Here is a 144,179-nt window from a genome sequence, read left to right as displayed (position 1 = left end):
GACACTCGGGTTCATTTCGGAAAAGGAAGGGACCCTGCTTGGCAATGCAATTGGGACAATGAGCAACAAAGGTTCATGCTAAGTTGCTGTAATTTTGCGAGGCAAATGGAACAATTTGAAAAGCTGAGGTCTGCCATACAGTTCTGAAACTTTACGTCCTTTTAGTCCTCCTTGTTGGTTGATTGAAGGTATGAAGCCGTCGATCGAGGAGGTGGCGACAGTCACTCATTGTCGGCCGTCGCTGTTGCAGAAGCTGGATGTTGGCGCGCCTTCTTCTCGACACGGTCACCAGGCGAAACGGGCTCTTGATGTGCGCCAGCTAATGCTTCCCGTCCGCGACACCATGTCAGAAACTATCATCGCGAGTCGAGCGCAATTACATGCTGCCAAACCCCGAAAGCGCGGCAACTCGCGGGAGCGTCACACAACACACCTGCTCCACTCGCTACTCCAGCCAGACTCCCAGAGCTCTGCCCGCGCTCCACGCGGCAGAGTTAACACTACCAAAGATCCTACACACTTTGAGTCTTCACACGACCTATCGATGTAATCGTTCGATAGCAGTTTTCCCTAGGCAATACCCAGCGTAGAAATACAAATAATATTTACGAAAAAACCAATTATACATCGACATAAGTGCATAAATATATATATCCAAACAGTAAAGCAATTACAATATATAAAGAGACAGAAATGTCATATCTTGAGGTAACAAAACAAGGTAAAAAATAATAGTACAATAGATGGAAATAGGAGGATATGTATTTCCGGCGTTACACCTTGTCCTATATTAGACAAATCTTCCTCCTCATAGAGGCCTTCAGTGTACTGTTTCTACCCATCCGTCGTCGCCTCTGCATTTAACAGTGGAATTGCCGTTGCACTCTTAATGTTACCACCGTTGCTTTTAATTTCACCGTAGGTTGCGTTGACTTTTCAACATGCTGAGTCAGTCCTTCCGACAATCCTTTCTTTTTCGATTTCTTCACATTTCTCATGCAGCCATTTCGCCTTAGGTTAAGTGTACTTTTTATTTGTTTCATTCCTCAGCGACTTGTATATCTATATTCCTGAATTTCCCTGAATTTTTTGTACTTCCTTCTTTCATCGATCAACAAAATATTTAGTCTATTATCCATGGTTTCTTCACAGTTACCTTCCTTGTACCTGTGTTTTTCCTTCCAACTCTTATTACTGCTCTTTTTAGAGATTTCCAATCCTCTTCAACTGTACTGGCTACTGAACTATTCCTTATCGCAATTTCTATAGCCTTAGAGAACTTCAAACGTATCTCTTCATTCCTTAGTACTTCCATAGCCCACATCTTTTTGTACTCTCTCTTCCTGACTAATCGCTTGAACTTCAGCCTACTTTTCATCACTACTGCAATGTGATCTGAGTCCTTACAGTCCAGTATCTGATTTTGGAATCTCTGTCTGACCATCTTCCCGTATCTGCTGGCCTTTCCCTAGTATATCTCCTCCTCCTGTGATTCTTGAACAAGGTATTCGCTATTACTTGCTGAAATTTGTTGCAGAACTCAGTTAGTCTTTCTCCTGTTTCATTCCTAGTACCAAGCCCCTGTTCTCCATTAACACTTCCTTCTGCTTCTTCCCTTCCAACCGCCTTCCAGTCCCCCATGATCATTAGATTTTCATTTCCCATTCAATATCAACATGCACATTCTCTATCTCTTCATCTTCAGCTTGTGACATTGGCATGTATATCTGAACTAATGTTGTCAGTGTTGATTTGCTGTCGATTCTGATGAGAACAACAATATCACGAAACTGTTCACAGTAACACATAAGGCGGTGCGTTGCGTTGCTGCTGCGCATAAAGTTCCACTCACCTTGTGCTGAACCTCTTCTCACACCCACGCCACCTTGAAGTTTCAGAAATGCATTTCTCAGCCGGAAAAGGTTATAGAAAAAAGAACTGTACACGCCGTAACTACAGGTCGCACTAAAATTTGTTTTGTCGGTGGAAGGTTAATAATAGTTAAATGAAAGTACTGATGTGCGAATAATTTCACTCTATTACGGTACGCTTGCATACACCATTTACTACCAAGCCTTGATGAACTTGTGGATAATAGGCCAAGACGAATACATGCATGCATCAGTGCTAGAGGACGTGCTACTGGCTATTAGAGTTACCGGTGTGTACAGCAATCTGGACCACCACCTCTGAAGGTCTCGCTGTGTGGTGATACAATATGCATTGTGTGGTTTTCATGAGCAATAAAAAGGGCGGAAATGATGTTTATGTTGAACTCTATTCCAATTTTCTGTGCAGGTTCCGGAACTCTCGGAATTCCGGAACTCTCGGAACAGAGGTGAGATAAAACTTTTTTGATGTGTGTATGTTTTCCGTGAAGTAAACGAGGGAATTGTGAGCGAGATGAGTTCTGCCAGCTTTTATTATCGTCTCAAAACTTTTTTTTTTTTCGGTGTCGAGAAATTTGCTGGACAGCAAATGGCTCGCCCCTCAAGACTTGCAAGACGTAATTTTTGTGACGGCTAATACGCGTGGACAGTGAGTTTGGGTACTAACATTTTTTTTATAAATTACTGTTTAACCGCAGGTAACATGGCGTGACACAGCTAGTCCTAACATAGCACAATTCTGACTAAATGTTTTCTGTCATATTGGTCAGTTATTTTAATTCCTTCACGGGTGCTGCACTCTCAGGTCCCTTCCCAAAATACAAAAAACTGAAGCAGATTTCACAGCCAATAGAGGCATTCAGGATGTCTGTGCACGAGTGAGAATGTAGGATTTCCCACGTCAGTAGGTATACGGCGGCTGACCTCCATGTCGATGTTGCGGGCGGTTTTTACGTGGCCTGTAATTTTCTTCCCGCAGTTGCGCAAAACGTTCACTTCATACGTGCTTGTAGGTAAGAGTGTAAATTACGTAGGAGCGGTTTGTAGATGAGTAATGCTACTGCAATACTGCAAGTTCCCTTTTTGTGGTGCCACTGGGTGAGGTGTTGCAAAAATATAGACACTCGACTTGTATTGCGAAGGATAGCTCGGCTATGGAGATCTGTTTTTCTCAAGTTCACTTGGAAATATCCCGACCGGTATCCTGATACATCTTTTTCACAATATGTGTTTTGATTCTGTCCTTCCGCAAAATAAAACCGGTATGGTGCAATGTCTAAATGACGTGAAAGAGAAAACTTCACATTGACAAACATTTCTCCTAGAAGCTAATAGAAACTGGTAGTTTCCATACACACATCATTCAGTAGCCTTTCTAACCTTTTTCAGTTTTAGATCTCGATGCCTTTAGATGCGTTCTTGACGCGGATAACGTGTAGTAGAGTAATATTCGATCTGAAAGTGGTAAAAAAAGAAAAAGGAGGTTCTAATGTGTAAATATATTAATTGATCAAATGACAGAAAATTTCTCTACGTTTTTCTAGGTAAGACATTTCGAATTAAAGTTTACTAGCGCAGCCAAAATAAAATTTCGCAGCCCAATGATAAAGTAGATCATCGTGCGGTAATTTCTAGTATTCGAACTACAATACAATCCATTGAATACCGGTGGTGCACAGTGACCGTTGAATATTTATTGCAGATCTATATTTCGACTGTAACATAGACGCTGTCAGTGGTAAAATACAGAAACAGGAAGAACCAATAATAACAGGTCCTTTCCTTTATGGTTATTTCATACACTCTTGCCCTATGTAGGCACGTGGGGGGGGACTGGCAGTAGCACAAATATCCCGCTCTTTAGCCAGTAGAACTTAACACTAACTTTGATGCTAAAACCAAAAAGCAAGGAGACATATGTACCATGAATTTAAAATGATTGAAAAGGTGACATGATTGGGATCAATATTAATAACATAAAGCTGTCTTCATGAATTGTTTAAACACGGTGATAGAAATGTAGACAGACAGCACAGTTAAAACAATTGAAAAACAATTGAACAATAAACATCTGAAAAACACTGGAAATCACTCGACAGGACGGAAGATATACTGACCATTAAAAATGTAACACCACGCACTTTCATTAAAACTGAAAAAGGATCTGCCCTGGGACGATGGTCTGTAAATGACAAGAAGGATGAGTATGGAGTGAGACAGTGGAGTGGTGATGATGAGAACGCGAACTGGGAAGAGGTGAAGACAAGACAGGGATGACTGTGGGGGCAAGTAGAGAGGGGCAACTAGTATTGGGAGCTGTAAATTGCAGAGTAAAAGATAACGGGGGTCGGCAGGAAGGCGAAAAGGATGAGGTGTGGTAGGCGGTGAGGAGGAGGAAGAAGCCTTGGGGGTGCGGGGAATAGGGTAGGATGGATTTAGAGTTGATAGGACAGGTATATGTCGGTGCAGAGTTCGCGGTCTGGGAGAGGGAGACGGTTGAAATTTCTTTGGGAGGGGATGTGAAGTGTGTGCAGGAGAATGGTTGGTGTGATATGCAAAGTTGAGGGGACACAATAAGGCTGGTGGAGTTGAGTTTATGGATGATGTAGGCTGCTCGGAGGTGTTCAGTGTGAGAGAGGAGAGGTGGGAATTTTATCAAGGATCCCTGGGGGAGAAGGTAAGTGGATGCGGAAAGCATGGCGGGGGTCTTGACATTCGAGAATCTGCAGGGACTTACAGAACTAAGGAGGGCCAGAGACGCATTCAACATTTTCAAAACAAAGGATGGGGTGCGTAAGGAGTTTTTCAGTGGGAAAGACAGCGGAGAGGTGTAGTCCCCATGTTCTGCCGTTTAGGAGTGTTACTAGCTGTAGCCCAATAAGTGTAGTCGAAGGGTAGCGTTTCTAATTAGCAATCAAAACGTCCCCTCTCCTATATTCGAACCCCACTACAACTAAAATTTCGAATAAAAATCATCATTGGCGGCCGATGGCTTCGGGTATGATAAGTCATCCTCATTCTGACAACGGCCTTGTCAAAGAGGGCGAAGGAGCGGACAGAGGTACACATAATGTGTATCAATAGGACATATGGCCTGCAAATGAAAAAGTAACGTGATGATCTCACCATTGGCAAAATTTCCGGAATAGTCTCCCATTCGGATCTCTGGGAGGAGGCTGCGAAGAGAGAGGTGATCGTGAGAAAGAGACTGGGTAACCAACGGGGGGTCAACCTTCTACGAGTCGGGACGTGGATTGTCATAGGCCTGAAGGTGGTAGGGAAGACAGAAAATCTGAAAAGGGGAATGCTAAGGCTCAATCTAGATATAGTGTTGGTCACTGAACTGAAAACGAAAGAAGACAACGATTTCTGGTCAGATGAGTGCAGGTAACATCAACAGCAGCTGAACATGGTATAATTGTATTACGATTCGTTATGAATAGGAAGGCAGGGTAGAGAGTGTGTGAAGCGTAGCGCCTTACATCACGCCTTTTGAGATCGAACATAATAGAGCGTGAGTCACGCGAAGGACAGGTGGCGTCAGATGCTCCAGTGTATGTAGTTTCTATGCGACCTGGCAGAGGTCACTAGATGACGGACGCTGTTTGAGCTGCAGTCAAAATACTATAATTTTTATTTGCATTCTGTTCGTTTAATTTTCGAACTGTTTATTAGTTGATACTATAATTGCGCTTATTTGCAAGAGGGAATGAAGGTGTGAATGCCAAATAATGTTTTATATAAAGTTTTTATACCATACGTTGAAGTAGCTTGTCTGTTGAGGAATGTTCGAGAACGACCTGTGTGTTATTCTTACCAAGGAATTTGTTATAAACTGTTTCGTCAGTTTATGGTACTGGGGAAACGAGATTATGGTTTCAGTAAAGTTGTTTTGTAAGCGGGAACTAATTTTAAATCTGTGAGTTTCCAAAAATTGTTTTTGTTGATTTTCTGTTCCGATTCAGTGACAAATTTTGATTGGTTCTGTAGATCCGCGGGATTGAGCTGGTTTGCTGCTGCGTTCCGATTGGCTGTGATGTTTCTGCGCCAATCAGAACTTACCAATTCGAGCGTATTTTGGGAACCACAAACTTCTTGTGTGTAGAGAGATGAATAGAGTCGGGACTTGGATCTCACAGAGATCAGACTTACTGATAGGCGTTCCAAAGAATAATATGAATATTGTGAGATTTTGGTATCAAAAATGTTTGAAAAGTGCCGTAAAGCACGGGGAGAGTTCGATTTAATGCACGGTGTGGAATTCAGAACTTTTGGTGACATTTTAAATGACTAAATTCCGCGCGGCGTATTGTTAATTCAAAAAAAAAAAATGTTTCAAATGGCTCTGAGCACTATGGGACTTAACTTCTGAGGTCATCAGTCCCCTAGAACTTAGAACAACTTAAACCTAACTAACCTAAGGACATCACACACATCCATGCCCGAGGCAGGATTCGAACCTGCGACCGTAGCGGTCAAGCGGTTGCAGACTGAAGCGCCTAGAACCGCACGGCCACATCGGACGGCCCGTGGCTTTGTCCGCGATATATTTAACATAATTCACATGTATTTACAGACATATTTCTGTTGTATCTTTAGTGAATTGCGCTGTGCAGTTTCATTTTGACGCAGCTCAATGTTTATGACCTCATATCTTCTGAACCCGTACAATGATATAATTGTGCAGGTACATCCAGTGGTATATCTGCCTACTGTACTTGAAATGTGTTGTGAATAGATATAGTAGTACAGAAGTGACAAATTAGAACGCCGTGCCTGGTGAGGCAATTTTTCATGCTTCTCGTTGTTTACGATGTCATATCTCCCGAACTATATGCCGTCCAATGATAATCGTTTCTAGGTACATTCAACGATGTATGTGTATACTGTCTGCGAAATGTATTGTGAATAGACTTAGTAGTAATGAAGTAATAAACTGAAACTTCGTGCTTCATGTGACAGTTTTACTGCACGAACAGCGAAAATGTGGGAAGCGATAAACTTTCTTCCTTTCATCACTTTGTGGGGAAATCAGCGAGAAAATGTTTCATAAAGACTTGGTATTGTGTATAAAGTGTTTGCTCTCTTTTTAAATACTGGATGAATGAAGTTTGAGTATTTGTTCGTCGTAGGCTACACTCCTTTTTAGTGCAGCAAGCATATCTAACGACTCGTATAACATCAAGTAGGCCCCATATATTGTACATTGTTGCTGCTATATCGGACATGAATCCATTAACTTCAGCCTGTTTCTATAAATTTCTTCTGGGACCCAAAAAGACCACATCTGATACGACAACTCACCCTTATCCAGTGAGACACAGAGGCGAATTTACCTGTCTGCTTTATTCGATACGGCTATACGTGTAATTTGATATGAGGTTGAAATAATATGTACTCTCGATGTTGAGCAGTTTTCATTGAGATATTTTTATGGATTTTGCTTCATTTCACATCTGGAAATCATAATTTGTCATAGACATAACGTTTGTGTCCCGTTTAGCTGGCTAAAATGATTTCATGTAGAGTGTGCTACATCACTATAACTTTTCTTTCTGTCCATTGCAGCTGTTGCATTAGTGCATGGCTATATGTTCTGCACTTCTAACTGTAAGCAGCTGCTAAGTTCTTATATTTTCGCTATCTGGCGCAGATGCTATTCAGCAAGGCTAATGTAGACACTGGTAGGCCTAATATCCCCAACACTGTTGTAGAGGTCTCTATGATGGATGCTGAAGCTCGCAGCAATATGTCAGGATGCAGTACAGTCACGTGCCAGATGTGGCTATAGTGGTGTGGTGACAGGTATTGTACGATGATCCAGCATGGAAATGTTACTAGTTGAGTAAGTCTTTCATGCCTTAGCAACTACAGTGATGTGCACTGAAACTGTGGAAGCGGTCAATGGGCTGTGTGATGTAGGCCACCATGGTTGAGGAAGCGTGCAGACATCGCAACAGTCTAGAGTAGGGCATAGCTAGGCGTGTACCTAAATGTGGTGGCAGTTCTGGTGGGGTGCTGCGGTCAGCTTGGCAGCACAGGCATTGATGCAAGGCGGTGGCAGCTGTCAGCGTTGGACAGTGTAAAGGGGCCACGGTCGCTGGTCTGCTTCTGCATTTTGGCAGTAGGCACACCGTGATAACTGGGTCAAACTGCGGCCTCGAACATGACGGATGACAAAGACCTGTGCCTGCACTGGACCATGGCAGGAACAGCGTATACCTGCCCAGCCCTACCAGCAGCGACATCGTTCCCGCTCACGAGGTGGTAGCTGGTCAGCTAGATGGGCCACACTCGAACCCACAGCCCACCAGGAAAGCAGCTCCAGCAGATGGAAGTCACCCAGCAGGTGGCTCGATGGTGCCAAATCGTCAGCATTCAGATTCAGCTCGGCAGCAGCTTGCAGCTGCTAATGGCAATAGCTGAAGTGATGCCATCAGACAACTGTTATTCGAGCAATATTGAGGATATTCACCACATTTGTCATTCATGTGATTATTGACACAACATATTTCGGGACAACATTATCCCATTTTCAAGGGCTAAAAACAAGGAAACCAGATAAAACAGTCCTCCTTTTATCGACAGACATATAAGGATTCCAGACGTCCTCGGTTATAACATACCTTTAAAAAAATTTTATGCCATAAGGTCTCGTCACAACTTAAAAACAAGCTGCACACGTGCATTGTCAACTCAGTTCATAAAACATCCCGAGGTACAACTTTAAACTGAAAGCCGCTGCCATCACCTACCAACGATGATATTTACTTAAAGCCTAATGCTCAAATCGACCATACTACTGTGTGTCCTAAAATCTTTGAAAAATGCCTGTCTGGTCCTAGTCCATTCTAACTTGAAACTACCTCTACGCTGCAATCTGAACGGAAATAGCATGCGAAAATCCTATGTCACTAGGTAACATATGTTGGTGGCTGATTCCTAAGCAGTTGATTACTGAAATGTGCCCAAAAATGCACTTTAGACACATCCGGCCTCTCATTTAAAACACCGACGCTGTCCTATTTCAAGGCATAATAATTCTCTACCTCTTCGAAATTTGTCAGCAGTCACCCATTTTCTGCAATGCGCAACAGCCTCGTGCTTTCCGTTATATCCCCTAAAGAATCCTGCTCATTCCTGAGATGCTTTGCTACAACTGATGAGTCGTTCTCTCTACTATTAAGCTCTTTAGATCTAATTTTAAAGTTCTGTCCCGTCTGCTCGGCAAATCTAGCTTCACAGTCCAGACATTTTATTTCATGCAGTCCAGATTTCTTCATCGAGTTCAAAACTGTGTCGATCTTATGCCTCAGCTCTGACCTGATTTGTTGTCCGTTTTGAAAGCGATTCTAATCCCTAATTTATGTGAGAAGGTCTCCCAATACGGCATGATTTTGTATTTGCTGGATTTTTATCATTTTGCTGGATACCAGGCGTAATTGCTACACCCAACCGATCTATGAAACCCGTCTCAAAACCATTTTCTACCGCTATTTGTCTAAGGGTTATCATTTCTTCATTCTTTTTTTCTTATCTTCATGTTGCTCATGTTGTACTGTAAAAGTACATACAGGGGTCCGAAGAAGAAATAAATAGTTGGTGCGTGACTTCAATAAGAAGCATAAGGGCATAGTTTTTACAGTACAGCATGAGCTACGAGGAGTCTTAAATTTTCTGGACCTAACGATCGAAAATAAGAATAACGAGCTCAAGATAGGAATTTTTGAGAAACCCACGTTCACAGTGGCGGTTATTGATAAGTCCGCATGCCAGTCCCCTCCCCCCACTCTCGGAAGACCCATCGTCTGTATCTCTTGCGCAATTAAGCAAATGCAGCAAATATCCTCAAAGTATATACGTCCGCCTACGTGTGGTACTTATTTGGACGACCTGAGTGCATAATGTATCTGGCTTGTGGCCTGAGCGTGAGTTTCTGTATCATTGCCATTGACATGTGAGCCACTGTGTCTAATAGTAACTTGTGTTCTTACCGTTAACCACGCCAACTAATCAACACCCGACCTCTGTTTACGTCATTGGGAACATCGTCGGGTCGATTCAGAGTATCCTTGCCGTTGACACGTGATAGCTTGTGTCTAACAATAAGTTGTTTTCTTTACCGTTTATCACGCCAACTAAGCAACACCGCACCGCTGCATACATCTTTGGAAACACCGTCCGGTGGATCAGGTGTTACTGATGGTGATTTACTACCATTTATTACACTCTTTTCCACTCTGATTTTTAGTCCTACACGCTTGTTCGAGGTGCCCAACTACTTCGTACCTATTACGACTGTGACATTGTTGCTGAATGTGACCCGTGCGGCCATATCTAAATCACCTTATGTCTGTAAGAAATAGAATGCATTTATCCCATTTTCCCGTCGCCTTATATACATCTCTTAAAACCGTTGCTACCCTGATGGTGGCGGTCAGATTGTTTGGAATTTCCATTTGCACTCTCCTAGGCAAGTCAGTTGAGCCCCCACAGAAAAACTTCCTATGTACTATGCTTCGCTTACTCAAGAATAAAGGAGTTTGACCCACTATCTTCTGTCAACTGATAGGTCTGAGCAGTTCGTATCGTATGCCATCCCGAAAACTTTCCACAGATTCGTTCGGCCTGTGGGACAGTGCACAGAGCTGCTCCCGGAAAAGTCTGGTACCATTCTGCTTCTATAGCGCTACAAGAGCCTTTCCTATGGTTGCTGAAATGTCTACTCATTCTTCAGATCCTCGTGATACGACGTTGCAGATACCACTTCTGATACCAGAATGCTCTTAGGAAGAATTCCGCTAACAGCTGATAAAATGTTGTCTATTAACACACAACCGGTCTCGCGGCCTCAAGACGCATCTTCAGGTGCAACCCACATGGTAAAAGGCAAAGTACAGTGTCACCAAATTTTGTAGATATTAAAATTAATATTGTCTAAAATATACTCACAACGATAAAAAATAATAGGCACATCCGTTGCTCCTAATAAAAATTTGCTGTTCAGTGAATATACTTTTTACTATGACGAGTGAAAGGCAACAAAGAAGTGCTCCATTCTTTAAAATCTGCCTCCAACTAAAAAGAAAAAAAGAAAAGAAAAATCTTTTATAGTCAGTGGACGCTAAAAGCCAGATTTTGGAAATATTAAAACAAGTAGCAATTTTTAGATATAAAAACGAAAATGCACAGTTTCTGCTGAATAACCAGTTAGAAGCGCCATAGTATTCTGGCTGATTGTCTATATGATTAGGTACTGGTATGTAATAGAATTCTATATTACTCTCCCTTGTAAAGGTAGCGACCAAGTGCTCCTAGTCATGAGCATGTGACGTCACATTATCCACATGGATAGCTTCCCTTCCGCCAGCCAGCTGGCGGGCCGCTTTCATTTTCCCCGGCCCCGAGTTGCGCTGCCATCACACTGGTAAGTCACTGCCCCCTGATACATCCCACTTAGCCAGTTGTGTGGCGCCGCGACTAATCATGTTAGCAGTGATAATTTTTTAACACTTATCAGGCCACTTTTAAAATCTTTCAGCATCCGCTCACTATAAAATATTTTTTTTCTTTCTTTGTAGATGTTGTCAAACCTTAAAGAATGGAGCGCATCTTAATTACCTGTCGCTCGCCATTGTAGTGACAGTATTCAATGAACAATAAATTTTGACTACGAGTGATGTACTATACCTACGTATATAGCTATGATCTTTTGACCTTTTAAGTGTATTTTAGACATTAATATCCACAAAATGTGGTGGCACTGTACTTTGCTTTTTACCATGTAGAGTGCACCTGATGATGCGGTTTATGCTGCGAAACCGGTTGTGTTTTGATAAACAACAATTGTACCATCTGTTAGGGGAATTCTCCCTAAAATCATGCCTTTAAACAGTGGCGGATGCCCGAAAAACAAAATATTTATGGTACCATAATGTACAAGCTGGGTGGTATGACCTCTACAGTCACAGGTGAAGCTGTCTTCGATACGTCAGGATGCAATGCAATTCAACTCACAGAGTGTGGCTGCAGTGGTACAGTGGGAAGAGTTGGACAGTGACAGGTCAAGGAAACATTTGAAACATTTCTAGTAGAATCTTTTATTCGCTAGCATTTACAGTGATTGAGGCGCAGCTAGTGAGGCAGTCTTCAACCAACATGATGTAGGCGGCCATGGTCAGCAAATTGTCTAGGCGTCAGCAACAGGCCAGCATGAAGATGGCGCAGGGTATGTATTAACGACCAGTAGCAGCTATACGCAGGGCGCTGCTGTGAGCACGGCAGCAGAGGTGTTGGTGCAAGGTAGTGTCTGCTACCAGTGGTGGACAGTGGAAGTGGCCACAACTGCTGACCTGCTTCTGCAGCCCAGCGGGAAGCACAGTGGGGCAGGAGGGGTGAAATTGCACCCTCCAGCACAGCTTATTATGATGGCGTGTGCCTGCACTGGGTGATGAACAGAGAGAGTGTATACCTGCTCATGATGACAAAGAGCTACAGTGTGCCCGCTCAGCCAGTGGTGGCAGGGCAATTAGATGGACCAGGTTCGAACACATGACCAACTAGGAAGGCAGCCATTAACGAATGGTAGCCAGCCAGCAGGTGGCCCGATGGTGTGAGGGGCCTAGTCCATAGCATACAGACAGCTCAGTTTGCAGCATGCACCTTAATGGGAGCAAAACCCAACAGACTGTGAGGGAACGTGGACGTCTTCTCGTGAATAGTGACTAATATCAATTGCGTAACCGAGCGTAATGAACCAAACTGAGGCTGAGAGTCTAAATTAGTTGATAAGGATAGTAGCTGGAATGGCTTGTGTTTCTCAGCTGACAGAATTTCTGCTGGGTGCAATCATTGCGAAATCAGTACATCTTTTGCCATGGTTTTCCTGTCGTGTCAGCTCCTAGAGATGCCCTTTTGGCGCTGTAATGTGTCACAGTTCTGAATCTTAGAAGCACTGGGTGGGATCTTCTGCAATGCAAGCATAATGAATACATCTTCTTGCATGCTGAATGCGTGTTCTTGTGCACTAGTTACTGCGCTGACTTCCAATATCCTCTTTACCTAGTCATTCTACACAGGGATCATGCACTTTTCTGTGCAGAAAAGGGACGCAGTACTACGGAGAATTGTATCAAACACAACAGCGAAACTCAGCTCTCATCACTAACGACTTATCATCAAGGTATATCTCGTCTATATAAGGCACCTCCCTATGGTATCGGTAAATGGGGACAGACAACAATCCAAATTTGACATTTGCTTTGGCTCTTCAATGTGCACGAAATTTTCACATAAGCAGAGACTGGTAGGAGTGAAAGATTCTCTTCATAGTTTTGATGTTGGTTAATTTTTTTATAGAAGTGTTCAAAATGCTGAAGAATGATATGTGGAAAAACCGTATACTAGTGTCTAAGTTGAAAAATATAAATGTTCGAAAAAACGTAATTTTGTGCGACGTGACTTTGGGCACATCTTTATTGCGGGGAATGTATATTGTCAGAAAACGTACAGATTCAGAACTGAATTATGTTCCTGCGTGGAATTTTACTGTGTTAAAAAGTTTAGTAAGAACGAACACGCTAATGCATAATGCTAGGTCTGTTTTGAAAACAAGCCAACAAGCTATTAACAATTCGGGTACTATGTCACCTCCGTCAGAAATATCAGTCCAGCCTATTAGACGCCAGGCAAATACAATAGATGTAATAGTAAATTGGAGTCTGGAGTCACGAAATAGGCTATGACGGATCGTTTGGTAGTGTAATGCTCTCAGGAAGATATTTTTACTAGATGCCAAAGAGACAGTCAAGCAGGAGACCGAAGGAAGATTAAGATTTAAAGTCTCATCGATGAGGTCATTATGCGTGGAAAACAAGCTCCGATGGTAGAGGACAGGGAAGGAGATAGGCAGTGTTCTTTTCTACAGCTACATCCATACTCCTCATGCCATGTCTTGGTGTGTACCACGGTCACTGCCTCTTTACCTTCTCAAATCGAGAAAGGTTCGTGGGAAGAATTGTTGCTATTAAGTCTGGCATGACCTCGAATCTCTAATTTTTCCTTCATAGACCTTACGCGAGATGTGTTGTTGTGTCACTGCTGAGAGTCGTAAGCTTCATTTTCTCAGGAGTTTCGGCAGAGGTTTACAATTTCGTTTTTGCTATGTGTAGTCGGAGTCAACCCAAACAAATACCCCTCATCACGTCTTCCACAAAACGTCAAGTGTGGACAAAAATATCGGTAGCAGTTGCAGTGCTGAGAACTTCCGTGACGCTTTCGCGCTTTCTAAATGAACCTGTAATTAAACATGCTGTTTTTTTGGATATTCTCTATCTCCTCTCCCAATCCAAAGTAGTATGGATCCCAGGATGACAAGCAATATTCAGGTATTGCTCGAACGACGGTTTGTAAGCTAATTCCTTTGTGGGCGGATCCACATTTCCTTACCATTCTCCCAATAAATCCCAGTCTGGTAGCTGGCTTTCATGCCATTAGATTTATGTGGTCCTTGTACTTTAAATCGCTCTGTTCTCATACTTCCAGATATTTTATGGAAGTAACTGGCTATTACCCTCGAACCGTGGTCTACGGGTAGCGTCTATGACTAGTAATCGAAACGTTATCTGTCCTTGGTTAGAACATAGCACTTGCTTAAATTTTGAATAAAAATCATCAGCGATGGTGGCCGAAGACTTTCGGTATAAGAAGTCACACTCATTCCGCCAACGGCTTTGTCAAACATGCGGAGGAGCGGACAAAATCTCAGGTCACTGCCTATAAAGGCGAAGGAATCATCAATGATCAACGGCATGAGGATGAAGAGGAAAATGGATACTACTGCTTTAAAGACACATAATGTCTATACAGAGGACGAGTGATTTGTAATTGAAAAAGTGTTATGATGATCACTCCATTGGCAAAATATTCAGCAATATTCCCTCATTTGTATCTCCTTGAGGGGACTGCCAACGGGACTGCAAAGGAAAGAATTACTTTCCACGAGCAGTTGCGTGGAATGTCAGAAGTTTGAACTCGGTAGGAAAGCTAGAAAATCTGAAAAGGGGAAATGCTAACGCAGAATCTAAATTCAGTGTTGGTCAGTAACGTGAAATGGAAAGAAGACAAGAGTTTCAGGTCAGGTGAGTACAAGGCAATATAACAGCAGCAGGAAAAAGTATAACTGGAGTAGGTTTCGTTATGAATAGGAAGGTAGAGCAGAGAGTGAGTTACTGTGAACAGTTAACTGATAGGGTTGTTCTAATCAAAATCTCATCAACAGTTCAGGTATACATTCCGACATCGCAAGCAGCAGATAAAGAGATAGAGAAAGTATATGAGGATGCTGAACGGGTAATTCAGTGAGTAAACGGAATATACGCTTGGTAGAAGGAATGAAAGAGGAGGAAGACTAACTGAATTCTGCAATAAATTACAGCTAATAAAAGCGAATGCTCTGTTCAAGAATCGCAGGAGGAGGAGGTAAACTTGGGAAAGGCCAATAGATACGGGAAGGATTGTAGCCGGCCGGAGTGGCCGAGCGGTTCTAGGCGCTACAGTCTGGAACCGCGCGACCGCTGTGGTCGCAGGTTCGAATCCTGCCTCGGGCATGGGTGTTTGTGATGTCCTTAGGTTAGTTAGGTTTAAGTAGTTCTAAGTTCTAGGGAACTGATGGCCTCAGAAGTTAAGTCCCATAGTGCTCAGGGCGATTTGAACCATTTTGAACCACGCGTGTTCCATCATGAACATACCTGGTGTTCTTGCCGGGTATGGAAGTAGCTAAACATCGCTCTGACTGTTCAGGACACCCGTGGCATGTGTAGACGAGTGTTGACTTATAGCAAAATGGTACCATGACACTGCTGAATCAGAGGTAACATATAATGCTGAAGGGAGTCCGTGACGTACAGTCCTGTCGTCCGAATTCCTTCAATCACTACCAGACTAGCCATACCCGATGACTCCCCAAACCATGATGCCAGAAGTAATATTGCTGTGCTCTTTATAACCTTGGTAGGACAAGACCTATCCTCAGGTCGCCAACATACTGGACGATGGTGGTCATCTCGTGTAGTGCAGAACCGAGATTCATAGCTGAACACAGTGAGGCGCCGTTAACCAGCAGTCCATGTTTTCCAGTCACAGCATAACTCCAAATGTTCCCATTTGTGTTGTGGTATTAACAGCAGCTGATGCACGGGAAGGTAAATACCTTGTCCAGCTGCCATTAGTGTCCAAAAAATGGTGTGGAGCGACACAGAATACTTCAGGGAGCTCATTACTTGCTCCCGGATGGCAAGCCCGGAAATGGTTGCTCCCTTGCACTGGTCAGAGATCTTCGCCGAGAACCTTGATGAGTACACCTGTCCTCACATTCTCATATAGTCAACTATACTGTGTCACTGTGACATCCGAATGCTCCACAAACGTGAATATTGAACGGTTCGAGCAGGTGGCCAAAAGGAGACCCGCTTCAGCCTATGGCAGGTGCTTTACACACGTTCGTGTCATCTCTGTGTTCTTCACAGCGACCACTCAACACGAGACGTTGTTCACGCCCCTTATATGACCTACCATTATTGTTAACAACGCTTAACACGTACTACACTAATGCAGTCTTTTGGCTTTCTGCCTGTCAAAGAGAACTGCAATACTAATACCCGCCGACCTTGTGTAGGTGTACGACGTTACATTGACAGCCGACCATATCTTCTGGGTGGATCACTTTCTACGTCAGGTTGAGTAATTTCGCTACAGAGCGTCGAATTTATAGGGACAGACGCTTGCGTTTAGGTCATTCCTTCGTAGGCTAATGTGAGTTATTTTGGTGACGTTGCGCTTAACGGACTGTACAGTGTTACGACATGCGGCTACGCGGTCGATGCCGCCTCATGTACTGAAGGCGGTCACGCACACTGCTAGGATCTTCGACGATGGTAATGGAACAGTCAGTCAGGATACACGTTTATTGCCAAAGGTTCCCTCTCAACAGGCTTTGGACTCTATAATTTAGACTACCATTAGGCTGTTGGTTGATGGTTGCATAGGTGCGTTCTTATCCTCAAATTTTTCCTCAAGATGACCTCTGCAATCCCATCCCGGGTGGTCGGTATTATTTTGTTTCACTCCATAGGAAGCTTTAAATCAATTCTCTTTTTATCTCCAGCTAACTACTTAGATCTGAAGATAATGCAAAGAGATCGAAACTTTTCTTGTCATTAAAAATTTGTGACTGAATAATAAATAATAATTGTTCTAAGTATCGATATAGTTGCTGATTCTTTCGCGGTGAATGTGTCGGCTGTAGCCATAGAAACTGTGGTGACAAGTCATGGGTATCTCCTAGCATGGCGTGAGACCTCTTTTGCCCAGCGTAGTGCAGTCCTCGACGTGACATGAAGTCAAGTAGGAGGTCCCCTGCGGAAAGGTTGAGCCACGCTGCATCGATAGCTCTCCATAACGGCGAAAGTGTAGCCGCACTGTCGTACTGAGCTTTTTCAGGCATTGTTCCTTGTCTGTTAACACTGACAACCGTACAGAAACGCTGCTGTTCTCGGTTGTTAAGCGAACGCCGTCGGCCACTGCGTTGTCCGTAGTGAGAAGCAATGACCGAAATTTGGTATTCTCGACATACTCTTGACACTGTGAATCTCAGAATATTAAATTCCCTAAAGTTCCCGAAATGGAATGTCCATGTGTCCAGCTCCTACTACCATCCCGCGTTAAAAGTTGGTTAATTTTTGTCGTGCAGCTATAATCATATCGGAAACCTTTTCACACGAATCACCTGAGTACAAATGACAGATCCACCAATGTGTACATTCTGTACATAGTACTACCATCATCTGTGTATGTACATATCGCTATTCAATAAAAAGCTGGTGTAGTCATTATTACATAAAAATAATTTTTATTCTACTCGTATAGTTCCGTAGCACCAAATTGAGGGGCAAATCTTAATGGTAATGGAACACGTCGGTACATGAAATCACTACAGAAAAGTAATAATAGACAAAATGAGATGTTTATGAGTGCTAAAAAGACAGCAAGCTAGAATTTTTTATAAACAGAATCAACAATTAGCACAGGGCCGGCCACTGTGGCCTAGCGGTTCTAGGCGCGTCAGTCTGGACCTGCGCGACCGCTACGGTCGCAGGTTCGAATCCTGCCTCGAGCATGGATGTGTGTGATGTCCTTAGGTTAGTTAGGTTTAAGTAGTTCTAGGTTCTAGGGGAGTGATGACCTCAGATGTTAAGTCCCATAGTGCTCAGAGCCAATTAGCACAGGAATGAGCTTAATTTTTCAGGGAACTCCTTGGCAGAATAGAAGGAGTGACTCATGAAGAGACTCCTCAGTTTAGATTTGAACGCGATGGATTATTGCTAAGATATTTTAATTATTGTTGCAGGTGTCAGAATACCCATACTAATGAACAGGTGTCGACAAGAGGTTCGCAAAGTTACACCACTTATCAATCACTTGAACCGCTCGTTTCTACGGCAAAAACACCGTTTGAAAGAGGGAAGGGTTTACGCAAAATATGTAATACCATATGTCATAAGCAAATGAAAATAAGCAAAGTAGACTATTTTTCGTGTCGAGCTATCACTTACTTCAGTTACTATTCTAAAAGTAAAAATGGCAGCATTTTAATTCTTTGAACAAGACCCTGAACATGGGCTTTCCACGACAGTTTGCTGTCTGTCTGAACGCTTATAAATCTAAACTGTTCAGTCTCACTAATCATATGCCCTTCGCGGGCAATTAGAACACCACGTTTGGTTGAATTGTGTGCTACTAACTGTAAAAACTGAATCTTATATTGATTTAGCATTAGTTTATTTTAGACAAGCCCTGAACGTATGTCTTGAAATGTACTATTTGTAGGAGTGCCAACGTTGCACACAATATCCTTTGCTACCGAGGTAGTGTCATCAGCAAACATAAATATTTTAGAATCAGCCGTATTCCATAATGGTCCAACTTCTGGAGCAATATTTTGAGGCCAACACAATTATACACCTGAGTTAAACAAAAGAAGATGTTTAATCCACCTATCACCTCGCAGAGAAAAGAGAATATGGCATTTTCAGTTGCTAAACCAATTCTAAAACCAAACTGTACATATGAGAGCAAACTGTGTGAAATGAAATGATCTATGATCTTATACAAAAGGCCTTTTCAGTAACTTTAGCAAGCACTGATGACATAAAAGTAGGTCTAATATTATCTACATTACCCCTTTCTCCGTTTTCATAAAGTGACTTTACTACTGAGTACTTTAATCGTTCAGAAAACTGACCATTCCTGAAGGAAAAATTACAAATATGGCTAAATACAGGGCTAACATGTGCAGTACAGCACTTTAGTGTTCTGCTAGATAGTTCATCATATCCATAATAGTTCTTAGTCTTCAGTTATTTAGTTTTTGACTCGATCTTCCCGTTGTCAGTATCACTGAGGAATATTTCAGACATCAATCTAGGAAAGCCGTTTTCCACTGACTTCTTGTAGACACTAAGTTTTCATTTAATTCACCATATATGTTCAGAACGTGATTGTTAAATGCTGCACATATCAATAATTAAGCAAAATACTGATAGCTGACTATGAACTTGTGGTTTTTTTCCTACATGGAGAGTGTTTTCTGGACCTATGTGTAAACTTTAAGAAAATATTCCTTTCGAGTACCTAATTTGAAGGTACGGTATCTGGCAGTGTCAACAATTTAGCAAAAATATATAAGACATGTCTGCAAGGAAGAGCTTAACATAGTTCGGCCACAGCCTGACAGACACAGAATAGTTCCAACATATAAGTGCGTGCTAAAGTAACAGAGGCATAGCGCCTACGCAAAAGGCATCATCACGGCTTCCCATCATATTTGATCATGGCAATGGCACGCATAGTGCAGAAAGGATTTTGAAATTTTATCAAAGTGAGAAAATCGTTATTTTTTCAGTTCTGAGTGATGAAATAATATGAATGTTAGGAAAACAGATGTAGACAAACAGCAATAAAACATGCAATGAACTTCCGGAAATTGGCGTTCTTAGAAAAACCTGCGACTGTGGAAGCTTTTTTGTGAACGTTCAGTCACAACTCATTTGAAAATACAGCATTTACTCCATTAATTCATGAATATTTCAACATTAAATTATGGACGTGTTAATTGATTTAGCAAAACAGAATGTAGAAGTGATTATCCATCTCAAGCTTGAAAGATAATATCTCTTGTGAAAATCCGCAGGTACTCGAAGATTGTTTAGAAAAGACGTAACGTTAGACAGAGGGTGAAAGCAATGCGGATAGGTAAATGAAAGGGAAAGCTACTGCATTAAGAGACGGTGTTTGGTGATTAGCTGATGTTACGGCAGCGGAAGTAGTCCCTCGCCGCAGGGGAGAACTCTGCTTCTAGAGGACGCGGAAGTAGTCCCTCGCCGCAGGGGAGAACACTGCTTCTAGAGGACTTACAGTGAATGGGATTTTGCTGTTCTGTGAAATACTTCAGATAGGTGCTGCGCAGGACATCAGGAGTTGTCGCTGGAGAGGTATCTCAATACAGATGTTGCTTCTTAAAGCTTCCACGCAACTACCATGAAGGTGACGAATTCCTGAATCAAGTACATGGAAACCTTAAAATATTTTGCCTAAATTACTTTTGCGTTTAAGATTTAGTTATTAAATAACATGAAATCACCCTGTTATCGATCTTGTGAAGTACAATTGTCGCTTTATTGACACAAGTACTGAATGCTAGCGAAAGAATATGACAAGTTCATTTCATATTTCTAGATTTACAGAATGCATCTGACGCCTTCTGACAAGCAGATTTTAAGCAAACTGAGTGACTGCGGAGTATCGTCTTCTGAGTGGACTCGTGATTTCCTGTCAGAAAGGTCACAGTTCCTAATAGCTGGGATTTAGCAATAAGTGTGTTACAGGCCACCTGCAGTTCTTCACTCATAAAACGATTTAGCAGACAATCTACGATATTACATCTGCACTGTAAGCCAATAACATATTGTTTTGTATAAGGAAGTGTGTTGAGATTCAAAATGTAGTACACTACTTACCATTAAAATTGCTACACCAAGAAGAAATACAGATGATAAACGGGTATTCATTGGACAAATATATTATATTAGAACTGACATGTGATTACATTTTGACACATTTTGGGTACATAGGTCCTGAGAAATCAGTACCCAGAACAACCACCTCTGGCCGTAATAACGGCCTTGATGCGCCTGGGCATTGAGTAAAACAGAGCTTGGATGGCGTGAACAGTTACAGTTGCCCATGCAGCTTCAACACGATACCACAGTTCATCAAGAGTAGTGACTGGCATATTGTGACGAGCCAGTTGCGCGGCCACCCTTGACAAGACGTTTTCAATTGGTGAGAGATCTTGAGAATGTGCTGGCCAGGGCAGCAACCGAACATTTTCTGTATCCAGAAAGGCCCGTGTAGGACCTGCAACATGCGGTCGTGCATTATCCTGCTGAAATGTAGGGTGTCGCAGGGATCGAGTGAAGGGTAGAGCCACGGGTCGTAACACATGTGAAATGTAGCGTCCACTGTCCTAAGTGCCGTCAGTGCGAACAAGAGGTGACCATGACGTGTAACCAATGGCAGCCCATACCATCACGCCGGGTGATACGACAGTATGGCTATGACGAATACACGCTTCCAATGTGCGTTCACCGCGATGTCACCAAACACGGATGTGACCATCATGATGCTGGAAACGAAACCTGGATTTATCCGAAAAAATGACGTTTTGCCATTCGTGCACCTAGATTTGTCGTTGAGTACACCATGGCAGGCGCTCCTGTCTGTGATGCAGCGTCAAGGGTAACCGCAGCCATGGTCTACGAGCTGATAGTCCATGCTGCTGCAAACGTCGTCGAACTGTTCATGTGGATGGTTGTTGTCTTCCAAATGTCCCCATCTCTTGACTCAGGGATCGAGACGTGGCTGCACGATCCGTTACAGCTATGTGATACGAGGCCGTTGGGATCCAGCAGGGCGTTCCGTATTACCCTCCTGAACGCACCGATTCCATATTCTCCTAACAGTGATTGGATCTCGACCAACGCGAGCAGCAGTGTCGCGATACGATTTAGCGCAATCGCGACAGGCTACAACCCGACCTTTATCAAAGTCGGAAGCGTGATGGTACGCATTTTTCTTCCTTACACGAGGCATCACAACACGTTTCACCAGGCAACGCCGGTCAACTGTTGTTTGTGAATGAGAAATCGGTTGGAAACAACCTCATGTCAGCACGTTGTAGGTGTCGCCACCGGCGCCAACCTTGTGTGAATGCTCTGGAAAGCTAATCTTTTGCGTATCATAACATCTTCTTCCTGTCGGTTAAATTTCGCGTCTGTAACACGTTATCTTCGTGGTGTAGCAATTTTAATGGCTAGTAGTGTACGTAGTAAACAAAAACATTAAGTGTGTGTTAATGGAGCTTATGGTATTAATGCTGTGTTTCTGTAATAAGATGGCAATATGAGTTGCTAGCTGTCTGAATAAAATATGAAGTCAGTCGTTCTTCCTAAATCGATAAAAGCATTATCCTCGAAAGACAGGATTCTATTCCCGATTCCCTGTCAGGCACACATTTTTGACCTTCCAGTAACTGTTGCAGAGTGCCAGACAGATGCTATAGCTAGCGTCTAGCAGTCTGCAATGTAGGTCGCTGCTGTTCATGATACACAGTCCAGGGAAAATCGTGAAGCATGCTGTCCATCCCTTTTGCCTTATTTAATCTTAAGTCTTCCGAAGTTCTTTTAAGTTCCGATTCTAATACTGGATCCCCTATCTCTTAACTGTCGACTCCTGTTTCTTCTTCTATCACATCATCAGACAATTCCTCCCCTCATAGACGCTTTCAACGTATTGTTTCCACCTATCAGATCTCTCCTATGCATTTAACACTAGAACTGCACTCTTAGTGATTTCACCCTTGCTTTTATTTTCCGCGAAGGTCCTTTTGACTTTTGTATATGCTCAGTCAGTCCTTCCGACAATAATTTCGTTTTAGAGTTCTTCACATTTTCCTGCAGCCATTTCGCCTTAGCTTCCCTGCATTTCCATTTATTTCATTCCTAACCGACATTTATTTTTGTATTTCTCAATTTCCCTGAACATTTTTGTACTTCTTTCTTTCAGTGATCAGCTGAAGCATTACTCATGGTTCTTTGACAGTTACTTTCCTTGTACCTGTGCGTGTCTTTCCAACTTCTGTGATTGTAGTTTTTAGATGTGTGCATTCCTCTTCAACTGAACTTCCTGCTAAGCTATTCATTATCGTACTATCTATAGCGTCATAGAACTTCAAGAACCAGGACCAGGCAAACCTAGTGTACTGTCTAACTGGAACCGTAGAGCGATGCGGAGGCTAGTTGTAAAAAATTGCAGGAAGTCAGCTGAAGGAATCACCAAAGTGCTACCAGAAGGTCAGCGAGCACAATAACTGTGCGTAAGAACTTAAAAAGAATGTGGTAGAATGGTCGAGCAGCTCTTTACAAGCCACACATTTTTGTAGCCAATGCTAACCTAGGCACGACTTGAAATATATACAACGACGCCACCGTACAGTGAATGACTGTAAACGAATGATTTGGAATGATGAAACACGATTTACCCTATGCGAATCCGAAAGCAGCGATTGGGTTTATTGAATGCCTATAGAATGTCACCTGCCACAATGTGTTGTGCCTGTAGTGAAATACGGATGAGGCGGTGTTACGGAATGGGGGTTATTGTGCTTAAGGAAAAGCTACACGAGGCAGGATATGAACACATTTTATAGTGTTGTGTACTCCGTACAATAGAGGAACAGCTAGGAGACGGTGATTGTATCAGCATGGCGATATAACATGTCATAAACTGGCAACCGTGAGGCAGACAATTTGTGGACAATAACATTCCTTAAATGGACTGTCAGGCCCAGTGTTCCGACCTGAACCCAATATGACTTTGCTTGGGACCCCAGCGCTCAGCATCTCTATCTTCTCTGGTTTCAGCAGTGGAGGACGAATGAGGTGTCATTCCTCCACAAACATTCAGACATCTCAACAGTATGCAAGCCGTTGTAAAGGCGTAGGGTTGGCATACCCACGTTAATATCCACATAAGTGGACTGGCATGCCCAGAGTCCCTACTAGAACCCTATGAAACGCTTCTGGTAGACCTTCGACTTCACTCGACATCACTATCTTCTCTGATTTCGACTCTGGAAGAAGATTGGGCAACCATTGTTCCGCAGACATTCAGACATCTCAAAAAGAAAGTGTCCTCAACCGTGTTCAAGAATCTGTAAAGGTGTAGGGTGGATACATGCCATATCAATGCCCAATTAAAGATGTCCACGTGATTTTAATCAGACAGTGTATGTTGGATTAAGTTACATAAGTGACGCTACTTCAAAACTTAAAATAAGGTTTTAATTGCCATTTTAAAGGGAACTCCAACCCCTGCTTATGCCTGACGCAGAATTTCCTGCTTTATTCTTCTTTTCACAGTCCATTCACTTCACCCTGTTGCTGTGATACAAGTGTATACTCACGTTCTGAGGACGTCAAGATTTAATTCGAGTCCACGCTTCTCGGCGTCAACTTAGCCTTGATTTCTTAAATCATTAAAGCCATGCTTCTTGGGATGTTACGATGCAGGCAAGTTTAGAATTTAACGCAGGACAGTGACGTAGTCTCGCGATCAGGAACTTGACGTCACTGGCTCTTTTTTCGTTACCAGCCAAATACTTGGCACGAAACGTTTTTGCGCATTCGTGTCAGTAAGAATGCAGTGCTTCGTCTCCAGTGATCTTATTATTCATTGCCTTTCCAAAAACTCTCAATGGTGAATGCAGAAGGAGAACATGATCTGTAGATCTCTTATTTGTGGGCGGATGCATTGGAACAACGTACCTGGATGTAGTTAATGGTCTACACGTAGAGCTAATCGCGTGTATATTTCAGATTCAGATGCAGGGGAGTCATCCGTGTTCATGAGAAGGTTTTCCAACGCGTTTAGAATTTTAAAGCTTAGAAATTTATTTATATTTGTAATTTACATCCAATGGGCTGCAGTTAAATTCTCTCTAATTTGGATAGGGGCTTGCTTGAGGAAAACGAGAGCATTCGGATGGTTTGGCGAAAGGTTGAAGCTTAACGATCCGTCGACATGGATGGCATTAGAGAGGTGGACAATGGCGCATGAGAAAACCAGCCCTTACATTGTTAACAGTCCACGTATTTGCTAATTTAAGCTATACCAATATGGCTGAACTGGACTTCAAGTCAGCTTATGACGTATAAGCAATTCCTCGCTTCACCGGCCCACACAACCGGAAAATTGTGAGAGGAGCTCGACATTTCGAATCCTGGTGGTGCGAAAAAGTTTCATTGCAGGTATTGGACCGCCAACGGAAGAAGAGGCGGTGACGTCAACTTCCTGATCGCGAGACTCGTCGCTGTCCTGGGCTCAATTCCTAACCTCTCCACACTGTAATATCCAGCAGGAGGCACGTGATATTCATAATGGTGATTTGTCTTCCGCATAAACCTATGATTCTGCCTTCCATTTAGATACATCTCGGCAAGCTACTGTACAGTACATGTTGGGAGGAGTGCATTATGTAAATATTAGCGATTCTCTACACTGTTCCTTTCGTGTGTGGAGAAAGGGAAGAATGATTATACAGATACTTCGCTAGCGGTCTAATTTCTCATTAGACTTTTCCCATGATTCCTAAATGAGATACACGATGCAGCCACCAGAGGTGTCCCACAGTTTTTGTCCCATACCGGCTCTGTAAATTTACTCCACAAAGTTTTGTAGGAACAGAATCACATAACTTTTCGTTACCTGCCCAGTACTTGGCATGAAACTTTTTTGCACATTTTAGTCAGTAAGGATGCAATGCTTCGTCTCCAGTGATCTCATTATTCATTGCCTTTTCAAAAACTCTAAATTGTGAATGCAGAAGGAGAACATGATCTGTAGATCTCTTATTAGTGGGCGGATGCAATGGAACAACACACCAAAAATTCGTAGAAGTATCGGCTATGTATTTACACTGCCTGACAAAAAATGTAAAGACCTAGAAGAAGAGTAGGAAACGAAATGAAAGATCACGGATTATGAGGGTATCACACATTATTTAAATGGTAACAAAACTGAGTCACATTTACAAAGTAACTGACAGAAAGAGTCCACTTACCAGTTGCCAGTTTTATGTCGCACCCCCGCTGGCCTGGTTGCAAGCACTAATCCAGTTGGGATGGGTGCATTCTCTCCTGACGGGAGTTGTCCAACTACTGCTGTAACTGATCCTTGATATCCCTGATACTGGCACTTGGCTGGAGACGATGCCCGACCTGGTCCCACACATGCTCTATCAGGGAGGAATCGGCGGATGTTGCAGCCCACGGGAGTACCTCAGCATCACGTACAGTTCATAGGGACAATTCCCATGTGTGGACGAATATTGCCCTGTTGAACAATGGCACACTACTGGTCATTAAAATTGCTACACCACGAAGATGACGTGCTACAGACGCGAAATTTAACCGACAGGAAGAAGATGCTGTGATATGCAAATGATTGGCTTTTCAGAGAATTCACATAAGGTTGGCGCCGGTGGCGACACTTACAACGTGCTGACATGAGGAAAGTTTCCAACCGATTTCTCACACACAAACAGCAGTTGACCGGCGTTGCCTGGTGAAACGTTGTTGTGATGCGTCATGTAAGGAGGAGAATTGCGTACCATCACGTTTCCGACTTTGATAAAGGTCGAATTGTAGCTTATCGCGATTGCGGTTTATCGTATGCTGCTCGCGTTGGCCCAGATCCAATGACTGTTAGCAGAATATGGAATCGGTGGGTTCAGGAGGGCAACACGGAACGCCGCGCTTTATTCCAACTGCCTCATATCACTAGCAGTCGAGATGACAGGCATCTTATCCGCAAGGCTATAACTGATGGTGCAGCCACGTCTCGATACCTAAGTCAACAGATGGGGACGTTTGCAAGACAACAACCACCTGCACGAACAGTTCGACGACGTTTGCAGCAGCATGGACTATCAGCTCGGAGACCATGGCTGCGGTTACCCTTGACGCTGCATCACAGACAGGAGCGCCTGCGATGGTGCACTCAACGACGAACCAGAATGCACGAATGACAAAACATCATTTTTTCGAATCAATCCAGGTTCTGTTTACAGCATCATGATGGTCGCATCCGTGTTTGGCGACACTGCGGTGAACGCACATTCCAAGCGTGTATTCGTCATCGCCATATTGGCATATTACCCCGCGTGATGGTAATGGGTGCCATTTGTTACACATCTCGGTCACCTCTTGTTCGCACTGACGGCACTTTGAACGGTGGACGTTACATTTCAGATGTGTTACGACCCTTGGCTCTACCCTTCATTCGATCCCTGCGAAACCCTACATTTCAGCAGGATAATGCACGACCGCATGTTGCAGGTCCTGTAAGGGGCTTTCTGGATACAGAAAATGTTCGACTGCTGCCCTGGCCAGCACATTCACCAGATCTCTCACCAATTAAAAACGTCTGGTCAATGGTGGCCGAGCAACTGGCTCGTCTCAATACGCCAGTCACTACTCTTGATGAACTGTGATACCCTATTGAACCCGCATGGGCAGCTGTACCTGTTCGACTCAATGCCCTGTCGTATCAAGGCCGTTATTACGGCCAGAGGAGGTTGTTCTGGGTACTGATTTCTCAGGATCTATGCACCCAAATTCGTGAAAATGTAATCACATGTCAGTTCTAGTATAATATATTTGTCCAATGAATGCCCGTTTATCATCTGCATTTCTTCTTGGTGTAGCAATTTTAATGGCCAGTAGTGTACTAAGAACAGTCGCATGAGGATACAGAATGCCCGTTACGTGCCGTTGGGGCGTAGAATTCCCTCTGTCACTGTCCCTCCAATGACTACCAGCCATGACATGATGTCTTACCTGAGGTCTCCCCGCACCATCATGGCAGGACTAACACCATTGTACCTCTCCAAAATAACATCAGAATGGGAGATCTCCCCCAGATTGCTTCCATCCTCGCTGACGATGGTCATAAGGGGTAGTACACTATGTGACACCATCTGCTTCCCGGTCACGACAGCACTCCAAACAAAGCCTATGCAAGGAACTGTAATTCTCTGGTTCGGCTGTTGCTAGTTTCCCACTAAAGGTGCAGAATGACGAACAACATTGAAGGAAGCCAATTTTATTTTATTTTATTTATTTAGTTTGGATGGTAAAGGCAGATATGGAGGTACCACGATGCGTTTGGTGCACAATACGACGTTCCTCACTTGTCGTGTCAGAAGTGGTCAGTCGGAATCTTGACGAGTATTCCTGCCCTTACGTTCTCATACAGTCGAATATCGGACCACTGCCACACCTTAATATCCCACTTATCTGGATATTGCATAATACAACAAGCTGGCTGAATGAAGACACACAATGATCCTCCTTTGGCACTCTGTCAGCTGCTGATAACATTGTCTCAAACGGGTACGCAGCATCTCTGTGTCCTTCATAGTAATCACTCAACATGACGCTGGTGGCGCCCTTTATAGTTCTACCAGGCCTGGTAACAACAACACGAACAACAAATGCATCCTGCTGGCTCTTCCATCCGTCTCAGAAAGTTGCAAACCTAATCATGTACGTATACACCGAAGATTTGAACGCGTACGAAGTTACATAAACATCAGGCATTAGCGTGGTATCTGGGTGTTTCACTTTTATTGTAAGGAACTGTATTGCTTCAGCTGTATGTTTCAATTTGCTGTTCACGTCATATAGCCTATGTACTACCTATTTCAAGACAATATTGTCTCATATTTAGGTACCAGATGGGTATGCTTCATAACTAGCGTATGTCATAGAGTGGACGTTTGATCCTGACCAGCCTTGTGACGACGTTTCCACAATGGTAACCATGAAACGTTTCTGACATGTAAGTTGTGTGGACCAGGCAACACTTTCTTTCTCATTTTAAGGTTGCCATGACATCGATAAGGGAGATCCGCTGTTCGCGCAAGAGAGGCATGGCGTGTTGGCTCTGTTTATCAGAGAAATGCAGTGCCTCAAATCTGTTCGAGGACATTTCCCAGAAATTACTTCTGTGAAGCAGCTCATGATTTGGGTATCTGGTGATCGCTTGATACTAAGTTTCTCTGCCGACTGCGTCTGCAGTAGAAGGAACCGACAAACCGTGCGAAGAGCTTGCGACAACCCGAGCCCATTCTGCTCCTCGCCAATGACTCATTTGACAAAGGTCGATAACTGCAAATGCAGTTCTCAAACAGCAGTCAAATCCACCGTTAAGGTACTACAACGCTGACAATCTCTCGTCGTAATTACGACGTAACGGACACGTGAACCTAGTTCTTTCAAAGACAAAAATATGTAAAGATATTACAAGCACTCTGCATTGTCAAAACGCGTTTATCACAGTCACTGACTCAGTGAAGTTACGCATTTGAAGCGAGATGCAAAATAGCATACAATTGGAAAGTTTGTACCAGACAGCAGCAAGAAAAGAATTGTAAACGAAGTACTACACTCTGTGTCTCAACAACCGTACTATGCTGTGTCATTTCGAAATATACTTTGCTCCGTTCTAAATAGGGGAAGAACAAAGCACAATGTTAATGTACAATGGGCTACATTTGTAGGTCTGTAAGGCGAAATAACTGCGCCGGGTCGGATCTCTACCAAAGCTATTACATATGCCATAAACTAATAAATATATGTTTAATGCCAATACAAATGGTGTAATGATTTTTAACATAAAGTGTAAGAAAACTATTGTTAATGGAAAAATAAAAGAAGCTGTATACTTTTTACAATGTGAACCTGATACCAACGCAACATGCTAATGGTAACGTAACGTTAAAACGAACTGGTAGAAACCATTCATGTTTGACAGTCGATCACTTTGGATGCTGAATGCATGGAGCCTTACTCGGTACAATTTTTATACGCTGTCGTGCCGAGACATATATGCATATTACTCCCCCCCCCCCCCCCCCAAAAAAAAATTGGAAGTTTGAATCGGTTATTAAATTATTGAAGACTTAATAGCCACATTGGTAACATGAAGTACAAAGGTCAATAGGTGTTATATAAGCGCTGTACTAAGCCAAGTGTACAGTTTGTATTGTGCAACAGTGTTCCTGAGGGGTTAAAATAGTTGTAGGTAAAATTACTTTATAAAAGATAGAAAGAGATAATGTGAACAATTACAAGCTGATTTTGTTTAATTATAGAGTTTTGAAAGATCTTTTGAAGGCCATTTATGAAAGGGAAGTGACACATCATAATGGAAACAATTTATTGTTGGCCAAATACTATCGCTTCAGGAAAGTAACATCAACCAAAAATTAAATTCTCTGAGCGAGCCAGTAGCCGGAATAAATAAGAACTAGAAGACAGGAGACGTCTTGTATCGTGTAAGGCTTTCTGACCGGGTAAATGTTGCTAAGGTTATCAGGTGTTACTTCGGGTGGTGTAGGAAAAACTTCGCAGTGCTTCGGTGCAGGATCTGTTCGTCGTCTTCAATAGAAAGTTTTGACTGTAGGTGGAATATTCAAGAACGTCGCTAATTGTCGTACGGAAGTAGTTAGTGCAAAAGAGCTGACTGACAGTTCTTAACGTCAGAAAAGGTGCTCATTGACAGTTCTTAACGTCAGCAGTCGGATACCAGCGCACTTTATTGAAACGTGATAAGAATATGATGTCAAATGGGCAGTTATTTGTGACACTGTATGTTGTAACTTAGATCAGCGCGACATTCAAAATTCAAGGTGTATTTCTTACGACATGCTGAGACTTACCCATTATCATTCCCATGTATCATTTCCAATAAAACATATTCCAAACGCATTGCGAATCTACTTACAAAACAGAGGTAGATTTACTTCATTGAAATTAGTCATCCGACAAAATTCTATTAACATATTTAATTTTCGTTAATTAGAGACATTATATATGCCCCTTTAATACTTTTTTCCATTGAGCAGCTTAGGTATTGTTTCTGCTTCCGTGGGTAATTTGGTGGGCTATTTCCAATTCCGTACGCTTGTTTGCATCATCCTAATCACTGTTGCTTCTCGTGTGGCCTTCATACATATCGCGTACGTCATCACAGCCTACCTGCCCTAACCTTGACTTCCTCGGCGTTCAATCGCAAAAAGAGCCTCTTTAAATCTGTCATGATCTTTAACATTTCCTTAACATGCACTGACATTATGAAATATGGTATGCACGCAGCTGATTTTCTTTTGCTTTCACTAGTGCCTGTTTCGAGCGAAACTGTGCTTTATCACTCTGCACGGAGATGCATGATAACAACACAGAGTTTCATTGTTCTTCTAGATAAACTGCTTAAAGAGGTTTTTTTAGTTACTTTTGCATCATAATTCGTATTGGAAGTCCCATCAGAAAATCTAATGCTACCACGAAGCTGGGCAACATCATAAGGAAACTTTAACAATAATCAAATACGCATTTAGGCATTAACATGATCCTATGTTTCATCAATATTCTAAGTGAGAGGATATAAGAAACAATGGATGAACACTCTTTTTAGTGACTAACAGGTGACTGCCTTTAGGTGGAATGTATGATTATGAATAATATCTTGTTGCAAGTAAACAATAAATACTAGCTCCAACTGAAGTGATAAACATTTCACATAATAGTAATGTTGATGTCAATATACGTTAAACAAGTTAAAGCTGGTGTCTTTCACCATCGTATCTAATTTTTTATGTCTAACATTTGATGCGCTATCGCCAAAAGGTTATTACAGGTAACATTTGGCAGAATGATAAAGGAAAATTTTTGTTCGCAGTGTATGAGACACTAATACATCACTTTTAGTTGGTGAAAAAGCAGCGACTGGAACTAAAACAGTATAATTTCCGTTGTTGGTGTTATAAATCGTTTTATTTGTGGTATCTGAAAGTGAGATGGACTTCTAGAAAAACGACGACGAAAATATAATAGAAAATAGAAGAAGCAGTAACATCTTCAACTCCTGTAGTCCTTCCGTCCTCCGTTGCGAGAAATAATACGGTTTGTTGAGGATTTTAATTTTGGGCTGTCTAATTACTGAATGAAACACAATTTTCGTGGACTGTGCGTTTCGCCTTTATTCTTTGCAAGGCATCTTCAGTGGCCTGGAATATGTACACATTTTTGTTTATATCTTTTAGTTCTCATTTTGGGACGATGTGTATGCAGACAATAAATAGCTCTGGCAGTTGGATTTTCTATAATGTAGTAATAATGTGAAGTTCTACTTACAGGCCTGTGGATGTTGTTCTACATGTGATATTTTTGTTCCATTTTCGGTGGTGTTCTTCTTCTTATAATTGCTGTTTGAAATTTAATTTTTCGGACTTCACAGTATTAGGAACCGAACACTTGTTTTGACGCTATGTTCTGTTGCCACCTGTCTATTGTTGCTGCCAAAGATCGAATGCTATTGCCAAATATTGACTGTAATTGTGTGAAATTCATGATCAGTTTGCGTGCACACACACACACACACACACACACACACACACACACACACACACACACACACACAAAGCTAACAGATATAATAACATTACACTCAATAGTTGGCAGTAACATTCGATCTTCGGCAATAAAAATCGACAGTCGGCAGAGCCAAGCAGCCATACTACCATCAATGCAATTTTTCAGTTCCTAGTGCTGTGAAGCCTGAAAAACATAATTTCAGATAGCAGTTACAAGAAGAAGAACACCTGCAAGTAGAAATTTACATTATTACTACATCATAGGAAAGCCAACCGCCAGAATTGTTGATAGCCTTTATATACATAGTCTCAAAATTTAAACTAAATAGCATAAACAAAAATATGTACGAATTCCAAGCCACTGAAGATACCTTGCAAAGAATAAAGCCGAAACGCAAATGGCTCAAAAATTGAGTTTCACTCAGTTGTAATTAGACGACACAAAAATAAAAGCTACTAACATAGCGTAATATACAAGAAGCAGTATGTGATGTGAAATGCACGTAGCCACGAAGCTGTCTTAAGATGGAAAGGTTTTCTTTTAATGAAGTTACTAAATCTCCTAATGCGAGTATAAAACATTCTCTTGCTTGGCAGTATAATATACGTAGTGGTTCAGATGACATGAGTTCAATGGCTCTTACTTTCTATAACTTCAGGTAAAGAACAGTCCTCACAAAATTACTTCGATACGAATGACTGAAAACTGAATCCACTAGACAGAAATTCCCAACAGTAATCATAATAACGCAATTTCCCATACACCATCCGCAACCGGAACTTCGAAGCGTAATTTCGTTCCAAAACGTGACCTAGGTAATCTATGGTCCAAAGATTCGCGGAACCAACTGAATGTTTAAACTATCGGTAGCCTGTAGCCCAGAAGAGTATTTACGTTTATTACGTAGAATTAGTAGATTTCTACCTCAACACCAGCGTCAAATCTTTCAGGTATAGTTATGATATGACGTCTCCCAGATGCGTGATTAAACTTGGGTTTACGTTATAAGCACCATTTCCTATAGTTTGCAAAACGAGTTATTTAATCAATGGAACTATTTGGTTCCAGACCTTCTCATTCTCAAACATCTATAATGTATGTATCCAGAGTGAAGTGAGAAATGAAAACTTGTATTAACTCTAGGTTTTGAACCCGGGTCTGCTACTCACGCAAAACCAATGTGACAGCGTGGGGTAGTGGTTAGCGCATCTGCTTACTGAACAGGAGGCTAGGATTCAAACTTTGCTCTTGGTACAAATTTTTATTCATATTACAAATTTTAATTCGTCGCGTAAGCCTGCATGTGAGTTTTTTATGACGATATGAAGTGGTTCATTCCTGCACATTGATAGAAACCGGCCTGCTGTACTTTCTGGATCCGATACAGTGATGTGAGAAAACATTATGACCATGTCCTCATTAGTGGGACTCAGGTCGCAGTGACAAGTTACAATTATCTGAACCGGAAGTAAAAAATATCCACGCAATTCTTCCGTTAGTTACTTTTATTTTCTCAGTGAAACGTAAGTAAATTAAATAATCTGAAATAGTATATAGGTATATTCAACTAGGGCGTTAGGACGTCGGAGAAAACCGTGCTGTCACGGATTAAGAACAAGTTACGAGCAGTGATTGAATAAGATATACAGGGTGTCACCTAACGTTACCGCTGGTTATATTTCGTAAACCATGTCAAATACTGACGAACCGATTCCACAGACCGAACGTGAGGAGAGGGGCTAGTGTAATTGTTTAATACAAACCATACAAAAATGCACGGAAATATGTTTTTTAACACAAACCTACGTTTTTTTAAATGGAACCACGTTAGTTTTGTTAACACATCTGAACATATAAACAAATACGTAATCAGTGCCGTTTTTTGCATTTTAAAATGTTAATTACATCCGGAGATATTGTAACCTAAAGTTGACGCTTGAAACCTCCGACGTTCAGTTGCGTGTTGTAACAAACACGGGCCACGGTCGGCGGGCAGCATCTGCAGGAACATGTTTACGATGACGACCGTGTTCACGAGTGTGGCTGTAGTGCACTGTTATGGTTTGGTCTAGCTGTCGCAGTGTCCGCATGTAGCGCTTGCTGCTGTTGTTATTCTGCATTCGTCTCCGCACGCAGACCAACTGTAGTACACCGTGTTACCAGACGTCTGTGATAGTGTAGTGTTGTAGGAACTGTGACCATGGTGTATTCGAACTCTGAAAAGGCGGAGATGATATTCATCTATGGCGAGTGTCGACGAAATGCAGCTGAAGCCTGCAGGGTGTATGCAGAACGGTACCCGGACAGAGAGCAGCCAACGTGCCACACATTGCAAAACATCTACCGCCAATTGTATGCAACAGGTATGATCGTAGCTCGCAAACGGGTCCGTAAAAGGCCCGTCACAGGAGAAGCGGGTGTAGTTGGTGTGTTAGCTGCTGTTGCCATGAACCCACACATTAGTACACGGGACATTGCAAGAGCCGGTGGACTAAGTAGTGTTATGCACATACTGCATCGTCACCGCTTTCACCCGTTTCATGTGTCGCTACATCAGCAATTACATGGTGATGACTTTAGTCATCGAGTGCAAATCTCTCAATGGGCATCAACAGAGAATGCGTTGCAGTTCTACCTGTTTACCGATGAAGCGGGTTTCACAAACCACGGGGCAGTGAATCTACGGAACATGCATTACTGGTCCGTGGACAATCCTCGCTGGCTAAGACAGGTAGAGCGAGAGCGACCGTGGACTGTAAATGTATGGTGCGGAATCATTGGCGATCATCTCATTGGTCCTCACTTCATTGCAGGGGCCCAAACAGCTGCAACATACATCGCGTTTCTACAGAATGATCTGCCAACGTTGCTCGAAAATGTCCCACTGGAAACGCGTCGACGTATGTGGTATCAGCATGATGGTGCACCTGCACATTCCGCAATTAACACTAGGCTGACCCTTGACAGGATGTTCGACGGGCGTTTCATAGGACGTGGAGGACGCATAAATTGGCCAGCCCGTTCTCCTGATCTTACACCTCTGGACTTCTTTCTGTGGGGTACGTTAAAGGAGAATGTGTACCGTCATGTGCCTACAACCCCAGAGGATATGAAACAACGTATTGTGGCAGCCTGCGGCGACATTACACCAGATGTACTGCGGCGTGTACGACATTCATTACGCCAGAGATTGCAATTGTGCAGCAAATGATGGCCACCACATTTGAACATCTATTCGCCTGACATGTCGGGACACACTCTATTCCACTCTGTAATTGAAAACGGAAACCACGTGTGTACGTGTACCTCACCCCTCATGGTAATGTACATGTGAGTCAGTGAAAAAGACCAATAAAAATGTGTTAGCATGTGGACGTAATGTGCTGTTCCAGTCTCTTCTGTACCTAATGTCCATCACCGTTCCCTTTGGATCCCTACGTAATTCGGTGCTCTCCGATACACACGATCGAACAGCGGAGGAGTGGTACTCAAGCGTCAACTTTAGGTTACAATATCTCCGGATGTAATTAACATTTTACAATGCAACAAACGGCACTGATTACGTATTTTTTTATATGTTCAGATTTGCTAACAAAACTCACGGGGCTCCATTTAAAAAAACGTAGGTTTGTGTTAAAAAACATACTTCCGTGCATTTTTTATGGTTTGTATTAACCAATTACACTAGCCCCTCTCCTCACGTTCTGTCTGTGGAATCGATTCGTCAGTATTTGATGTGGTTTACGAAATATATCCAGCGGTAATGTTAGGTGACTCACCCTGTATATATATATTTGAGCTGAGCTGTTCTTGTTATGATTGTTGAGACTAGACATGCGTCACGGACTGTCAGTCGTGAGTTGTCAGATAGTGGGGCAGTATGAAAATGGGAGGCAATGTCGCCTCGTATTATATATAACTGCAGTTGTGTCCTATCTGCATGTACGTCCATGGAGTGATATAATAAGCGAATTACAGAAGAGAAAAATCCATATCAGAAATTATTTCAAGTTGTTTCCCAAACGAGCCTTTTAGAAAAAGAAATCTGCAACAAGGAAGTGAAGTCCATATCTACATCTACATCTACATCTACAGCCATACTCCGCAAGCCACCTGACGGTGTGTGGCGGAGGGTACCTTGAGTACCTCTATCGGTTCGCCCTTTTATTCCAGTCTCGTATTGTTCGTGGAAAGAAGGATTGTCGGTATGCTTCTGTGTGGGCTCTAATTTCTCTGATTTTATCCTCATGGTCTCTTCTCGACATATACGTAGGAGGGAGCAATATACTGCTTGACTCCTCGGTGGAAATATGTTCTCGAAACTTCAACAAAAGCCCGTACTTAGCTACTGAGCGTCTCTCTTGCAGAGTCTTCCACTGGAGTTTATCTATCATCTCCGTAACGCTTTCACGATTACTAAATGATCCTGTAACGAAGCACGCTGCTCTCCGTTGGATCTTCTCTATCTCTTCTATCAACCCTATCTGGTACGGATCCCACACTGCTGAGCAGTATTCAAGCAAAGGGCGAACAAGCGTACTGTAACCTACTTCCTTTGCTTTCGGATTGCATTTCCTTAGGATTCTTCCAACGAATCTCAGTGTGGCATCTGCTTTACCAACGATCAACTTTATATGATCATTCCATTTTAAATCACTCCTAATGCGTACTCCCAGATAATTTATGGAATTATCTTCTGGTAAACCTTCCGGGATGTAAGGTCGTGGTCCATGAAACTCTTCAGCTCCTAACGTTTCGTCCAGAGCTGCGCTGGGCATCTTCAGAGAGGTGTTTCTCCTCCGGTGAGTCTTGCCGACTGACGGGTCGGACTTCTGAGAGCGACTTATGTATCGTGGAAAGGGCTAAGTACGGGCTTTTGTTGAAGTTTCTACGATACATAAGTCGCTCTCAGACGTCCGACCCGTCAGTCGGCAAGACTCACCGGAGGAGAAATACCCCTCTGAAGATGTCCAACGCAGCTCTGGACGAAACGTTAGGAGCTGAAGAGTTTCATGGACCACGACCTTACATCCCGGAAGGTTTACCAGAAGATATGTCATCCGGTCGTGAAAGCTTTCATACTACAATTTATGGAATTAACCGCTTCCAGTTGCTGACCTGCTATTTTGTAGCTAAATGATAAGGGATCTATCTTTCTATGTATTCGCAGCACAGTACACTTGTCTACATTGAGATTCAATTGCCATTCCCTACACCATGCGTCAATTCGCTGCAGATCCTCCTGCATTTCAGTACAATTTTCCATTGTTACAACCTCTCGATACACCACAGCATCATCCGCAAAAAGCCTCAGTGAACTTCCGATGTTATCCACAAGGTCATTTATGTATATTGTGAATAGCAACGGTCCTACGACACTCTCCTGCGGCACACCTGAAATCACTCTTACGTCGGAGGACTTCTCTCCATTGAGAATGACATGCTGCGTTCTGTCATCTAGGAAGTCCTCAATCCAATCACACAATTGGTCTGATAGTCCATATGCTCCTACTTTGTTCATTAAACGACTGTGGGGAACTGTATCGAACGCCTTGCGGAAGTCGAAAAACACGGCATCTACCTGTGAACCCGTGTCTATGGCCCTCTGAGTCTCGTGGACGAATAGCGCGAGCTGGGTTTCACACGACCGTCTTTTTCGATACTCATGCTGCTTCCTACAGAGTAGATTTCTAGTCTCCAGAAAAGTCATTATACTCGAACATAATACGTGTTCCAAATTTCTACAACTGATCGACGTTAGAGATATAGGTCTAGGTCACTCCACGGCGACCGAACTTCTACACAGGATCCGATGAACAATTCATACGTCATCGCCTCTTAAACAAAATAAATTACAAGGTACTGTCATAACTGATTAGCAAAACTATAACGATAGAGAACAGTTCTGTATAAAAACAATACTCTGTAGGAAGCTGATTTAATGCTGCGATTGGGAACTAAATGATGGAATTTAAGAGCTGGATCCACAGGTACCACAACTAATAAATATAGACGCATACTCTCATCTATATTATTAAATAACATTTCTTTACTACTCATTTTTATTACTTAATCACATTTTAATTAGATCCTGCAACAACACCTCGAACGCAGTACAGCACGATTCGGCTCGGCACAGATTCCGCAAGCCTTGGTACGTTTACGGAGGTGTGTGGCACCGGATGTCTGCGCAGGGCCACGCAACTGCCGTGAATTACGAGCTTGTGGTTTGCGGGCGTGGAGCTGGCGCCAGATGGCGTTCTAGCTGTATTCCACCGTGTTCAGACCAGGTAAATCTGGTGGCCAAGACATTAGCTTGAGTGAACTACCAAACTCCTCAGACCGTTCTAGGATGATTCTGGCCTTGTGGCAGCGACAGTTATCCTGCCGAAAGACACCCTCGGCGTCGGGAAGGGAAGTGGTGTACACTACTGGCCATTAAAATAGCTACACCACGAAGATGACGTGCTACAGATGTGAAACTTAACCGACAGGAAGAAGATGCTGTGATATGCAAATGATTAGCTTTACAGAGTATTCACACAAGGTTGGCGCCAGTGGCGACACCAACAACGTCCTGACATGAGGAAAGTTTCCAACCGATTTCTGATAAACAAACAGCAGTTGACCGTCGTTGCCTGGTGAAACGTTGTTGTGATGCCTCGTGTAAGGAGGAGAAATGCGTACCATCACGTTTCCGACTTTGATAAAGGTCGGATCGTTGCCTATCGCGATTGCGGTTTATCGTATCGCGGCATGCTGCTCGCGTTAGTCGATATCCAATGACTGTTAACAGAACATGGAATCGGTGGGTTCAGGAGGGCAATACTGAACGCCGTGCTGGATCCCAACGGCTTCGTATCACTAGCAGTCGAGATGACAGGCATCATATCCGCATGGCTGTAACGGATCGTGCAGCCACGTCTCGATCCCTGAGTCAACAGATGGGGACGTTTGCAAGACAAGAAACATCTGCACGAACAGTTCGACGACGTTTGCAGCATCATGGACTATCAACTCGGAGACCATGGCTGCGGTTACCCTCGACGCTGCATCACCGACAGTAACGCCTGCGATGGTGTACTCAACGACGAACCTGGGTGCACGAATAGCAAAACGTCATTTTTTCGGATGAATCCAGTTTCTGTTTACAGCATCATGATGCTCGCATCCGTGTTTGGCGACATCGCGGTGAGTGCACATTGGAAGCGTGTATTCGTCATCGCCATACTGGCGTATCGCCCGGCGTGATGTTATGGGGTGCCACTGGTTACACGTCTCGGTTACCTCTTGTTCGCATTGACGGCACTTTGAACAGTGAACGCTACATTACAGATGTATTACGACCCGTGATTCTAGCCTTCATTCGATCCCTGCGAAACAATACATTTCAGCAGGATAATGCACGACCGCATGTTGCAGGTCCTGTACGGGCATCTCTGGATACAGAAAATGTTCGACTGCTGCCCTGGCCAGCACATTCTCCAGATCTCTCACCAACTGAAAACGTCTGGTCAATGGTGGCCGAGCAACTGGCTCGTCACAATACGCCAGTCACTACTCTTGATGAACTGTGGTATCGTGTTGAAGCTGCATGAGCAGCTGTACCTGTACACGCCATCCAAGCTCTGACTCAATGCCCAGGCGTATCAAGGCCGTTGTTACGGCCAGAGGTGGTTGTTCTGGGTACTGGTTTTTCAGGATCTATGCACCCAAATTGCGTGAAAATGTAGTCACATGTCAGTTCTCGTATGATATATTTATCCAATGAATACCCGTTTATCATCTGCATTTCCTCTTGGTGGAGCAATTTTAATGGCCAGTAGTGTACGTAGGGATGCAGGTCATCCGCATTAATGACCACATAGTCCACGACTGTTACTGTGTCTTCCACTATTGCCGCAGATCTCAAAGAAGTCCTTAAGAATATCCTCACAGTGTAATATTGCCCCCACCAGGCTGTGTCCACGGTGCAGTGCTCGTTTCGAACAGCTGTTCGCCTGGATGACGGTGTATCCGAACACAACCACCGAGCTGACGTAACAAGAAAGGTGATTCATCCGACAAGGCGACACGTTTCCATGGATCCACGGTCCAATCTAAACATCCCATGGCGACTACAATCACAATTGAGGAAGCCTTCGGGCGACATGGGAAAACGCGCTGGTCGTCTGCTGCGGTTGCCTCATGTTCAACAATGTACGCTGAGCAGTGTGCTCCGAAAGACTTGTGCCTGCACCAGTACAGAAATGTGCCGTCAGTTGGCCACTGATCGACACAAAGAGGCGCCCACCGGACGAGGGTGCGCACCTGTATCTGCTCTAGCTAGATGAATAACATTTTCCTGACCTGCGGCCACCTCCACATCCGATCCCAGCCAACCCTTAGACCCCATACTGACCTGGTCGGAGAGCAGCTATGCCATTATGACAACCAGAAGAACGACTCACCACCCCTGCTTGGGTGTTGTAGCACTCAGGACAACTATGGCAGATAATGGAAACATTCTTAAAGAATAAGTGAAATCATTTTTGCTTAGCAGCTCTCCTTCTACTCCACAGATAAATTTCTGGAAGGATAATACCCCTATATCAGTTTTTTCAGCTACTGAATTTAAGCAGAGACCAAAATTAACGTAAAACACGATTATGTAAGATTTCATTACTTAGTCACATTTCCAATGAGATTATATTTGTGAGTCTGTTGACTCTATGTCCTTAAACTGACGCAGAACATGCAGAAAAGTAATCTAACTCCGAAACCTCTGAGCCTGATTTTAGGAGCATTAAATTACAAAGATGTAAGTTGGCTGATATCTAACGCTAGAGAAGGGCTGTAGACATAATACAAGTCTAATCTTCATGTTTTATTAATACTTTACACTTTATACATGGTTAATTCTGGACGTCGTATTATGCGGCTTCGCATTCGGTCTTGGGTAAAGCTCTGCTTTATAGCTGAATTTCGTTCCCAGTACACATAATGCATCAATTGTACACCGACACCCAGGCTATCGGCAACGGCAGCCTCGTTAGGAAACCATTTCTGTAACATTAGCAGCCGTAGCAGTTTTGATGGTTATGCCGCTGAACACAGAAAAAACAGCTCTAGAAAAAGAATCAAACAAAAAGGGAAGAGTGGAGGGTGAGTGGGATTGGATACTCTGTCAGTGTGGAGTTTACTGCAACGCATTATTGTTTTGATACTGTATATGATGGTGAATGAGGAAGGACCAGAAATGAAGTAACGAACAACACATAGCATACTTTTCCACCTCAGGATATGTCGACCGATATATTGCCCTATACGATAAACGAGCCTCCCTCACAAGTAGCCAGCAGTCTCATAGCACAAGAGAGGATAGTTTTATTCCAGGACTTTGAAGTGTTAATTTCTTGTTTCCAATGGAGTGGAACCATACAGGTAAGTTTAAAGTTTTGCTCCGAAATATCGATGTGAGGTGGACAAGTCAACTACGTCAAAATAAGTGTACTTGTATAGCTCACACGTAACCGGAAACGCCCACATACACACGAAATAAATGCTAATATGATAACAGAGAGTGTCGTGCAGTTTAAAAAAAAAGGCTGTGCCTAGAATGACGAAGAAGATTCTCACAAATCTTAGTGCTGCTTTGAAAAATAGTCATTGCTTTTTCAGTGGCTCTTGATATTAATTGCTGACAGAATTTGGCTTTCGTAGCTGGTTCGATCACTCTGTCTACTTCAGCTGCTCAGAACAGAAGCTAATCGCTGCAACAACAGCTATGAAATATTTGAATAGTAGGTTTTGGAATTAGAATTATCAGCTTTACGGAGAAATAAGACAAAAAGGGAAAGGAGAATCGAAGCAATAACGAAATCTTGATCAAGGGAAAAAAATGAAGGCACATTATTTTTTGTTTACTTACATGCAACATGCTCCATTGCGATATTTGTAGTACTACATCTATGTATTGTGTGTGTGTGTGTGTGTGTGTGTGTGTGTGTGTGTGTGTGTGTGTGTGGTACGTGTGTAGAGTGTAGTATAATGTTTATGTAAAACGATTATGATGAATAGAGAAGGGAGAGGGTGAAACTCGGTGTCAGCACATAGCCTACTCCTCGCGATTAGCACCAAGGGGGCCGCTAAGCTTAAGGTCCCCATGCGATGGACGTATCACCAGAGTCACATGCCCTCAAACTTCATGAGAAACTGCACTGAGGTATGGCATTTGAACCATGACATTGGCGCAAAATCTGGTGATTAGAGACTAAACGCCACCACCTCTTCTTCCCCTGCCAGTGAAAATTTTTTCCATCATCCGCGTTCGAATGACAACGCACAAGCGGGCCAAGCGACATAAGTTCATACAAAATCATGTTATGGTGCAACGTATTATTTAATAATATACACTATATCACCACTGAAAAAGCCACCAAAATGTTTCGACGCATTATTTTTATTGGTTTCTTCAAAAACGTATCGCCACAACAGAACATTTTACCGTTGTCCCCAATATCCTCGTAACCTGCTTTTGTGCTGTATTACTTCTGTTTCTACAATTTCTTTTCACAGTTTGCTTCTCACAGTTAAGTAACATGAGTATTATTTGGTCGATGATCCTCCACAGGCAACTAGGCGTGAGAGTAGAAAACCGCAACTGTACGCGCTACACCGCGCTTTGCAGTTGATTTTTTCCTTTAGGTTCGTCCTCCCACGGTAGTCCGCTCATGCAACAGATGGCAACTAATCGCTTGAAGAACATTAAAAATGCTACTGTACGCTACAGATCAATTGAAGAATCATTTAATACTTCATGCAGAGTTAATATGTAACATGAAAGCTACAAAATAGCAATCTCCTGATGAAGATCACAAAGCGTTAGTCATAAACTCGGCTGATTCTAACATTAATCGTGAGAATATTCGCCATTTACTGTGCCAGTCAAGTGCTAATTCCTAGTAATACATCCAACAGATAAAGAGGCGTGAGTAATAGATAAACGAAACCTGGGAATGGAAGTTTCTGTCGATTGCGAGGTTATTAGAGGCGAAGAATAAGATCGATTTGATTAATTGTGTGGACCGAAACAAATTGCTTCCTTTACATGAATTTCTTCCTGTAAGCGAGTTCAGTGAGAGTAACTGAATCTGTGGAGTTGCGAGACAAGGCACACGTATGGAATGAGTTGACCGTAGCCTTATGTAGCCACCACAAAGACTGTTTTATATAGAGACACGGTATTTGCTAGAAAATTATGTCCTGTTAAGACGGCGAACTTCCCTTTCATCCATGTTGCCCAAGTGGGAGGTAGCAGGGTACGATTACGTGCTGCCCGGCTTAATGAAAGTTAACACTAATGTCAAGAGGCCAAAATTATTACTGCTGCATGTGAAGCTGCTTCTAAACGTGTTATGTAACCGAGAACTGTTGCTTCGATTTGTGAGGATAAACAGCGTATTTTTGGAAGCTGTGGAGATGGCCATGCAGGGACTTAGTGTATCGAACCACTTCATTCAGCAAACAATTCAGGTTTACTTAGTGTGATTTCAGTGAAAATCCAATATGTTTGTAAGAACCATTATGTTATTCTCTTTGTCTTACTTCTTAGTTTTGTATTCAGTACCACGAAGAGCATTATTAGAAAAGTTAATACTTTTTATTATGCATGTTAGTCACATGTCTGACGAGATAGGGACAAGGATTTATAGGGATTAGAGCTAACTAGTCCTATACCGAAAGCCAAAAAGAAACTTTAACACTTTATTCACTCTCAGTAACACAACACAGAAAAACTCCACTGAAATAATTGATGATCATAATTACAAAAAGAAAATCATAGACGTAATTTCAGAAAGCTTTCCGAATTCAATTAAAAGGCATTGGTAACCAGTGTTACTCCTAATGCTAATAGTGTGTCCGCTGCAGAAATGGATATTCAATATTTGGCTTCTTTGACCATCAAACATTAATTTAAGCCAGAGACATTCAGAAGTTTCAACAGAAATAAACAAGAAACATTCCACTATCAGTTAAAAAGCATCAATCTGAAACTCTTTCCGTTACCACTCAACATTACCAACCTTTCAAAATTACAAAATTTTTTAACTTACCGATCGTAATTTGAGGAAAATTAATTACAATTTGATACCTTTCATTGAAAGCACACATCAGTTGCTCTCTGAAAATTGTTACGCTTTCCTTCCTACATACAATACCATTACGACTGTTTCTGTGACTGCCTTTGCTAAAAGGAACAGTAGCTCAACTATAGACAATTCGCTGTCGTAAGAATCACATAAAGTGAACAGATTTGCAGCTAAATACATAAGTTTTTATAGTCTCCTTTTGCATTTTCCATAACATTTACCATATTCAGCCCGGAAAATTATAATTACTTAATATTTACCAACCCCTTTCACCGATAAGGTTCTCAGACTATTCATGCCACCGGTGTCTTGCCTCAGTTTCAACAAGGTACCTTTGGCAATACATCGCAATGCACAAATCAGCTCGCTGTACCACAGGATATCTTGAGAGTGAAAGTTGATTAAATTAACATACTAGTTCCTTGAAACATTCCCTGAAACATTTTACCAAAAGTCTTTTGATCAACGGCGTTCTCAGAATCCCGTCAAGCTTCTAAAAAGAAAAACGGTCGTAACAAAATTCTACCATGCTCTTCAAAGTGATGACATCCTCTGGCGGGACTTAAATCCGTAATCCTCTGTTCGAACGATCGCAAACCCCCAAATGTTTCAATTCAGAACATCTGTCCACCATCGTCGACAACTACTTTCCGTCTTCCTCATCCACGATGGCGACACTCGATCCCCGTGCCTATCTTGTCACAAAAAATCTGTCAAATCTGTCCTCTGGATTGGACAACAATCACCGCAATCAGTCACTACTGTGTCACCAACCGTTTCTACCATCTCTCCATAAACAACACAGGATCACAGTCTCAAGTCAAAAGAATAAGGAATCTCACATTAACACAAGCACTTCAGATCCTTATTACACTCCTGGAAATTGAAATAAGAACACCGTGAATTCATTGTCCCAGGAAGGGGAAACTTTATTGACACATTCCTGGGGTCAGATACATCACATGATCACACTGACAGAACCACAGGCACATAGACACAGGCAACAGAGCATGCACAATGTCGGCACTAGTACAGTGTATATCCACCTTTCGCAGCAATGCAGGTTGCTATTCTCCCATGGAGACGATCGTAGAGATGCTGGATGTAGTCCTGTGGAACGGCTTGCCATGCCATTTCCACCTGGCGCCTCAGTTGGACCAGCGTTCGTGCTGGACGTGCAGACCGCGTGAGACGACGCTTCATCCAGTCCCAAACATGCTCAATGGGGGACAGATCCGGAGATCTTGCTGGCCAGGGTAGTTGACTTACACCTTCTAGAGCACGTTGGGTGGCACAGGATACATGCGGACCTGCATTGTCCTGTTGGAACAGCAAGTTCCCTTGCCGGTCTAGGAATGGTAGAACGATGGGTTCGATGACGGTTTGGATGTACCGTGCACTATTCAGTGTCCCCTCGACGATCACCAGTGGTGTACGGCCAGTGTAGGAGATCGCTCCCCACACCATGATGCCGGGTGTTGGCCCTGTGTGCCTCGGTCGTATGTAGTCCTGATTGTGGCGCTCACCTGCACGGCGCCAAACACGCATACGGCTACCATTGGCACCAAGGCAGAAGCGACTCTCATCACTGAAGACGACACGTCTCCATTCGTCCCTCCATTCACGCCTGTCGCGACACCACTGGAGGCGGGCTGCACGATGTTGGGGCGTGAGCGGAAGACGGCCTAACGGTGTGCGGGACCGTAGCCCAGCTTCATGGAGACGGTTGCGAATGGTCCTCGCCGATACCCCAGGACCAACAGTGTCCCTAATTTGCTGGGAAGTGGCGGTGCGGTCCCCTACGGCACTGCGTAGGATCCTACGATCTTGGCGTGCATCCGTGCGTCGCTGCGGTCCGGTCCCAGGTCGACGGGCACGTGCACCTTCCGCCGACCACTGGCGACAACATCGATGTACTGTGGAGACCTCACGCTCCACGTGTTGAGCAATTCGGCGGTACGTCCACCCGGCCTCCCGCATGCCCACTATACGCCCTCGCTCAAAGTCCGTCAACTGCACATACGGTTCACGTCCACGCTGTCGCGGCATGCTACCAGTGTTAAAGACTGCGATGGAGCTCCGTATGCCACGGCAAACTGGCTGACACTGACGGCGGCGGTGCACAAATGCTGCGCAGCTAGCGCCATTCGACGGCCAACACCGCGGTTCCTGGTGTGTACGCTGTGCCGTGCGTGTGATCATTGCTTGTACAGCCCTCTCGCAGTGTCCGGAGCAAGTATGGTGGGTCTGACACACCGGTGTCAATGTGTTCTTTTTTCCATTTCCAGGAGTGTAGATCAAACCGCAATTTATCATCTTCTAATAGCCCTCACCAAGTCCGTATCGTTCGATATACAAACACCTCCAGCCAGTCAATTGCTCCACCCTCTGCCAGATGGCATCTTTCTGGACAGTCCGTGTACGCTCGGTGGACAGCAACGCCAACCTTAAAAATACGTGATTCCGCGGAGGGGAGTGCATTAAGCAAAGACTGAACACTTCGCTCCACATTCAGGAATTTGTTTCCCTAAGGGTACTAGGAAACGCCAGCAATTCTCAAGGAAACATTAGTCTTTAAAAACGGCTAGGTCGAACCCGGCTGCATTCGTCAAAGAGCGGGCACTTCGCTCCACGCGTGAGAAATCTTCCCATCACCGGAGACCGGGAAACGGACGCTGTAGCTCACACGAACCGTACTCATCTGTCCAGACACTCCGAGAGCATAATGGCAGTGAAACGGAGAAAAGGCCGAAACACTGAACGTCTTTTTCCAAAACTGTTTCACAGCGGAAGCTCACACTATAGTTCCTCCTTTAAATCGTCGCGCGAACGACAAAATGACGGATCTCGAAATAAGTGAGCAAGGGATAGAAAACAACAGAAATTTCCCAACAGAGTAAAGGCCACCAGACCTAATGGGAAACCAATTAGATTCTGCAAAGAGTACGCAAAACAAATTGCTCCTCTTCTCGCAGTAGTGTGTGCTAGGTCTCTTGAAGAGAAAGCGTTCCTAAAGATTGCAAAAAAAGCAAAGGTCTTTCCCGTTTCAAGATGAATTATCGAACAGACGCACAAAACTATAGGGCTGTATCTCTGATAGCGTTGTGTTGTAGAATGTTGGAACATGTTTGTCCTCGCGTAGTTTGATATTTTGACATCTCTGAAGACCGAAAATCTCCTCCGCAGGAACCAACATTGCTTCCGAAAACAAAGTTTGTGTGAAACCCAGCTCGCTTTGTTCGTCCACGAGACTCAGAAGATGACAGGTACAGGCATCCGGGTACAAAGCGTGTTCCTCGACTTCCGGAAGGCATTCGATACAAGTCCGCACTGCTACCTAATGAACAAAAGACGAGGGTATGGGATATCAGACCAACTACGTGACTGGATTCTAGAGTTTCTAATAAAAAGAACACCACGTGTAATACTGAACCGAGAGAAGTCTTCAGACGTAGAAATAACATCGGGCGTGTCCCACGGGAGTGTTATAGGACCAGTACCTGTCAGAATTTATGCACCGAAGAGCCAGAAAAACTGGTACAGCTGCCTAATATCGTGCAGGTGTCCCGCGGGCATGGAGAAGTGCCGCAACACGACGTGGCATGGACTCGACTAATGCCTGAAGTAGTGATGGAGAGAACTGACACCATGAATCCTGCAGCATTGTCCATAAATCCGTAAGAGTACAAATGGGTGGAGATCTCTTCTGAACAGCACGTTGCAAGGCATACCAGATATGCTCAATAATATTCATGTCTGAGGAGTTTGGTGGTCAGCGGAAGTATACAAACTCAGAAGATTCTTCTGGAGCCAGTCTGTAGCTATTCTGGATGTATTGGGTGTCGCATTGTCCTGCTGGTATTTCCCAAGTCCATCGGAATGCACAATGGACATGCAGATGATCAGACAGGTTGCTTACGTAGACATCACTTGTCAGAGTCGCATCTAGACGTATCAAGGGTCCCATATCACTCCACGTGCACACGCCCCACACCTTTACAGAGCCTCCACTAGCTTGAACAGTCCCCTGCTGACATGCAGGGTCCGTGGATTCATGAGGTTGTCTCCATACCCGTACACGTCCATCCACTCGATACAATTTGAAACGAGACTCGTCCGGCAAGGCAATGTGTTGCCAATCAACAGTCTAATGTCGGTGTTTTCAGGCCCAGGCGAGGCATAAAGCTTTGTGTCGTGCAGTCATCAAGGTTAAGCGAGTGGGCCTTCGGCTCCGAAAGCCATATCGATTACGTTTCGTTCAATGGTTCGCATCTTGACACTTGTTAATGACCCAGCATTGAAATCTGCAGCAATTCCTGTCACGCTGAACGATTCTCTTTAGTCGTCGTTGGGTCCATCCTTGTAGGATATTCTTCCGGTCGCAGCGATGTCGGAGATTTGATGTTTTACCGGATTCATGATATTCACGGTACACTCGTGAAATGGTCGTACGTGAGTATCCCCACTTCATCGCTACCTCGGAGATGCTGTGTCCCATCGCTCGTGCCCTGACTATAACACCACGTTCAAACTCAATTAAATCTTGATAACCATTGTCGCAGCAGTAACCGATCTAACAACTGCGCGAGACACTTGTTGCCTTATACAGGCGTTGCCGACTGCAGTGCCTCTTTACATATCTCTCTATGTGAATACGCATGCCTATACCAGTTCCTTTGGCTTCGGTGTATATAAATGATCTACTGGATAACATCGGAAGTTCCATAAGGCCGGCCGCGGAGTGGCCGCTCGGTTTGAGACACCACGTCACGGATTGCACGGTCCCTCCCGCCGGAGGTTCGAGTCCTCCGTCGGGCATGAGTGTGTGTGTGCTTAGCATAAGTTATTTTAAGTAGTGTGTAAGTCTAGGGAACGATGACCTCAGCAGTAAGGTCCCTCAGGAATTCAAACACATTTGAACATTTTTTCATGAGGCTTTCCGCGGATAATGCTGTTGTATATAGTGAAGTCGCAATGCTAGAAAACTGTAGCGAAATGCAGAAAGATCTGCAGAGGATGGACGCTTGTTGCAGAAAGTGTCAAATGATCCTCACATAAATGGAACGTATTGCGAATACATAGACAGAGAGGCCTCTTAATGAATGATTACAGCCGACCGGGATGGCCGAGCGGTTCTAGGCGCTACAGCCTGGAGCCGCGCGACTGCTACGATCGCAGGTTCGACTCCTGCCTCGGGCATGGATGTGTGTGATGTCCTTAGGTTAGTTAGGTTTAAGTAGTTCTAAGTTCTAGGGGACTGATGACCTCAGAAGTTAAGTCCCATAGTGTTCAGAGCCATTTGAACCATTTTTTGAATGATTACAGACTTGCAGGGCAGTCACTGGAAGTAGTTACTTCCATTCACTATCTAGGAGCGACTTAAAGTGGAACGACCACATAAAATTAGTCACTAGTAAGGCAGATGCCAGACCAGTACTTTTCGTTACACGTCCACGGATATGCTGAGCCAACTGCAGTGGCATATGCTGCAAGAGAGGCATTCTGCATCAAGGTATGCTTCACTATTAAAGTTCAAAAAGCGTACATTCCTAGAAGACTCAACCAGTATATTGCTTCCTCCTTTGTATAATTAATATTATTAAATATAAAATTTTATATTAATATAGTTAATTATATTAATTATAATAATATAATTTAATATATTATCTATAATTAGATTATTTAACTAATTAATATTTAAGTTAACTTAATATAAAGTTAATTTTATATTAATAACATATTACATTAATTTACATAATTATATTAAATATATTTATTATATTATTTAATCTTTCTTTATAATTAGTGAAAAGAAAGATTAAATAAGAAAGAATATAATACATTTATCGGTATACATGTTCCATATTAATCTTTATTTATATATAATAGAGAAGTTGTTCAACTACAGAGATTCGAGGCCACACGGACGCTTACCAGCAATCGGTCTTCCCGCGAACCATACGCGACTGGAACACAAAAATGAGGAAATCACACTGGTAGCCTCAGCTACACAAGCTACACAACGTAAGGCGGCTTGCGGGGTACAGATGTAGATGCAGATGTAGAACAGCCATCAGAATTCGCTGACTGTCGCTTCCCGGACGGTTAGAGAGCGAGGATCAGGGAGTGGCAAGGCCAAACCCCAAAATGTATTTGGCTCAAAACACAATTATTTTACTTGAGGCCAGTGCTACACAAAGGCAGACTCTACACAATGTTATTGCCGTAAGGCATCAGTAACAAAAAGGTCACGTGCTCCAGCGGCACCATGATAAATGCATTAATGCATAAATATGAAATAAGCAAACAGTCCTGCAGCAACAGGGGCCGATCGAATGAGGCTTGATACTTTGATGAACATTTGGCTGAGGTCACACAAGGTGCTCCACTGAAACCTTTGCTTCACCGTGTTCTTCGTCGGTGTTTCAGTCGCGTTCGTTGGGAAGCAATACATGTAACTTCCACCCATGGTCGAACTGATATTTATCGGTAGAAATAGAGAAGTTTTCACTTTCATTGAGTGTGAACATTAGGTAACAACGGTGTCTTGTTGGAAACAACATGAAAGATGCGCTAGAGGATCATATTAATCTCTCCCAAATGCCTTTCAGGTGTTGCGCTTCGTGTCGCAATGTGATTGCAGAATCGTCTCTTCTCAAAAGGTGAATGAATTAAGGTGCCATGCCACGCATATTGCATTATCGCGATCGCACTATTCTCTTGGACTTCGTTGATGCTTGTCACTGACAGCTGGTTTGATGTAACTCTTCGTAGTGATTTCTGTCGTGGACAGTGATGCTATAGACACTCAGCTACCTTCGGCACTCTTGTTCGAATAAACTGCACAACATTGACTAATTAATCCATTTATGTCATACATTCATTATGTTCCGCAGACTCTGTACCGAAAGGAAACTTTCGAGAATGTGCAACAACTCCAAATTTACTTCAGTACAGTCATCAGAAGCGAGTTACATGCCTGGACACTAAAGTTACAATAGCGTGAAGAGGGCAAGCATCAAATGTCATACCGGCACGAATTGCACTACAAGCCTGTGTATACAAATTATTAGCATTTCAGTGCAATACACAAAGTAGATGAGAGTAATTCCAGCTGCATTCTGTATACAGGGTGTAACGGGTACAAGGGCAGATATTTTTATATGTCATTCCTTGACATGTGCACACATCAGCGTGTTAATTGTTTTTTATCTTTGTCGAACAGTCTTCTCGCAAACACATTACAAACTTTACGACCTGTTGTTTTGTATACGGCCGTACCACTACGCGCACTACGCCTGCCAGTACACACTAACCTTTTACGTCCACCAGTCGACACTTCAACACCTGATCTGCTGCCCAGTAGAAAATAAGAATTTATAGCTCTCTGTTTGCCACTTGTACTTTGAGGTGCTATACAATCTAGAAACATACAACTTGTAATAGCTGTAATTATTAGTGTGCGAATGACGTAAATCCAGATGTAAGGTGACCAACCTCAGTCACTAAAAGAAATATTCACACTCATTACAATCTTTACAATGAAAGACTTGGCAGCGGTATTCTTATTTTGAAATCTCATGTGAGTATTGTTTGCTGATCGGAATTCGTCGCAATTCGTCAGCACTGGATCTTAGCCTGTCGAGATAGTGGTTTGTGGTTCTGTTTCATTGCTGCTCACGCTGGTCAGTATCCGACGAGTGTGATGCAATTATGTAATTGTAGGGTTCAGGAGGGCTCTAATTGACACCATGTAGGGTATGTTCAATCCCATGTGGCAAGCGCCCGAGAGGTCAAACATATTGTTCGCTTGGCCTTGCAGGATCGTGTGGCCACGTCACGAATCTTAAGTCAGAAAATTTTGTTACTTTTTTTCAGTGAGATAAGCATCTACACAGACAGTGCGACGATGTCTGGACCATCAAAGACTGTCAGCAGAGAGACAACTGTGTCGAATTCTGTTGCCACAGCAGCAGGGGAAGGTGTGCTGACAACGGTACACCCATCGACATCACTGGCTACAAGAATGTCACCAGTCGGTTCATGGTTCTGTGCGTAGGAACCCGACGGACGTATCCTCATTTCACCGAGTGAAGTGGCGCAGTGGTTAAGCCACTGGACTCACATTCGAAAGGACAACGGTTCAAATCCGCGTCCAGCCATCGAGATTTAGGTTTTCCGTAATTTCCCTAAATCGCTCCAGGAAAATACCGGAATCGTTCCTTTGAAAGGGTACGACAACCGATTTCTTTCCAGTCCTTGACCCAATCCGAGCTTGTGCTCTATCTCTAATGACCTCTATGTCGACGAGGCGCTAAACCCAGTTTTCCTTTTTTTTCCCCTTATGTGGAGGCTCCGTCGAGGACAAACGTAACCAGACAGCATATGTCTTCGTCATGTGGGCAAAACATCTGACATGATGGTATCATGTACATTTGCAAGATCATCTCTGACCGGCCTAGCCAGTAATTTACACATCAGCCACAATATTTCTGGGATGTCAACACCGGTGGCTGTGCGCCGTCTATAATGTTATATTTCAACAGGACGCATGTTGCCCGTGCCGTCGTGGCCTACCGCGATACAGAGAGTATTCGAGTGTTGCCTTGGTCAGCGGGTTCACAGATGTCTCAGCCTAGAGACTGTCACCCCATCAGTCGCCAGCCACTACGATTAGTGAACTCTTACTCGGAGCGTAGGCAGGTTAGAGTCGTTGTTGCTCCACAGGTAGTAGCACTGTGTGATATATTTCGCACCCAGTAATATATGTAAATTACCTACAAATTTAATCACAATGGTGCACAGCACAGGAAAGAAAATTTTGTTATTTTCTAATGATCCTGGTGCTGTAATGTTGATGGACATCAGTGTGTGTACGTTGTATTAACAACTGACAGTCACAGTTCATTTAATCTAATACATGCTTTAAAGAAAGGTAGTAAACTATCAGGACAACTACCACTAAGCTGAAGATAGCTGCTGATGATTTGCCTTTCATCTCCAATAGCTTGCTTGGTATTTCCTATGACCATTATTACTTGTCATACATCGGTCAGCAGTCGTGGAGTAGAAAAGATTTGGTTACAGTACAGAAGATGAAGAAACGCCCATAGCTCTTAAGGGATGGAGTTTAGAGACCATTATTACTAGACCTTTTTGCTTCGGATGATTGTCCCTCCCAAAATCCTGAATATTGACCATTCCTCTCGAGGCACTGTCGAAGAACTTTCTACCGGAATCAACAACCTTAGACAGCCACGTCCCCAGGGCAAATAACACAATAATCTTTCATTTCCCTCAACTCTCGGACATATCTACACACCTTACTGGACAAGAGTCAAGGAGATGCAATCGAAATGCAAATTGGATTTCTGCCGAGTATCAACTGAGTGACAGTTGCTAATTGTTGGGTATAAAATAATATTGGCAACAACAAACGACATTAAACAAAAGATTTATTGAGTAACCCATCTCAAAATTCCCAGATCCCTAAACAGGTATCGACAGGGGGTTCACGAACTTAAACCAAACATTGCTCGAACTGCCAGTTTCTGAGCCAAAAATACCCATTGTGAATGGGAAGAGCTACCCCAAAATATAATACTAATACAATACTGCAAGTCATAAGCAAACGAAAATAAGCAAAGCAGAGTGATTTGCCGTGGAGGACTATCTCACAATGAAACACTGTTCTAATGGTAAATATAGCAGCTTTCACTATATGAACAAGATTCTGAATGTGCATTCCGTGACAGCTGACCATCTATTTGAACACCTAGGAGTTTAGACTGTTCAGACTCACTAACCATATGCATTTTCTATGCAATTACTATGTCAGTTTTATTTTAATTGTAGTTTTACTATAATATGTCAGTTTTACTTACTGTGATTTAGATTCAATTTATTTTCTACAAAGCCACGAACATATGTCTTTAACTGCACTATTTGATACATTACATTTGTTGCAATCAACATCCGTCACTATCAAATTAATATCATCAGCAAAATGACACGTTTCAGAATCAGTAGTCATGTTACAAGCTACATTATTTATATACACACTGTCGCAAAAATAAATCTGTCATCAGTCGCATAAGACTGGCGCTGTAGCGCCACTAAGAAGATGCAAATCAGATTTGCTTTAAATACACGCTGTAACGGCCTTGAGACTGAACATGGTGAGTCGATGTTAATCAAGAACAGCTTTAAGGTGACGAAGACGTCATTAACGAAAACCTCACAGACTTTGATCGAGGTCTTATAGTAGGCTACGTGGATGTTCCTTCTGCGGCGGCGGTGTTTACGACACTATACGGTTGCAAGAAGATCTGGCTCCGGACGGCAACGTGGCATTAGCGAACGGGAAGACCATCGTGTTCGGCGTATGGCTCTGGCGTATCGTCCTGTCAATGCAGCAGTGACACAACTAACTGTTACAAATCGGTTTCTTCGAAGACTGCTTCAGGTCAGACTCTCTGTGACGAGATTAGAATTATATTAATACCTTCATCTGCTGACGGGCGTTGATATATGTCAACGGGGACAGGTGAAAATGTGTGCCCCGACCAGAACTCGAACCCGGGATCTCCTGCTTACATGACAGACACCATATCCATCTGAGCCACCGAGGGCACAGAGGGTAGTGCGACTGCAGGGACTATCTCGCGCATGCCTCCCACGAGACCCACATTCTCACCTTGTATGTCCACGCACTACATTCGTAGTGCCCCACCCCAACACACTCATTACTCGTGGAAGACATTCTTATTAAGTCCCGTAAGAGTTCGGGGAACATTCGTGCATCCACACAGAAGAAGAAGGTCATGGCTGGTATTGCCAGAACTATGTACTTAAATGGATATGGTGTCTGTTCTTTCGGACATGTCCGAAAGAACAGGCACCATAGCCATATAAGACTCTGTGTGTGTGTGTGTGTGTGCATTCCGCTGACCATAAATCACCACTATTTGGGACTTCAGTAGTGTAAAGCGAGATCCCATTGAGGACAGGGTGGAGATCTTTTGTGTCTTCTGATGAAAGGTGTTCCTAAAATGATGACCGTATATTGGTTATAAGCAGGCCAGTTGAGGGCCTGCAAACAACCTGTCTGCGTGGTAGATACACTGGACATACACCTGGAACTTTGGTCTGTGGTGTGATTTCGCATGACAGCAGGAGCATTCTCGTGGTTATCTCACGCACCCTGACTGAAAATTTGTACATCTATCTGATAATTTGACCGATTGTGCTGCCATTCATAAACAGCATTCAAAAAGGTGGTTTTCAACAGGAAAACAATCACCCACACGCCATTGTTGTAACCCAATATGCACTTCAGAACGTAGATGTGTTGTTTTGTCTGTCTTGTTCAATCACCAGATCTGTCTCCTATGGGACACCATCGGACGAGAACTCGAGCGCCATCCACAAACAACATGGACCGTTGCTGTACCGACCGACCAAGTTAAACTTACACTTATATGTCGTACCTAGACAAATGTATTCCAGAAATTTCATTACTGTATATTAATTACATTTTGATGTTGTGACTTTTTTTCAGTCAGAGTATAAGCAACAGTACCAGTCCCACCACTGACCATTGAGACACCCCCACTATGCTTGGTCCCCACTATCTCATCTACGCCTGTACCAATTACATGTATGGATTCCTAATGTAAAGGACTGAGTTGTCTAGAATGGTTTCAATCGATATGGCAATAATTACAGTCTTTGTGTACCTTACATATATCCTTTATTCCGTGCTGTAAGTATTACCGCTAGTTTGACCATCACCTGTTGCTCTTCAGATAAACTCTTGAGCTCAATACAGGGGCCACATTTTCGCGCTAGCTGCGTCTTACGTAAGCGTTGCTTGCGTGATGCGCAGTGACTTTTAGTTGTTTTATACTGCTGTTTCCTGTTGGCGGCCACTCTGTTAACTTTGTAAGTAAGCAGAGGAGTCATGCAACACAACTGAACAAGTCCCATCTCGTACATAAACAGTTCTTACAACATATATGCAGCTACCGTATGTTATTGTTGGGCAGTAACCTAATGTAGCGACAATCCGAAAGTGGTTCACGTAGCGTAACACAAGGAATTGATTACCTACACATGTGACTCTTTAATTTCCTGTGAAACGAAACTGTTAGATGCTTTTATCTCTTGTGTAGCAACAATAGATAAACAAAATTTGAGTTGTGACTCTTACTACAATGTATATTAACACAAATGGGGTGAAACAGACGTGATGGAAATCTCTAAAGATTCCACTGTGAAAATAGAAATAATGGACCAGCATAGTTTTTACAAAGCATCATAAACACGTGCCAATTAAGGCTGAAATGAAAAGTTCAGAGAAGATAACCTAGGTAGAGAACAAAAGTCACCCTTCTGCCATCCGTACACCTGTTTCGCTTCCACATTTGTTTCAAGCGTGCTACAGATGTTGTTCCAGTTTATGAGGAATTGAATGAAAATTATGTAAACGAGGTAGATGAACTGAAAATACATTGATTCCAGTTTACCTCACGATAATGAATGACTGCTTGAACAGACCTACTTTCCCAGCAACAAACCAAAGGATTGTGAACGAGAAGGTGAACTCTGTTGCCCCAGGAACAAATACAGGCTACTTCTATCAATGTTCGATGCCTTGATAGCGTTTCCTGCTTATTTGTCTGAGCGGGAGAGCAAAAGAAAAATATGGAGAAATTAAATCATGCTCCAACCACGTAAAATCGCATAACTGAAATATCAGCATGAACAACATTTCTGGGTTTGCAATCATGATTATATTATTTACAGCGCTTGGATCACAGCGACGCAAGGCATAAACATTCCTCTTTTGTACAAGGATCAGATTGCTAGATATCTTGTTTGCACAGAATGAACAATAGAAATCCAGTGTGTATACTCAGATTTTTATTTTTTGTAGGAGAAAACTTGCTGGCAGTTCAGCATGGGACATTGTACCCTAAAGCTCCTATTTTCCTACTGAACAGCGCTGTATGTATATCTATCGGCTAGCCCCGCAGACACACAATGTTTACACAAGATCTTACTCAAAGGTTTCTCTATGAAAATAATTGAGATCTATAAATTTAAATCTACCGGTGTAAAGTCTTGGGAGCTCAGAGAGCCAACAACAAAAAGATGGAGTTGTTTGATGAGAATAATGAATTCTCAAACAAAATGGAAGTTGCTGTTTCCGTCTACTTTATGTTATTAGGAATAATCCGATGAATTGCAGACCCATACAACTGGCGTCGATTTGCATTAGGAATTTGGAACACATACTGTGTTCTAATATTATGAATCACCTCGAAGGAAACGTTCTATTGACAAATAGTCAACACAGATTTAGAAAAATGTCGTTCTAGTGAAACACAACTAACTCTTCATTCGTACGAAGTTATGAGTCCTATCGACAGGGCATCTCAGTTTCATTTCATAAAGCTTTTTACACTGTTCCTTACAAGAGATATCTAATCAAATTGCGCCCCTTTGGATTATCGTCTTAGTTGTGCGACTGGATGCTTGATTTACTGTCAGAAAAGTTATTGTACCTAGCAGTTGACGGGAAGTCTGCTTTTTCTAATCTTTATAAACGAATTCAGAGACAATCTGAGCAACTCTCTTAGACTGTTTGCAGATAATTAACGCTGTCATTTACCACCTGATAAAGTCATCATAAGATCAAAACCAATTGGAAAATAACTTACACATGATACCTGTATGGTGCGAAAAGTGTAAATTGACTCTAAATAAGGAAAATTGTGAGGTCAGCCACGTGAGTACTAAAACAAATCCGCTAAATTTCGGTTACACAGATCTAAAGCCTGTCAATTCAACTAAATACCCAGGAATTATCCGTGTAAACAACTCAATGTGGAACGATCGAACAGATAATGTTGTGGGTAAGGCAAAACAAAAAAAGAGTTTTATTGGCAGAACAATTGGAAGATGCAACAGGTCCATTCAAGAGACTGGCTAACTACGCTTGTCCATCCTCTGCTGGAGTATCAAGGTGCGGTTTGTGATCGTTACCAGATAGAGTTTACGGAGGACATCTGAGAAATCCAAAGAAGGAATAGAGGAGAGAGTATCGTTTATATGATAAGCGAGTTGGGGTGCTAATCATCAAAACAAATGTGTTTTGCGTTGCGGCGAGATCTTTACATAAATTTCAATCACCAACTTTCAACTCGGAATGCGAAAATATTTTATTGACGACACGCTACGTAAGGAGTAATGATCATAGTAATAAAATAAGAGAGCTCGTTAGGAAAGATTTAAGAGTTTATTTTCTTCACACTCTGTTAGATATTGACTCAAGTAAGCTCAGTCTGCTTTCAGAGTCTGACGAAATCTGTAGCAACACCGGAGAAAATTGATGCCCGTGCAATGATGTCATTGTCTTAGGATGTCGGTAATAGACAATACGTACGTGTTCTTATATTGCATACTATTCTGTGTTACTGACATGTCACTGAAAGTAAGTGTAATCTATGAGAAAAGGTTTTCCGTGTGACGATTCGCTGATGAATGAGGGAAGGAAAAAGGGAGGAAAAACTGAGCCTCATATTTCTTTCGCCTTAACTGACAACATTTTTAAAGAGGGCGTATACAGTTTCTGAGGTTAGAGAAAGGTTTCTTGCTTTGGTGGCTTCTTCAGTAAGTGCTAGAGAAGTGAAAAATGTTTCGGCTTCGATTCTAGGTATGTCAGAGATTTTATTTTTTTTTTTTTTCCGGCGCGTCATGCAACTTAAACCCCAGACAATACTTTGTGTAAGCTATTTGCACCTTGATTCGAGTTGCACGTTACATTGCTGAACTCCGATATAACTGGTTGGGTAAGCACTTTTAAAGGTCGGCAGAGCGAGGAAGCGCAGCGGTTTGTTTACTGTAGGTCTCCACTACTCTCGCTTGTGAGCCATCTTCTTCATTTCAGTATAACTGTCACATTGTACATCTCCAACGATGTTTCTTACGTACTCATATCTAGTACTTCGACTGTGATTCTTTCATTCATCATCCTTTCAACCAAAGTTTATAGCAGCAACTTATGTCGTACTAGTTCCATCTCTCCTATTGTTTACCTTATTTATCAATGACTTCCTTGTCCGTTGGCTGTTTGCAAGAGGTTTTCATTCATTGTTCGACTAATCCATCAGTTCTCCAACACCCTCCACTAACAAAAACGTTCGAAATGCTTTAAATTGTTTCATTACTGTCTTCCCCTGCGCCCACGTTTTGCACCTATAAACAGGTATGCTCGTAATATAGTTTTTCATCAACCTTTTTGCTGCCTCAAGGCGTACATATTTGGACATTCGCAGCTGTTGTATTCCAGAAAGCACTAAACACGATTAAACTGCGAGGATACCCAATTTCTTCTACATTCCTTTTATAAGAGATCTACTGCTTCTGTTTTTTGTGGTGTTTTGGTCCAACGAATGATGTGTTTCAGGACTTCTGAAATCATTATCAGCTGAATGATAAATCCACAGGAGCCGGATGTAACTTCATTAACTTCCATATATTTTGAAACCAAACCCTTCTTTCGGAGAAAGAAGCTAACACGTGATCCTTTCTAATAAATCTTGACAGAGAGTTGCGAAAATACCATCCTTAAAATTGAAGAATGTGTAAACATGTTTTTGATAAACGAGATATTTGAGCACATAATATTAATATCTACATAAATAATTGTATGAATTTTTAGATTAACGCAGTAAAATAAGGTACAGAAATTTTTGTGAAGTTACTAACTAAAATAAGGGGCTCGAACGCTGTGTTGTGATATCTTTGTCATTACACAAGCCACTTCGATCTTAATTCACGGAGCATTAATAATGATGTCAGTTAGAATGTAGCAGGTTTGATGTAAAGGGACTGTATCACATATGTGGATGCGATGTAAAGACCAGCGGAGAGTGGTATGTGCTGAGGGGACACTAAGTCTTTAATATACTAGGCAAAATAAGCCCGGATATTGTCCTTGTGGAATACATTACAGGGAATGTTGAAAAAAAAGAAAAAAAAAAGAGTCTGCTGGGTGCTCTGAGCGACCACAATCAGTACATTGTGGGTCCGATGGTGATGGTCCCTTGATCTTCATAATGACTAACTTTAAATCAGTATCAAAGACTGCCGCGCGGAGTGGCCGCGCGGTTAGAGGCGCCATGTCACGGACTGCGCGGCCACTCCCACCGGAGGTTTGAGTCCTCCCTGGGGCATGGGTGTCTGTGTTGTTCTTAGTATAAGTTAGTTTAAATAGTGTGCAAGTCTATGGACCTATGACATCAGCAGTTTGGTCCCTTAGAAATTCACACACATTTGAACATTTGAACAATATAAAAGACTGCACTCGTACAGATTATGATCTTGAGTCATGGCCAAGTAAAGTCTACATTTATTTTGTAAGTAGACAAAAAGCGTGAACAGGTATCTGCGAAACAAAACCAAGTATACTTTATGTAGTAAGACCCATATTTCAGTACACGTTTCAGAGTTCGAGAAACTGTAGGTAAAATATTTTTTGGCGTCATACGAATTTCGATGATCCTGCCGTTAGGAACTACGGATTCCCTTCCGAAGAAGGGGGCCGAAATAATTAGATCTACCACAGCATGCCTAGAGCTACTTTTCATTACAAATTATGATGAAAATGCAGTAGTTTTGGCGGCACATAAGCATTCCATCGTAAACGACCATGTCAGAGTCCAGGACATGAAAGACTAATCGGCACTACCTCTTACGTCTTTGCACCACAAAATGTCTAACGGCTATGGATTTTAATCCATAAGACTGTTACACAGACGATTCTATAGGAACTATACGTCGCCACCTCTGCTCACGTCACCGGCCACATTCCAAAGACGAAAATTTCTTTCTCAACTATCACTGCAACTCGATGGTTTTCATATGGAAGTCACTGTCATTGAGTAGCCTTGCTTGCGATGGATAATTACTTTGCTAGACAAAGCCTCTACCTCACCCCTTTCTCGTACACCTCGCGCAGTGTGTTCATACCTTCTAGGAACTTTTATAGTTGTTGGGAAATATGCCAGCGAACAATAAACGTATTGTCTACATCTCGCGAATGGCGCCAAAGAAGCCACCAGCTTAATGTCCTCATCAACATTGTCACACACTCTCATTCCAAGAGACTTTGGAGAGTGATAGTATTTGAAGCATGACATTGCTGCAGCCTTAGAGTTCCAGAGATTGAACACCAGAATGATGTTGTGAATTTCGTCGCTTGCAAGGATTCGAGTGCATGTTCAACCTCCGCTACATACACGGGTAAAGCAATTCAGCTTCTGATGTCTCCTTCACTACGTAACACCTTGCTCTCACGTACTGTATTATGTTTTGAGTGGTTCCGGGAGCTCCTATAACTGTCATGTTGCTTCACGGACTCGTTGTTTCCCACCGATCACGACTAACCAATATGATACGTGCTGAAGGGTGACCTCTGTGCAGACATGGTATTAGGAGGTGTCAGTACGTTGTCATTATGACGCGTCATGGAGGCTGCGTAGAGACGCTCCCGTGGTGGTAATCCCACCCTGGTGACGTCACATGGCGGCGCTCTCGGGTGGAGGCGTCTGCTATAAGAGAGTGCGGCGGCGGGCAGCGCGCTTACACAACGGCCGCGGCGTGCCCGCGCAACCAGACGCTACCCACCCTGCAGCGAAGCGAGGATCGCCGCAGCATGCGGGCCCTGTTCGGTCTCCCAGCGCTCTGCCTGCTGGCCGTCGCTAGCGCAGGTCAGTCCTTCGTTCCGTTACTTCAGCCGTACAGCACTGGTGTTGTTGTGGTCCTCGGTCCGAAGACTGGTTTGATGCACCTGACGCTGCTACCCTATCCTGTGCAAGCATCATCATCTCCGAATGATTACTGCAGCTTATATCCTTCTGAATCTGCTTATTGCTTTCATCTCTTGGCGTCGCTTTACGATTTTTACCTCCTACATTTCCTTCCAGAGCTAAATTGGTGATCCTTGATGTCTCAGAACGTTTTCTGTCAACCGATCTCTTCTTCTAGTCAGGCTGTGCCACAAATTTCTTTCACCCCAGTACTGAATAGAACACCTTACTATTCAGTACCTCCCCATTAGTTGCTCCCTGAACCAATTTAACCTTCTGCATTTTTCTGTAGCACTACATTTCAAAAGCTTCTATTCTTCTCTTATCGAAACTGTTTTTCGTCTGTGTTTTACTTCCATACATCACTATACTCCAAAAAAAAAAATTCAGAAAAAAACTTCCTACCACTTATATCTATATTCTATGTTAACACATTTCTCTTCTTCATAAACGCTTTTCTTGCTATGGGAAGTCTACATTTTATATCTGCTCTAATTCGGCCATCTTTAGTTATTTGCTGCCCAAATAGCAAAACTCATCTACTACTCTGAGTGTCTCGTTTCCTAACCTACCTCCCACAGCCACACCTGATTCAGTACGACTACATTCTATTGTCTCTGTTTTCCTTCAGTTATTGTTCATCTTATATCCTCCTTCCATGACACTGTCCATTCCGTTCAGCTGCTCTTCCAAGTCCTTCGCTGTCAATGACAGAATTACAGTGTTATCGGCAGACCTCAAAGTTGTTATGTCTTCTGCCGGCCGTGGTGGCCGAGCGGTTCTAGGCGCTTCAGTCTCTAACCGCGCGCCCGCTATGGTTGAAGGTTCGAATCCTGCCTCGGGCATGGATGTGTGTGATGTCCTTAGGTTGGTTAGGTTTAAGTAGTTCTAAGTTCTAGGGGACTGATGACCTCAGATGTTAAGTCCCATAGTGCTCAGAGCCATTTGAACAATTTTTTCTTATGTCTTCTCCATGGAATTCAACTCCTACAACAAATTTTTGTTTGGTTTCCTTTACTGCTTGGTCAGGTTACGGATTGAATAACATAGTATATAGGCTACTACTCTGTTTCACTCCCTTCTGAACCCCTGCTTCCTTTACATGCCCCTCGACTCTTATAACCACCGCAGTTTTCTGTACAAGTTGTAAATAGCCTTTCGCTGCCGCCCCCCCCCCCCACCCCCCCCCCCATTTCTGTATTTTACCCCTGCTACATTTAGAGTTATTCAAAATTTCAAGCCGGCGGGATTAGCCGAGCGGTCTTAGGCGCTGCGGTCATGGACTGTGCGGCTGGTCCCGGCGGAGTTTCGAGTCCTCCCTCAGGCATGGGTGTGTGTGTTTGTCCTTAGGATAATTTAGGTTAAGTAGTGTGTAAGGTTGGGGACTAGTGACCTTAGCAGTTAAGACCCATAAGGTTTCACACACCTTTGAACCTTTGAACCAAAATTTCAAATAGAGTGTTCCAGTCAACTTTGTCGAAAGCTTTCTCAAAGTCTACTAGTGCTATAAACGTAGGTTTGCCTTTCCTTAAACTACCATCTAAGATACGTCGTACGGCCAGTATTGCCTCTCGTGTTCCTACATTTCTCCGGAATCGAAATTGACGTTTTCCGTGGTCGGGTTCTATCATTTTTTTCATTATTCCATAAAGTATTCGTGTTAGTATTTTGCAATCATTAAACTGATAGTTCGGTAACATTCACACCTGTTAACATCTACTTTCTTTGGAATTTGAATTATTACGTTCATCTTGAAGTCTGAGGATATTTCGCCTGTCGCATAAATATAGCGTACCAGATGGCTGGATCTCCCAAGGCTATCAATTATCCTGATGGAATATCGTCTACTTCAGGGGCCTTGTTTCGTCTTAGATCTGTCAGTACTCTGTCAAATTCTTCTTGCAGTATGATATCTCCCATCTCATCTCCCATCTCATCTCCATCTACGGCCTCTTCCATTTCTACAATATAGCCTTCGTCTCCCTTGTACAGGCTCTTTTGCTTCTTTGCTGAGGACTGGTTTTCCATCTGAGCTCTTGATATTTATACAGCTGCTTCTCTTTTCTCCGAAGGACTCTTTAATTTCCCTGTAAGTGATATCTATCTATCCCCTAGCGACAAATGCTTCCCAACTCCCCCATTTGTCTTCTAGCCTGTCCTGCTTACCATTTTGCATTTCCTGTCAGTCTAGATTTTTGTACGTTTCTGTTCCCTTTCGCCTGCTTCGCAAGTACGACTACTGACGATAAAATGCAGTTTATAACAGTTATCTGCGTGAGTTACGTTTTCTTGTAAAGACTCACGATTTTTTCGGGGGGTGTACCCTGTCATCCTCAGTAAGACGCTTTACTTTGTATGCTTTTTGGTGTTTGCTCCTGTGTTGACTGTATCCATCTGAAGATAATGGTATAAACCCTCGAAACGTATGGTGGATATTAATTTTAAAAAATATGACTGCCCCAGATAAATGTTACAATTTGTCTGTGGTTGCTTATCACTTACGTACTCCAGACTCATCTAACTTCATTATGATCCGCACACGCGAATTATCAGCCATATTATTCGCGTGGCCATAATACAAGACTTTGAGATTCCTCACTGTAGATAACTTTCTCATGCTAAACCTGATGATGACTTTAAGAACAACTTCCCTCACGACAGTGGTTAATTCTTTGCTTCGTACGCACCAGTTTAGTTTTCCAAAGATACCATCTAGCCATTACGATACCATACGCAATACGCAAATTGCTAAAAGGTTACGTTTTCAGGTTCTTCTGTTATCCGTAATGTAAGTTATCAGTGCCAGTACATGTTCGTAACAGCTTGGCTTATTTCGGAAACCTGCTTGACATTCAGGTTATCCTCTGAATACCGTTCATCAGCAAGTGATACAGGAGATTTTGAGTAATGCTACGGACCTGTAGCACCATCTGCTGGTTTTCCCATTTAAAGGCTCCTGTGTTAGAGGCCACCTTGAATTCTGGAGGTCACCGGCTTTGCACTGTCACGGAAGATTGTCCTCAGCCACGTTCTTGCATGAATCCTAATATCTTCAGTCCAGAAATACTGCATCCAATCCTGGTATGTTACGTATTTTCAGCTTCGTGAAAGGTTTACGTATCCGTTGTTGACAACACGGGTTGGCGTGGATTGCGTTACATTGGAGTTTACTAACAGAGCTGTTTATCTCTTTTCTTTATTTTTGTTCTAGTCACTGTATTTATGCGACTTTCTGTGCTTCTTATTTGATGTAAAGCGTCATCTAAGACTATTTTTTTTTGTTCTTGTTGTCAACTGGTCTGTGTAGTACCAGTTTGTCTTACCAGCGACCTTGTGTTCTACTGAAGTGTGAGAAATGTTAACTGATTGTGGAAGTTAGTTCCTTCAGTGTCTTCTTTCAGTCTCTGTTACATACTACTAGGATTATTTTTCCTGTTTCAGAGGCAGATTTATGTCAGCAAGGGAAAACAGTATTTCTAAATCAACGTGGGACGTTCTGCTTATGTTCATCAATCTTATTCCGACAAATCTCTTGTAATTCTCTTCCTCGGCGGATTTATATCGCTGATTATTGTCTAATTGTTTACTATACTTTACCCAGTTGATTTCCTTGGAGCTGCAACAGACTTTACAAATGGATTTTACTTCTGGAATTTTGAGTCCGATTTCAGTTTTTGGAAGACGTTGACTGTTTTGAAAATTATTTAAATCCGTTCTTGATCAGTCCAAAGAGACATTCTCATCGTCTGTGGAAATGATCAGGATTGCTGTCGGTGTGTCATTTGACAGTTATGGAATTTGTTGATTTCTGGAGAATCAAAACTGCGGTATAGATACTGCCCTTAACTCCATAGAGCCAATTTCTCTCAACTTCCATCACTTTTCAGTGATATATGGTCAATATTAAAGCCCCTAATATAGATAAAAGAATCCGGAAATGTTGGTAAAGATGTAACTGGCTAGTTTATATTACGGGGCCTATACACTGATGAGACCGTTAGACCATTAGTCTAAGTAGTTCCCCAAGTTCTGTTATGAAATTGTATTGTATAATAAGCTCAAGTACATCTTCATGAAAATATATTTCTGGTATATCTATGTTATCAATGACACGGTCAACCGATAATTGACTTAGATATTAACATTTATTCGAAGATCTCCACTGGCTGGTTTCCGAAATTCGGATATCTGTGTCATAGTTCTGTCGCGTTCTGCGCTAGTAGTCTGTTTCTCACGGAGCAGCATCTCGGAAACTGTATAATTCAGTGTAGTTCATTGTGAATTTTTCTTTGTGAACTACGTACGACTTTACACACATAATCAGAAGAAGAAGTTTCGAGTTCACCTAAAGACATGGAAAAAATTTAGCTGAGCTATAACCACAGCGGAAATCAATCATATGTTCTGCATTAAATTTTTAGATATAAGAAACGACTTCAGACCTTATTGTTTCATTATTGCGCTAATTTATATAGAATTGTCAAATCGTTATCAAATTCGAGATACCGTACACGTTATGCAGTGTTAACAACATTCGTGATCTACTCGTACGTGAACAACTTTCCAGTGTGATATACGAGGCCTGTGCAGAAAGTAAGCTCCGATTGATTGCCAAATTGAAACCACAGTGAACATCAGAAATGTTTTACTTGCAATAATTAGCTACACCTTTCAGCTACTTCTCTACGTAGTCGCCGTTCTGACTTAGACTTTTGTCATAGCGTTGTACCAACTTTTCAATAGCCTCATCATAGAAGGCAGCCGCCAGTGCTTTCCGCCAATTCTCCACGCTGGCCTACACCTCGTTGTCTGTGTCAAAATGTTGTCTTCAAAGACAGCGGTTCATGTGACCAGAGATGAAACTCAGGGGGAGACAATTGCGGACTGTATTGTGGGTAATCTCACATTTCCATTTGAAAACGATGCAGGAGCATCTTCATTGCCCCTGCAGAATGCGGCTGAGAATTGTCTTGAAGAAGAAACAGCACGACAGTTATGTAATGTTAGCTGCATAGCTTCAGGCGAAATTTCTCACCAGGCCCTCGTACTTGGCGGCAGACACTATTTTCTAGACATCTTTACGCACTCACTGCGAGCTCAGAAAAGAGAAGAGCGACGTGATGCTAACTGGGGTTATACTAGAGACACTACCCAACACATCTGCGCAAAGCTTTATCGGATTTTCATAGTCGTTTCCATTTCGCGACCGATCGGAGCTTACTTTCTGAACGCCCCTCGTATAAACCACAAATGTAACCAATCATCGATTGTTTGTTTTTCAATACAAACACAACTCGCTTTATTTTGGACTATATAGTGTTTACGTGAAGAAACTGACTCCTAATGGAAATTCACTTTAGGTCTCTGGAACAACGGAGTAGCGTATGCGATTCCCAATAGGCACGGGTCATTTCAACTTCTAAAAATGGTCACAGGACGGACATGCAGAACCGTAGATTTATATTCGTACTGTAATTTTAGTGACTAAGTAGCCTGAGCCGCCTGTGAAACTAGACACGATATTAGTAAACTGAATTGATGGACGTAAACGAGACAGACTTTTTCACTCTTTCGCGGTATGTGGCTTGTCTGTCAGTTTATTTTTTATGCGATTACTACAAAGTCCCCCACTTACTAGAGTATCTACTGTGCCTCTCAGCCCTTAAGCAATATTTTAGTTTTTAGGTATAAGAAACGATTCGAGATAATTTTTTAAATGTGACGTTACGCCTGCAACAGCCTTGTGTCGTGAAGCGGGATGGCTGCTTCATTTCCTTAGAATGTATGCGTAGCTGAACCTTCAGCTAGGCTCACTGCCATACGAAGGACCTGTGTGCAGTTCCCGGCATTGCCAGTGGCCTCTCATTGGCCGGAAGAGTTGATCGGGGTTCTCCTATCCTTGTGAGACCAGTTCAGGAGCTACTTCAAACCAGAAGTAGAGATATTTTAACTAAAGTTCAGTCTCGATCACATCACGTATGTCTCAATAACATAGGTGACTGGTTTCGGTTATATTTATAGAACCATCTTCAGACCCATGGCTTCCTTGGAGGATGGTAGGCGGAGCTCTCCTCAGCAACTGATCAGTTGACTTCATAGCAGCTGAGGAGAGCTCCGCCTACCATCCTCCAAGGAAGCCATGGGTCTGAAGATGGTTCTATAAATATAACCGAAACCGGTCACCTTTGTTATTGAGACATAAGTGTTGTGATCGAGACTGAACTTTAGTTAAAATATAATAATCTATTGATCACTGTATTCCAAAAATGTTTACGAAAATTGTACAGAAGTATAGAGTCTAGCGTCTGTCAGGGGCTGGTAAAGCAGTTAGCTGCCCCCATAGCTCACCAAAATGCATACAAGTGAAACCAATGGCAGAAGATGACACGACGGCCGTTAAGCATCTGGGCCTCATGTTCATCATGGAAAGTGTCAACAGCAATATCCTTCAGAGGCTCTCCACACAAACTGGTTGTTATTTAACTCGAGCACACAGCGGTCAGTAACCTGTGTGAACACAATGGAATTGTGACAATGCACACCGAGGAAATAGCAGCGGCAGACTAATGGCAAGCGCTTGGTATGGTTATAGGGAGTAAATGGAAGTACTAAAACGCAAAAAAGACACTTCTGGCCTTATGAAATAAAAGCTGAGTGACCGACTTCAACGTCAGGGTGTGGTATCGTATTTAATTGTATCCTTACTGAACATGTCTTTCACGAGGAAAGATTTAGACGTTACAATCTAATTTATATATTCCTTAAATATACCACTGAGACTTCCAAGAAATACAGATGAACTATCTAGCTTGATATAGGTATTGTGCATGTCTCAGCCTGAACAACAGATGTAGACATATTGAACAACGTAGCACATTCCGCAAACAATGATTCTGTGATACACAGATCGTTCTCTTCCTTCTTGAGCATCAAGAGGCTATCGATCGCAGACCCCAAGCCGAATCCCCAATTATTAACTCAATATGTATGGAAAATACACACCCAGGCAATCCCGTTTTCCCTGCTAGTACATACACTTAAGACCCAAAGAAACTGGTACACCTGCTTAATACCGTGTAGGACCCCTGCGAACACATAGAAGTGCCGCAACACGATTGGCATGGACTGTATCTGAAGTAGTTCTGGAGGGAATAGACACCATGAATCCTGCAGGGCTGCCCATAAATACGTAAGAGTATGAGGGGGTGGAGATCTTTTCTGAATAGCACGTTGCAAGGCATGCCAGATATGCTCAATAACGTTGATGTCTGGGGAGTTTGGTGGGCAGCAGAAGTGTTTAAACTCGTAACAGTGTGTCTGGAGCCACTCTGAAAAAATTCCAAACTTATGGGGTGTCGCATTGTCCTGCTGGATTTTCCCAAGTCCGTCGGAATGCACACTGGAGATGAATGGATGTAGGTGATCAGACACTATGCTTACGTACGTGTCACCTGAAAGAGTCGTATATTAACGTATCAGGGGTCTCATATCAATTCAACTGCATACGACCCACGCCATTACAGAGCCTCCATCAGCTCGAACAGTCCGCTGCTGACATGCAGGATCCATGAATTCATGAGGTTGTCTCCATACCCGTACACAACCATCCACTAGGTACAATTTGAAACGACACTCGTCCGACTGGGCAACGTGTTTCCAGTCATCAACAGTCCAAGGTCGATGTTGACGGGCCCAGGCGAGAAGTAAAGCTTTGTGTCGTGCAGTTATCAAGGCTACAAGAGTGGACCTTCGGCTCCGAAAGCCCATATCGATGATATTTCGTTGAATGGTTCGTACGCTGATACTTGTTACTGGCCCAGCATTGAAATCTGCAGCAATTTGCGGGAGGGTTGCACTTCTGTCACGTTGAACGTCGTTGGTCCCGTTCTTGCAGGATCTTTTCACAGCAGCAGCGATGTCGGAGATTTGATGTTTTACCGGGTTTCTGATGTTCACGGCACAATTGTGAAATGGTCACACGGGAATCCCCACTTCATAACTACCTCGGAGATGCTGTCCGCCGACTGTAACACCACGCTCGAACTCACTTAAATCTTGATAACGTGCCATTGTAGCACCAGTAACCGATCTAACAACTGCGCCAGACACCTGTTGTCTTACGGGTATATAAGCGTTGCCGACTGCAGCCGTGTATTCTGCCTGACATATCTCTGTATTTGAATAAGCATGCCTATACGTTGCTTCGGCGCTTCGGTGTATATACTCTGCTATATATATATTAGCAGATTAGGAGGAGTAAGAAGAGATTCGTGTTTAACAGCCCATTGACAAAGAGGTCATTAGAGACAGCACAGATTGGGATTACGGAAGAATGGAGAAGGAAAGCGGCCTTGCCCTTTCGAAGAAACCATCCCGGCACTCGCCGTAAGCGATTTAGGGAAATCACTGAAAATCTAAATCAGGATGTCCAGACGCAGGTTTGAACTGTCATGCTCCCGAATTTGAGCCCAGTCTGTTACCTACTATACTACCCCACTCGGTTTTCCATTTGTTCATCAACTCCTTCCCCTTCTCTCTGTCCATCTCTACTTCACACCCTCGCTATCTATCCCCTCCTACCCCTCTCTCTGTACATCTCCTACTCCATCCCTCCTCTGTCCATCTCTTCCACCTTCTTTCTATGTCCAAGTCCTCAGCCCCACCCATTCTCCTTCCTTCTCCTCTTGTCTCTCCCTCCACCCGTCTCTTCCTCCCCTTCTCTTTGCCTGTCTGCTCCTCCTTCCTCTGCATCTGTAGCGAATTTCATCCTGCAGTTTTATTTGCAATAATTTTGGTAGTACATTCAGTGGCACATGGGAATGCTGCCTGCAAAATGTCTCGAGAATACAGTTAGTAGTCAAGAAATAATAAATTAAAACGTTATGTTTCATGTGGCTGCTGTACAGGATGAGCAGCGAAAATGTAGTAAGAGGTAAGCTGTTTTCCTTTCATCATTTAGAGGGAGATGTCAGCCAGAAAAGGTTTCCTACAAGTTTAAACTTATGTGTAAAGTTTGTTAGGCAACGGCCTTGCCACAGTGGATACACCACTTCCCGTGAGATCACGTGGTCGGCACTTGGATGGGTGACCCTCCATGCCGCCATGCGCTGTTACCATTTTTCGGGGTGCACTCAGCCTCGTGATGCCAATTGAGGAGCTGCTCGACCCAAGAGTAGCGGCTTCGGTCAAGAATACCATCATAACGACCAGGAGAGCGGTGTGCTGACCCCATGCCCCTCCTATCCGCATCCTCCTCTGCGGATGACACGGCGGTCGGATGGTCCCGATGGGCCGCTTGTGGCCTGTAGACGGAGTGGTGCTAAAGTTCATTGCAAGTTACTAAGTGTACTCATTCTCGGATACTGGATGACTAAAGTGTAGGAATTCACTTGTCGTCGGCTGCACTGCTTTTTCATACCCACTCCACCCCTTTGACAGACAGGTGGTTCTTACCACCATAGTGATTTTTTCCAGACAGTGAGTGGCATATATACCAAGTTTGGTTGAAATAGGTCTAGTGGTTTAGGAGGAGATGTGTAATATACATACATATGTATACGCGTGCACCCATTTTTATAATTTACTAGATAACATACTCGGCATTTCCCGGACATTCACTCTGCCAACTTTCTATTACAAACAAAAGCAAAAAATGATTTATGTTTCTAGCGTAATATCGAAAAAATTTCATTTCGTGTGTTCGTGAAAAATTGTATGTGCATTCACCGACATATGTGGATACTGTCTGCGAAATATGTTGCAAACAGACTTAGCAGAAAACAAGTAATAAATTCAAACGTCATCCACGATGCGGCAGTTTTTCACGCATGTCATTGTTCGTGAAATGTCTCCTGAACTACGATAGGTAGCTGGTTCTTAGCCGAATAGCTCCTGTTCCCTGATAGTAAGGTGTATGCGCACCAAATTTGGTTGAAATCAGTGTATTCGTTTAGGAGGAGATGGCTGAGAAACCCGGCATTGACAAGGTAGCCATTTTGCCAACTTCCTGCAAGAAATGAAAACAAAAAATGAACTGTGTTTTTAGTGAAATGTCTAAAAAATTCCATTTCCAATAATTAGTAAAAACATCCTTGAAATAATGAAGCAATCGTACAAAGAAGTATGCTTCATGCAAAAATTTGTGAGTACAGTTGAAACGTCCCCTTAGAACAATTATACATGACTGTCCTTAAACTGACACACAATATTTTTAGCGTAACGCAATCTGACTTTCAAAAATCCCTACAAAAGAATGGCCCTGACTAACATTAACCTATACCTTTCACAAATCACTTACATCACTAAAAATCTTCGTTACTCGAACTACTGCAATACAGCGAGCGCCACTACTGCCAGCTAAATAAAAGATTCAAACTACTGAAGGCACTAACTACTAATAGGCATAGTTAGCAAATGAAAGATTTTGATAGAGAACAAACAATGTATTTACCTTACTAGTATTCAAAAGTCATAATATATACAGCAGTTAATGACATCCAGTCTTACAAATTTCACAACTCCGCCATCTCTCTCCCCACATCCACCACTGCTGGCGGCTCACCTCCAACTGCGCAACGCTACGCGCTGTTCACATCCAGCTGCCCAACACTACAATGGCAGACAATAATGCAAACTAGCCACAGACTGCACACAGCACAGCCAGTGATTTTTCATACAGAGCGCTACGTGGCGTTACCAATAAGAAAACATAAACAGCCTACTTACATAGCCCCCATGCTCCCCACAAAAAACTTTACAAATTGTTTTGGGCACTGGTCAATACATATTTGTTAAATTTTTTTCACAATTACAATAACAAAGAAATCAAATGCACACACTTATAGATACAATGTTGGTCAAAAGCTAAAATTTTTTCACAGTCCATAAAGACAGTCCTGATCGTTCATCACAGTAAAATTGCACTGTTTTTCTCAAAGTCTGAGCAGTAAAAGAAAATGCACACGGAAGTAGTGGATTTCCATGCAGTCTTGACGAAGTAGTGTTGTCCTTCCAATGGAACGACAGTGCTGACTCTTGACATGCAGACAGGTAATGGGCCACAACAGAGCAAACCCACAGCAAAGTCAGTCGAAGTTTTGAAGAATATTGGTAGGTAGGTCATCACAGAGCAGATCCACTGCAGTCCTGGTAGAGATTATGGTATTGGTGGGCCGTCAGAGGTGCAGACCCACTGTGGTCCTTGTTGAAATAATGGTATTGGTGCGCCATCAAAGATGCAGACCCACTGTAGTCCTTGCAGAGACGGCCAGCAACCATCTGTTGCGACTGTGCAGGTGCACAATCACCATCGAAGAGTCTTGCGGAGAATATAGCAAGTCCATAAACCACCACTTGTGCACTCACAAAAAATTTTTTTGGAATGTCCTTAGAACCAGCAATGCTGTTATCCAGTCCCTTGCTGAATTGTCAAGACACGTGCATGAACTAACAGTCCCAACTTCTCACATACTGTGCATATATTATGACCAGCAGAAACGTGTGCAGTGAAATGATACTTAATTTGAAGAACTGGTGTCTATACAATTATAAATTTACAATATAAGAATACAATTACAAGGGTATAAAATACATCATTAAAGAACATAACAGTACAGATAACATTTGTAGTAACACAGGGTTTACAAAAGAATAGAAATAAACATATACATCAGTGTAGCAGGAATTATGACATAAGTAAATACATAGAAGATCAGAATAACTTTTGAATCATCACCTTCACACATGAGCATTAAAACAAAACATAATAAATAATGTCTAAACATCTTTACAAAGTAAGTAACATATTATCAGAAAAATTCTACAATGTAACTCTCATGAGATAAACACATAAAGACACGAAGAACACAAATACCCAAGGGTACACAAACACATAGTGGGATAACACAAAGGAAAGGACAGGATTTGCTTTACTGCAGTATTTTCCAAACAAAACTTTCTTTACTTCTCAGAGATCTCCCTTCGTTCTTCATTATTTCCAAAAAGTCCTGTCTATACCTGCTTTCTGTACTTTTTTCATATAACTTCTCAATGCATTTCTTCCAATTCATCGCAACTCCTTTTCTTATATAGTCTACCCCCTCTTAAGCTAACTTAAATCTACTGAGCTCAGATGCTAAACTAAGGGACGAGGCAGTGCAGCAGCATAAAACCATTAATACAAACAGCAATGAAAAAAAAATGGAAATTGTCAAAGCAAGCTGCAGTAAATCTAAATTACCAAGCAATGCAACATTACAACTAATATGAGCCAATGTGCAGCAACAAGAAAAATAAATCAGTTGTAAAACTAGCTTAACAGAGTAATACAAAGTGAAATTTAGTAGCACTATGCCTGGCAAACAGCAGCAGCAAATGTAATAACTTATATCTAAACATGACAAAGCTCAAGCAAAAAAAATATTACAGTAAAAATGGCCATGTTTAATACCTATGTCACATCTTAACACTAGAGTGATGTATCACAAAAACTTACTCTGCAAGAAAGTTACCAAGTCATTAAAAAATTATTTATGCGATTCCTGTGAAGGCAAATGTCTATTTGTGCTGTCTTTTCTAAGAATGTACATCATAAACATATTCTATACTGGGTCTGTAGATGAAAAAATAGTGATATTAGTACATCTATTAAATTTTATAGTAACCAATGCTGCAGTGCAGCTAGAAACTAGATATTAAAGAAAATGAGCAAATATGTACAAAGGAAGGCATGAAACATCATTCATTAGCCATATGGCATTTCATGGGATAGTAAAAAAAAATCTCTCAACTAGAAAGACAGTAGTCATAATCAGGTGTATAGACATAAAAATATTTCTCATCATTTCATTAGGCATATCAGTAAATATCATAAATTAAGAGCTCCACAGTGTTATCATATGTTTTCAAGTTTGAATGTGTCATATTTGCGATGCTTTCTACAAAGGAATGTCAATAGCGAGGATAATGGCCCTTTTTTTTCCACCTGTGCCTCTGAAAGGAACACACTAATGGCTTTTTTCCAGGCGACTGTCACGCAGCTGGGTGCCCACGACTCATTATATGAAGGTGGTCACTTAACTTTCTTACTGAAATATTTACGACACCAGTTTGCATTACAATGACAGTCTCATATAAAAAATTTCACAGGTCGAGAATTTGCATTGCAAATGTGTAGAAACAAAATCCTATGAATATAACAGTGTTCAAAAAGTTTTCGTCGGCATTGTGATACATTCGCGCATTTACACACATTTCACAACTCTTAAAGTACGATTCTTGGTTTCCAACATCCTTTTCCACAAATCAGAGTCCCTAACCACTACTCATTATTCATATACGTATTCGTCGACACTTCTTCAACATTTCATCAAAATAAATACATAGCATACTCAAATTCCTCATTTATGGTAGCATCATCTTATTGATCATAAACATACCTCAACAGCATAATACACATCGTCGTCGTAAAAATAACATCATAACACCTCAGTCAAATCTCAAAATCGTCGTAGCTTCCTTCAATAATTTCAAAACCTAAAAAAATTCTCTGCTCATGTCAAAAGTGTCATCTACCTCAAACGTACTTTAAAAATCATGATCCCATACCAAATACATCATTCAAAGCTCTCATAGTATCACAATGGTTCCGAAAAAATGTGAACAGTTCACAAAGTACAGACAAAATACAATTTCATAAATGTGAAGTTATCCAACTGTGTAATTGCGTAAACATGTGTCACTGATGTAGTAAAAAAATGTTTGTTTCTCTGTTAAATAATCAGATAGCTGTGTAATTTATGTGTTAGAGAAATATGGTACCGATGTGTAAAGTTGTATAAGCAAATACCATATTAGCTGGGGCTCCTTGTGCTTGCCAAACACATGGTACACAAAGTAAGCGTGTACCCCCCTGAGGATAAATGAATAATACCCTCAGGTGTTATAGATTACAGCAATGGAATGAAATGTATCACGGAAAACCTTTGTATCATTGTACTTCAAATATCTTTAAAAATACATGTTTTAAGTACAAAATTAATCACTCAAATACGTGTCCTGTAGCGCTAAATGTGCGTCTTGCTGTAAGATAATTCTGTGGAAGTGTCATAGTTATCGTCCACTGTAAGCAAAGTTCTGCTGAAGTCAACGTACTTACCTCATCTTAAACGAAAGTGAAATGCTTTGCGTATAGATATCGTAGTTATTACGTACCTTACCGTGATCAAGAAAGTACTATAATGTAACGTATTGTTGTGCTACGAAAAAGGCTGTCTCATTGTAGCTATACCACAAAAGTTACTACTAAAACATGTTTTACTTTACAGAAGAATTCAGAAAAACTGTGCAGATATAAAACAGATACACCGCAAAAGCAACATTGTAAATTGTCACTCATTAGTAGCGTCGTGATAAAATTGTGTAGCTGTCACATAAACTAACTACTGTGTCATCTGGTATCTCACAGAAAGTACTTTAAATCCAGAATGTATTTTCAAGTAAACCAAAATGTTGCATTAAAATCTCATTAGCAGTACCAGTACATGTTCTAAGTATGTAAGCCTTATAGTCGTTACGTAATCGTGCAACTAACAAGCAAGAATGTACACACACAATAACACTGTGACGTCTGTTCACTATAACAATGCATTCGTAATTTCTGTTTAAATAAGTTCTCTTGGTTCTTGATTGGATATTTAACTTCAAACATTGTTGCATGGTAACAGTTTCTAAGTCTGACAATGCATACTAGAAATGTGAAGTGAAAAGTTTTATGGCAAAGACAAAGTTAAAAAGCAGATAAAATTTCAATAAACGGTTTTACATGTGAAGTGTGGTGTAAATCTTTACTCTTCCTAGTACGCAGAGTTTGAACTTGAATGCAATTATCATGCGGTATACGTCGGTAAGGAATGCTAAAATTTTCTCAAGGTTAGCTTCTATGTTATTTTTCTCTGAGCCAGCCGGCGCACGTGGTTGCCTGCGGTGCACGTCATTGTCTGTCTCTTTGTTGGCGCGCATCTTAATTGCAATTTGGAGGTCTAACTTCTACAAATTCACCTTGCCGAGAGGGCCCTGCCCTGTTTGGATCACGCCAGTCCTGTTTAAATTCTAGTCTGTTGTTACGATTGTATAGTCTGTCGTCACGTCGGTAATTTCTGTAATTAATTTCTTGTTGGTCACGTGGTGGAGAACTTCTCTCTGAGTTGTAACTGCGCGGAGGACCGTTGCGTCTGAAGTTATTCTGTCTCCCTTGATAATAACTGTTTTGGTTCCCATATTGTCTGTGTCTGTGGTTATCTCTGTCATATTCATTACTACAGAAATTCGATCTTTCTCTGTAATTATTACTACTCTGCCAACGGTTGTCATATGGGTGGTGCCTGTTTTGCTCACGATTTATGTTGTGAGAATAGCCTTGTTGTGTCCAGTTATTATTTCTTTCATCGCGGAATTGCGACGGATGTGAACTGTAATTGTTGTGTTCCTGTTTTCGCGTTCTGCGATTGTCAGTGTCAATTTCTAATTCTTGTAAGAGGCCCTGAAAAGCTTCAATGTCGTCTTTGCAACGTCCTGCCAAAATAATATGTCGTAAATGTTCAGGTAATTTGATTAAGCAAATGCGGATGAGTTCTGACGAGCTGTATGGGTTTGACAGGTACTGATTCTTGTGCAATATGTCTTCAAAATATTTCACAACACTGGAAAATTCAGATTGTTCGAAATGTTTCATCATTATGATGCTGTGTTTTACTCGGTCTTGTGTAGCTTGAGACCAATATGCTGAGAGGAAGGCATGGTAAAATTCTCCATCACTGGGACAATCGTGAATGACCGATCGCATTCTTACAGCTGGTTCATTCTCTAAATAGCCACACATAAACTCTAATCTGTGCTCTAATGACCAGTTGGGAGGAAAACGCCCGCATCTCATGGTCGTGCGGTAGCGTTCTCGCTTCCCACGCCCGGGTTCCCGGGTTCGGTTCCCGATGGGGTCAGGGATTTTCTCTGCCTCGTGATGGCTGGGTGTTGTGTGATGTCCTTAGGTTAGTTAGGTTTAAGTAGTTCTAAGTTCTAGGGGACTGATGACCTAAGATGTTAAGTCCCATAGTGCTCAGAGCCATTTGAACCATTTTTTGGAGCAAAACAATGAGAGAATTCATGGAGACACGCTTGTGGATGACTGTCGTTGCCAGAATTCTTAAATGTTTTGAATTTACGTGTAGTAATGAACAGCTTATAGTCAAAATCATCATGTCGGCGAGTCGCATATCGGTCATTGTTACGTCGTTTCGGCGGTTCCATTTCAAAATTCGGTGCACCTTGCCAATTTCTTTCATAATTTCCGAAATGCGCTGTGTTATTATTTTGTGGCTGTTCCGTATTTCTATGTTCCTCTTCCCGTGTTGGAGCGTGAGTGTCCTCTTAAATTTGTAATTCTTGTATTACTTGTGCCAACTGATCTTGTACTTCCCGGATTTCTCTTTTGTACTGTGTATTGACTTGATTTTGATTTTGTTTGAATTTTCTAATTTGTTCATACTCTTCAGTGTCAGTGAAGGCTACAGATCTTGTGTCATTCAGCTCATCATCTACCTTTGTAGATAAATTATTTAGCTGATCCGAAAGTTCGACTACTTTTTCTGTTAATAGACTAATTTCCTCCATGTGTCTTTCTGAACCAATTTTCAGAGTATCTACTGTGTCCTTTAAGTTCTCCTGAGTTTTTGCAAGTTGCGTAACCGAATCGGTAGATGCAACTGAGTCAATTTTAGCGTGCAAGGTCTCATGATTTTCATGAACAATAGTTTGCAGTTCTTTTATGGCTGCTTCGTGATTCTGAAATGCATTTTCATGCCGGGAAAAAATAGGTTGGAAATGCTCACAAATTTGTGTTTTTACGTCATTACAGACTTTTTAACATTTCGATTCAATGTTATGTAACTCAGTAGTTAGATCTTCACGTGTTTGTTCAAGTGTGGTGTCTAACTTTTGAAGCTTTTACTGTGGTTGTCTCTGATTTTGTTCAAGCGTTGTGTCTAACTTTTGTAGCCTTTGTCCCATTTGTTGCATTAACTGTAATAACAATGCACTGGTGTCTGAAACATGTTCCTCATTGCTATTTGGCAGTGCATTTGAACCGGCAATATTCGCATTTTGAAAAGCAGAAAATGTGTCTTGATTTATTTGAGAAAATGGTGAGGACGCAAAAACTGAATCTACAGTATTTGCAAGATTGTGACCTGTCATTTCGGAATCCTGAGACGAGCTGTTGTCGACCGATCGATCGATAATGCTTCACTGTTCACTAATTGTTTCACCGCCTACACCATTATTTGCAGCCCGCTCCATTTCCCTATGCACAATTACCAAATTACTACTTTGAACATTAGTTAATTCATTACATGGTGGCGCTAACACACTGCTTTCGTCTTCGCTGTCATTTCTCAGTTTACTTTGGGGCCTAGTATTACGTTTTTCACATGCCATTATTGTCACAATATTTCACACGACAACACAGAAAAACACAATTTGAAGAGCAAAAATAAGAGAACACATTAACATAGCACTGAAAATAATATCTAGTTAATTGAAAGCGCAGCTGCGAAATGCTTGGTGCAAATTTACATGCGTACCACACCTGTTTTACTGTACAACAATGAAAGACTGCAACTACAAACGAGATTCTCTCTACTATTACGCACTAGCAATAATCAAAATCTACACTAATTACACAAACTACAAGAAAAAATCAGAAGATTCCAGTGAGGTATCCTCGGTTAAGGGTCGACATATGAAACGTCCCCTTAGAACAATTATACATGACTGTCCTTAAACTGACACACAATATTTTTAGCGCAACGCAATCTGACTTTCAAAAATCCCTACAAAAGAATGGCCCTGACTAACATTAACCTATACCTTTCACAAATCACTTACCTCACCAAAAATCTTCGTTACTCGAACTACTGCAATACAGCGAGCGCCACTACTGCCAGCTAAATAAAAGATTCAAACTACTGAAGGCACTAACTATTAATAGGCATAGTTAGCAAATGAAAGATTTTGATAGAGAACAAACAATGTATTTACCTTACAAGTGTTCAAAAGTCATAATATATATAGCAGTTCATGACATCCAGTTTTACAAATTTCAAAACTCCGCCATCTCTCTCCCCACATCCACCACTGCTGGCGGCTCACCTCCAACTGCGCAACGCTACGCGCTGTTCACATCCAGCTGCCAAACACTACAATGGCAGACAACAATGCAAACTAGCCACAGACTGCACACAGCACAGCCAGTGATTTTTCATACAGAGCGCTACGTGGCGTTACCAATAAGAAAACATAAACAGCCTACTTACACAGTGTCTACATTGAGAAAAATGATCCCGGACAGTTTCTGTATGCTGGAAGCTGACAAAAGCGCTACCAGGTGTCTGGGATTTACTTAGGGTGAGTCGACTGTAGGAGTGTCTCGGTAGTAAATTATAAATGTATTAAAACTTAATGCATGACGCTGCGGTTTTTCACGTACCTCAGTGTTTATCACGTCATATCTCTTGAAACATCTGTCATATAATGATATACTCAGTAACATATGGGAATACTGTCTGCAAAATCTGTCACGAACACACTTAGTGGAAAAGAAGTAATAAGCTTGAACGTCATGTATAATGCTGCAGTCTTTCACGCATCTCATTGTTTATGACTCGCGAACTATGATGGGAAGGTGATTTTGCCCGACAGCGATTGTTCCCTGACAATAAGGAGTATGCTTACCAAGTTTTGTTTAAAACTGATCTGGTGATTTAAGGGGAGATGTGCGTTTTCCACTTCTCCTCTTATACCAGCATTTTATATATATATATATATATATATATATATATATATATATATATATATATATATATATATATATATATAGCAGTTCATGACATCCAGTTTTACAAATTTCAAAACTCCGCCATCTCTCTCCCCACATCCACCACTGCTGGCGGCTCACCTTCAACTGCGCAACGCTACGCGCTGTTCACATCCAGCTGGTGGATGTGGGGAGAGAGATGGCGGAGTTTTGAAATTTGTATATATATATATATATATATATATATATATATATATATATATATATATATATATATATATATATAGCTGGAGAAAGACCTCCTCGAATGGTTGTATACAAGGAGGTCCAGTCGTTAGGACATTATAAAACTTAACGAAATGCGTTAAGATGTGATGACTGGAACACAAACTAGCGGCTCACCGGAGCATAAGCGAATGCAACACCATGTGAGACAAAGGCGAAAGCATTTGACCGCGTAATTTTCCCGTTTCCATCTGTAGCGATTTTAGATGGAACGACAAGTTGCAATTAGTTGTGGAGAAAGCCATTTCTGATGTATCAGACACCTTAGAACGTTAGTAAGGAACTGGTTCATCTACGAAGGAGACTGCTTACGAACCCCCCAAAAGACTCTTCAGAAATGCTGCTCAGTTCACTTACGCCATTTAGGGTGACGAAAAGTTGGTTCTACAGCGTAAATCCCACGCCAACCCACTACGCGTGCTAGTAATTTCAAGTAGGGTGTGAAGATGATAAATGGTGATATAAATAATAATTTCATGACTCATGAGCAGCCGGTCGGAGTGGCCGAGCGGTTCTAGGCGCTACAGTTTGGAATCACGTGACCGCTACGGTGGCAGGTTCGAATCCTGCCTCGGGCATGGATGCATGTGAAGTCTTTGGTTAGTTAGGTTTAAGTAGTTCTAAGTTCTAGCAGACTGATGACCTCAGAATTTAAGTCCCATAGTGCTCAGAGCCAGCCGGCCGGAGTGGCCGTGCGGTTCTGGGCGCTGCAGTCTGGAGCCGAGCGACCGCTACGGTCGCAGGATCGAATCCTGCGTCGGGCATGGATGTGTGTGATGTCCTTAGGTTAGTTAGGTTTAATTAGTTCTGAGTTCTGGGCGACTGATGACCTCAGAAGTTAAGTCGCGTAGTGCTTAGAACCATTTGAACCATTTTAGCTCAGAGCCATTTGAACCATTTGGCTCAGGAGCAAAGAAATAAACTTTTTCGTCAACATTTGATTCTTCTGGCTCTTCACTTGTTAAAAACTAACTCTGCTGCATTATGAACAATATTTTCATAAAGGTCTTACTCTATTAGCTGAACTATCGTAGTATCAGAGCACTTCTCATTTTATTCTGCTTCTCCTTTTTTTCCCCTCCTCCTTTTACTTTTCTTTCTCCTCCTCTTTTTCCTTCCCCTTCTTGATATTCATCTTCTTATGACGTTATAACCCTATACCGGTCATGGCTAGCTTAACAATGTTTTCCCATTCAGCCCTGATAATGACAGTTCTGCTGCATCCTCTAATGTATGTAGCTTTCTGCTTTCTACACTATCTATCCATCCTTTAAGAACTCTTCCTCTCTGTTTCTTAGCACTTGGTCTCCATTTTTCTACCCTTTTTATTAGCTTTCCATTGTCTAAGAACATCTCCAAACCACGCTATTATTCTGCTCTACGTTACACTCAGGAAGTCATCGCTTTGTGTGAGATGACATTCAGTGTTTGTTCTAATTTTCAGAATGCCGTCTCCCTGGATGATTTCAGTCGTATTTCACTGGATTCGCCTCTCAGCTTAGAGTACTTAATGGCTATCAATGATTCTTCAAATCCAAATTTGTGCACAGGCCAGATTGGCTATCTGGAATTTGAAAATAATCAATTCCTATATACTTCAGTGAGAGTGATTGCGTTGTTCCATGCGTGCGTACATAAGGCATACGGTTTGGTGAACTTCGGAGATAGTGTTGTTTGCAGAAGGTATCGTAAGTCTGCTAAAGAGACTGCCTATATTACGCTTGTTCGCAATATTTTAGAGTATCACTGTGTGGTGTGGGATCCGCATCAGGTAGGACAATGCAGGACATCGAAAAAGTTCAGACAAGGGCTGCTCATTTCGTATCATCATGAAATAAGGGAGAGAGTGCTACGGATATAACACGTGGATTGGAATGGGAAGATTTAAAACAAACGCGTTTTCCGTCGCGGCTGTATCTTCTCATGAAACTGCAAACACCAACTTTCTCCTCAGAGTATGAAAATACTTTTGTTAGCGCCCACCTTTATAGGGGGAAATGATGATCTACATCTACAGTTACATCTACACTGCTACTCCGCAAATAATACTTACTTATCCTGGCAGAGTGTTCATCGAATCACCTTCACAATAATGCTCTATTATTCCACTCTCGAAGAGCGCGGAAAAAGCGGACACCTACACTCCTGGAAATGGAAAAAAGAACACATTGACACCGGTGTGTCAGACCCATCATACTTGCTGCGGACACTGCGAGAGGGCTGTACAAGCAATGATCACACGCACGGCACAGCGGACACACCAGGAACCGCGGTGTTGGCCGTCGAATGGCGCTAGCTGCGCAGCATTTGTGCACCGCCGCCGTCAGTGTCAGCCAGTTTGCCATGGCATACGGAGCTCCATCGCAGTCTTTAACACTGGTAGCATGCCGCGACAGCGTGGACGTGAACCGTATGTGCAGTTGACGGACTTTGAGCGAGGGCGTATAGTGGGCATGCGGGAGGCCGGGTGGACGTACCGCCGAATTGCTCAACACGTGGGGCGTGAGGTCTCCACAGTACATCGATGTTGTCGCCAGTGGTCGGCGGAAGGTGCACGTGCCCGTCGACCTGGGACCGGACCGCAGCGACGCACGGATGCACGCCAAGACCGTAGGATCCTACGCAGTGTCATAGGGGACTGCACCGCCACTTCCCAGTAAATTAGGGACACTGTTGCTCCTGGGGTATCGGCGAGGACCATTCGCAACCGTCTCCATGAAGCTGGGCTACGGTCCCGCACACCGTTAGGCCGTCTTCCGCTCACGCCCCAACATCGTGCAGCCCGCCTCCAGTGGTGTCGCGACAGGCGTGAATGGAGGGACGAATGGAGACATGTCGTCTTCAGCGATGAGAGTCGCTTCTGCCTTGGTGCCAATGATGGTCGTATGCGTGTTTGGCGCCGTGCAGGTGAGCGCCACAATCAGGACTGCATACGACCGAGGCACACAGGGCCAACACCCGGCATCATGGTGTGGGGAGCGATCTCCTACACTGGCCGTACACCACTGGTGATCGTCGAGGGGACACTGAATAGTGCACGGTACATCTAAACCGTCATCGAACCCATCGTTCTACCATTCCTAGACCGGCAAGGGAACTTGCTGTTCCAACAGGACAATGCACGTCCGCATCTATCCCGTGTCACCCAACGTGCTCTAGAAGGTGTAAGTCAACTACCCTGGCCAGCAAGATCTCCGGATCTGTCCCCCATTGAGCATGTTTGGGACTGGATGAAGCGTCGTCTCACGCAGTCTGCACGTCCAGCACGAACGCTGGTCCAACTGAGGCGCCAGGTGGAAATGGCATGGCAAACCGTTCCACAGGACTACATCCAGCATCTCTACGATCGTCTCCATGGGAGAATAGCAGCCTGCATTGCTGCGAAAGGTGGATATACACTGTACTAGTGCCGACATTGTGCATGCTCTGTTGCCTGTGTCTATGTGCCTGTGGTTCTGTCAGTGTGATCATGTGATGTATCTGACCCCAGGAATGTGTCAATAAAGTTTCCCCTTCCAGGGACAATGAATTCACGGTGTTCTTATTTCAATTTCCAGGAGTGTATATCCTTCCGTGAGAGCTCTGATTTCCCTATCTTCATTGTGATGATCGTTTCTCCCTTTGTAGGTCAGCATGAACAAAATATTTTCGCATTCGGAGGAGAAAGTTAGTGGAGAAATTTCATGAGAAGATCCCGCCGCAACAAGAAACGACGTCTTTGTTTTAATGATGTCCACACTAAATCCTAAATCATCTCAGTGACTCTCTGTCTCCTGTTTCTCGATAGTACAAAACGTGCTGCGTTTGTTCGAACTTTCTCGATGTTCTCCGTTAATCCTATCTGCGCAGCAGTACTTCAAACTAGGAAGACAAGCGTAGTGTAGGCAGTCTCTTCAGTAGATCTGTTGCATCTTCTAAGTGTTCTGCCAATAAAACGAAGTCTTTGGTTCGACTTTCCCACAACATTTTCTACGTGTTCTTTCCAACTTAAGTTGTTCGTAATTGTAATTCCTAGGAATTTAGTTGAATTTACGGCCTTTAGATTTCATTGCTTTATCGTGTAACCGAAGTTTAACGATTTCCTTTTAGCACTCCTGTGGATGACCTCACAAGTTTCATTATTTAGGGTCAACTGACAATTTCCTCACCATACAGGTATCTTTCCCAAAGCGTTTTGCAGGTTTTTTATATCGTAATGACTTTATTAAACGATAAACGACCGTATCATCTGCAAAACACCTAAAATGGCTGCTCGGATTGTTTCCGAAATCGTTTACGTAGATAAGGAACAGTAGGGGGACTATAACACCACCTCCGGGAACGTCAGAATCACTTATGTTTTATTCGATGACTTTCTGTCAAATGCTACGAACTGTGACCTTTCTAACAGGAAATCACGAAATCAGTCGCGTAACTGAGACGATATTCTATAAGCGCGCCACTTGATTACAAGCCGCTTGTGAGGTACGATGTCAAAAGCCTTCTGGAAACCTAGAAGTACGGAATCAGTTTTAAATCTCTTGTCGATAGTACTCAATAGTTCGTGCGAGTAAAGAGCTAGTTGTGTATCGCTAGAAAGGTGTCTTCTAAATCCGTGTTGACTATGTGTCAATAGACAGTTCTCTTCGAGGTAATTCATAATTATCGAACACAATATAAGTTCCAGAATCTTGATTCCTGTCGACGTTAATGACATGTACCTGTAATTTAGTGGATTACACCTTTTGCCTTTTTTGAATATTGGTGAGATCGGTGCAACCTTCCAGTCTTTGGGTTTGGATATATCGTCGAGAAATCTGTTGTATTTGACTGTTAACTATGGAGATATTGCATGAGTATTCTCTGAGAGGAACCTAACTGGTATAGAATCTGGACTCGAATACTTGCTTTCGTTAAATGATTTAAACTGCTTCAAGACTCTGAGAATATATATTTCCAAGTTTCTCATCTTGGCAGCTGGTCTTGATTCGAATTTTGAGATACCGACTTCGTCTTCTTTGGTGAATCAGATTCGCAAGGCTGTGGTTAGCAGCTCTGTCATCGATAGTACTTCCGTTGCTATCGCGCAGAGAAGGCATTGATTGTGTCTCGCCGCTAGCATACTTTGCATACGACCAGGCTCTCTTTGGATTTTTGCCATGTTTCAAGATAAAGTTTCCTTGGGGAAACTATCATAAGCATCTGGCATTGCAGTCAGCGCTAAAGCTTACATTTTTAATTCGGAAGAGTGAACATTGCCTCTTAGGATGGCGCCAAGCGAATTTTTATCTGCTTCTTTGAATGATTATATTTTTCGTTTATTTTTGGTGGATTTGGGAGTTAGGGAATTCAGTCTCCCTTCAACAAACCTGTATTGACTAATTCCACTATCAGTTTTGATGCTCTTTAGTAGCTCAGTCAGAAAGGTGGAAGGAGTATATAGAGGGTTTATACAAGGGCGATGTACTTGAGGACAATATTATGGAAATGGAAGAGGATGTAGATGAAGATGAAATGGGAGATACGATACTGCGTGAAGAGTTTGACAGAGCACCGAAAGACCTGAGTCGAAACAAGGCCCCGAGAGTAGACAACATTCCATTAGAACTACTGACGGCCTTGGGAGAGCCAGTCCTGACAAAACTCTACCATCTGGTGAGCAAGGTGTATGAGACAGGTGAAATACCCTCAGACTTCAAGAAGAATATAATAATTCCAATCCCAAAGAAAGCAGGTGTTGACAGATATGAAAATTACCGAACTATCAGTTTAATAAGTCACAGCTGCAAAATACTAACACGAATTCTTTACAGACGAATGGAAAAACTGGTAGAAGCTGACTCGGGGAAGGTCAGTTTGGATTCCGTAGAAATGTTGGAACACGTGAGGCAATACTAACCTTACGACTAATCTTAGAAAAAAGATTAAGGAAAGGCAAACCTATGTTTCTAGCATTTGTAGACTTAGAGAAAGCTTTTGACAATGTTGACTGGAATACTCTCTTTCACATTCTAAAGGTGACAGGGGTAAAATACAGGGAGCAAAAGGCTATTTACAATTTGTACAGAAACCAGATGGCAGTTATAATAGTCGAGGGGCATGAAAGGGAATCAGTGGTTGGGAAAGGAGTGAGACAGGGTTGTAGCCTCTCCCCAATGTTATTCAACCTGTATATTGAGCAAGCAGTAAAGGAAACAAAAGAAAAATTCGGAGTAGGTATTAAAATTCATGGAGAAGAAGTAAAAACTTTGACGTTCGCCGATGACATTGTAATTCTGTCAGAGACAGCAAAGGAATTGGAAGAGCAGTTGAACGGAATGGATAGTGTCTTGAAAGGAGGATATAAGATGAACATCAACAAAAGCAAAACGAGGATAATGGAATGTAGTCTAATTAAATCGGGTGATGCTGAGGGAATTAGATTAGGAAATGAGACACTTAAAGTAGTAAAGGAGTTTTGCTATTTAGGGAGTAAAATAACTGATGATGGTCGAAGTAGAGAGGATATAAAATGTAGACTGGCAATGGCAAGGAAATCGTTTCTGAAGAAGAGGAATTTGTTAACATCGAGTATAGATTTAAGTGTCAGGAAGTCGTTTCTGAAAGTATTTGTATGGAGTGTAGCCATGTATGGAAGTGAAACATGGACGATAACTAGTATGGACAAGAAGAGAATAGAAGCTTTCGAAATGTGGTGCTACAGAAGAATGCTGAAGATAAGGTGGGTACATCACATAACTAATGAGGAGGTATTGAATAGGATTGGGGAGAGGAGAAGTTTGTGGCACAACTTGACTAGAAGAAGGGATCGGTTGGTAGGACATGTTTTGAGGCATCAAGAGATCTCAAATTTAGCATTGGAGGGCAGCGTGGAGGGTAAAAATCGTGGAGGGAGACCAAGAGATGAATACACTAAGCAGATTCAGAAGGATGTAGGTTGCAGTAGATACTGGGAGATGAAGAAGCTTGCACAGGATAGAGTAGCATTGAGAGGTGCATCAAACCAGTCTCAGGACTGAAGACCACAACAACAGCAACAATGAGGTCAAGTGTGTTTTCACAATCGTTTGCTATTCATGTGGGCTCATCAAGTAATTTAACTGATCGAAACAACTTCCAGAGCACGTGTATAGCGCAATTTCGGATGATGCTTTATGTATATATCCAGATTTCAACGTTTATATTCGCCAACGTAACGAGGGTCAATTGAAGTCACCAGTAACGTAATTGTGTGAGTCGGGAACGTGTCTGAAATTAGAGTGAAGTTTTCTTTGAACCTTTCAGCAGTTGTATATCTGAACTGACAAGAATGACCTTTACCCGTACTAACTCGCAGGGCCTATCTACTTCAATTTCGCTAAAGATTAATCGCTTCTAATGGTAACAAAGACGGCACCATCAACTGTATTTAGCCTGTCCTTTCTGAACACCGTTAGGTCCTTCGCAAAATTTTCGATTGATCTTATCTCCAGCTTCAGCAAGCTTTCAGTGCCTATAACTATTTGAACATCAGTGCTTTGTATTAGTATTTGGAGTTCTGGCACTTTGCCAACACAGCTGCGATAGTTTACAACTTTTATACCGATGGTTCCTTGATGTACGTTCTTCCTATGGTCGACCGGCGGCGTTTCAGACTGAAGCCCTTTTTTGTATTTCCTCTAGGGCTTTCAACCTAACAAACCGCCAGTTCATGTCACACAGCCCTCACTACCCGTCTAGCCACCTCTTGCATATAATGGTCTCCTGACCTATTTTGTGGAACCAGAAATCCCACTCCCTAAGGGGCAAGTCGAGGAACCTGTAGCCTGCATGGCCACAGAACTGTCTGGGCCTCTGACAGACGCTCCACTCTGCTCTCTGCCAGAGGTACCCAATCGGTTCTGTCGGCTATGCTGCCAATTATGCTTTCATTTCGCAAGAAGGACTAGCAGCCTTCACCACTTCAGATAGCCGCTCGTAACCAGCGATTCAAAGTGACATACATCATTAGAACCGACGTGAGAAACCACCTACAGTTGGCTGCTCCCTGTGCTCTTCACGGCATCTGGAACGACCCCTCCCACGTCTGAAATGATGCCACCCAGTATTCACACAGAGTCTATACTGGCTTCCTTTCCTTCCTTGACAGCCATGTCCCGAAACAGCCCCATAACGCTACTAACACCGGAGCTCCCACCTACCAGTAATCCTACCCCCTGTGACTGCCCGAATCTTACAGACTGAGAGGCTCCCTCTGAAACATGACGAGCGACTGCATCCAGCTGAGGGATGATGTCAGTCACAGACTGCACCTAGGTCCTGTTGGTCAGACTAACCGGGGAGGCATTACGTTCGGCTCCCCCAGAAAGTCTTTTGCAGCCTGCCATGCCCCAAGGCGAGCTCCCACTCGTCCATTGGTGCGAGCAGTAATTGGGCTGGCCACCGGTGCGGACTTGTAGGTCGTACTGGACGTCTGTTGGATTTCTACATCCACCCACAACAATGACGCCCATCCATTGTGGCCTCAAGCAGTGTAACCGAAGCCAACACAGCCTGGAGCTGAGAGCGAAGTGTCACCAAATCAGTTCGCGTCCGCACATGTCAATCACAGTCCCATCGTAATAAAATAAGAGTAATTGGAGCTCGCATGGTAAGATTTAAGTGTTCGTTTTTCCTTCACGATGTTCAAGAGTGGAACGGTAGAGAAGCTTGAAGGTCGTTCGATGAACCCTCTCTCATGCATTTGATTGTGTACTGCACAGCAATCACGTTGAGGTAGATGCTGATGTAGATGTAGGACACTCAAGCATTGGGTATTCCAGTTCATTTGGCAGTTGGTATCCCAATACCCTTCCAGTATTCAACAGACAAAGTAGGGCAGTAAACGGAAGTGATAAACAGTAGAGGCAGTAAACAGTATCTTACCCAAGATCTGGTCCAGATGTTTCAATCGGAACACAACAGTAAAAGAGAATAAGAACATAACCAAACTGTGTAAGTGAAAGAGGCACCATAATTTCACAAATACAAGTAAATACTCAAACGTTTATCGAATCACATGCAAAAAGGATACAGAAATGTAGAGACATCGAAAAGGAGATGCAGGTGTGACCTTGACATCTGTGAGTGGAACTGACCTCAATTCATGCCAGTAAGAGAGTCAATCAATACCTTTATTTCTTCCTCCCACAGAGATCTCGTGAAGTTAGAAGTAACCATGATAAGAAAATTCCAGCCCATACTTAGGCTAACCGTAATCGTTCATCCCCAGCACCATACGTGATTGGCACACGTAAGACCGGAAATGGAACGTCTTTGGAACACGAAAGACAGGAAATGGATGTAGCACTCGAAACACCCTTCACCACACTCCGAAAATTGATTTCCGGAGCAAAGATGTAACATTACACGCAGACTCTACGAGAGATGTGTAAATTGGAAGCAAATAGCCAGATAACAAGTATACAGCGTTTTACTCTGTACGGGGCTAAATGCGCATACATCAAAGACTTAGTTACCATTTAAAATCTACCCACAAAGTTTTAGGCTTTATTCTTATTAACTTATGCGCTGCCCTATTCCTGTACCTATTTGCTTTTTTCTCCAAATACACTAAAGACGCACCGTTTTGAACAGATGCCCCGTCAAAACAATATTGGAACCACGAAATCAGATTTGTGCCGTGGATCATAAAATAGATATTTTCAAAGCGGTTTCCACTGTACCACAGAGAAGTACCACAGTAGTCAGCGAGCGTGGTGTCCTTGACGCCTCCATGGACCCGTGGAGAATGAAGACGTAGCTCGAGTTAATTGTCCACTATCTAAGCTACGATCACAGGATTCTTGTGTCGCAACAACTAAGCCGCACCTCAAAGGCAGACGGTTGTTCTTTGAAGGTCATGTGTCGCTGCCAGACGAAAATTCATTTTCCATTTTTTGTTTGACTGACGTCGTCTGACGCTGGAAGTAATTCCATTGGCCGTATACTAACCAAACGTTACAGGGTTGCCAGCATGAGCAACGTGGATGCGTTATGACAGTCAGTTGCAGGCATCCAGTATTACCTTCCGAAATGCGAATAAAGAGTTTGTCTATGGGATAGCTAGAATTTTTTTATTCACAGTTCCTTAGTTGACAGTGTCGTCCTTCAAGAACTGCGAAGAAGGTAGCATTAGAATTATCTGAAACCATTAAGGTTACTCAGTATGAGATTTTAGGATTTTAATAGAAAATTCAGGATAAATGTCAATGTATGTTAGTACCACTTGTGATGAAGACTTTGCTTCTTCGAGGCTTGGAAGAATGGTGAATGTTAGCTAATGTCGTCAAGGGAATATAGCATACTCCTTTTCGTACCCATTCGTCACGTCTTGTCACCATATGGCTGCTTGCTCTACATTATGACTTCAGAATGTAAGTCACAGATGGCGTCTCAAGCTAAGACTCCTGTGCGACAAGCGTGGAACATTGTCAAGAGAGAGTACGTATGTTCCGGATTCCTAGTAAACACATTTTTGCTACGACACGAATAGCAGATACATCACAGTGTCGAAGTGAAATGGCGGTGTACCTGGAAAGACTTTTTGTTCTTGAGCAATTAGTCCTGTGACTGATTTTATACGACTCGTCACGAATTTCTCTCCTGTACTAAACTGTCCATCTCAGAGTAGCACTTGCACCATACGTCTTCAATTATTTGCTGGATGTGTTCCATTCTCTGTCTTCCTCTACAGTTTTTACCGTCTACAGTTCCCTCTAGTACCATGGAAGACATTCCCTGATGTCTTAACAGATATCCTGTCATCCTGTCCCTTCTTGTCGTCAGTGTTTACCATATATTCCATTCCTCTCCGCTTCTGCGGAGATCCTCCTCATTCGTTACCTTATCAGTCCACCTTATTTTCAAAATTCTTCTGTGGCGCCATATCCCATGTGCTTCGATTTTCTTCCATTTCGGTTTTCCCACTCTCCATGTGTCACTACAATAAATTGCTGTGCTCCAAACTTACATTTTCAGAAATTTCTTTCTCAAATTGTTGTGTTTGAAACTGCTAAACTTGTCTTTGTCAGGAATGCCCTTTTTGCCAGTGATATTCTGCTCTTGATGTCCCTCTCTGTCGGTCATGGGTTATTTTGCTGCCTAGGTAGCAGAGTTCCTTAACCTCATCTAGTTCGTGATCACCAGTCCGGAAGTTAAGTTTCTCGCTGTTCTCATTTCCGCTACTTCTCATTACTTTCAACTTTCTTAGAATTACTCTCAATCCATATTCTGTGCTCATTAGACCTTTCATTCCATTCATCAAACCTGTAATTGCTCTTCACTTTCACTGAGGATAGCAACGTCATCAGCGAATCTTAACATTGATATCCTTTCATTGAATTTTAATCGCACTCTTGAATCTTTCTTTTATTAACGTCATTGCTCGTTCGAAGAATAGATCTCTACTATTCTTATTGTTCTCTCTTGGCGCTTGTACATATTGCATATTACCCGTATTTCCCTATAGCTTACCCCTATTTTCCTGATCATTCCGAACATCTTGCACCATTTTACAATGTTGGACGCTTTTTTTAGATTGACATATCCTGTGAATGTCTCTTGATTTTTCTTCAGTCTTCCTTTCATTTTAAATTGCAACGTCATAACTGCCTCTCTGGTGCTTTTGCCTTTCCTAATCGTCATCTAACAGACCTTAATTTTCTTTTCAATTCTTCTGTACACTATTCTAGTCAGCAATTTGGATGCATGAGCTCTTCAGCTGATTGTGCAATAACTCCGCAGTTTTGAGCTCTTACAATCTTGGGAATTGTGTGACTGATGTTCTTTCGAAAGTATGGTGACATATCGCCAGTCTCATACATACGTGAATAATCGTGTTGTTGCCACGTACTCCAAAGTTGAAGTATGTATGACAATACCATCCTCGTGGACAAAACGACGTTGATTGTCCGTAATGTTCTGGTGGCATATGGAAAAAAATGCAATGTCACGTACAGCTGTAGTGATATGGTGCCAAAAATCTGACCAAGGCGGCACAGACGTGGGCCTGCCTCGAGATGACTGGGTGTTTGTGTTGTCCTCATAATTTCATCATCATTCATGAAAGCGGTGCGACTGGACTGAGCACAGGTTGGGAAATTGTACGGGCGCTGATAACCGCGACGTTGAGCGCCCAGCAAACCAAACGTCATCATCATCATCATCATCATCGTCATCATCATCAACAACGTGGGTGATGATGATCGGGAAGAAAGGGTATCGACATCACCAGCAGACGATATTATCGAGGCAGTCGGAGCTGACTGGCGGGAATCGTAGGAGTAACTATTGTGGACATTGCTCAGCAGATACGACTCTCGTTAGGCAGTGCTCATTAAATCGTCTCAGATCTTTTGCAGGATCGGAAACTGTGCTCGTGGCTGGTTCCGTGATCACTGTCGGCTAGACAGAAAGGCGCAACATTTATGGCGCCTCTAGACTTCTTTAATGTTACTTCGTGGAAAGCAGTGATCTCCTAGGCCGCATCATTGTGAGCGTGAGACGTTTCACACCGGCAAAAACTAGAGCGTCTATGCAATGGAGACACATCTGCCTATATTCGCAGAAGGATTACGAAGCTACGCCAGCAGTAGGTAAGGTCTTAACTTGTGAAGAAGTTGTGCGCAGAGAGTTAATGAAAAAGGGCACAACCATCAATATTGATTCGTACTGTGCAGTACTGACATCGATGCACAACGCCAGCGTCAAGCATCAAGGGGTAACACCATTGTAACGGCCAAAGGAAAAGCGTTTTACTTACAGCTTTTTTCGGGTGTAAGGAAAGATGATAGAGAAATAATATTTGGGTACTTCTTAAGCATATATTGAAGTACATTACAAAACATTTTTGGCGGAGAATATTACAAAATGGTATGAAGAATTTGAGGAGATCTGCGGCACATACTATAACTGGTGCCATTTAAAATCTGTAAAACAAATTATATGTAATCTACAGTAGTGTAGCTAGTAAAGCCGACCGGAGTGGCCGAGCGTTTAAGGGGCTCCGGAACGCCCTATACTTGCAATGTTAAAATAACGCTCATAAATTACATCTTTCCTCACAAAGTATTTGAGGTAGGAAGTTGAACTTTTTACAGATTATTTATTGGAATATGGGCTACAACACAGGTATTTTACAAAATTTTAGTTCAGTTATTAAAGATGATTTTTTTTCAATTGTAATGAAAATTCACAACATTTTTTTTGCAATTTTTTATTTATATATTCAAAAATATACAGTTTTTTTGGAAAAAGGCTGTGTTAAATTATGCAGAAAGTACTGTGTAACATTTACTGAAAGTTTGAAACAAATATGTTTGGAAAATCCTTAGAAAACATGTAATTAGTATGAGATAATAAAAGTTTTGGGAATCGAGCGACAAAGATTGGATTAACTTTTTAGTGCATTACAGGTCCATAGGATGGATTATCTTCATCCTCTGCAAACTTCTCCTCCAGCTTCCTCTTCTTCCTCCTCCTGTTTACTCTTGCTTGTATTTCTAGACTCTTTACAGCCCTGTCTGCAGCCCGAAGGCGTTCCTTGTCTAAAGCAAGCGTCGCTCGTTGTTGTGTTCGTAGATTTTGCTACCATTTTCTTCAGTTGCAGTTACTGCAACACTGTTCCAAAAGGTGGTCATGTATGAACACTTATCACGTTTCAGTTGTATTTCACTAGCAAGTCCTACGTGCTTTATTATGGAGAGTTCCAGACCAACTTCACTACAATGAATACATCTTACACAGTTTGAAAAAATTCCTTTGAGAACCGACATATCAAATATTTCATTCACATCCGATTCGCCCATAAAACATTCATAGTTTTCACTCATTGAATCAAGCTTCTTCTGTGAAGTATTTTCTTTCCCACTTTGACTGCTATGGGCAGGTGTACTTGAGAGGCTCACTCACTTGGTTATCCTCTTTATTGTTTACAGTAATAACACATACCTTTGGCTTTCCAACATTTCTCCTTTTCTTAAAAGCCTTCAGAGGATTTCTAATAACTTTACTTATACTCATTATTATACTTCAACAAAACAGAGACTCAAGAAACAGAATTAATTACGAATATTTTCGAGATAACGACAGAGTAAATAAACATGAAACAATCGACAATCACACCAGCGATATATATTGAACCACCACAGGTTAGCCACAACACATACTTTATCTCACATCACTAAAATGTACCTGATGTACACGGACGTTAATAATAACACCATTTGACAGCAGTTTAACAGCGCCACAGTGGGTCACGCCCATGTAGAACACATTTCAAAAAGAATTTAAAAATAGTTGTAGTCTTCGGAATTGAATAAATTATGTATCTATTAAAAGGTAATAGTCTGCAGATTCAGAAAACGCAAAAAAGTAAAAATTGAACTTTTCATGATTTTGAGCCTTTCCAGAGCCCCTTAAAGGCGCTACAGTCTGCAACCGCACGACCGCTACGGTCGCAGGTTCGAATCCTGCCTCGGGCATGGATGTGTGTGATGTCCTTAGGTTAGTTAGGTTTAAGTAGTTCTAAGTTCTAGGGGACTTGTGATCACAGCAGTTGAGTCCCATAGTGCTCAGAGCCATTTGAACCATTTTTGTAGCTAGTAAACCACATAGAGGTATTAGAAATATTGATTTTTCTTCAACTGACGAATTTTTCAATAAAATGGTAGAGTTTCCACCAAAAGAGGACAGTCATTTGTTAATAACTATTGTTCAGACCAACAAATCGAAAATCAACCACGTGGCTCAGTTTGAATTTCGAAGTCATGGTTAAATTTTCAAGAAAGAAGACAGACGTGTCGTTCTGAAAAATTATATTCCGAGAAAAGCGCGTTAGAAGTTTTGAAATGTATTATAGGTACGAACAATGAAAAAATTCCTCTTTGAAAATGCTTACCATTAATCTGCTGTCCCAGGACTGGCGCGTCGTACTGTTGTCTTGGCGACTGAACTTATTTCCATAGTTTATCGTAGAACAATTGAAATATCGGTCGTGACAATTCCATGAATGCACGAAATTTCACAATTCCGGTTAACCTGCCGCTTGGTGTAACAAATTTTGAACAGTCATGACAATCAATAATTATTGTGAAGCCCAAGCCTCGAGGACTTCGTTCTTGCAACGTGGCGTCTGTATCGCACGTTTTACATTTCATGTGTTGAGAAATAACAAAGAAAATGACGAAACTTTATAATCCTGTAACTCAATCCGTAATTCACATCATAATCCTGGTCCCAGTCTTTCAATTTCGTAACAGTGGCACTGACTACTTCCGAACTGCTCTCAACCTCATATCCATTGTTTGAACGCTGTGATCACATACTGCTTCGACGACTCGTATGATACGATGTTTTAGTAGCTTTTCTGCCAGAGGACATTACAACTTATTATTCCTTGAAAGACAAAACTGTATACAATAAGATCACAAATACACTATCATTGTCAGAACTGGATACAAAACTCAGGATTCAAAACGAAAGAACTGTCTTCTCAGTACATGTTCTGAAGCTTTCTGACGCCAACGTTATTATTGTGAAATGCGTCTGACTATATCCAGGTACTACATAGGATACTGAGTTGGCGCAGATAGGCCGTTTTAGGTTCCAGACTGTAGCGCCCAGAACCCCTCGGTCACTCAGGCCGGCTGCAATTTACAGCTTTTCGATGAGGACGTTCACACAGGAATTCTCGAATTGTTGTATTCTATCTGCTCATTGAGATATTGGCCATCATGTATTAAAATCGTCCACTCTATACTTCGTCGAACTTATATAAAGCATGTTTCAGTTATTCATAAACAACTTTCGTATATATTTTTACGGAAGCGCCAAAAAAACTGGTGTACGCATGCATACAGAGATACACTACTGGCCTTTAAAATTGCTACACCATGAAGAAATGCAGATGATAAAAAGGTATTCATTGGACAAATATATTATACTAGAACTGACATGTGATTACATTTTCACGCAATTTGGGTGCATAGATCCTGAGACATCAACACCCAGAACAACCACCTCTGGCCGTAATAACGGCCTTGATACGCCTGGGTCAAACAGAGCTTGCATGGCGTGTACAGGTACAGCTGCCCATGAAGCTTCAACACGATACCGCAGTTCATAAGGAGTAGTGATTGGCGTATTGTGGCGAGCCAGTTGCTCGGCCACCATTGACTAAACGTTTTCAATTGGTGAGAGATCTGGAGAATGTGCTGGCTAGGGCAGCAGTCGAGCATTTTCTGTATCAAGAAAGGCCCGCACAGGACCTACAACATGCGGTCGTGCATTATCCTGCTGAAATGTAGGGTTTCGCAGGGATCGAATGAAGGGTAGAGCCACGGGTCGTAACACATCTGAAATGCAATGTCCACTGTTCGAAGTGCCGTCAATGCGAACAAGGGTTGACCGAGACGTGTAACCAATGGCACCCCATACCATCACGCCGGGTGATACGCCAGTATGGCGATGACGAATATACGCTTCCAATGTACGTTCACCGCGATGTCGCCAAACACGGATGCGACCATCATGATGCTGTAAACAGAACCTGGATTCATCCGAAAAAATTACGTTTTGCCATTCGTGAACCCAGGTTCGTCGTTGAGTACATCATCGCAGGCGCTCCTGTCTGTGATGCAGCGTCAAGGGTAACCGCAGTCATGGTCTCCGAGCTGATAGTCTATGCTGCTGCAAACGTCGTCGAACTGTTCGTGCAGATGGTTGTTGTCTTGCAAACGTCCCCATCTGTTGACTCAGGGATCGAGACGTGGCTGCACGATCCGCTACAGCCATGCGGGTAAGATGCCTGTCATCTCAACTGCTAGTGATTCGACGCCGTTGGGATCCAGCACGGCGTTACATGTTATCCTCCAGAACCCACCGATTCCGTATTCTGCTAACAGTCACTGGATGTCGACCAACGCGAGCAGCAATGTCGCGATACGATAAACCGCAATCGCTATAGGCTAGAATCCGACCTTTATCAAAGTCAGAAGCGTGATGGTGCGCATTTCTCCTCCTTACAAGAGGCATCACAACAACGTTTCACCAGGCCACGCCGGTCAACTGCTGTTTGTGTATCAGAAATCGTTTGGAAACTTTCCTCATGTCAGCACATTGTAGGTGTCACCACCGGCGCCAACCTTGTGTGAATGCTCTGAAAAGCTAATCATTTGCATGTCACAGCATCTTCTTCCTGTCGGTTAAATTTCGCGTCTGTAGCACGTCATCTTCGTGGTGTAGCAATTTTAATAGCCAGTAGTGTATCTAAACATGTAGAATACGGCACCGCGGTCGACATATCCCCCATAAGACAACAAGTGTCTGGCGCAGTTGTTAGTTCGGTTACTGCTGCTACAACGAAAGGTTATCAAGATTTATGTGAGTTTGAACGTGGGGTTATAGTCGACGCACGAGTTGTGGGACACAGCGTCTCCGAGGTAGCGATGAAGTGGGGATTATTCCGAACGACCATTTCAGGAGTGTACCGTGAATATCAGGAATGCTGTAAAACATCAAATCTCTGATATTGCTGCCGCGGGGAAAGGATCCTGCAAGAACGGGACCGATGATGACTGAAGATAATCGTTCAACGTGACAGAGGTGCAACCTTCCGCGAGTTGCTGCAGGTTTCAATGCTGGGCCATTAACAAGTGCCAGCGTGTGAACCATTCAACGAAACATAATCGATATAGGTTTTCTGAACCGAAGACCCACTCGTGGACCCCTGATGACTGCACAACACAAAGCTTTACACCTCGCCTGGGCTCTTCAACACCGACATTGGACTGTTGATGACTGAAAATACACTCCTGGAAATTGAAATAAGAACACCGTGAATTCATTGTCCCAGGAAGGGGAAACTTTATTGACACATTCCTGGGGTCAGATACATCACATGATCACACTGACAGAACCACAGGCACATAGACACAGGCAACAGAGCATGCACAATGTCGGCACTAGTACAGTGTATATCCACCTTTCGCAGCAATGCAGGCTGCTATTCTCCCATGGAGACGATCGTAGAGATGCTGGATGTAGTCCTGTGGAACGGCTTGCCATGCCATTTCCACCTGGCGCCTCAGTTGGACCAGCGTTCGTGCTGGACGTGCAGACCGCGTGAGACGACGCTTCATCCAGTCCCAAACATGCTCAATGGGGGACAGATCCGGAGATCTTGCTGGCCAAGGTAGTTGACTTACACCTTCTAGAGCACGTTGCGTGGCACGGGATACATGCGGACGTGCATTGTCCTGTTGGAACAGCAAGTTCCCTTGCCGGTCTAGGAATGGTAGAACGATGGGTTCGATGACGGTTTGGATGTACCGTGCACTATTCAGTGTCCCCTCGACGATCACCAGTGGTGTACGGCCAGTGTAGGAGATCGCTCCCCACACCATGATGCCGGGTGTTGGCCCTGTGTGCCTCGGTCGTATGCAGTCCTGATTGTGGCGCTCACTTGCACGGCGCCAAACACGCATACGACCATCATTGGCACCAAGGCAGAAGCGACTCTCATCGCTGAAGACGACACGTCTCCATTCGTCCCTCCATTCACGCCTGTCGCGACACCACTGGAGGCGGGCTGCACGATGTTGGGGCGTGAGCGGAAGACGGCCTAACGGTGTGCGGGACCGTAGCCCAGCTTCATGGAGACGGTTGCGAATGGTCCTCGCCGATACCCCAGGAGCAACAGTGTCCCTAATTTGCTGGGAAGTGGCGGTGCCGTCCCCTATGGCACTGCGTAGGATCCTACGGTCTTGGCGTGCATCCGTGCGTCGCTGCGGTCCGGTCCCAGGTCGACGGGCACGTGCACCTTCCGCCGACCACTGGCGACAACATCGATGTACTGTGGAGACCTCACGCCCCACGTGTTGAGCAATTCGGCGGTACGTCCACCCGGCCTCCCGCATGTCCACTATACGCCCTCGCTCAAAGTCCGTCAACTGCAGATACGGTTCACGTCCACGCTGTCGCGGCATGCTACCAGTGTTAAAGACTGCGATGGAGCTCCGTATGCCACGGCAAACTGGCTGACACTGACGGCGGCGGGGCACAAATGCTGCGCGGCTAGCGCCATTCGACGGCCAACACCGCGGTTCCTGGTGTGTCCGCTGTGCCGTGTACAGCCCTCTCGCAGTGTCCGGAGCAAGTATGGTGGGTCTGACACACCGGTGTCAATGTGTTCTTTTTTCCATTTCCAGGAGTGTATTTTGCCTGGTCGGACGACTCTCGTTTCAAATTGTATCGAGCGGATTGACGTGTACGGGTACGGAGACAACCTCGTGAATCCAAGGAGCCTGCATATCAGCAAGGGACTGTTCAAGCTGGTGGAGGCTCTGTAATGGTGTGGGTGTATGCAGTTGGAGTTTATATGGGACGCTTCTGACAGGTAACATGTACGTGAGCACACTATATGATCACCTGCATCCATTCACGTCCGCTGTGCATTTTGACGGACACGGGCAATTCCAGCAGGACAATGCCGCACCCCACACGTCCAGTATTGCTACAGAGTGGCTTCAAGAATACTTACACTGGCCATCAAATTCCCCAGACATCAACATTATTCAGCATATCTGGGACGCCTTGCAACGTGCTGTTCAGAAGAGATCTCCACCCCCACATACTCTTATGCAGTTACGGATAGCCCTACCGAATTCATGGTGTCATCTCCCTCCAGCACCAACTGAGATATTAGTCGAGTCCATGCCACGTTGTGTTGTGGCACTTCTGCATGCTCTCGGAGGTCATACACGATATTAGGTAGGTGTACCAGTTCATTTGGCTCTTCAGTGTATGTATAGCATATGGCCCACATACGCCGTCCTCCGCTGACGTTAGTTAAGCCTGCATACCACAGATGCCAAAAGGTTTGCCTGAGCAGAACAGGAAAGGGGTCTCCACACCAAGAGGGAGGGGACACTGCTGAACGTAAGACCAGTGCTTGAAAGTAAACGTTTTACAGCTATAACTAGACCTACAGCTCGTCGCTAGAAAACTTGCTTGCTGTAGGAGGAGAGCCAGGTTCGATTCCTCGGCTCGAGAAAAGTGTCTTTGTAGAAGAATGATTGTACTTCATCAAAATAATAGGCACAAGAGTCAGAGGATGTTATTTATATGTTTCAAGGTATATCAACATATGACAGCCAATGCTTCAGAATTGGCAGTATTACATATAGGCTATCATATCTTTGATTGAAATAAACAACAATGAATATAATGAATATAATAAATGATGATCCTTTAAACCTACGTTTCAGACTGACAGATCTTTGTAACTGCATCATTCATATCACAAATATTCAAACGAATGTCCACCTTGTTGGATGTATTGATGTAAGCGCCTCTCGGTATTAGCACGGGCATCTATTAACATTTCCGCAGATACTGAAGCACAAACTTCCGATATTCGTTCTTGTAACACATCCTGATTTTCCGGTTCCCTTTCGTACACACTGGCCTTGATATAACCCCATAAGAAAAAAATCCAACGGTGATAAATCAAGCGATCTCGCTGGTGATCGAAAGCAACCACCACACATATCCACCTTTCGGGGAACACATTGCTGAGATATTCCCTAACCCTCTACAATAAGGGAGTGATGCACCATCGTGGTAAAACCAGTATCCCACAGCTAAATGAAATGGGATGTGTTCTAGGAGATGCCCAAGATTCAGCTCATTTTATAGGAATTGAAAATATAGCCGATCAGTTAGTCTGGGAGCCAAATAAACTGGTCAGATGGTGTGATCTCCTAGATTGCACCGCCATACGTTAACACCCCATCGCTTTTGTATGTGATGTTGTCATAAAGAGTGAGGATTTGCAGGAGGGCAGTAATGTAGTTTGTGTCTATTGACAGTGGCGTGATTGGCGAAATAGCATTCATCTCCCCATAAAATCTGCCTCATAAAATCTGGATTTACAGTTACTTTATTTACGAAACGACTGCAGAACGATAACCAATTTTGGAAATCTTTCTGCATAACTGTTGGAGTAGGTGCAGATTAAAGGGCTGCCATTTCCATTCCTCCAGAATTCTTTTTACAAAAGACTTCGGTATCCCCAGGGCCACTGCAGGTCTTTTTTGTCCTAATTACGATGAGAAATGGGTATCATTGGGTGAGACCTAATGACTTTTGTAATATTAATAATAATGGCCACAGTGGTGTTATTATTATTACAGATGCAAATAATACGGCGAACTAAATGCAATAGCATTCTAACACTTTCGTTTATACTACACTGTACGCACGCGTATGCTTACCGTGCGTGGGATGTCCCGGACAACATCATGTGCGTCGCGGTTGTACCTGGAAAACTCCCTCGGTTGTTAAGGCATCCCTGTACATCTAAAAACATGCGCAGAAAGTAGACGTCGCACTGGAAAACGTTGTTAAAACAGCCTTCGGACCTCAGCTGCACTGCAGGCCGTCTCGGTTTAGTCTTCGGTGGAGGACATTGCAGTTGTTACCGGTTTAACTGCAAGACCTGACTCGAAATACAAACAGACTGCCACGCGATCTTACCAGAGCGGAACCTGGAGGAAAATACACTCAGATGGTGGCACAGTTCGGTGGATGCTTGCTTGTGCGTGCACTTCCCCTTTGGAGAACAGTGACGAGGAAACCCTTCTCGCACTAACGAATGTGGGAAACATAAAACTACAGAAGACAGCTTTCGTGGGCTCCCTGGTATTGCATATATAGGGTGTTTCAGATGTGATGGTCAATGTTCAGGGACATGAAAGGAAAACATGGGCTATCAAACGCATACCTTAAGAGCTATGAGCAATTCTTGATATTCAATACTGTGAAACAAGTCTCTTCTATTGCAGGCTCTTTGTTTTCCATATTTTGGGAAGTGGTAGTGAGAACCAAAACAAGAAAGAAATGTCCAGTACACATGTACCCTAAAATGTATACCTTAACAGGTATGAGCAATTGTTCATCTTCGCTACTTTGAAACATAATTCTTCTAACGAACAAGTGCTCATAACGTAACATTAATGTTGACGCTATTATAAAAGAGTGGTAAAGAGATAGAAAACATTTTAGAATTCACAGTACACTATAAAAAGAACTACTTCTGCTGGCGATTTGTTCTTTGTCTTAGGTAAAGAGATGACTCACAATTCGTCTAGCAGAAACTCTTCAACTCGATATTGTTCTACAAACTAGTAAATGTAAAGTAATGGTATTCAAAAAGGAATAGCCAGAACGATGCTAACCCTAGGTTTTTGATTGTGAGTTTGTGACTGCGTCGGGGCATTTTCTACCCCCATCCCCGCCCCGCTCCATTCTCTACCCCCCAATTGTAATCACTGTAATCAAACTCTGCATCTTTGATTAATTGCCAAAGCTTTTGTCTGGAAACTTTTTCAAATACTTATATATTACAGGTGAATAAAATATGGATTTCTATACGAAATGTTGTTTTTTCTGAATTAATTGTATTAATTTTAGTACACAATCACTATGTGAATGTTATTTCCTTGAACACCGCTGTTGTTCTGCTTGTACCCAATATGAATATCTGTACAGATTAAATGTTTATAGATTATCAACAGGTGTAGCATTTATCACAGATTTCTGCTCCATACATACACTGAAGTGACGAAGGTCGTGGAATAGAGGCACACACATATACAGGTAGCGGTAGTATCGCATACACAAGGTAAGAAAGAACAATGCATTGGCGGAGCGGTCACTCGTACTCACGTGATTCATGTAAGAAGGCTTCCGACTTGATTATTGCCGCAAGATGGGAATTAACAGACTCTGAATGCCGAATGGTAGTTGGAAATCGTTTGGGAATTCACTATTCCGAGGTCCACAGTGTGAAGAGTTTGCCGAGAATATAAAATTTCAAGCGTTACCTCTCACCACGGACAACGCAGTGGCCGACGGCATTTACTTAATGACCGAGAACAGTTGCGTTTGCGTAGAGTTGTCAGGGCTAAAAGACAAGTAACACTACGTGAAATAGCCGCAGAAATCAATGTGAGACGTGCGACGAACGTATCTGTTACGAATAACGTATGCGATAAGACAGTGTGGCGAAATCTGGCGTTTATTTACTTAATAGTATGGCTAGGGCACCCTGTCGGGCAGGCCGTTCGCCGGGTGCCGGTCTTTCTATTTGACGCCACTTTGGCTTCCTGCAGTCGATGAGGGTGATAGGATGATGATGATGAGGACAGCGCAACACCCAATCCCTGGGTGGAGAAAATTCCCCGAGCCAGCCGGGAATCGAACCCCAGAGGAGTGACAATCTGTCACGCTGACCATTCAGCTACCTGGGGCGGACAATCTGGCGTTGATGGGCTATGGCAGCAGAAGACCGATGCGAGTGTCTTTTCCAACAGAGCTACATCGCCTGCAGCGCCTTTACTCGACTCGTTACCATGTCTGTTATACCTATGACGACTGGAAAACCGTGATGTGGTCAAATGAGTCATTTGGTAAGAGCTGATGGTAGGGTTAGAGTGTGGTACAGATCCCACAAAATTATGGACCCAAGGTGACGTTGTGCGAGCAAGTGGCGTCTCCATAATGGTGTGGACTGTGTATACACCGAAGTTACTGGATCCTCTGGTCTCACTGAACCGATTATTGACTGGAAATGGTTGTGTTCGGCTACTTGGAGGCCATTTCGTAGCCATTCATTGACTTCCTGGTCCCAACCCATGTTCCATGTCACTGGGCCACAATTATTCGCGTATCGTTTGAAGAACATTCCGGACGGCTAGAGCGAAGATTTAGCCACCAAAATCGCCCAACACGGGACTTAACCGAGAGATCATGCGGCGCCGCACGTTTCTTTTTACCGCTCTGCCAGTATCCAGCAATGATCATTTGTCTAGCTAAAAGCTGCAGTAGAAAATACTAGACCACTACTGTCTACTGCAGATTGCGACATACATAGAATTGTCCAGTAAAAGGGATGTGGCCAGCTACTGAAATAAAAGTTTTAACTTGGCAATGTAAATTTTCAGGTGTATTTTTTACGATAAGGATCACAGTTAATAATGCCAAGTCCGTACTAAGTGGCAACACAATGTAAAGTTCACACGCACAGCACAATCACACACGTAGCCAGTTTATGGCATCTACACCCGTTACCGAAGTTAACAGAGTTCACCGGATCGTTTAGTTATGAAAATGCTCGCTCAAATGTTATGCACTCTACACGTAATACTTGTTCCAGTCTTAGATCGCACAACACACCACGCGGTTTTAACTAACAGTCAAAAGCAATATTTTGATATTCCGTCGGAAATTCCACACGACTTCCACTATACCGTTCACTTAAATACGCTTTGTACTACTTCGCGAACTCGTAATTAGCATTTTTCCGCGATTTTACAGTACTTTCGTCGGAGCTGTTTTCAATGAGATGTTACTAGTTCGAATCCTCAGCCCCGACTTCCCTAGATCACACCAAAGGCTTTTTTCCCAGCATAGATTGGCGCGAGCCTGCATTTTTCTGATTGGCTGATATCACCAACAGCAAATCTGGTTGCAGTATTATCCCGCGCTAACCCACGCTTTACTTCAATGATCAATCATAGTAAAACATTTCTTTCTATGGCAATTGCTAAATAAATTTAGAAAAGTATCAAATATAAAATTACTCCTTCCGAAATTACCGATTAATTTGTGTTCTACTCACGATTTATTAGTACCATAAACTGACTGCACATTTAATTATAGTAAATCCCATGTATAGTTAAACTGGTACTTCGCGAATAAACAAAACAATTTTCATTTACTTCTGTTCTTCTTCACTCATACAACACTCACACTGCTAATTACTACACATATAAAACAATTATAATTATGCAAATACTTTAAATATTAATTTAATCAAACATAACTTTACAACATTGTTTTGACTACGACTGCTAGAACTGTCCGTCAACTGCTGACCTCTGCCACCTACTAGTACAACTACGTGCAGCTCTATAATTCAGGTCGGTGTCAGCTGGTGACATCTGTCGATGACTCATGCCTATAACGATATCGTCCTAACAAGTGACAGGAGCGATGCGAAGGCGCTACTCCTCAATCACTTCGAGCACAAAATGTTGCATCGCCAACATTTTCGCAATTATGTTACTAGTTACAACTCCACACACCGAAAGTTCGGCTAACTTGCTCCCTTACCGAATTCTTCGTGCAAGAGATTTGTGCACCGACCAAGCAGTGAGACCTGTTGAGAAAACATAGAGACTGCATGACTCAGTAGCTCTCCAGGGTACTTCCAGAGACCTGTTTGGTTGATGCTGCGTCGATCTGGTGCACTACGCTGGGAAAAAGGAGATACGGCACGATATTAGGTATCCTACGTGTGGTGTCACCGCCAGACACCACACTTGCTAGGTGGTAGCTTAAATCGGCCGCGGTCCATTTAGTACATGTCGGACCCGCGTGTCGCCACTGTGTGATCGCAGACCTAGCGCGACCACAAGGCAGGTCTCGAGAGACGATATAGCACTCGCCCCAGTTGTACGAGGAGATTGCTAGCGACCATACGGACGAAGCCTTCCTCTCATTTGCCGAGAGCCAGTTAGAATAGCCTTCTGCTAAGTCCATGGCTACGACCTAGCAAGGCGCCATTAGCCTTACCTACTTTGAGAGTTATAGTATAAATGTCTCAAGAAGAATGCTGTAGTCATCAAATAATAAAGTTAAGTATAAAGCAGCTACGTACTTTTCTTGCTACCATTCAATAGTTATCCTGTTCCAGAATTGACGCCCGTCGGCGTGAGTGTGTACGCGTGTCTTTCTATCGGCTACCCGTCACTGTGGACTGGCTGCCTTGTCAGTCCACTTCACTACGACTTGTCACTTCGCTGTATGTGTCTCTGTTTTATTGTCTATGCAGATCGAGAAAATTGCTAGTATACCACACATGTTAGCAACTTGTTACAGAGTAAAGAGGCCTGTTTCTCATTGTGCTGGTTTCTGTGGAACAGACTTGTCCCCGGAAGCGCCAGGGACGCCTGGCGCCGCGCCGCCGTCTGCGGTGCTCGCGGCTGCGCCTCAAGGTAGCCAGGCACCTGCCGGTCGCTACGTGGGACACGGACCGCTACTAAGCGCCCTGGTCGGCGCAGACCCCTTGCAAGGTAAGAACAACAACTCCACACACCGAAAGTTCGGCTAACTTGCTCCCTTACCGAATTCTTCGTGCAAGAGATTTGTGCACCGACCAAGCAGTGAGACCGGTTGAGAAAACATTAGTTCATCAGTGCACATGTTACCAGATCGCACTGTCATCTTTCGGTCAGTTGGGATGGTTACCATTTCGTAAGTGGTGGTCGTGGCAATATAGCCTGCGAAACAATACCAAATAACTTCTCACAAAACTAAATAAAACAGGTAGTTCGGAAGACCACTCTTCATGTAAAAAAATCATATTATTGGCAACAGATAGAGCTGATCCCTCTGTGGATCTCAGCGTTGCACATCAAACCGGCATTCCAGGCATAAAGGGTGTGTCGTTTCCTATGCTTGAAGCAAATACGAGTAAAAAATGCAAATATGAACCCTGTTCAACTAACGCCACAAGTCGAGCTTACGGATCTCAGCTTCAACGATTAACTAAAACTGGCTGCGGTCCATTCCGTGAGTTTGGTCGGAGGGTTGACATGATTTGCACTGAGTTACATGACTAATAGGTCAAAATATGAAATTTTCGGGCAGATTAAAAATGTGTGCTGGACTAGGATTCGAGCGTGGAACGTTTGCATTTTGCGACTGATTTATCCCAGCATGACTGACGAGCCGCCTGTGCAGTTTTACCTCAGCCAGTACCTCATGTCCCACCTTTGAAACTTCACAGAAGCATCCCTCCATTGATTACAGCACTAGCACACCTGGAAGAAAGGATATTGCGGATCATGGTCAGGCCAGGCCTGGAGATTGTTTCCAAATTGAATTTTCGCTCTGCATCGGTGTGCGCTTTGGTGAAAGATATGAAACGTAGGAGGCGGGTGGGGGGGGGGGGGGGGGGTGGGGGGGGGTGTGGTTTGTCGGTTGTGATCCGTGCTTGGGTAGCTCGAAGGCCCCAAGTTCGATTGCCAGTCCGGCACACAGTTTTAATCTGCCGGGAAGTTTCCGGTCAGTGCACAATTCGCTGAAAAGTGAAAATTTATTCTCGAAATCAGAATATGTCCCCATAGAATTTTATTCATTACGAAAACACAATTAAGAATTATAATAATATTAATTATAAATAATAATATATATAATTAATAAGTTAATAATTTTTTTATGTGTAATCAATAATTGATTAGTCAGGAGGAAAGCTAATAAATGAAAAGTAAAATGAATTTAAATATCTCATTCGCATACACAAATCACTTTATTAATCCTTTTTCCTTTTTTGTTGTTTGAAGTGAAGATTAGTAGACTCTTAACGTGCTGAAAAAACGTTTAGTTAGCGATCTTAAAATCTCAGGAGAATGGAAAAATTGTCTTCTCGCCTCGAGAGAAAATTCAGATCAATTCTAAATTAATTTCGTGGGTATCGCGTTGACAACGTAAGAAAAAATGTAGTAAAGCAAAATCTGTAGCATTTTATAAATTGGGGATTGATAACCGTTACTATGAAATGAATGCAGAAATGCCAAATTAAGCAATTATTATTTAATAAAGTAAGTTTTTTTTTATAAAGACAGCTGACATCTCGAACACTAATCTCACAGTTTTGAACCAAGTAAAGAACTGTGTCGTATTTCGGCGAAACACGTAGAAATTACAATAATCTCAGCTCGATTCTGGAGCGAAAGAAAAATATTCTTAGTAAAGTCATTTCGGTAATCGCAATTGCCGATAATAATGACACAACTAAACAAATTCCTAACAGGAATACAGTTTCAGTTCATTTGAAACAAAATGGAAGAATATAGGAGTCTGATAGCGTAAGATGCTGTCGGAAAGGCGCTTGACTAAAGAGAGAGAAAGAAAAGACGAGAGCGCATTCTTATACAGGACAAAATACAGATGATAATGCTACGCCGTTCTCATTATCCTGGGCGTACATATTCGCTGACTTGTAGCGCATTTAATTGGCACAAAGATTAAATTATATCTTTAACTTTTGATATTTCGATAGGGAAGAAAAATAGTACATTATTACGTCGCGGGCAGGACACAATATTACCGAATAACAATTCACAGTGGCATCAGCCTTCGTCCATGTTTTTCAACTGTTGTTAACTCCCCGTTGGAAGGCATACACGAAATTAAAGTACTGGGAGAATCAACGACCAATCTCAACATCAACTCTCTCAGAACTGTCATCTGGTACCTCTCAAAAATCTACATAGAACCTTGTTTTTCATGTTGATATTAATGATCTGTCAAGCAAAAGCCTAGAATCCCATGACTACATTATCTCTGAGGCATAATTGGGGCGAGTCAGCTCTTGCATACGTGAGTGCAACATTTTGTACGGCAATGAAATTGAATGATCATAGATTCAGTCGTAGATAAAGTAGGTGGCCGACTTTGATTCATTGGTAGGATATTTGAAATATTAATCAGTCTGTAGAGAAGATATCTTACAAAAAACTCATGCAAGGCACCCACAACATCGGTCGAGTGTGTACGCCCCATACCAAAGAAAAATATGAGGGCTTATAGCAGGTGTGCAACGGAGGGCAGCACGTATGGTCACAGCTTTGTCTCACCCATGGGAGAGCGTCGCGCTAACGCTGAAAAAGACTGAACTGGCGGACGATTGACTATAGACGCCATCTGCCCCACTGAAGCCAACTTAAAAAGTTTGGGGAACCAGCATTAAATGAGTAATCTAGGGATTCAGTACAACCCCTACGTATTGCTCCCATAGGAAGCGGGAATACAAGGTTACAGTGCACACAGGGGTATTTAAGCAGTCATTCTTCCCACGATACATTCGTGAACAAGCGGTACAATATGAACTGCCCCTGCACTTCATGGTGGTTTGCGCAGTATAAGTGTGGATTATGTGGTGTCAAGCTAACTAAACTCTACTTTTTCATCAGGAACAGAATCAAATGCAGACGCAGGAATTTCGCGACCGAAACGCACGTTCTGCAAGAAGTGTGGTGGCTACGGAGGCTACAAAGGCGGCTATGGTGGCGGCTATGGTGGCGGCTATGGTGGCGGCTACGGGGGCGGTGGCCTGGTGATCCCAGTGGTCGTCACGGTGCAGAAGCGGCCGTCCTACGGGTACGTATTTCATTCTCCATTTTTCATTTTCTTTGTTTTTAACGAAACTATATGCTCCCATAGACCTATCCGAGACTCAAACGTCTATGGTGTAAGTATGCAGATTGAACTGACGAATGAAAGATCGTTCCAAGGCCAGGATTTAAACCCACCCCGGCACAGTGGTTTTGTACAACTGCGTGGACTATCCTAGCACGCTTCCCTTCTCAGTCTAAATTCCCATTCGTGCATCAGCCCACTTGGTATTGCCACTAAAATCGAACAACTTGATATTCCTACTAAACTCGAACAGCATTCCAGAGGTTCTCCAGCTAAATTGGAATAGCACCTCAGCATCGAACGAAAGGGCGATTCTGCCTGAAACCCAGGAATAGGTGCTATAATCAGGTGAAAGCACAGAACTGGCCATTAAAATTGCTACACCACGAAGATGACATGCTACAGACGCGAAATTTAACCGACAGAAAGAAGATGCAGTGATATGCAAATGATTACCTTTTCAGAGCATTCACACAAGGTTCTCGCCGGTGACGGCACCTACGACGTGCTGACATGAGGAAAGTTTCCAACCGATTTCTCATACACAAACAGCAGTTGACCGGCGTTGCCTGGTGAAACGTTTTGTGATGCTTCGTGTAAGGAGGAGAAATGCGCACCATCACGCTTCTGACTTTGATAAAGGTCGGATTCTAGCCTATAGCGATTGCGGTTTATCGTATCGCGACATTGCTGCTCGCGTTGGTCGACATCCAGTGACTGTTAGCAGAATACGGAATCGGTGGGTTCTGGAGGATAACATGTAACGCCGTGCTGGATCCCAACGGCCTCGTATCACTAGCAGTCGAGATGACAGGCATCTTACCCGCATGGCTGTAACGGATCGTGCAGCCACGTCTCGATCACTGAGTCAACATATGGGGACGTTTGCAAGACAACAACCATCTGCACGAACAGCTCGACGCCGTTTGCAGCAGCATGGACTATCAGCTTGAAGACCATGGCTCCGGTTACCCTTGACGTTGCATTATAGACAGGATAACCTGCGATGGTGTACTCAACGACGAACCTGGGTGCACGAATGGAAAAACCTCCTTTTTTCGGATGAATCCAGGTTCTGTTCACAGCATCATGATGGTCGCATCCGTGTTTGGCGACATCGCGGTGGACGCACATTGGAAGCGTGTATTCGTCATCGCCATACTGGCATATCATCCGGCGTGATGGTATGGGGTCCCATTGATTACACGCGTCGGTCACCTCTTGTTCGCATTGACGGCACTTTGAACAGCGGACGTTACATTTCAGATGTGTTACGACCCGTGGCTCTATCCTTTATTCGATCCCTGCGAACCCCTACATTTCAGCAGGATATTCCACGACCGCATGTTGCAGGTCCTGTACGGGCCTTTCTGGATACAGAATATGTTCAGTTGCTACCCTGGCCAGCACATTCTCCAGATCTCTCACCAATGAAAACGTCTGAGTCAATGGTGGCCGAGCACCTGGCTCGTCACAATACGCCAGTCATTAGTCTTGATGAACTGTGGTATCGTGCTGAAGCTGCATGGGCAGCTATACCTGTACACGCCATTCCAAGCTCCTTTTGACTCAATGACCAGGCGTATCAAGGCCGTTATGATGGCCAGAGGTGGTTGTTCTGGGTACTGATTTCTCAGTATCTGTGCACCCAAATTGCGTGAAAATGTAATCACATGTCAGTTCTGGTATAATGTATTTGTCCCATGGATACCCGTTTATCATCTGCATTTCTGCTTGGTGTAGCAATTTTAATGGCCAGTAGTGTATAAGCCGACTGATATCCGGCAAGGCCTGTATTTCTCTCAGCTGATGTTACTACTAACACATAACATTATTGTTACCATTTAATCTTTCTTAATTCTTCCGTTTGGCTGACAAAGGAGTAATTTCTTCTCACTGGATTTTTTTCCTCCCATATTCTCTTCTTCGTTTCACCGCTTATACGTTTCCTTTCTTGAGACCACTTGCGCTGCTTTCGAATCCCTCACTTTCCTTGTGTTTGTGACATATGTCTCTTTCATCTACATTTTATACCTATACTTGTATTTCTCCATTTCCTGTCAGGTTGTTTTCGCAGAGATAATGTGACAATCTGTTTTTTTTTTTCAGGCTATTGTCATTCGCCTTGTATAAACGTCCAATAAACAGCTGTTTTCTTTATTGCTTTCTTTTCTATACTGTGATACATCTCGTCACTGATTCGAGACTTCTTTGCATATTATTGGATAATTTTCTTCATGATTCTTACATGTACTATTAATAGGTTGTCTACTTTGTAATACAGAGCTATGCTTTGACTTGTATAGAGCAATTTGAATTTGACTACTGTGTTGTTATCCATAATTTTTCCAATTCTTCGTATAGAATCATTACTGCAAATGTTTTTTTGTAATTCCCTATGCCGTTTCGGTTTATTGTTAAGCATTTACTTATTATTACTTGTATTATTATTGATATTATTATTATCATTACTGCTAATAACCAAAAACTGAATGACATCTTATTTATCAATTACATCATGTAACAAATTCTAAGAATCATGTAATCACGACCTATTTTATAATTATAGACAATACATATAAGATAGCAATAAATGAATAACCAGGTACGGGTACCACCCCGGCGGCGGCGGTGGCGGCTACTGCAACGTGTGTGGGGGTGGTGGGGGCGGCGGCTACTACCCCTCCGGCGGCTCCTTCAGCCAATCTTCCAGCTCCAGCCAGTCTTCCAGCTACGCGTGGTGAGACACTCATTCCAGCATTCACTAGTAAAAGTAGTAATCCAGATTTCGCTTAACTGAACTATCACAAATGTGCTCTAATCAACAGCACATACTCACATCGACGCTTATCCCGATATTTATATGTTTTTATTTTTTACTACGATGATATTGATGTGGGGGGTATAGCAGATACCACATAAGAAACTGAAAAGTATTTCGTATATTATTATCTAGCTGCCACTGCATGTGTTCTTTCATACTTCAGATATCTACACAACATTTTAATTACTTTGAGAGGGTCTAATAACGGTACTGATCACCTCTTCAGAGTTTTTATCTAACTTCACGAAAAAATTACTTTCACATGTGAGCTCGAAACCTAGTTCTGTCGGTGAACATTAGCAATAGTTGATAACAAAATTTCTTTCAATATTTTTAGCAAATAAATTTGCGCTGATCAAACAGAGTGGTCCTGTTCAACACATCCTCATTCTCATAAAAAAGTCTTTTTTGATTTTTCCATTCATAGGGCTGTTTCTACTCCTTTATCTGATGAAATTATCGATGCTGAGATTAATTTCATTAAAGCTATTACAGTCAATAATGGATACGAACCAACCGTAGTGGATGATATTTTCAAAAATTAAATCAATAATAGAATCACGAATTTTGCTATTTCTAATAACGACCTTAATGAAAAGAAGAAGGAATTCTTTGCCGTTTCTGGGACCTGCATCTTACTGGATTCAGCCTCTCTTCGAAAACAAGTACGACTATAAAGTAGCATTTTCTACTAACAACAACTTGAAACATAATCTTATTCATAATTTGAAACCAATACATTCTCCCTTACAAAACTCAGACGTCTATAAAATTATTTTTGACACATGTCCAGCCTGTTATGTAGGGCGAACAATTGCTGTTACATATAAAGAACATCACTTACGAGGAAAGAGAAATTTTCAAGCACCTTTCTCTAAATTACGGTTTCATTCTGAAAGAATAGTTGCAGATACTTAATAAAAATTTCTTCAGTGGTATGAAACCCTTACTTAGAAAAGCTTAAAATTTACTCCTCTTTTTCCTCGGAGTAAACTCTAAAATGTCGCCTTCCTCTATCCTTATTTATTACATTGTAATCGTTTTAATGCACAATGCATAGAACAATTGCTATAGCATTGCCCTGCACTAATATTGGTTATAGACTAAAGGTAAACATTTATATGTTATTTAAAATATTTTTGTAATATAAACAGCTGATTTTTTTAGATTGTGAGCACAAGGCGCGATTTGCTTCGTGCACACGTTGCGGCAGCTTCGGCCTGTGAGCCTCTTAGTCTGTTGTCACCTCCAGTGCCCGTTTCCTCTTACAGCCCTTAGCAGCGTATTGCGTTCTACGCCACGTAGCTATAATTTTACTGACAGATACCAGTTTTATGTCAGTTCCAATGTCTGTCATTTTATATGGTTTAAATATTATCCTTTTTTATGGCGTACTTCAGTTGAAGAGAGCACTTTGCAGTTAAAACTGGTTGTCTGTTACCACATCTGTTACGCCTCATAAATATGTTCGGCATAAAAACTACCTATTCTCGACATTTGCATGTGTCAATGGTTTTGTTATTTTTTTTTTTTTAGGAAATTGTTTAGATTTTGTGGTGGAGACACCCATACACGATCTCGAAACTAGATCAAAGTAAACCGGCTGGCTGTATTATACAACGGCTGCTGTCTCACAGCCATCTTTAAAATTGTATCTAGGTTGTCAAATACTGATGAGCCAAATCATTACGACCACAGCCCTCCGCGAGGTTGGATGCTTTCTGGTGGTATTGCACGCACGTGACGCATTAACGAAAGAATGAAAGCGGGATACAGAAGAATGGGCTATCTTTAAAGCAGAGATATGGGGCGCAAATGTGGAAATTCACTGATACAAGCGGTTTTGACAAAGGGAAAATTGTTGTGGCGCTGCGGCTGGAAACGAAGATGGTCACTTGTTGGCGTACTACTGTCGTGATCACCTATGGAAAGTCGTTCAACGATGGGGAAATAACGAGCGCAGTGCGCTGTAGCCGCGCGGTCAGGGGCGTCCTGTCACGGCCTGCGTGGCTACCCCAGTCGGAGGTTCGAGTCTTCCCTCGGACATGGATGTGTGTGTTGTCCTTAGCGTAAGTTAGTTTAAGTTAGGTTAAGTAGTGCACAGGCTTAGGGACCGATGACCCCTGCAGTTTGGTCCCATAAAACCTTACCACAAATTTCCAAATAATGAGTGGGCGGTATGGTATTGGTAGACCACGTCTTATCACAAAACGTAAAGATCGGAAGATCGCCCAGTGTGTAATCCGGGAACGGCAGAGATCCATTGCAAATCTGACGACAGACTACAATACTGGTGGAGGCACAAGTGTTTCAGAACGCACCGTTCGAAAGCCATTTTTGAACATGGAGCTCCAAATCCCTAAACCCCTACGTGTTGCTATGTTGACACAACGTCGTCGTTCGTTATGATTGCAGAGGGCACAGCACATTGAACTGTGGATCAATAGAAATGTGTTGCCGGTAGAACGAATTGCATTTCTTGTTATATCAGGTCGATGGCTGGGTCCTCACATGCCGTCGTCCAGGCGAATGGATGCACGAAACAGGCACCGCGTCACATATGCAGGCCAGTGAGAGCAGAATTATGCTGTTGTGTACCTGAGTGGCGCTTCCATGGAATCTGTGGTGGTAATCGAGTGCATCATGACAGCAGTGAACTACGTGAGCATTATTGTCGACCACCTGCGTCGCTTCATGCTTGGAGTCTTCCCCTATTGCGATATGAGGTCTTACAGGAGCATAACTCCCCTTGTTGCAAGACCAGAATCGTGCTACAGTAGTTTGAGGGACATTTTAGTGAACGCACATTGATGTCTTGGCCAGCAAAAGTGCCTTATCTGTACACACTGGAATTTATATCCGGCGCCAGGTGCTGGCCCGTAAACCACCATCCCGTAATTTGCGGGAAATGCTTGACTTCTGCATAGAAATCTGGTGCCACTGCTGTACTGCATTGGAATAGTGGAACAACGTGCTATTGAAGAGGTAGTCGTAATGTTTTCTGCTCATCGTCGTACATTTGAGTGCTTACAAACATGAAGTGCACAACGTACACTGTCTCATGAAAAGTTCAAAAATGGTTCAAATGGCTCTAAGCATTATTGGACTTAACGTCTGAGGTCATCAGTGCCCTAGACTTCGAATTACTTAAACCTGACTAACCTAAGGACTCACACACATCCATGCCCGAGGCAGGATTCGAACCTGCGACCGTAGCAGCAGCGCGGTTCCGGACTGAAGCGCCAAGAACCACTCGTCCACAGCGGCCGGCCTCAGGAAAAGTATTTGGACACGTATTAGCGGACATTAATATAGGACTAAGACCTTCGCCTCTATGACAGCTTGAACTCTGCTGGGGTTTGAATGAGGTGTCTGACTGTTGAGGAATGTCAGCCCATTTTTCCTCAAGGGCCGATACCAGTGAAGGTAGTGGTGGTCTAGGATCGGGACTGGACTGAGTCCGACATTCTGACTTATCCTAAAGTATTTCACTGGGTTCAGGTCGGAACTGTAGTCAGGACAGTCCATTTCAGGAGTAGCTTAGTTTATGCGAAAAACAAAAACAATAAGCGAGTATTAACTTCCAATTCCATAACTTCTGTCTAACCTATCTTTCGTTACAATTTTTTACACACTACGTTATTGCTTTAGCGTTGAATGTCCTGTATGAATAGATATGGAATTCCAGTAAAACGTATTTGGTGACGTTATCTACCACTAGAGGTATCATATGTCTCTGCAGCTATTGGAGTTTGTAACTGTGGTTTATTGCTGGCTGCAAAAATTTTCATTCTTAATCTGTGCGGTGTCTCCGTTAATATTCGTCGTACAGAGTGTTTTGAAGAGTCGCTGAACTTTCTTCGTCGAGACAAGTAAAATGATGTATTTGTATTTTCTGTGAATGTATTACACCGCATAAAAATTAATATTATCCGGAATACAATGTGCTTTCAGTCAAGCTTTCTCAGTCATCCTACTCAATGCTGTTCGCCTAAACCTGTCAATGGGTTTACCCGCTTTCACCGTTCCTACAAAAGTTTTCTCCCCACACCATTCCGTACACTGGTTGTAACTCTTCGTGCTATGTCTCGAGACCAGCTGAAACTAAGCTCCACCTTCGCGTTCGTTTCTCGACAAAAGACCTATCGGATCTCAGCTGCATTCTGTCATTAGTAAAGTCACAACATCACACTTAGAATGTCCAGACATCACAATAAATGATAAACTTCATCCATCTCCATTTGTGTACTTTGCAAATCATTACGAAATGCATTGCCACTATCTCGCGCATTCTATCGGTTTTACCCTGTTCGAAGCTTCATTTACATCTGCTCAGCTTTGATGGTTTCGTTCAGAACATTAAAGGTTAGATTACATTACTATTTGTTTCACAGATTATGAATATAACACTTTGTAATGATATGGAACTAGTCAGTTTAAAAAAACGTTTCTTTACACGCCATAATTCAAACTTTTTTTGAAGTTGTGAGATTAATAATTTTTATCTAAAAATTTGTCTATTGAGTAGAAGGTGTTGTCATCCAGAAATTCTTTTAATTTGCTTTAAAATGTTGGTTGGCTATCTGTCAGACTTTAATTCTGTTTGGTAAGTGACCATAGATTTTTGTGGCAACATAATTCACCAACTTCTGTGCCAAAGTTAGATGTAACCCAAAGTTGTGAAGATCAGCCTTTCTCCTACGGTTGTAGCTATGCACGTTGCTATTGCTTTTGAAATGGGATGGGTTATTAAATAACAGAGTTCGTACATGAATATATATATATATATTCCCTTGAAAAAGATATTCAAACACCCTTGGTGGGATTCAGACTGTGAAAATGCATTGGAAAGGAGAAAAAAGGCATTTCAAGAATATAACAGTAAAAAATCACAAGAAAGTCTACATTTATTTAACGAGGTTAGAAAAAAGGTTTCAAAATCTATTAGGCAAGCAAAAAGGAAGTACACAAAGGCACAACTGGATGCCATAGAAGAAAATTTCCAAAACTATAATACAAGAAACTTCTACAGAACTTTCGCAGATAAAATACGAGGATATATCCCTCAAAATTTATGTTTCAGAAAACCAGATGGTAAATTAGCCCTAACAAACCAGGAAAACTGTCAAGTATTGTCTCAATATTTTTCTAACCTACTAAATTGCTCAGAACCTAGTTGAAGGTTTCCCAAAGAAATCTGTGCCAACACTCAACCGGATTCATTACCACCAACACAGGAAGAAATCAAATGTCACATTAAAAACTTAAAAAATAATAGAACATCTGGCGAAGATGGCATTGTTGCAGAGCTATTAAAAAACCTAGGACCAAAGACGTTGCAAGAGCTCACAAAAATAATAACAAAAATATGGGAAACAGAAAAATTACCAGAGGATTGGAAATGTGCCCTTATTCACCCGTTACATAAAAAAGAAGACAGAACAAATGTCAATAACTACAGGGGAATCTCACTTTTACAAGTCACCTACAAAATTCTCTCAACATGCCTGCTGAAAAGAACACAAGAACAGCTGGAACGCCAAATTGGTGATTATCAAGCAGGCTCCCGCCCCGGTCGCTCATGCATAGAACAAATATTTAATTTAAAGACAATATTAAAACACAAAGCAATTAGAAACGCCCCCATAATTTGTACATTTGTAGATTTTAAGAAAGCCTATGACTCAATTGACCGGCAATCTTTGTTTAACATTTTAGAGGAACTTGGACTTGACTCCAAAACACTAAGGCTTATCAAAGAATCACTGACAGACACTGTATCTAAAGTTAAATTCAGGGGGGAAATCTCTGAACCTTTTCTCATAAAACTGGAGTACGTCAAGGTGACGGGCTATCTCCACTTCTGTTTAATATAGTCCTGGATAAAGTCATTAAGGAATGGGAAAAAGAATTAAAAAATCAATCCTACTGGAAACCAATCCATCTTGGTAGAACCAAAGACAACGTGGAGATATCTTGTTTAGCATTCGCGGACGATTTGGCCATACTTGCAGATGATGAAGAAATCGCCACCAAACAAATAGAGATCCTTAAGGAATGCGCAGATAAAGTAGGTTTACAAATTTCGTTTCAAAAGACAGAATTTTTCTGTACGAAATTCCATATACACAGTTTGAACACAAAATATGGAAAAATAAATAGAGTAAAACATTTTAAATACCTAGGTGAAATTTTGGAGCCAACCGGAGGAGAGAAAGTTGCACAGAAGATCAGACAACAGAAAATGAAGAGAGCATATGGTATGACACATGAAATATACAATAAGAAATGCATCTCCTCGAACACAAAAATCAGACACTACTGCGCAGTAATTAAGCCAGCAGCACTATATGCTAGTGAAACGCTCACACTCCACACAAAATGTGATTTAGAAAAAATACTAAAAGAAGAATACAAAATTATGAGAAAGATTTTAGGTCCAAAATTAACAGAAGAAGGATACCGGATACAATCAAGAAGAACCACAGAAACTATATCAAACCTGGCAGCAGACATAAGAAGGCGAAGATTAAAATTTTATGGACATGTCACTAGACTTCCCCCCACACGACTCACCAACAGAATTCTCACTTACATAGAAAAAGTCAAATCAACAACACCATGGATTAGCCAAGTAAAATTAGATTTACAAAAAGCAAATATTGAACTTAAAGATGTCAAAGATAGAAAAACTTTTAGAAATAAGGTGGAAAAGTGGATAGTATTGTCGGAGAAGGAAGCACTAAAGAGACCAGGAACAAAATGGACAGAAGAAAGAAAAAGAAAACATGGAGAACGAATGAAAGAAGTATGGAAGAAACTACGTCAGAAAGCTTTGCGTGATCCCTTTGTGTCCATTCGCGATAATGGAGCTACTGTGACTATCCCTAATTCCTTAAATAAATGTCTGCCAGACGTTCTTGGTTGGGCTCCTGCTATTATTCTACTTGCAAACTGTTGTGCAACGAACACTTTTTCCTTAATGACGAATTATCCCAAAATATGATGCCATACAAAATTAGCGAATGATAAGAGGCACACAAGCCATTTTACATATATGTTTATCGCCAAAAATGCAATAACCCTAATAACATAAGTAGATGAACTCAAACGTTTCAGTAGATCAATGTGTTTCTTCCAGTTCAATCTCACATCAATGTATACACCCAAAAATTTGGTATAATCTACCTATGCTACAGGCGCCTGTTCAAACGTTATATTTATTAATGGTGTTATGTCATATACTTCACAGAACTGTATATACTGTGTTTTATCAAAATTTAATGAGAGTCCAGTTGCAGAGAACCACTTAATAATTTGCTGAATGACATTATTTAAAATTTCTTCAGTTATTTCTTCTTTGTTGGGTGTGATTATTACACTTGTATTATCAGTAAAGAGAACTAGCTTTGCATCTTTGTGAACATAGAGTGGCAAGTCACAAATGTATATTAAGAAGAATAAGGGACCAAAGATTGAATCTTGTAGGATCCCATTCTTGATACTTCACCTGTTTGAGGGATCTGCTGATTTTTACACATTGTGTGAACTGTTTATTTCAGCTTTCTGAACTTCCAGTTAAATATGAATTAAACCATTTGTGCAATGTTCCACTCATACCAAAATACTTAAGCTTATCTAGAAGAATCCCATGATTTACACAATGAAAAGCCAATCAGAAAACACAGAAAATCCTAGTTGATGATATTCAGTTATTCAGAGCATTTACTATTTGATCAGTGAACGCATATGTAAAATTTTCTGTTGAAAAGCCTTTCTGAAAACCAGCGCATTTTGTTAATACTTCATTTTTACAGATATGTGAAGCTGCTCTTGATTACATTACTTTTTCAATCAATTTTGGATAAGCGGTCAGTTGAGAGATTGAGCGGTAGTTGTTGGCATCATACCTACCCCCTTTTCCGCAATGGTTTAACAATAACATATTTCAGTCTATCAGGGAAAACGCCTTTTTCAGTCACCTGTTACATATGTGGCTGAGAACCATACTTATCTTGTGGGAACAAGCTTTTGGTACTTTGTTGAAGAGGTCATAAATTCCATGTGAACTTTGATTCAGAGTGAGTTTATGATTTTCCTCACCTCAAATGGAGAGGTGAATAGAATTTCAGTTTTATCAGTTTGCTTATGTATCACGTCTTCCATATATAGTTTTGCTTTTCTAATGAACATCTAGACCCTATTTTCTCCACAAAATTTAAAATAGGATTATTAAAAATGTTTTCAACCTCTGACTTTGTGTTAGTAACCTTCTCATTCAGTTTGATGGTAATGCATTCATACTATGTTTTAGACTGCTCTCTTTCGCTTTCAACAGTATTCCAAATTGTTTTAATTTTACTATCAGAGTTAGCAATCTCAGAAGTATTACACATACCTCTTAACTTTTTAATAACTTCCCTTAATATAGTACAGTAGCTTTTATAATGTATGACTGTTTCTGAGTTATTACTCTTTCTTGCTATTAGGTACAGTACCATTTTCCAGTCACAAGATATTTATATCCCTTTACAAAGTCATTGTTTTACATGGTTTCTTGCATATATATTGGAGAAACTGTTTTCAAAAATACTTGCAAATGTATCATGAATTAAGTTATATTTTTAATTAGCATCAGGTTCCTGGTGCACCTCATACCAGTGTAACTACTGCTAGCTTTCAAAACCATGAAAATATTATCCATCAGTGTGCTGCTTTCTGGGCACTATCTGAGTAGGGAAATCAGTAACAGATGTCAAATTGAGAGGACTGAGTAATACTTCAAGATCATTCTTCCTATCTGAGTGTTTCAGAAAATCTACATAGAAATACCCATAAACAATACTTTGCTTCCCTCTGCTTGACAGATAGTACAACAAGGAAACCAAGTTTTTCAGAAATAGTCCGTTACATCTGTAAAATTACCATTATTTAGTTTAAGCTATTAGTCACATGCTTCTATATGAAGGTTTATACAAATTTTTTTAGTTACTAGATTTTTCAGCCAAAGGTAATGATTAACATATATGGCATCTTTGGTGGTAATTTGTACATCAAGTAAATTCACCAAAGGGTATCTCACCAAAGTTTGTATTCCATCTCATTCTGTACAGCCATATAAAAAATCTCTTGTATTAGCATATGTATAAATGATAATTCAGATACTTATTGATTGCATTTACAAAAGTTCTTACTTTAGTAGTTGGTTTCATGATCAGTCATTGTTTATTTCTATCCTCTTTCTAAGAGGATAAAATTTTATATACTTTGTTAGTAATTTTTAACTACCCCTATCATTTTTTAAAGTTGACCTATATATATATATATATATATATATATATATATATATATATATATATATATATATATATATATTATTAATACTTCGATAACCATCCTAATTATTATTTTGAATGTAATTTCTTTGTAACTCACTCAAATATTTGTATCCTATGGCACTGTTGATATTTTTCTAATAATATTCCTATACTGTCCATAGCTCATAGTGTCACAGTAGCATTCTTGCTTCCCAAGCGTAGGGTCCTGGGTTCGATTCCCGGCGAGGTCAGGGATATTCATCTGCCCTGAAATGACTGGGTGTTGTTGTGTCGTCTTCATTATCATCATTCATCCCCATTCATCCCCCATTAGGACCTTGCCTAGTACAACAGTGCAGGTCTAACTTATCGTTCTGCTACACTTTGTCAAGAAGCATGGTACTTCATTTCCATTTCCATTCCCATACTGTTCACTTGTCATTAAAAATACAATTATTTAGTCTTAGCACTTTTAATAGCTCATGATCCCTATAACTGGAATGAGTATACCATTACATTTGTGTATCTCATGCTCCTGTACTTGCAGCTTCCAACTGTAGCCTTCAAATTTGTTTTTTAATGTGATACACCCCTGGTTTAATCTCATTCTTACTTTCTCAATCTCTTTCAATAATTTTCAGTTTGTGACATTGAACCTGCTCTCACCTCTATAAGCACTCTTTTGATACAACTTACTCATTTTTATAAAAAATAATCTGACTTCATTTGAATTAATATCACTCATGCCGCTTTTGATCACAAGCATCATCAATTGTGATGACGCTCTCTTTAGCAGTTTTTGTGAATAAAGAATTAGTATTTCTCCAGCGATAATATAGACAAACTTAGCTCATCATGAGTCCAACAGTGGTCTTTTAAGAAGAATAATTGGTCTTAAAACCTCCATTTAATTTTAATGGTTATTTATACAGATGCACACACACACACACACACACACACACACACACACACACACACACACACACACACACACACGCACGCACGCACGCATGCACACGTGTGTGTGTGTGTGTGTGTGTGCGTGTGTGAGTGAGTGTGTGTATGTGTGTGTGTTTGTTTGTTTCTCTCCTATTAAGCAGTGACTCAGACTGTATCTCTACCGCGTAGCTAACATCCTACCTACAAAACTAAGTGTCAGTACCTGTAATTTGAAACACTTCTACCTCAGTTCCACAATACGAACTGTTTGCAGCTACACGGAATTCCCTGGATGACTGTATACATATAAAAATTCGATACGTACACAATATTTCTTCTGTGTGATCAAAATCATTTTAACTTATCTCTGTATCCTCTTCTCTCAGTTGTTCACTTATTTCTTCTCCCTTCTGTGGTCCTGATAGAGTGCGCTACTGGCCATCAAAATCGTGAAAACTGTAACAACAATAAGGTGGCATGCAACAGATATCGTATTAGCATGAAGTGTACTATATGCAAGTGATCATCAATTCAACACAACCACGCAAAGTATATAAGGAAAAAGTAGACAGTAATTTTCTCATTCAGAAATCAAATTTGAATATTGGTTGTTAATTTTCCGATTCATAAATCAGATATGAATGTTGCTTGTTTGTGAGGAAATTGGGTTATGCCACGTGTATGTAGAAGGAACGTCACATAGTGCCTGTCAGAATTCGGCAGCAGTACGATTGTGGCCTGTCATTCTGTGAAAGTGCTGCATGCATTGATCATTCGTTAAGATGCGACGACTGTAATGTGAATACAGTATCACTGTGTTCAGAACTACCATATTCAACGCCATAACAGACCTCAGCATCCCCATGTGACAAGCACCAGTTAAGAGAGACATAAAATGGTCACTCGGCTGTGCAAGATCGTGCAGCCACGTCACAAACATTCAATCAGGAAATGGCTTGTTCACTGCTAGACAAGTATCCAAAAGGAAAAAGCAACGACTAACTGAACACTAAGGACTGACAGCATGATGACCATTGTTGTGGCATCAATTGATACAACAGGAGACAGAGTGTGAGACAGATGTGCCGACTGTGGTGCCCCCAACCATAAGACTGGGAACAGCGGTGAGAAACTGGCGTCTTTTCAGACGAGCCCCAATTATGCATACAGCAACGCGATAGACGTATCTGAGTTTGGGGACTCTACAAAGAACGAACGATATCACGTTACATTTTTCATAGGCTCAGAACCTGGTTTGGTGGTACGCGATGCCACTGTGTACACACCACGATCACTTTGGGTCTGCATAAACCATTTCATTTCTGACATATTAAGGCATGTCTCTGTGCCCTGTATTCGAAGTCACGTCATGTTCGAGAATGTAACGCAGATATTTGCATATACACGCATGTAGTACGCATCTTGCCAGTTTGATGTTTGCTGCATGACGCATTAAAGGTGCTGCTATTTTAATGGACAGCAGTGTATTTTCCGTCGTGTAATAGTAAGAATACAAATTTCAAACAAAGTGCCGAAAGTGTAGCAGCGATTGTTAAAACAATGAAAATTGCGATTTAATTTTATTGCAGTTACACAACCATTTTCAGACTAATTTAATATTCATTATGAGGTGGCATCATCAGCAGGATCGCCGAAATAATTCCTTCTAGCAGGTGTAAATAAGGACAGAAAGCGAACGAAATGTCTACATAAAAGAAAGTTAATGGATGGAATTTAGGTTCGTTCAAATGGCTCTGAGCACTATGGGACTCAACTGCTGTGGTCATAAGTCCCCTAGAACGTAGAACTACTTAAACCTAACTAACCTAAGGACAGCACACAACACCCAGCCATCACGAGGCAGAGAAAATCCCTGACCCCGCCGGGAATCGAACCCGGGAACCCGGGCGTGGGAAGCGAGAACGCTACCGCACGACCACGAGATGCGGGCCTGGATGGAATTTAGGTGTTTCGAGGTGAGTAGTTCTGTGTTTACGTCGGAAGAGAACGGGTGTAGGCCCTCATTTGGGAGGAGGGAACAGGGCAGATAATGACTGACAAGTAGGGTAGATTTGTGAGATCATGCCATAGTCTCAGAGGGGAAGGCTATTGAAGTTGTGGTGTGAAAGCTTGTAGAATGGTTGGGGAAAGTTGGACATGTTGGTAGAAGCTTCGGGCAAACGAGTATGAGAGACACAGTAGGGCGTTTGGATTCAGTCCATAATAACTAATGCACCCACAGTGCGTTCGAAAACATTTTTCACAAAAAAATGCACAAGTACCTTCATAAATACTAAACATATTTAGTGTGACAGTAAACTGGAATAACACGTCTAATATGGAAACAGATATGTAAGGCCTTGGAAACATCTTTGCAATGTAAATATCGTGATAAAAACCCATCCGTCGGACCTCGAACGCCACGTTAATACTGTGCAGCTTCAGACACCAGTCAGCAGTGACGCATATTCCCGTCAGATCACCGAAGCTGTCGGGCTTGACTAGAACTTTAACCGTCCGAGTCTGCCGAGCGCTGTTTGCGAGCCGGGTGCACCCAGCTCTTCTGAGATCAATTGAGGAGCTACTTGACTGAGAAGCAGCGGTTCTGGTCACGAAAGCTGACAACGCCCAGTAGAGAGTGTGCTGACTACATACCCTCCATACCCGCATCCCGTGACGCCTACCGACTGAGGACTATGGGTTGGTACGGTTGGGTCTTCCGAAGCCTATTTGGACGGAGTTTAGTTTAGTTGCAGTCACGAACCCCCAAGGACATATGGGAACCGGTCTTTCACCACAAAGCGTGACAGGCGCAAAAACTGCTAATGAAGAAGTAACAACACTGTCTCTAACAAATGCAGTCGTATTACACTCTCATTTCATACATGTTAAAGTTATTGCGGAACATATACGATCAAACTAAATAGGGATAATGAAATATATTTTTTCTATTGTTCCAGGGGTCGAAGAAAATGAGGCGTCGACACCACTCAGGAGCAGCTCGCCACGACGCTACGAGTAACTGTCTGCCAACGTTCTGCTCTCCGCTAGAGTTTTTCATCGTGTTATATCTGGCTGACACTTCGTACGTGTGTCGTGGTTCTAGTGTGTTTAACATATTACGAACTCTCATTTTTCATCGTGTCTCCTTCTACAAACAGAAAACGAACTAGGTTCTGTAAAACAACAAAAATTTCGCTATAAAAATACATCTGTGAGTGTGTTCAGTGGGATATATGACATAAGTGAACATACTGCAACTGCGTTCTAGCCAAGTGTTAAAAGTACACTTATAAAGGGGCAGACACAAGCACTGTTATAGAGCAACTAATTACGAACCATTATTAATTCTCACATGAACCATACGTTTTTGGTAGTTGGTGATAAATTAGAAATTGTCGTGTTGAAATTGACTCACATTTAATAAATTCTGAAAACTGAAATTCATTGGTAATAGTAAAAATTAAGACAAATGCTTGTATAACTTTTGTAATAGAAATATTTGTCTTTAAATTTTAAAAAAAAACATTTAGCATGGCATTAAGTGAACATATCGTCTTGTGAGAGTACAACTATGTTCATGGGCTGTACCATAACAGCAAGCATTTGCATACCGTGACAAATGAATGTTTTCTATGTGCTTCACAGCAAATGGATATTTCACAATAAATCGTCAAAAGGAAAAAAACCAAATCATTTCAAATGATGTCAGTGCTTTAGGAAGCCAATTATTTCAGACAACATAGCGACTTGCAATGGACTGAAAAACGTGTTTCGCAGAAGAACAGTAGGAGAACCATTAATTACATCGTAGTTAGGACTGAGGGAGCGACGCGGGTGGGGGAATCAGGGGGCATCGCAGTGCCCACTCTTGACGTTTATGCCGGGCAGCTGTTGCACCGTCGCTTTATGAGGAATAACTATACACTGGGCAAAATACGTGTTAATTCAAAGTTCACAACTCCTTCGACCAAATGTATTGCGGGTGACTCAATGACCAAATGTGAATGACGTTTTTGATACGAATACTTGGCAGCTCTATTGGAAAGTGATCCGTATACCGAATGCTTTGACCTCTTATTTTGAATGGCGTCGTACAGCATATCTAAAATAAAAATTACACATGTTGTTGTTGTTTTGGTCTTGAGTCCAAAGACTGGTTTAATGCAGCTCTCCACGCTACTCTATCCTGTCCAATCTCCAAGTAACTACTGCAACCCACACCCTTCTGAATCTGCTTACTGTATTCGTCTCTTAGTCTACCTCTACAATTTTTACCCTCCACGCCTCCCTCCAATGCTAAATTGGTGTTCCCTTGATGCCTCATAATATGTCCTACCAACTGATCGCTTCTTCTAGTCAGGTTGTGCCGTAAATTCCTCTTCTCCCCAATTCTATTCCGTACCCTCTCAATAGTTACATGGTCTACCCATCTAATCTTCAGCATTCTTCTGTAGCACCACATTTCAAAAGCTTCTATTCTCTTCTTGTCTAAACTGTCTATCTTCCATGTTTCACTTCCATACATGGCTACCCTTCATACAATTACTTTCAGTAAAGACTTCCTAACACTTAAATCTATACTCGATGTTAAGAAATTTCTCTTGTTCAGAAACGGATTCCTTGCCATTGCAAGCCTACATTTTATATTCTCTCTACTTCGACCATCATCAGTTAATTTACTCCCTAAACAGCAAAACTCATCTACTACTTTATGTGTCACATTTCCTAATCTGATCCCCTCAGCATCACCTGATTTAATTCGAACACATCCCATTATCCTCGTTTTGCTTTCGTTGATGTTCATGTTATGTGCTCCTTTCAAGACACTGTCCATTCCATTCAGTTGCTCTACCAAGTCCTTCGCTGTCTCTGACAGAATTACAGTGTCATCGCCAAGCCCCCAAGGTTTTTATTCCTTCTCCCTGGATCCTACCAGGTGGCTTTCTCTGTCATTTCTTACACCCACTCCATATTCACCTACTACTTTTCCTTCCCATCCTTCTCCTACAGTCGAATTCCAGTCCCCCATTACTATTAAGTTTTCGTCTCCCTTAACTATCTGAATAATTTCTTTTATCTCATCATACATTTTTATTCAATCTCTTCACCATCTGCGGAGCTAGTTGACACATAAACTTTTAAGACTGTAGTAGGCGTGGGCTTCGTGTCTATCTTGGCCACAATAATGCGTTCACTATGCTGTTTGTAGTCGCTTACCCGCGCTCCTATTTTTGTATTCATTATTAAACCTACTCCTGCAGTACACCTATTGGATTTTGTATTTATAACCCTGTATTCACCTGACCAAAAGTCTTGTTCCTCCTGCCACCGAACTTCACTAATTCCCACTATATCTAACTTTAACCTATCCTTTTTCCTTTTTAAATTTTCTAACCTACCCGCCCGATTAAGGGATCTGATATTCCACGCTCAGATCCGTAGAACGCCAGTTTTCTTTCTCCTGATAACGACGTCCTCCTGAGTAGCCCCCGCCCGGAGATCCGAATGGGGGACTATTTTACCTCCGGAATATTTTACCCAAGAGGACGCCATCATCATTTAACCACGCAGTAAAGCTACATGCCGTCGGGAAAAATTACGGTGTAGTTTCCCCTAACTTTCAGCCGTTTGCAGTACCAGCACAACAATGCAGTTTTGCTGGATGTTACAAGGCCAGTTCAGTCAGTCATCCAGACTGTTACTCCTGTAACTACCCCTCTGTTGTGTCTGCACGTACGGTACGTTTACCTCTATCGCTGAGGAACGCAAACATCCCGACCAACGGCAAGGTCCACTGTGATTGATGGGGAGAGAGGGTGGGGGGGGGGGGGGGGGGAAGTGAGGAATTTCATAGTATTTAAATTTTTTGACATTACGGTCACAGTACTGTATTTACTTGGTTAAAATTTCATTTCGGTATCTGTTAAAATTTTTGCATTATTGTATTTCAGAATACTAGGAAAAAATACAGACCATGTCATCCAGGCCACCTTAAGTACCATATGAACATGCACACGTCTCCACCAGCATGGACAGTGCAACTATAAGGCTGTATCTCCTGAGACGAGAAAAAGTCTCTATAAAAATACATTTGTAGTTTCTTTAAAAATATTTATTCATTTTCTGAGTTTAAAACTATCACAGCGGTCAGATAACCCTCCTTTAATATCTCGCTGGCAAATTACGTCGTCCAGAAATGGTTTCCTCCAGCTTCAAGAGCTTAAGAATCCACGCCTCGCGACAGGAAGTAAAAACATCTGGGCGTCCCAATTCGAAAACGATGTACGGGAAAATCGACTTTCTGTGGAATCGAACTCACTTCAAACCCCCAAAATTGTATAAATTAAAGGTGTTAACGATTTTGACAACTGAATTTTGTGACTTGGAGCGGACGCCGCCACCGGCTATTAGAAGCGAGGGAGCGTTGCTTCTGAGAGGTGAATGCTTAATTAACTCACTACAGCTGTACACTGAAAAATTCAGCCGATTAAGTCCATATAAATCAATTACTTTTATATTTTCTACGATTGCAAGATTAGTCGCATCACTGTTTTGAAACAACGAATTTTTGTATATTTAAAATTTTTGTGGTACGGTCCTCGAAGCTGCAGCCTAGGTAGCGAGCGAGTGAATGCGCCTCTGGAGGCAGTCAACCTAACTGAACAGTTCCAGAAACTGATAAATGATAGCAAATTCCACAACGACTTTATAGCGGGAGATTTTAATTCGAAAGGAGGACTAAACCTGAAGAAGGGTTCTTCATTAGGATACCTAGGATGTGATATCGTAAATGACAGAGGTTAGTTAAACTCGCAGAGAAGAATAACATGTTTGTCCTTAAGACATTCCTCCAGGAGAAAACAAAGACAAAATTGCCAAAATAGCACTAAATTGTTTATATTTAATCGCAAAACAAAGAAATTGTACAGAATCTGATGGTTCTAGGCAATACCCGAATGGTGAATGGTCAAGACTGGAGAGAAACAGAGTAAAAATAGATACAAAGGCAGAAGATTAAGGTTACGGACTATCTACGAAAGTAAGTCCGAACGTGATCTTAATTAAGAAAAATACGACCTCATATATAATGTTTAGACCCATGAAAGAAACTAATGACCCATTTGACTTCAAAACATTTTGCAGGTTATTGCATAGACAGAGAGTGCATAATTTACGATTTCACGCAACTATTTTTTGATAAGCATAGCAAAAATAAATTGAATTTAACTGAATCTGAGTAGGACTAGCAAATATCCCACCAAGGATGAAAGTGTGTAATGCAACGGTGCTAATAGACCCGCACAGTGCTGTGGGGATAACATCACGTAACAGGTCAGCAATGTGAAACGTCGAGTAAACCACAATTTGTTTACAACAAATTGCTGCGGCCGTGCCTGCTGCGTCAACACCTACACTTACCTTTCACGCTGAAAAATCATGCAAAAAAACGTGAAGTACACTGTTGACCGTAGCTGATGCTAATTTTTATGTTTATTGATTTCCTACTGGAACTAAATATTAACCAATTGCTGAATGAAAGTAACACATTTCATATGAGTGATCTTACGCTGGCTGCCTAGTGCGAGTCGGCACGAACTCTTCAGAATAGTTAAATAATTGGCAAGGAAAAGTTTATACGAAAGAATACCAGTAGTTAAAATAAGAGACCTGATTTCAAAAAAGTAATTAAATAGCAATGGCATCTTTAATATTAGTTCTCAGAAAACACTTTCCACAGAATTCCAAAATCAAACAAAGCAGCATCATTACGAGTCACAAAGCATTGGCAAATGGTCACCGTTAGCGAGCGTGACGAAATTTACTGTTCTACCATCGAAATTTACTGTTCTACCATTCGGATGAATTAATAACAGCAAGATTCTGTACAGGACCTCGAAATATAATCTCCGCACAAAGACACAAATACCAGATGTCTACATGTGAAATGCGCTTCCAAATAATATAAGTTTCAGTAACTTCAACACATGAATCGAGAAAATAATTATGCGTGAACCAAACGTTCTCGGTAAACGATTTACAAAATGGTACTGCACAAGCCGAACTACAAATCGCGCCACGTCATACAACAATCAGCAATGTGCGGCATCAGACTCCGAAATAAGTTTTATTCCAAGCACACCAGGATGGAAAGTGTTTATTCAAACTCGCGACCCAGGATTGCTAGCGAGGTGGGCAGTGACCTGATAGGTCGGGTTAGCCTGAACGCAAAGCATATTTCCTCTACACCTCACAGATTGTCCAAAAGCAGCTATCCATAAGCTGGGTAGAGAAATGTATCTTTGGAGTTAACCTATGGTAGAAAGACTTAATAGCGAAAGTAGCAAATTAAATACTCAAAGATGCAAATGTAACAGGCAACTTCCCAAAGAAAAAAACCCGTCAGTCTGCAAGTCAAAACCGTACGTTCTGAATTTCATTTAAAAACAAAATGCATTCTGTCCCGAACTCTCGGAGTTGCATGAGGCGTGCTTGCTTGTGTGAGTGAATAGTGTCTGTTTCTCTTTTTCTCATGAGGGCTGTGGCCTAAAGCTTTGTGTACGTGTCATTTAATTGTGCCTGTCTGCGACTTGACGTCTCATCTTTACGGTAAGTCGTAATATATCTTTTTCTACATTTTTGATATTCTTACTTGGAGTTTCCTTTGTTTGATAAATAAAATCTGGTGAGTATCTGTGACATTCATTATCAACTGAATGACTGAAATAAAGGCAAATTACGTTGTTTACAGATACAAATTCCCCTCAGAATGATGCTTCCATTCACTTTCAAAGTGAAATTAATAGAATAACTATCTTTTCTACATTATATGTTTACACAATGTAACTCACAAAATTCATTCTCATAATTTATAAGCAAAAACGGAAAATGGAAAATGTGTAAGTACTTCAGAGTATTATACACTTCCATAAATATCACACAATGCGTATATCGTTACTAAAACAGCATCTATATATTCAGTAGAAAAGGTAGCATCGAAAGAAGTGCTTCATCACAATGGTCTAAATCTTGGCCCGTTTCACAGGTATACTCTGTGCATTATTTCAAAGGCAATAAAGGCTTTATGTATTTTTTGATAGTCAGTAGTTGTAACTGTTGGCTGGTAATGAAACTATAAATAACTGTGAGAAGACATTCAAACTATTGTAATTGTTTGTTACTGGAAGCACCACACAAGAGTGAAAAACGAATTATTAGGAACTTAAAACTGAATGAATAAGTAACAACATCTGAAAATAGAAACCAGCGAGAAGTCTGAAGAAATAATAGGATAATTTTTTTATTTTATTTCCTTTTTTTTTTTTTTGCATGCTCATGCACTTTCGGTTGACAATAGGACAATGTAAAATAAACTACCACGCACTTTTGCTGTGACACATGCATTTTCTATTTCTCTAGTTTTGTACATTATTAAACTTTCAGTACCAACGATACATTTATCACAGTACCTGAACTTCCCAAACAGGCAGTCCAAAGTGAAAGAGATACTCTAGTACTGATTTTCTTGCCCTTACTTATTGGATATACTATAGTTGATGTGAAAAGAAAAATGTGTGAATAAATTAGTCAAACAGTCTTTAATAGGATTACAACACTGGCAATCATTGGAAAACCTCCAAACACTGGAAATGAGGAAAATAGCGAAATTTTTCTGCATGTCAAATGATCGTATAATAACGCCTATAGCAACCATTAATGCAGCAGTAACGGGATCTTCTTTTAGCAAACCTTAATGTAGTTTTTTGCCCATCTGCAATGTTGTAAACAGTTCTGTTTCTTCTTTAGCGTCTTTGAAACATGTAGAAACGCACTAGAATAGCATACCTAGGATATTCTACGATAAATGTGAAAATAAAACCATTACATTGTATTTAAGGTCTCATTTAGAAAGTATATTTCAGTTATGATTGTATAGAGTCTTTGCTTTGTCTGGTGCACATTTTGAGTACTGAAAGAGCTTACTTTGCTTATTTCTGCTGCATATCGAATCTGCTCATAAAAGTATATGAGTTTTTCTTTTCTTCTGGTGCTACTACATACATGTACAATTTAATTACACTCAAAACTGCGATTTTTGTCTTGTACTCTGTAGCTATCAGCGAAAATCTTTCTTTACGCAAGACACCAATTTCAGTTTTTGTTACATCGTCTCGAAATCAAAACCCAGTGCTCGATAATTAAGCACTGTGTACTTCTGTTATATCCCAACTCTGCTGAAGCTTAATTTTCCAGATATTTGAATCTAAATATTCCCAAAGGACTACTGCATCTACGAGAAATTTCATGATCCCCTGTAGAAGTCGTAAAATCATCCTGTCCACTAATCAACTAATACAGTTTTTAACTGTAACCGGCTAGCCGGTTCTATCGTGTGATTTAGTTACATATAATTTCGTATCTTGAAATTAGATTTCCAATTTCTCCTCCTTAAACCCAGTTCTCCAATTTAGCTTCTCTGTTTTCTAAAGTTGAAAGAAATAAGCCATCGTAAATTATCGGCAGTCAAGCTCCAAAACATGCCTCACTGGAAATAGAATTTCTCCAACAGTTCGTCAAATAATCGAGATGTAACTATTTCTTACGATCTTAAGTCCATAAATCTGGTGTTCAGGCAACTGAAAGACGATAATTCGAGAAGATGATCTGGTATTGTTCTTGGAATCTATAATGCAGTCATATATATTATGTTCAAAGATATTTCTTATCTACATCTACATCTACATCTGTACTCCGCGAGCCACCTTACGGTGTGTGGCGGAGGGTACTTATTGTACCACTATGTGATCCCCCCTTCCCTGTTCCATTCACGAATTGTGCGTGGGAAGAACGACTGCTTGGAAGTCTCCGTATTTGCTCTAATTTCTCGGATCTTTTCGTTGTGATCATTACGCGAGATATATGTGGGCGGTAGTAATATGTTGCCCATCTCTTCCCGGAATGTGCTCTCTCGTAATTTCGATAATAAACCTCTCCGTATTGCGTAACGCCTTTCTTGAAGTGTCCGCCACTGGAGCTTGTTCAGCATCTCCGTAACGCTCTCGCGCTGACTAAATGTCCCCATGACGAATCGCGCTGCTTTTCGCTGGATCATGTCTATCTCTTCTATTAATCCAACCTGGTAAGGGTCCCATACTGATGAGCAATACTCAAGAATCGGACGAACAAGCGTTTTGTAAGCTACTTCTTTCGTCGATGAGTCACATTTTCTTAGTATTCTTCCTATGAATCTCAACCTGGCGCCTGCTTTTCCCACTATTTGTTTTATGTGATCATTCCACTTCAGATCGCTCCGGATAGTAACTCCTAAGTATTTTACGGTCGTTACCGCTTCCAATGATTTACCACCTATGGCATAATCGTACTGGAATGGATTTCTGCCCCTATGTATGCGCATTATATTACATTTATCTACGTTTAGGGAAAGCTGCCAGCTGTCGCACCATGCATTAATCCTCTGCAGGTCCTCCTGGAGTACGTACGAGTCTTCTGATGTTGCTACTTTCTTGTAGACAACCGTGTCATCTGCAAATAGCCTCACGGAGCTACCGATGTTGTCAACTAAGTCCATGCTGGAAGTATCAAATAAAATGCTAGAAAGGCTTCAGATTTAAACAGAGCTCTTTGTTGATACGGTACATAGATGATAATCAGAAAATAAAAGGAACTAAGATAGTAATAAATCGACCTCCAGGAGCTATTAGGAAATGTGATCCCTGATTATCAACAGAAGTGTGTGCTGTTAAAGTGTTGGATGTACCTTATCAAGTGAAAAAGTTAAGATTTGGCAGTGTTTGTAATAACAAAATCTTCTCCTAGTAGGAATATAAAAAACACTCTCTGTCGAGACGTATATGACACACATTACTTGTAACCTCCTCCTGAATAACCACGATATATAAAAATTAATCGAATTAATAGCCGGAAATTTTATCGTTATACTGGAGGGAAGTAGATCATGGGAGAGTGTCGTAACACAAAGACTAATCAATGTGTTTGGAGAGATAAATCAGGCTACATGCTTACATTTACTCAACAGTCGAAAAGCGCAAAATGTTAAATTAGTAGAGAATATCGTTATATCCTATAATAATGGAATGCAAAGTAAAATTAGTTTCTTTGTCATCATTTCAGTGGGTCAAAAATATGAATTATGAGTAATAAGTCTGTAAAAATCAAAAATTGGCAACACTTCGATTCAATTTCGTTTTAAGCAGAGGGATAGAAAATATTCATGCCAGTGACTATGTGAAAACTACATGCTCATGCTGATCAAAAAATCAGTATAAATTTAAAAAGACAGAAAATACTTATCTAATAAAAAGTCATACCTCTTTTTTAACAGAGGAGTGTAGTTTCCTGCTAATCATTACAATATTCGAAATCTGTCAACGAAAACGGGATACTTTTTATTCTTCTGCTTGACAAACGAGGAGAAGATCGACCGTTCCTGACAGATTAAAACTGAGTGTCGGATAGGGATTCAAATCTGGGCCCTTTGCCCTTTGTGAACAACTGCTCTACCTACTGAGCTACACATCGGCGACTGACAAACGCCCCTCATAACATGTCCTCCACCAGTACCTCATTTCCAAGATTCTTAACTTCACAATGTTTTCCCACATACCACTCCCAGGAGAAAGGATATTGCGAGGACTTGGCTTAGCCACGGCTTGCAGGATTGTTTCCAGAATTAATTTTCACTCTGTAGCGGAGTGAGTGCACATTGTATTGATTGATCGGAGAGTTTCTTGGTGGAGAAACCGTCACAGTCAGTAGCATAAGCTTCATAAACTGAAATATGTAGATATTCCTAAATTACGAACGGTGGAACTTTTTCCCAACCTTCAACACGGTCAAGTGATGCTCTGGAACAGCGTGCGGAAAAAAAACAGAACACTTAAATCTTTCCGTGCGATCTCTGATATCTCTTATTTTATTACAATGACCATTCTTCCCTATGGTCGTGGGCGCCATAAAGATATTTTCGCATTTACAGGACAAATTTCGTGATTTTCTAGGACACGCGTATTTCTAGCATTTCCCAATACATTTCCCAAAATTTTGGCTTAGTTTCTGCATTATTTGATATAATACAATCAGTGCCTTATCTGCGGCGAATCAGTACAATTCGTGGTGAAAGTTTAAAATAATCTTCGTGTATTTCTCTGCAAACCCAACTACAATACTGAGTGTCATAGAAAAATGGAAACGTCCAACTCAGCCAACAAATTCTTTTAGTTCATTATTCGTTCGTAATTTAGCATTCTGCAATGCGGTTGCGCCTTAGGTGTAAAAGACGCATATCTTTTCATTAGCACTGCAGTTCCTAGATTGTGCACGTGAGTAATAATTTGTTTATTCAAACGACACTGAATGTCCGAAAACAAATGAAGTGGACAATTTTTATTTAAATCAATGACAGGAGCTCTCAGCACACTGTTTTCATTGAGAAGTTAACCTTCGATATATACACTCCTGGAAATTGAAATAAGAACACCGTGAATTCATTGTCCCAGGAAGGGGAAACTTTATTGAAACATTCCTGGGGTCAGATACATCACATGATCACACTGACAGAACCACAGGCACATAGACACAGGCAACAGAGCATGCACAATGTCGGCACAAGTACAGTGTAGATCCACCTTTCACACCAATGCAGGCTGCTATTCTCCCATGGAGACGATCGTAGAGATGCTGGATGTAGTCCTGTGGAACGGCGTGCCATGCCATTTCCACCTGGCGCCTCAGTTGGACCAGCGTTCGTGCTGGACGTGCAGACCGCGTGAGACGACGCTTCATCCAGTCCCAAACATGCTCAATTGGGGACAGATCCGGAGATCTTGCTGGCCAGGGTAGTTGACTTACACCTTCTAGAGCACGTTGGGTGGCACGGGATACATGCGGACGTGCATTGTCCTGTTGGAACAGCAAGTTCCCTTGCCGGTCTAGGAATGGTAGAACGATGGGTTCGATGACGGTTTGGATGTACCGTGCACTATTCAGTGTCCCCTCGACGATCACCAGTGGTGTACGGCCAGTGTAGGAGATTGCTCCCCACACCATGATGCCGGGTGTTGGCCCTGTGTGCCTCGGTCGTATGCAGTCCTGATTGTGGCGCTCACCTGCACGGCGCCAAACACGCATACGACCATCATTGGCACCAAGGCAGAAGCGACTCTCATCGCTGAAGACGACACGTCTCCATTCGTCCCTCCATTCACGCCTGTCGCGACACCACTGGAGGCGGGCTGCACGATGTTGGGGCGTGAGCGGAAGACGGCCTAACGGTGTGCGGGACCGTAGCCCAGCTTCATGGAGACGGTTGCGAATGGTCCTCGCCGATACCTCAGGAGCAACAGTGTCCCTAATTTGCTGGGAAGTGGCGGTGCGGTCTCCTACGGCACTGCGTAGGATCCTACGGTCTTGGCGTGCATCCGTGCGTCGCTGCGGTCCGGTCCCAGGTCGACGGGCACGTGCACCTTCCGCCGACCACTGGCGACAACATCGATGTACTGTGGAGACCTCACGCCCCACGTGTTGAGCAATTCGGCGGTACGTCCACCCGGCCTCCGCATGCCCACTATACGCCCTCGCTCAAAGTCCGTCAACTGCACATACGGTTCACGTCCACGCTGTCGCGGCATGCTACCAGTGTTAAAGACTGCGATGGAGCTCCGTATGCCACGGCAAACTGGCTGACACTGACGGCGGCGGTGCACAAATGCTGCGCAGCTAGCGCCATTCGACGGCCAACACCGCGGTTCCTGGTGTGTCCGCTGTGCCGTGCGTGTGATCATTGCTTGTACAGCCCTCTCGCAGTGTCCGGAGCAAGTATGGTGGGTCTGACACACCGGTGTCAATGTGTTCTTTTTTCCATTTCCAGGAGTGTAGATATATAGGTGCTTATCGCATCGCAGTAGGTAAGTGTTTTCAATTTTTATCGCAATCGATATGGGATCGTTGTGAGTGAAAACTGGTTGACCAAATCGTTTATACTTACGATATTTGAAGTAAGTAATAGAGTTGTCTACGAGAATTTTGTCGCTCACATTTAGTATGGGACTCATAATCATCATCTTATTCTTCGTCTTCCTGTGCTCCGTCTCCCACGATGAAGTCGACTGACAGCTCACAGTGAATGATGTTAATATTTATAGCAATGCATTCCCTATGTAGGGATCCCGAGATCAATAGCCCTGCCAGCGAGCTATGAAGCAGGAGGCGCTAGCTAGCGAGCCTTACGTTCGAGAGCTTTATCCGGTGAACAGGGAATTGCCTGGTTGCATGGGAATTAGTAGCGAGCGAGCGAAGGCAGTGGCAGCGGAGAGTCGCTCAACTGAAAACGTAATGAAATGATGCTGAATTATAAAGTGTTTAGCAGCGTAGTGAGGAAAATATTTGGTTGTAACAGTAATGTTGAATCATCAGTGTCAGTTCTCGAGTGTCATCAAAGAAATTAATGTGATACACTTAGATGTGTTCTCCATTGTTTGAAGATGAATAAATCAAGTTAGAGGACATCATCTTTTATTTCTGACCAGGTCTTATAGTTAATTTTTTTGCAAACAACTACAGTTACACTGAGAAGGGACAGACTGCAATTTAGATGTTCTGTGCAATTGCGGCTGAAGTTAAGTCTCTCACTATATAGTCCGATAGCCAACCATTATGATGACGGTCGGATCTCTAAAAATAATGGAATGGAAGATTACACCTAGTATTTAAATTGTGAGGAGCCATCACATTTCTCACTTTCTTCTTCTTCTTCTTGTCCAGCTTCTTTGTTTATTTATTTATTTGGCGTAAGACACAAATGACAATACAATTAGCTAAACCTGAAATAATTATATTTATTAACAATCATCTAACGTATTTAATAGGCTATTGCTTCTCGAGTCGCCATCAGGAAATCTTCAGGTTTCCATTGAGAAGCTGTCCCAGAGCATTCTTCTATGATGTGTTTTATGGTTTGCATTTCACCACATTCGCAGAAGGACGTCGATTTCTTGTCCCATTTATGCAGGAAGTAGGCACATCCACCATGCTGGGACCGTGTTCTTTGTATATGTTTTTTTTCTGTTCAGACATAACCTTCTGCCTGAATACGATGCCTATTACGTTTCCTAAAGTGAAATCAAACAGTTATTTCTCCACTATCGAAACCCACAAGATCTTCATCTTGATTTCTAACTGCTGCACTTAGTTCCGAAAATTGTTTAATCACAACTGGCATGTAGACGGGCGAATCTGATGATTCCAAAATCTTATGTCAACTTGGTAATGGGGGCCAGAATTGATGTAACATGTGTGTGTAGGAAGAGTAATGTAGAACGAACACCCAGAAATGTTGCAGTAAGCGCTTAGGAGGGTAACGTTCTGAATATTTACTGAATGTTCAGCTGTCTTTAAGGTTCCTTTTTTCAATTACATTTCTCTCAGAACGTAAGATGAGTGTTTTATTGTAGTTGATCTTAAGTTTTTAATTTTTCTTTTCTCTGCGTCATTTCGCTGTCATTCTTGACGTTGTATGACTGTCGCTGCAAAGAAGTTGGAAACAGTGTCATGGAGTGCATAAGTTCAAGATTTTAAAGTAACTCTGTCCAGAATTCCCACATCGCCTAATCCATTGTAAAAGCAGAAGTGATTGTATCTCGACATAATATTCGGCGTGGAATTCTAGGTAAATATGTTGGGTAAGACAATTTTTTATGAGTAATGAGATGAATTTGATACTGATCTAAAGACAGTACTTATAATCGAGTTTTTACCCTATACATTAGAAGTTACGCTATACTCGATGACATCGATGGTGATTTCGTCAGTATTGTGCTAGAACCTTACTAATTTATCTAGGGTTCGGAAAATTTAAACAATGATAAGCACACCTCTTGGTTGATGGAAATATGTTATAGTTGTAGTTTGGCATGTACTTAGTGTATTGATTCCTGATGAGATGCTAAGTTGCCAAAGCTATCAGAATAATAGAACATTATCTTTTTTCCTTCCAAGCTAACCAATGTGAACCAGGTTAAGTTCCCGTCTGGAGATTAACAATTGTACTATCCTGTCTTTCAGGCGTTTTTCTTTAAGTTTCTCATATAGATACACCTCTAAACAGTGGTATTCCACGGATTTTTATCTATAGTTTTCTAACTCAGTGTTGGCAAGCACTTTTGGTGAAAAGACATTGTAGAAGAGAACGCATTCTTTTCATTTAGATATAGGCAATATTCGTTTCCTTTTCATAAAGTTCCATTAAATGATAGTGTCTTTGCATCTACGTTAGCTGTTGCTGAGCAGCTTTTGCTTCATTTACAGCCTAAACAACACCTCCTGCACATGCTGTTAATTCTCCAAGTACAGATAATTCACCAGATTTTGAATGTGACATAATATTCCATGTGTTTTGTGGATGGGTATTATTCGCTCCCTGTCGAGCGATTTACCTTTTGTAGCCACTTGTGGAGCAATTTCACGAACGATTTTCATAGCTGCTACGAGATTACTGGCTGACTTGGTACATTTTAGACTAGTTCGAACTGTTTTAATTACTCTGTTCGTTATATTTTCTGCATTCTTCTTCTCCCCCTTCTTATTTTCGTCATTTTTTTTCCTACCCATAGCTATTTTAACTTAAGCTTTCGTTGTACCAGTCACTGCTAAAGCAGCTAACATTTCTCTGCGCTTGTCGTCTTTTGCCTTCGCTCTACGCTATTCGTTTCCCTCGGTGACCGAGAAACGACGGAGAGGCTTCGTTCCGCCGTAGTCCCTAGTGGTTCACAACCCCACATCAGGCCACCTCACAGCCGCCCCACACTGAACCCAGGGTTATTGTGCGGTTCGTCCCTCAGTGGACGGCAATTGAGAGATAGAGACCACATAAATTAATGAGTGATGATTCTGATCCCCCATGGTATACAAAACTGGTCAGGTCGCTGTTGCAGAAGCAACGAAAAAAAGCATGCCAAACTTCAAAGAACGCAAAATCTGCAAGGTTGGCAAAGTTTTGTAGAAGTTCGAAAGATAGCGCGTACTTCAATGCGAGATGCTTATAATAATTTCCACAACCAAGCTCTGTCTTGAAATTTGGTAGAAAACCCATGCATGAAGGACACCAGCGACAAGATGCTATCAATACCTTCACTGCGCGATAACAGCGATGAAGTCACTGATGACAGTGCCATAAAAGCAGTTATTAACACGATTTTTCAAAACTCCTTCACCAAAGAAGAATAATCAAATATTCCCGAATTCCAATCAAGAACAACTGCCAAGATGTGAAACATAGAAGTAGATATCCCCGGTGTAGTAAAGCAGCTTAAATCACTTAATAAGGGCAAGGCCTCCGGTCCAGCTTGTGTACAAGTCAGCTTCCTTTCAGAGTATGCTGATACCATAGCTCCATATTTAGCAATTATATACAACCTCTCGCTCACAGGAAGATCCGCACCTAAAGGTTGGAAAATTGCTGAAGTCACACAAATACCCAAAAAGGGAAATACGAGTAATCCGATGAATTACAGGCACATATCACTAATTTAGATTTGCAGTAAGGTTTTGGAACATGTAATGTGTTCGAACATTATGAATTACCTATAAGAAAACGATTTATTGACACATAATCAGCATGGAGTCAGAAAACATCGTTCTTGTGAAACACAACTAGCTCCTTATATTCATGAAGTCGACAAGCGACGTCAAATCGATTGTATGTTTTTAGATTTCCATAACGCTTTCGACACCGCTCCTCACAAGCATCTTCTAACCAAACTGCATGCTTATAGAATACCGCCTCAGTTGTGCGACTGGATTCGTGATTTCCTGTCAGAAAGGCCACAGTTCGTAGTAGTAGACGGAAAGTCATCGAGGAAAACACAAGTAATATCCGACGTTCCCCAAGGAAGTGTTATGGGCCCTCTGTTGTTCATGATTTATATTAACGACATAGGATACATTCTGAGTAGCCGTCTTAGATTGTTTGCAGATGATGCTATCATTTACCTTCTTGTGAAGTCATCAGATGAGCAAAACGCATTGCAAAGTGATTTAGGTACGATATCAGTGGCAGTTGACCTTGAATAGAGAAAAGTGTGAAGTTATTCACATGAGTACCTAAAGAAATCCGCTAAATTTCGATTACGCGATAAGTCATACAAACCTGAAGGCTGTAAATCCAACTAAATACTTATGAATTACAATTACAAATTGGAACGATCACATAGCTAGTGTTGTGCGTAGAGGAAACCAAAGACTGCGATTGATTGGCAGAACACTTAGAAGATGCAACAGGTCTACTGAAGAGACTGCTTACACCACGCTTGTCCGTCCTATTCTGGAGTATTGCTGTGCGGTGTGGAATTCGCATCAGGTGGGACTGACGGATGACATCGAAAAAGTTCAAATAAGGGCAGCTCGTTTTGTATTATCGTGCAACAGGGGAGATAGTGCGACACATATGATACGTGAATCGGAGTGGTGATCATTAAAACAAACGCGGTTTCCGTTGCGACGAGATCTTTTCATGACATTTCAATAACCGGTTTCGTTCTCCGAATGCGAAAATATTCTGTTGGTACCCATCTACATAGGGAGAAATGATAATCACGATGAAATAGGAGAAACCAGGGTTCGAACAGAAAAATTTAAGGGCTCGTTTTTCCCACGCGGCGTTCGAGAGTGGAACGGTAGAGACACAACTTGAAGTTGGTTCATTGAACCCTCTGCCAGGCACTTTATTGTGAATAGCAGAGTAATCACGTAGATGTAGATGTTTACTGTACCCATCGTATTGTGCAATCTGCGTAGTTACAACGTGCATTTCTTGATCACATGTATTCTCCAACAAATGGTAAAAGATGGTGATGGAAAGAAGTTAAGCTGAACGCAGATCACATTTCTGTTTTGCCGAATAGCAGAGTAATCGCTTAGATGGAGATGTTTGCTGTACCCATCGTATTGTGCAATCTATGTAGTTACAAAGTGAATTTCTTGATCACATGTATTCACCAACAAATGGTAAAAAATGGTGATGAAAAGAAGTTAAGCTGAATGCAGGTCATGTTTGTGTTTTGCCGTCGAAAGCCGAAAAATATAAATCACTTACAAGATTGTTAAAGTAGTGCATCAGGAGAAGAGACTCAACTTAAATGTCC

The 144,179-nt window shown here is 42.1% G+C and overlaps 1 protein-coding gene across 1 annotated transcript; it reads left to right on the top strand.

Moving 5' to 3' along the window:
- Window positions 1-62,276: 62,276 nt before the first annotated feature.
- Window positions 62,277-127,445, top strand: LOC126416543 (uncharacterized). The gene is made up of 5 exons (XM_050084291.1): window positions 62,277-62,408; window positions 107,643-107,792; window positions 110,697-110,883; window positions 113,528-113,662; window positions 126,963-127,445. The coding sequence occupies exons 1-5, from the start codon at window positions 62,354-62,356 to the stop codon at window positions 126,976-126,978; spliced, it is 543 nt and encodes a 180-aa protein (XP_049940248.1). The 5' UTR covers window positions 62,277-62,353; the 3' UTR covers window positions 126,979-127,445.
- Window positions 127,446-144,179: the final 16,734 nt, after the last annotated feature.

This window comes from Schistocerca serialis, chromosome 1 (genome assembly GCF_023864345.2).
Source record: "Schistocerca serialis cubense isolate TAMUIC-IGC-003099 chromosome 1, iqSchSeri2.2, whole genome shotgun sequence".
Classification (NCBI taxonomy): Eukaryota; Metazoa; Arthropoda; class Insecta; order Orthoptera; family Acrididae; genus Schistocerca; species Schistocerca serialis.
Note: the sequence above shows the minus strand (reverse complement) of the source record. Positions and strands in the feature narration are given on the sequence as shown.

Bases quoted from the DNA above. Each gene is read 5' to 3' on its own strand.
- LOC126416543 (XM_050084291.1), top strand. From the start codon at position 62,354: ATGCGGGCCCTGTTCGGTCTCCCAGCGCTCTGCCTGCTGGCCGTCGCT. The intron at 107,793-110,696 runs GTAAGAACAACA...CTTTTTCATCAG, and splicing joins CGGCGCAGACCCCTTGCAAG to GAACAGAATCAAATGCAGAC. The intron at 110,884-113,527 runs GTACGTATTTCA...ATGAATAACCAG, and splicing joins CAGAAGCGGCCGTCCTACGG to GTACGGGTACCACCCCGGCG.